Here is a 118,251-nt window from a genome sequence, read left to right on the forward strand (position 1 = left end):
GATACCAAATTAAACTCAGCTCAACTTTGAGGTCACCTGTTAAAGCACCCAACTGGTGCTTTGAGGAAGAATAAAGGTTGCTGTTGACAGGCAATGGCTTATTACCAGCACTTTATTAAAAGTATATATTTTTTTTAAAGCCCGATTCACAAAAACCTATTATAGAAGGAGCTATTCCAGTCCCTCATCCCAGTATTTAATATAACAAACCCTGCCGTGCATGTTCATAGTTACAATCATGTTCATTCCTACAAAACGGTCAAAAATAAAGTAGGATTCATCTTTTGATTTCAGTGTTGAGTTAATTATTTTTACAGCATTTTGCTCCCAAAACGTTTGATTCATGAGGAAATAATTGTTTTACATTAAAATTAATGCAGTGAGTAACAAGTTTCTGGTTCCTGTCTGATGACAAAGACATATTTGCAACAATTATCTCAGTTAATTGGCTCTTTAACATAACTGGGTGTCGTCATATATCATTGTCTTTATGGTGGGATGTCGGTTAGATTGAGTGTCTCTCGAGCTGGCTCAGCGGTGCTTTAGTTTGTTGACATTAATAAAAAAAAAAAAAACTAAATAAAAACATTGAATTGGGTTTGTGAACCCAGTGCTCGAGCTCGGCGTTGCAGGGTTTCCAGGCAGCTTTGTCTCGCACTGTGTGACTGACTGCTTTTCACTCCACCTGTTCTCTGTCATCAGACGCTGGCCAGCTGGGCCTTTAGAGGAGAGAGTGTGTGTGTGTGTGTGTGTGTGTGTGTGTGTGTGTGTGTGTGTGTGTGTGCACACAAGTATGCACAGGGGTAATAAAAAAGGTGTGTGGGAGGGGAGTGGGGAAAATACAACCACCAGCTGTCTTGCTACACACTGCACCCCAGTCTTACTTCCGGCCCTGCGTGTCACTGCGTGTGATTTGTAGCCTCCCAACTGTGAGCTGTTTGCTGTTTGCTCTCTCTTTGACTTTTTTCTCTTTTCCTTTTTAGCATCTGTTTTCTATCCCATGAGTAAACACACACATGCACACACAGCTTTTGCACACTTTTTCTCACATCTACAGACATATTTCCTTATATGCTTGAGATCTCCCACGCACACACAGCTATTAAACGTAGCAGCCCTCTCACCTCCACCCACTCCCCTTCCTCTGGGACTGGTGGTCTGGACAGATTGACAGATTGTCTCGCTTGCATCCCCTACAACCCCTCCCCATGCTGCCATATTAATGCCAGTTTTCCTCAGGGGTTGATCTCTAAAAGCACATGAGGATGCCAGCAGGCTGCTGACCCCTCTGAACCCCATCACCTACTCTGCAGTCATTTAAAAAGTTTGAAGATTTTCATTCAGGAGTCTGTGACTGCAGAACATCTAATCTGATATTGCACAAACTAAAAGGCACTTCATTCCCATCTAGGTGGTAACAAAGTCATCGACGTGATAGATGTGGCACGGCAGGCGGACAGCAAGATGAAGCTCAGCGAGTTTATCAAGTATTTCACCAATCCCCATCGACCCAAAGTCCTCAACCTCATCAGCCTGGAGTTCTCTGACACGAAGTAAGCCATGCTGCAGGTCCGTCACTGTGATTTAAAAGCGAAAAAGGAATAAGTATCTTCAAGAGTCAGCAAACTAGGTTTGACAAAACTTCCAGATGTATTTTTTACCAAGGCCATCTATATCAATGTAAAGTTGAATGGAAGCTTCCAGCTGATTTAATAGTTGCCTGAGTTAATAGAAAGAAATGGAACAACATTCGATTTAAAGTCCTTCTGATGTAGCCAAAGCTGTTTTCACACGTGCACTTTAGACAGATTTGTGAGAATCAGGTTGGGATATTTTGCTCAGTTTCTCTTTAAGTGTAGCACACAACAAAACAGGCATTTGCACTACTGGGAGTACTGTGAAGGTGAGGGAGCATGTAGCATGCTGGAGGCTCCTTATATGATGACAGCTTGATAACGATGAATGCCGAGAATATTATTCTGCTTTGTTCTAACACTGGTGCAGTCTGACATCGTATGGACTTTGCACTATAGGCACCTAGCAGGTTAAAGACCAGCTACCATCAGATCTGATTGTGCTGGACGTTTACAGTCTCACCTCAGTGACTTGTTATTCTGTTGAGGGTAGAGTCGAGTCTCTCTACAGTATTGGATGTGGTTGAGATTAAATCAGGGACCTACAGATATGTTTTTAAAACTTTCCTAAGCTCAGTGTGCTGCATGATTCTGATCACCCGCAGGATGGCAAAGCTGGTGGAGGTTCCTGACGTGGCTCAGACGTTGTCCTGGGTTGAGAACTACTGGCCAGACGACTCCTTCTTCCCTAAACCCTTTGTCCAGAAGTACTGCCTTATGGGGGTCAAAGACAGCTACACAGATTTCCACATAGACTTTGGAGGCACCTCTGTCTGGTATCATGTTCTCTGGGTGAGTGTGTGGATTTAAAGAGCTTTTTTTTTTTTTTCCTCCTTTAAAGAGAGGAACATGCCACCCTGATGTTCATCAAGCTCAGGGATTCAGTGTTTCTTTAAATACTGAGGTTTTTAGGTCAGACTAGCACTCTCTGAAGGGTCACCTTGCTTCTCACATCCAGTTAATTCATAAAACAGCCAGCAGCACTCATCATGATGGTCTCACCCCCTCGCTTCTGAAAACTACAGCTAACTTTAATTTGTGATTGAATGAGGGGCGGGTGTTTAGTAGAGCAGTGCCGTCACATTCACAAGTTTAACCTCTCGTTACCTTAAATACCTTTTCTTTTGATTTTCAGGGTGAGAAAGTCTTCTACTTGATCAAGCCCACCCTCACCAATCTTGCACTATATGAGGCATGGAGCTCCTCGCCCAATCAGAGCGAAGTGTTCTTTGGGGACAAAGTGGATAAGTGTTACAAGTGTATTGTACCCCAAGGAACCACGCTGCTCATCCCTACAGGTCAGTGAGGTGTTTTAATGTCACATTTGATAAGTAAAGGACTTTAAGTGTACTTTCAAAACTTTCTTAAGGTCAGTTTGAACTGGGAACCTCCTGAGAAACTCTGTATTTCTATCACAGGAACTATGTAGCACATTAAGCTCCAGGGAGATTATTTTACCCCACAAAAAGTCCCACCTGACAGGGGTTGTACTTTCTGAAAGTACAACAGTTGGTTGTTGGTTGGCAAACAGTTGGAAAGTTGTAACCTCGCCATCTTCTGGATGTTCAAGAACTGTTTGATAGAAGTGACGATTGTGATAAATGATGGTTTATGTTCAGGCTATGATCCGTGAGCATGGCAGTTATGTAGACCTCTAGGTATTGGACGTATGAAGAAATCAAATTTGGATAACTGGCAGCTTATCATCTGTACTTTACTAATTGTCACGATTAGCTCAAAAAGTCAGCTATGATATGTTTTATGATGAGATGAGCAATGTTATTGTTATTATAGGGCATGTTACAGCACTATAACATCCACTCTTTAAAGATAATGTATTTATGAAAAAAAGGATGCAAGCACAGTTGACTGACTGGTAAAACATGCAGGTCAGCACGAGTGCAGAGCTCAAATGATTTGGACAAATGTATTCATAGCTTATTTGTAATATTACACGTGGGTTTAAAATCAGCTCAGCCTTTCGTGCTCAGTCACGTCCGCTATCCTGACACACCTTTTTGAAAGGGATCTTTGGTCGGTACACCAGGATGTGATTGAGAGCTTTCACACCAGCCTAAACAAACATCACTGACCAGACAAACACACACACACACACATTTTAGTTGAACCAAACTAAACACACTAGTCATCAAAGTACTTTTAAAGTCTTGGATAATGGTGTGTGGTTTCCAAGCACAATAAATTCCACACTCTCAGACGTGCAGCTGTTTGTGTCGCTGATGTTAAATCATTGTTTCTGGTGACTGCCTGACAGTTTTGCGCCAGCTTTGCTGACCTGCCTGTTTTTTGTTTTGTTTTTTTCCCCATGTGCATTTAAAAGTGAAAAATAATCATGATTCCCATGGATGCTGCCAGGAAAATACAGGCTCCTTTAAGGTCCTCTATTATTGCCAAAGGAAAATAACAGAGAGGGAAATTCTTCCTGAGCAACAACCCAAACAGTTCTTAATGATCATAATTACAGGGAAAAATGAAGAGAGACAGAGCTCCTATGTCATATGATGAAAGTAGCACTGAGGCGTTTTACTACACGTGACTATGCAGCCTTGTGGTGGCGCTGCTGATGTTGCATTAAGAAGGTAGAAAGATGTTTTGATGTCATGTCACTAACTGAGCATGACACCAAAGCATGCTTTGATTCGCTGAAGTGAAGCTAATGGATCCAGTCATACCATTATTTGTCCATCAGTCTCTCAATGGACTTTTTAAGCCCATAGAGCTCCTTCACCCTTGCCCCCCTACGGCACACGGAGAGACAAAGCTCAGTTCAGCCCGTCAACTGCTGGATGTCCTCAATCAGTCTTCCAGCCATGCTTTCTCAGAAAGCTCAAGCAGCATTGTGAAAGAGAGCTTTTGGCAGAAAGGCTGTGGAGAGGTGGGAATTAAGCTGGGGTCAGGAAGCACAGTAGGTCAGTCAAGCGTATTATCAGGCCTGTCTGTCAGCCTCTGTCAGTTCCCCCCCCCCCCCCCCCCCCCCCCCCCAAAAAAGAATCTGTTTTCTCCTACTTTGTGTTGTATTAGGAGCACTGTTTATCTGGGGTGGAAGCCGTTATTGACAGCATTATCTCCTGCTGCTGAGTGTGACTGTGCCTCAGCAGGATAAAAAAGTTTCTTGCAGTCTTGTTGTCACGAATTTTGTTTTCTGCATGTTGAGAAAATATGATTAAGCGAAGTATAAATCCCTATTTCCTCAGGTATTCATGTGTAATTTCTCTGCCCCACCCTAAGAATGTTATCATTCTAAGCCAGAGAGTAGATAAGCTGAGTAAACGTCTGTGCTCTGCTGCCCTCTGCAGGCTGGATCCACGCTGTTCTCACCTCTCAGGATTGCATGGCATTCGGAGGGAACTTCCTTCACAACCTCAATATTGGCATGCAGCTCAGGTAAACCACTCGCCTGCCACTGGTGTGGCATCTTGATTTTTGTGTGTTTTCTAGAGACTTTAGCACTTAACGTTTGGTTCGCGTTGTAGGTGTTATGAGATGGAGCGTCGTCTGAAAACCCCAGACCTCTTTAAGTTTCCCTATTTTGAGGCCATTTGTTGGTATGTGGCAAAGAACCTCCTGGAAATGCTAAAAGGTGAGAGTCTAAAACTCAAAACCACAAGCCACAGAGATGTGTATAAGAGCTGTCGCAACATAACTTTTTGACATAAAAATTCAAAACATTTGGCAAGAAAATAATGGTGTCAGTAAGATTTATTTATGGGTCTTTCCATGAAAAATCAATGAGTTCCTCCCACCTGACCCCTCAGAATTAGTATATTTAATGAAGTCGTGCAAAATTTTACCTGCATATGACAGTAAATTTCAGGGTTGCAAGTCCTTTAATACATAGTGGAGGGTCAAAGTGTGACGTGTTTTGTTTTGTTTTTTTTCCCCACTATTTTTGATCCCTCAAAACTTAAAAACACAAAATATCCACAGGAAATTTCCATTGCTGAACACCACTTTTAATGCTACCTTTTTGGAAATCCATTACTGTTTTAAAAGGTTTGAAGCTTTCTCGCTTAAAACTCGTGACAGTTTTCCCTTCTTTGATTTTGTCAGAGCTTCGAGAGGACAACTGTCCTCCACCGACCTACCTAGTGGATGGAGTCAAGGCTTTAATCAGTGCACTGAAGACTTGGTTGAAAAGAGAGGTGAGAAATTCTGCCTGATTACACCTCACATGTCTGCAGTCCACATGGTTCTTGTGACACAGGAGTCACCGGAGGCATCCACATTTAGTCTTATCTGTCAGCAGCAGGCGGCAGATTCTCTGCTCACTCCTCTGTTTTGAATGTAAACTGTTGCGGCTTTGCAGGTGAACGAACCCACCAGCGAGGTACCAGACAATATCAGGCCGAACCATCTCATTAAAGAACTGACCAAGGAAATCCGCTACCTAGAGGTGAGGAGCTTTTTAGACTTCATGCAAATGGTGGTGTCAGCTGGGAGAAAAGCTGACGCTCTTTTGGTATTGTCAGTGATTAATAAAAGTGACCCACATTTTAGACATATACAAGCTGTAATCTCAGTGTTTACATCATTAATTTGCACCATTTCTTGACCCTTTACAGTTTTACATGTGCTTTATCTGTACATCTTATTAAATTAAAAAAAAATGATCATTTGATTCTGTAGGTTTTGTTTTTATTTTTTGCACATTGTAACAACCTTCAATGCATGATTTATTTTACATTTATTTTCTAGGAGGAACCAGTGGGTGGTAGCAAGCTAGTGAAATCTCAGGGAAGTGGAGTACCTTCGGGATCAAACGGCTGCCTGTCCACTCGAGCTACGGTGGAGAGGCTGTGCCAGGCACGGCGAGCTCGAAGGGCCGCCAGGCAACTGAGGGAGCAGGAGCGCCATGCGCCCAAGCTACCCACTAACCTGGACATCTTAGAGCAGCACACCAGGGATGTGCTGAAGAGGCTGGAGGTCGGGCCACTGGAGGAGGTGAGCTTCAAGGAGCAAACATTCAGAATGTGTGTTTAATCTACATTAAAGGAAGAAACCAAAATGCCGTTAGTTAGGCCAAAAGGTGCACTATGTACTTATTATTGTAGTTGGAGTCTTCACTTAAATGCAGCTTTGCACCGATTAAAGCTTTTTGTAAATGCTTCTGTGTGTGTTGTTGATGACTGATACAATACTTTTAATATTCTGTATCCAGGATCCTGCGTTTGGTGCCAAGGTTCACGCAAAGTTCAACAAAGTGTCAACTGCATCTGCAGCTGCTGCTGCAGAGTCTTTGGAAGACAACCACATACGGCTAATGCTGGTCAACGGAAGAATCATCAGGTGGGGGAGCAAAGTGAATCAGTGTGCAGAGCCAGTCAAACTAGTACTTTTGTTTTGGTGACAAACTCCAGAAACCAACATAAAACCACTTTGGTGAATAAAAAAATAACATGAAGTAAAAATGAATTTAGAAAGGTTTACTAGTCAGCAACAGAAACTATGAATTTGTTAATCTACAAAGCCTGTTCTTCTGAGCTGTGAGGCAGCCGTCAGGAGATGAGGAGTCCAATTTATTTTCCTCTTCTTGTTTATTACAATATAAATTAGTCACCTGCTCTGCATGTTAACATGAACTTTATATTTGTGTGTGCAGAGATTTGAGACGACCGGGAAGCAGCAGCCCTGTAAAGTCCGAAGATGAGGGACTGTCTGTTGGCCCACCCAAGGGTTGCATGGACGTGAAGTTTGAGAGGATGTATGACAGTCAGGAACAGCACAGCACAGCTGAGAAATCCGCACTCCTCAGTAAGTCTTCAGTGAATATTAAACCAACAGACGATTGTAGCCATGCAAGCATTTAGCTGACGATGTGTTCCTTTGTGTCTCAGGAGATCTGGAGAGGATGAAGACTGAACTCGGGGAAGAAGTCTCAGGACACTCCAGTGTGTCAGATGTCGAGTCAGACAGCGACTTTCCCACAGAGGTAAACGATGTGCAGGATTTATACAAACACAGCCGGTTTAAGAGCTCAGTGTTTCTGAACAGAGTGTACTTTGGGTAATCATTTTTTACGCTGTCTTCTGAGGCATGTTTTTGAAATTTCTCTGTCCAATGTAGCATAAAGAGTCATCGTCGTCATCATCTTCTGACGAAGACTCGGAGAGCTCCCAGGATGAAGAGGACGAGGATGAGCAGCAGACAGGCTCAGGGCACATAAAGCTGGACCAGTCTGGCGAGAAACTCAGGCACAAACACAAACCACTCAAACGGTGAGGAAACAGATCAAGGCAGGCCTGTGACCAGTACTATTATGCTTCTTCAAATATTCTGATTATCCGTGGGCCGTTTAACCAAATAAATAAATAAAACAAAATCCTTGAAAGGCCCCCGTGAACACGGCGCCATCGGGGCACCTTTTTTAAAAATGAGTCTCGTCTTCCTCCTACAGAGAATGTCCTACCTCACCCAGCACAGCAGAGGCCATTCAGGGGATGCTGTCTATGGCTGGTCTGCTGTGCTCCTCCAAGTCGGAGACGGCAGACTCGCTCCAGGAGTCCTGGTGGCCCAGCCCGCTGGAACAGGCGCAGCACCAGCGCCGACTGCAGGGGGACAAGAGCCCGATAGACAGCCAGGGAAACAGCAGCAGCGAAGCCTGGGACAATCAAGGGCTCCCCAGCCCAGAGATGGACTACCAATACTGTGACCCCTCAATGTCTCCACCTCTGCACCCCTCCAAGAGGCACGCCCCGAACCCTCCACCAATCAGCAATCAGGCCACAAAAGGTTTGAAATGTGACTTTTATCATTTCTGCTTGTTAATATGCAGAAAAATGGAGAAGCTGTTTCAGTCCACACTAACTGGCACAGAAGATAAAGCATGGTTCAATACGGAATGTGCAGGATGTGGGAATTAGCTCTCTGATTAGCTCTCTGATTAGCTCTCTGACAGTGGGAGAGGTGGTATTCAGTGTTTAAAAACTGTTTAAAATTAAATAGAAAGTACAGAAAAAAACCTTTCCAAAATAAAGCTGATCAAAGATCAGGACAAATTTTAACCAGGACTTAACTGTCGTGCAAGAAGTGTTAGTATATTTTATTTCGATTAATGTATACTTTAATTTCCCCACGGGGATCAATACTCTCTACATTTAACCCATTCACTCAGTGAAGCAGTGGGCAGCCGTGTGTAGGGACGGTACCTTGCTCAGGGGTACCTCAGGGTAGCCGTTCAGTGGATTTGAACCCTCAACCTTCCGATCATGGGGCCACCACGCTACCTACTGAGCTATCCCTGCCCCATTATCAGGTTTTATTTCATTTTTGCTGTTTGACAATGTTTAGTTTAATTTGTATTAGTTTCTTTAATTATTGTAATATAAAGTAGGTGCTTTCTTTGGTGTCAGGGGCCCGTTTTAAGGGCCACTTATGGTTATCATCATGATTAGGCCACTTGATGGATTATTTGTCAGATTTGTGAGAAGATAGTTAGTTGAAATGTTACTCACTATTTGATGTTACTATATAAATCCCGCTAATATTTTCATTTTTCTCTTTTTTAGGCAAACGGCCCAAAAAAGGCATGGCCACAGCCAAGCAGAGACTGGGGAAGATCCTGAAGCTCAGCAGACACAACCGCGTCTTCGTGTAACCCTCCCAGACATTGAAAGAAGGGCGAGGAGTCAGGAGCAGGGGGAGAGAAGAAGATAGTTTTGTGTATTTTTTACCAGACAGTTAAAATATATCGGGGGGAGGGTGGATGAAACAAAAAAGAAATGAAATCACATGGACACTGCCTGGAGATGAAACAAATCTTTGATACGTAAAACACGCTCACTGTGCATGCTTAGGAGACAGGGTATCGGATTGGAAACGAGCAAGCGCACGACTTTACCACAAGCACACTAAAGACAAAAACATGAAAGGAGCATGTTGCTGCAGGGAACGGTGGACTTGAAGCTCCTGTGGGCATTTTGGACGGACAAAAAAAGAGATGTTGGTGGGGGCGGGAGGAGAGGGTGAGGCGGCAAGACGTCCACTGCTTCTGATGCCAAGATCACCTGCGTCACATTTGCTAGTATTTCCCCCTTCTGCTGATCACCCCTCCACCTCTCCCCTGGCCTAATTTTTATTTTTTTTATATATATATATATATAATTTTTTTTTTATTTTTTATTCGTGACAAACTGAACAGGACGAAGGGTCTGTTTACCTGGATGGGTGGAGGTGAAACGCGGTGCTAAAAGAGGAGGTGGTGAAACTGAAATTTCAAAATGGTGCTTATTTGTTTGTACGTCTCTCCACTCTCTCATGCTTGTGTCCCACCCTTCCTCTTTATCTCAATCACACCAGCAATAACTTTTTTTTTTTTTAAGGAGAGAGGTAAGGGCGAGAGGCAGCACTTTGGTGCGTTTCTTCTGCTCGCAGAATTTTAACAGGTGTAAAACTGCACCTAGTGTTGGAGGTGGGGGTGGAGTCACTCAAAATGCTGCCTCTCTGTGAATTTGTTTTCCCATAGGAATTACAAGTCGTCACCTCTGAAACGACTCTGGCTTAATTTATTTCGCGTTTTATGTGATTTTTTTTTTATTGTTTTTATGGATTCTGAATTATTTATTAATTGAACAGAGGTAATGATTTTATTATATTTTCACCCTAAAAACCTCAGTGAGCCTGAGGGTGTTTCTCCCCCCCTTTGTAGGGAGGTTTTTTTTTTTTTTTTAACCTTTTAAAAAATTTTTGTAAATGTGGATGTTTTTAGAGTTCATGTGATCATCTGTTGAGTAGCTACCCATCTTTCCCTTCCCAGCTGAGTAGAGCCTGTGTCGATCCTCGTCCTCTTTGTTCCTGTAGAGGTTTTTTTGGTTTGTTTATGGGCTATGTGCGGATAGTCTAGGTTAAGAAACTTCCATATCTACTCCTGAGCTTTCTCTACTTAGTGCCACACCGTTTAGCAAAAAAAACAAAACAACAGGTATTCTGAGCCACTGTGGTTGATCCAAAGTAGATGATGTATTAAAAGGTCAGCGATTGAGGAACTGACATGTGGATGATTGAGGCTTTTTCTTTTCTTTAATGTGAGGTGTGTGTGTGCAGTTCTTCACTCTCAGGGAATGATGCCATGGACATAACCTTCGATTAACCACCAGCCACACATCATGGATGCAGACACTCATAACTTCTTATTTCAGTGTTTTTCAGTTTTTATAGCTCAAAAAAAAAAGCAACAGGTCAGATTTAACAGTCATTGTATCTTTAGGCTACTTTTACCCATTTGGTGTTACTCCCACTCACTGCCTCCAAACACGTGTTCAGCTCATTGTTTAAGTGGAAAGACACCCTAGTTTAAGTTGACTCTGCACCCATGTAGCTTTAAGAGCGCCCTCTGAACAGTGTGAGCCTTCCTCAGGTGAGTGATGAGATCCAAAACACAGAATTAACATTAAAAAAAAAAAAAAAAAAAAGTGTTTCCTTTGTACCCCTCCTTTTTCTTTTACACTACACTTTAATCTTTGAAGTCTTTGCATGTTAACTCACAGAATAAAAACACGAACTGGCCCGCAGGCAGGGTTTGTAATAAGCTGTAGTATTTGTCCCCCTCACTCTCCTTGAAATGCAGCTCTCAGCTTTTTTTTTTTTTTTAATATGTGTTGGTTCTTGCAATGGTTTTTTCCAGATTTAAATGGCTTATGATTTGAAATATACAAACACTGGCTAACTGTGACACTGTTAATGCATTTCAGAAATTGCGTGTAAATAAATAAAAGTAATGAAATGACATGCTGGTCTTGTTTTAATTTAAAGATAAGTTTATTAAGTCTATGTACAACAATGACTTTCAGAACAGCCCAAAGACTCGCCCGGCAAACCAAATCCTCTGTGGTAACCTGCAAAGAAGAAACGGGCACTTTATTAGGTACACCAAAGTGAAGCGGTACCTTTTCAAATAAACAATATTATTACTACATTATAAGTAGAATAATGGTTTACATGAATAAAACCATTTTGTCTATAAACAGCTTACGCCCTTCATGAAGTTGCCCTGCTTGAACATAATGTGCTGACGATGCCTGCAGGCACCATGTCACTACCGTTACTACCATCAGCACCCCTCACACTGACCATGATAACCTGTGAGATTAATTACATGTATTACACTACATTGGCCTGGTGCACCTGGGATAATTCTTTTAAGTGGCCAAACGTGTCACTTAAAGGTTAATATTTAAGTTTATATAGTGCTTGACAATCAAAAGACACAAAAATACACCGTATACACCTGTCCTTGTAACTAACTTTGTGAGTGTAACCTCAGTTGAACCAGGTGTGCAAAAGGTTTAAGGTAAACCTTTACAACACTGCCCTCTGCAGGGTTCAGACTGAAGTACAGCTGCTTCTGAGGTTACAGCATTTAAGTAATCATGTGAAACTGGAGGTTTTCACAGCTGCACTGTAGCCCTCAACTTCCAGGAGAAGTCTGGCTGCTCCACCCATGCAGCGCTCACCTAAAAAGCATTTCCAGAAAGAAGTGTGGAAAATATCCCCAAGTTACCCAGAGCGCTTCACAAATCTGACTGCTTCTCTTATCATGAAAAAAAATTACTGTGCACCACTCTCACTTTTACAGACTTAGTTAAAACTTTACAGCTAAATACATAAATGTTTAACTATATCAGATAAGAGATGCCACCACCTTTCAAACATCCTCAAAGTGCTAAGTGCCTGCATGTGTAGGCAGATGTTACATGACAAAAACAGAATCCTTCGATTTGAAGAGTCAACCTTTCAGACAAGTCTGCAAATCCTCAAAAAAAAAAAGACAAAAAGAAAAGAAAAAGGAAATGCCCTCTCACCTTAGGCACTGAACTGAAGCCATGCAGGGAGCTGAATGTGTGCAAAGCGAGGTTAGCGGACCAATAAAGCTAAAAGTGATCTCTTTTCAATCTTTTGGTGAATCTGGAGAAGCCCGTGGATCAACTAAAACGTACTTTTTACTTCATAGATTTCAAATAAAGTAGAAGGACATTATATTTCAGAAAGGCTTGTTTAAAAACAAACAAACAAAAACACAACTTGCCAAAACCTCTACTTTTAGTTTAAAGGGCTGAAACTATTATAGCAGATTCCAGTCATCTGTTGTGACTTTTACACCGTGAACTGGTCATCTACTTTACATTTGGACAGCATGTTGTGAAAGTTAACTCTGCTGTCCTGTTGGGCATTTGCCTGGAAACTGTATAAATCACCTCATTCCTCGTCATCTGGAGGGATACCAAGCTCCTCATCTGTCCATTCAGAAGCATCCGGCCAAGGGAAGTGACCCTGCAGAGGAGGGATGAATCTTAATCAATTAACTCAATCAATTTATATCAATAAAGTCCTGTTCCTGGCAAGTCTGTGCACAGCAAACTCTTTATTAGGAATGCCATACTGACACAGCTGTGGTTCGACATAATTCTACCACATAACTACTGCAGATTATCAGCTGTACTTTCATGCTCCTGTACTACCTCATCCAAACTCTCCTCAACTGGATTCTCCTGGACTTTCACTGGTTAGAAGTGGGATGGAAAGAGTAACTGGAGTTAAAGTTTAGCGTGCCTCCTCCACACCATTACATCATCTCCCTACGGGGATGGACTACAAAGCGAGATTAATAGCTTAAAGAGCTACGTTGAGCTTAATGTCTGAGTTTTCGGTGTCATGAAGGTGCTTCTCCTTTTTTTTTTTTTTTTTTTTTTGTTTGGTGCCAATCTCCTGCCTTTCACACTACAAGTATTGCAATTAACAGAACACAGATTAGGAAACTGATCTGTAGGCTGTTTATCAAAGGAAATATTCAGTGTTCTTCAAATAATAAAACTTTGAGCATCTTAAAGTATCTATAAGGCTGACGCCTGCCATCCTAAAAGGACCAGTATACCCTCCTCATGGTTCACTTCAAACACCACCACTCCAACGTCACACATTCAGCGTTCTCTTGAATGATAGGTGTTGCCACTCAGACAATACTGCCACTAAAATATTGACAAAATGCCAGTTTTCTGCATAACTCCATCAAACTCTCTCTAAACCTTCATCTTGTGGCACGATGCTTGGGATTACTGTAATGACCCCAATATCACTGAAAAGCACAGAACCACTGCTTTCAGAAACCATAGCGCAAACCGTTCATAAATGTTGCAAAAACCTGTCTGCAGTGATGGGTTAGGGGTAAAAGGGTTCACTAGAATGGTTTTTATATTTAGTTTAGGTTTATTTAACTATAAAATCTTCCTGCGGTGAGCATAAAAACAGCCTATGGGGAAATTCATTTCAGCCGCTCATACTAGTGATTTTCTCATTACCCAGATCACATGACTTTACATGATAGTGAGCCCCTGATGAGAGTCAGCACCTCCGAGTGTGGCTATGGCTCTCTCCTGGGAAACTGAGGGTTGGGCTGCTCCCTCTCGGTTGAGGGAGGGAAGTTGCTCCAAGCTGTGAGGGATTCAAGTATCTTGGGATCTTACTCATAAGTGATGGGAGGGTGCAGCATCAGCAGTAATCTATGTGCTGCACCAGACCTTCACAGTGGAGTGAGCCGAGCATCAAAGCAAAGCTGTCGATGTACTGGTGCACCTATATTCGCACCCTCATGGTCAGGAGATCTGCGAGTACTACAAGGTTTAAACGGATCAAGTTTCATACCTTGAATATGCACAAATTTCTTCCTTGTGCTCAGAGAAAGAAAGCCTTCAGACACTCCTGATGCGCCTTGAGGCAGCTGCTGTTCAGAACTGTTGGTCTACATAGATAACTAGACTGAAATGAACTTTGAGCTCTAGCCGTGGGTTCTTAAGTCCATAAGATCTTCAAACGTTGGTGATGCCATTTTCCAGAATTAATTTGTCAGTAGGTGGTGTTTTCACTCCTGTTTATGTCTTCTCTCTAACGTAACCTACTCTGAAGCAGGTTATCATTAATGTGATAACAAAAACCTGTATCTGCATCACCTCTATGCACACTAGACTGTGGTGTCTAAGGAAACACTGTGGATGGGGCAGTTTGATTGAGGTGAAAAAAGTGACGTCAAACTAGGATGAATGAATTTTGAGTTTTGAATGTTTGAATGCTACTGTTGTAACTGTCTTAACTAAAATTCAACTTTGATTGCTTTTTATTGTTAGTGACTGATAAGAAGTTCAAGAACCAGTGGGCTAATTTAATTACTGCATGAATAGGTAGGCATACAGTGTTGTGAAAATGTATTTGCCCCCTTCCGATTTCTAATTTTTTGCATATTTGCCAAACTAAGATGTTTCCGTTTAAATAAAATTTTATTACACAAAAATAACCAGAGTACATACAAGTTGTAGTTTTAAAATTATTTCATTCCTTAAGCAAGAGAAAAACTTCATCCAGTAATGCCCATCTAAACCTAATGATTGCGGCACCCTTGAGCTTTTTAAATCACTGTGAAAGCCCTTCAGAGGTGGACCTGCAGGTGTGTCTTGGATAATTATCTTGCTGCATAACCCAAGTATTCTTGGGCTTCAGGGCATGAAATGATGACAGGGCATTCTCCTTCAGGATTTTCTGGTAGAGGTCAGTTTTATGCCACACGTAACAAGGCTCAAAATTTCTCAAACTTTAGCTTTTCGCGCTTCAGTTCAAATAAATTTTTTCCCCAAAAAAAACCTTGGGGATGATCAAGATGCGTTTCTTTTCTATAAATGGCTTTATAACCCTTTCCATCAGTTTGTTTCTCAGCTGTTCTTGTGTTACTTTAAAGCTTTTTGCTAGGAGTAACAATTGCTTTTTAACAGTACTGTGATTCTGCCTGATTTGACCTGGTTTTGCAGTGTTATTCTGGACTACAGCCATCCTTCATTTTCACATTACTGTTTACACTGTATCTACTCACCAGAACCGCATCAGGGTCATGCCAGCAGTGCCAAAGGATCCAGAACCACATGACACCACTGATAAGCTCCGACTCAAACTTCTGCTTCTTCGTCAGCTGCGGGTATTGTCTGTACTGTGGCTCAATGTGCGGTCCGCCACTCGCCCTGACAAACAGATAGTGTTTAAAAAAAAAAAAAAGGCACACATTAACTCAAGTTAAATAATGCAGAAAGCAACCTAACTACTTTGCCGTGTTTCAGACTTCGCTTGTTTGAATATATCGACGTGCTAGCTACTAACCGCTGAAGCTAACAGAGTAGCTAGCGTGCTAAAGGCTTACTTTCTGCTTGTTATTCTCGCGGGTTCGCGTCGTAGCAGTCGCGCTCCGGTCCGAAGGACTCCCAATGCCCTCCCAAATGAAGACATGGCTGCTTTTGTCTCAAAAATCCAGCCTTTCTTAGACTCTGTAAAGATCTAGATTAGGTGCTACTCCGCTGGCTGAGAAGTCACCTTCTCCTCTTGTCAACAAGCAACCTCCAAACAACGCCAGGTCTGATTGGACAGAAAGTTAGGGGTGTTATATTTCAGAGCGCCCTCTTTTGTTGACAAGGCAAAATGAAATTTTACCCTGCTGGGCTGTGACATCCTCAGATTTTATTTGCGTTGTAGTAGTATGTAAAGCTTTACATTTTAATCTAATTACAATGTATTTTTTAGCGTTTGAATGACAGTGAAGAGGCACTAGACGTAGTGAAGGTGGACGAATTTAAATACCTGTGCACAAGAGAGGTGAAAAAGAGGGCACAGGCAGGGTGAAGAGAGTGCAGGCAAGTGTCAGTGGTGATTTGTGACAAAAGGATAGCAGCAACAGTATAAAGGGAACGTTTACAAGATAGTAGCCTGATATGGTGTATGGTTTGGGAACAGTGGTACTAACAAAAAGACAGGAGGTGGAGCTGGAGGTGGCAGAGCTGAAAACGTGAACATTTTGTTGGGAGGATTAGAAATGAGTACTTCAGAGGGAAGCTGAGGATCACAAGACTGAGATGGTTTGGACATGATTAATAATAAGAAAAACTGATATTGTATTTAGCCCAGTTTACTCTCTAGATTGTATTTGCCTAACAGCAGTGACACTAATTCCATTGTTAGCACCCAATTAGAAAATAATGCCTGGTACTGAATAAACCCCATTTAATTTAGGTCATGAGTACACTGGTCTATTAGGGCCATTTTAGATTTAATTTAATAGTTAAATAAATCAATGACCCATATAATTTATGAGGCTGAAATGATACATTTAGGAGAAAATCATAACACTAAAAAGTGCAAGAATTATTCTGAAATTTTCTCAGATTTATATCACAATAACACATAAGAACCATAAGTTTTTTTGTTTTGTTTATTGTCAGATAATGAGAAACAAAAAACAAAGAACTGGTCTCACTTTATATGGTTTGAGCCACCTCGGCACACTGCAGCTAACTCGAGTAAATGAGTAATGATACGATAATCACATACCAATCATTATCTTTCAGTTTGATATTCAATTACTTTTAGTTACTTTAGTACAAATGCACAACAACAGTCACCTCAAAATGCTTTATAATGTTGGGTAGAGACCCTACAATATTAAAAAAAGCCCCAGCAATCCAATGATGAATATGTGCAAGCACTTGGCGACAGTAGGAAAAAAACCCTCCTTTTTACCAAGAAGAAAAACCTGTTAGAACCAGGCTCAGGGAAGGCCATCCATCTGCCATGCTTGTACACTGTTGTATAATCAGGGTTAAAGATTCACTCTCCACCTCCGTGAACTTCCATTTCGAGTTAATTAACCAAATAAAAAGATGCAATAAACACTCAACAAAGACTAATGTAATCATTGGCCTCACCACAACTCTTTTGTCAGTTTCTCTGAACATTGCAACAATAACGCTGTTGTTATTCTTTCTTTTCTTTTTTTGGTTAATCTGATATGGTCACAGGCTTACAGAAAATGCCTTTGAATAGATGAGGTTTCATCTTTTCGAAATCCAGATGCTTCTTATTATATTGTGGATCAGGGATTAAATTATAAGTACTTCCTTTTTTAAAATCCAACTTGTAGGGATAATATCCCACAGGCTCTGATGTGAAGTGAAGCAATGAGGATTTTTTTCACAATATGATTTTGCAGTCTTAGACAATGGAATTTATTTATATTATTTACCTTTGTCTTTATGTAAATATATGACTTAGCTAAAAAAATGTAACTAATACATGACAGTGATGCAAAAGGTAGGCTACTCATATTATCATTGTGTCAAACTACTGTTCTACATTAAAACTGAAATACATAAGACTATACCCAAAAACCCAATTTCCACTTTATAGAAAGCTAGATGAAGTCCCCTGGCTGTGCCACTAGATGGGGTCAAAAGCTAAACAGATGTAGTCCGGGTGGCGTCGCTGAATGTTTTTATGTTACAAATTAAACGTATCCACTTTTGTTAAAGTTGAAGTGTTTGTTGGCGTGCAAACAGAGGCAAATGAAGTGCTTGTGTAACTAAACATCACTAGCACTGACAATGATGGACTGACTTCAAACTGAGGTTCACACGTTATATTTCCGTGGCGAGAAAAAAAATCAACTTTTTGTCCATTAGTCACAAACAATGTATATGTGCACCCCTTGGTTTGCTGACCTGTAAATTAAACCATAACTTGAACTTTGCAGGATACGAAAACAGGAAATAATATCACACTGGCGAGAACGCGCACGGCGCCGCCGCCCAGAAGTGCTCGAACTGAGCCCAAACAGAAAAAAAAAAGTCATCGACGCCATCTTGTTCTCAAACGACAACGATAACAGACTTCATTTCAGGGAAGGAAGCTGCCGTTTATCGCTTGTTGTTGGTAGTCCTTTTCCACGCAATGTACACAGAAATGTCATCGCTTTTAAGTGTTAATTTGGGTGTTTCTTTACACCACACACACTTAAAACTTAATTTGACATTGTTACCTAATGGCGCCTGATAGTAGCTGCTCTCCGGTTGCGCCCCTCTCCCCTCGCAGCTCAGAGCCCGCCCACAAATACTAACTGCATGATGTCATCAGAAACCAACCATTTCTCAAAAATGACCATTTTCATCAGTTGCTTATGGACCACTGCTAATCCCCCACCAACTGTGCGCCACCGTCCTAACATAGGAGAGATTGGATCGTCTTCGGACCGACAACACGATGCTGGTGGGCACTACGGCATAAATGGCATCCGCTCCAAGAAAAAAATTAAAAAGAAAACAGACAGGGGCAGATTTATCGCTGTAACCTCCACTCTAGCCGTTTACGAACATTTCCGTTTGAAGCGGGTGACGATTGCTAGAATTTTCTGCCTCCGTCCTCCCCCCGAGTTTTTATCAAACGAACCCTGTCTGCCCGTGCACCAGCCGTTGCAGCGGTCCTGCGAGAGGGCGCATGCGCGAATGGATGCGGTTTTAGGGTGGGGGAGGGTGGATAAATGGAAACGATGAGAACATCCTCTGTGAACATATGATGTCAAAGGGATTTCTACAGACATGTTTCTGGACAGGGGGCCGTAACAGATTCACCACAATCATAATAAAATTTGTGGGGAAACTGCTAGAATCTCCAAGTGGACTGATGACTTTTACAGCTTACACCCAATAATAAACGGGCCGTTAACTGCAGAGTCTCCTTGATAATAATTACCGGCCATAAAACGGATATCCACTACTAAATACTAAATGAAAATGAAGAGCAACTCAGATTTTTGCAAGTCTGTAAATGGGACTGAAGTGAGTTGATGTGTCCTCCAAGCCGTTAAGTCTGTATTTACTTACTGATTTCTTCCAAGTTTATTTACTATAAGGCCCTCAAAGTGTTCTCCTGCTCGCCAGGTGTTAGTTATCCATGATTAAAATCTCAGTGCGCTATGTTTCACAGGGTATTTATTCCTAATATCAGTTTAATATAGAAAATGTCTTGTGTAAGGGGTTACATAACAGCTTAGTTGCCTCCTACTGAGTTGGGGTAGCGGATTTGGGTGCTTCTTTGCAGCCAGTGCCAGTGGGTAAAATAAAGGATTTTGCAAATGCAGGCTATTTATATGTATGTTGTTTTGCTCGTGATAATAAAAACGTGGATTGACCTACTCAGACGGGACTGCTCAGCTGTTGCTTTTTTATTTATAGTTTATAGTTTTTTGTAAATTAATAATAAAATTGTGGATTGATCTACTCAGACTGCTCAAGTGTTACTTTTCGTGTATTATAAACAAATATAAGAGCAAATAAAAAGCAAATTACTAGGTTACAGCTACTGTAGCATTTGCACTTGATGTAAACTTCCTATGTGGGGTCGTGTTGAGGTAAAATCCCCATTAAGAGACTGCAGGCTATCGCTTCTTCTTATCCTGAGAGGAAGAGGAGGAAACAGGAGGGGGAAAGAGCAATTAGTTTAAACAAAACCTCCAGATAACAGCATTCCCACAGCTGACTTCACTTTCAAAACATGATCTTGGAGATAGCACTGGCGTTATAAACAAGCTGTTTAAAAAAGAAAAGAAAAAAGGTTCACGCGCTATCTTTCAGAATCTGTACATTTAATTTACATTTTAAAATGATTCCAGACATACTGTCCGTTTTAATTTTACGGGCATCGTCTAAATCGCGCAAGATAAATTTACTCCGTAGCGTTACCGACACAAACGGCAGCCCTCTTGAGGAATTGTCGAGGTGGACGCGCGCCGAGCACGGTCACGGCGCCCCTGTGAAATGGGGACTGTAAGCCCCGCAGTGTGTGGAGGCGGAGCTCGGGTTTAGCGATGGAGAGGGAGTGAGGAACGGAGAAGAGGCGGAGTCAAGGCAGTCCTGGTAGGGCCGCCATTTTTGCAAAGGGAAAAGAGACTGGTTTTGAGGGGATCTAATTTCTAAAAGTCTCCGTTGACTAGGGTAGTTTTAGCAGTTTCGAATTGATTTTCTAGCTACATTTGGGGTCCCCGAGTTTAAACAAGAGGCAAGGGAACCCCCCTCTCAGAAGAGGAGTCTTTAGAGGACACGTTTAAATACAAACATTTTAAACCTTGGCCAGAGATCCGCAGTGTGTGTGTGTACAGAAGTATTGTTTTGGTTGTGGAAACTGTGTGGAAAGCGACGGGGGTCTTACCCAGGTCCCCTTATTCGCTACTCGGATCCACCAGAGTGGACATAAAACGGTGAGTAAACTGCATTAAGTATTAGTTAAATCCGACTTGGAAAGAGGGTATTGTTGGCTTTTAGTTAGCTGGCCAGGCACATCATGCTGATGCTGGCTAACCGTAAGCCAGTAACCAGCTGAGTTTAGCTTCCAAAGCGGACTGCTCGACACCATTAGGTCGTAAAGTGGCAAGTGGTTTTCGTTCATATTTACCATATTCATAATTTCTTTTCAAAAACCTGATAAGTAAATGACGCAAGTGGCTGTGTGAGTATCAAATTCGCAACCCAACAGTACTTGCTAGCTAGCGCATGCTACTAGCTCAAATTAGCCTGACATTGACTATTCGCTGATAGTGAGGCAATACACGAGACGTCATACAAAGTTATCAGGTAAATATTATTTACAAGTGATCACCTTGTTTTTAAAAAATAAAAATATGCCTTAACACCAGAAACATTGAGACAAGTGTACCTCACAGCCCTTCGTCCAGTCAACAACATTCAAGGCTGCCAACCGTGAGCTGCCTTTAAAATCTTTAAAAGCAACGGTTTTACAGCCGTTTTTTGCACGTTGACTCGGGATAATTGGAGCCAGATAGGGAGTCTCTTGTCTAGTTTGACACAGTGACACTGCAGGCCATATTGCGCACACTTTCGTGCCTTTTTGTGTGTGTAAATAATACTCTTCGAATACAACCGCTTTATTCATAATCAGCCAAACTACTGCACGTACTGTCTATCAGCAGATGCGATAGCTCACTGAAAACGATATTATTTCATGAGTGTTTTTTTTAAAAGCTTGAATCCGTCGCAGTAGCGTCATCTCTCATCTCTCTTTAGCCATAGAACGGAAACATTATTTCCGTTCATGCGTTGAAAAAAGCCCCGAAAGAAAATAAAGCATTTTACATGCAGCTACACCGATTTTTATGAAGTTGTTCTTACGCAGTAATCTCGCAGGCTTTATAAAGAAGTTGAGAGCACGTCCGGTGTCAAACGGAGAGAAACTGGCGACTCTTCTTTTGTTACACTCTGACTTAAAAGTGCATTTCGCGATGATCACTTAATTTAGATTCAGGGTGTATTGGGTTCAAATGCTGCAAAGCGTGGGGGAGGGGATGTTCCTTTTGGGCATCTCGCCCCATCTACTCCAGCTGTACTAGCGATTCAAGCTACGCAGAATTAAACAAATGAAGGAAATTTGTCGCTTTCCCCTCACCTGGTATAACCGTGTGAATGCGCAATCAGCTTTGGTGGTGGTGTTTTTGTGTCTTAACGCGGATGTTGTCGCTCTTTCCTGTCTGACAAGCAGCGTATTAATTCGTGTCGGCTAGTTCGCTGTGCTAACTATACGCTGTTTGTCGTCGTTACATTCCGAGGCTATTTTTGGCCTCTATTCACGGCACAGATTTGAAGAGATTCCCCATATTTTCTGCTAACATTCAAATTAAAAAAGGCCTTGTAGCCTTCTAACATTACACTTTTAGAGGCCAGTGCTAGCCGATTAGCTCGCTGGCCTCGCTTTCGACGAATTCACACAAACCCCTACTTGTAACAACACAAAAACTGTACCGACAGAGTGATACTCAAGGTAGAGTGTGTGAAAGGCGATTGAATGCATTCTTGGGGGGGTTTCTTCCCATGGCGAGGCTCCCTTGGCTACACGGTTGTCTCGCCGTCCAGAGAAAAAGCGCTATGAAAATGGCGACAGCGCCAGGGTGTTGTGGTAACATAATAGCAACGTTGTACCCTCCACACCCCTATCGACGGGGACTGACTGCAGCGCCGACGTACTCACTGAGGAGCAACTACACAACACATGCTGTTTATTTATTTTGTATTTAAGTTGGGCTTATAATAGCGTGAAAGAATCCGGATCATACATCGGCATCATTGCGCCTTTTGCCTTGCTGTGGTAATAATTGCTGGTGCTGTTTCCTGTTCCCAAAACGAATTACATAGCACCCCTGTAACGTGCGTCACTTCTTGGGCGATTTTCTTGAGTTTTAATGCTGGGGCACTATTGATGTTACCACAGAAAATCCGACACTTTTGTTTGACATAGAAGGAGCATGTTGGTGTACTTTTCAAGTTTCAAAACGGTGCAAAAACGCAACGACATCAAAGGACATTAGATAGAAGACTTGCTCTTTTTGCCGCATCTCACCTGAGAACCCTAAACAATATTATGCAGTTTCTCCATCACCATAGTGGGTTTCATTTCCTCTTCATTCGCTTTAGTGTAACAGAAGTGCACCCAGTGTTCTAAGGGTCTGAATATGTTAGCTGTGATGGATAGAATTGTAAATTTAAATACATATGCGTGAATTTTCCCAGCTCAAACTGTTTAGGGGAAATTGTTCTGCATGTAGTTAAGCCTCAGAGAATGTTGCTTTGTATTTTCCTGTCATTGAGCGTGAGTAAATTAAGCCCTACATGTTTTGTTTTTTTCTTCTTCTAATAGTCTTAGTGATTCTCCTCTGGTAAGTGCAAGATGAGAGTCACAAGAGATAGCTGTGCTTTTGCACTTTATGTTCAGATGAAATCAGTTTTATTAGATGCTGTAAAATGCTGGGTATGTCTCAGTGTGGGAGGGATATTTATGTTTTCTCACATAATACAATACCATACAGTTGCACAACATTTAATGCCAAGTATTTGGTAGTAAGAAAAACATTGCCTGGATCGTGTCACATAGCAGTCTTGCAGACTGCCTCAGTACTCTCCCGTGTTTTAATTTATGTTTTAAATTAACTGTAATACTAATATGTTTTGTGTATGCTTTGTTTTTTTTCATGTCAGACAACATAATTTTGCGCATTAGTTTTCTGGCGATTTCAAAATTAAAATGTGGAGGGAAACGAGTCAAAGCCAGTTTCCGGGATACTTTTTTGAGCTCATGGCACAGCTGTCCTTTCCTCTACTTTACCCTGTGGGAAAAACTCTGGCACTTTGTTCAGCTCAAATGCCTCTTCGAGACTCTTGCCAAGAAGCTTTGTTTGTCTTTTACCCTGATCATTTTGTTACGATGTGTAAAGTAGAACATCTTCCATGTCAGAGAAAGCATCAGGTCTTTCTTAATAAACTATCAACCCACTTTAAACCAGGGCGACAGTGACTTAAATTGAACAAATAAAGGACCATTCATATACTAAAGTATGAATCAAAACATAGTTAAAGGTTATAGTGAAAGTATTTACATGACAACATAAAAAACCCACCTAACTCAGCCTTTAAATGAGCCTACGCCAATTTTCTGTTATACCCCACTGCATAGGTCAGTGATGAAATGAGTTCAGTAGCAGTACATACCCACAGTTGTCATTCCTCAGAATAACGTTGCCTCCTATTGGATTTTTCGGCTGTGCATTGTTTTCCTTTTAGGGTCTTGCGGGTTGGATCAAAACGGCCATGTTGTATTTTGCCTGTGTGTGCACTTTTTATTGTTTTAAACCTTAATACAGACTTAAGTGTAAGGCCAGGAGGAATAATGCATGACCCAACCCCTCCAAACCTCTGGGAGTATACTATCTGATGCTGTAATGAACCCAGTTTGTCTCAAAATAAGATTAAGTGTTAAAAGATCTTCTCTGTGGAGGTGTTTTTACTACTAGATGAATTAGAAGGCACTATCATGGCTAATTAGTCTTTGCTACTTAATACACAAAATCCCAAGCCGCCTTGCTCGTTCTTGTAAAGGAGCAGAGGCCTCTATTCAAACACTCATCCTCGTCTTTTTTTTTTTTTTCTTTTTTTGTGGTGTTCCCCTCTGTCCACAGAATATCAGACCAGCCAGTGTTAAATTCCCGATTGGCTCTGTGTGTGCCTGGTGGCCTTGTGCAGGAAAGTGTGTGTTTGTTTACTGTGTTAACAGAGATGGTGAGGTGAGGTGCCACTCTCCCTCTGCCATAGGGACAGAGTGCTCTGGCCGGGCAGCTTGGAGACATGGCAGTCTCAGGTGACGCACCTTTCCTCTCACCCTGACCCCCCAAGGCAGACTTGTGCCATCAAAAAGCCACACACTAAGTGGAAACCAGCTTAATTTTTCTCAGCATACTATGCAATAGAGAGAGAGAGAGATGGAGACAATAAAGAAACCAGACAAGTGTGCAGGATGTCTGTTGGTATATTGATGTATTGACAAGCCAGAAAGAAGAGCCCCTGTTGTTTTTGTGCCCTTCTTTTATCTCCAGACATTAATTCTCTGAAACAGTAGCACCTCTGTGTAGTAACTGTCTGTTCGCCATGTGGAGCTAAGCTGTGTAGATGCTGCCTGGTCTCCAGAGATCTCACATGTGTAGTGCCCAAACACCAGAGACAAAGCTGCCTGGCTCAGGAGCCCAGCAGAGTCACATGGTATCCCAGCTGGGAGGAGAAGCCAGAGCTCAGGTGACCTGTTTTTGTGCCGCTAGCTCAGGCATAACAGATCCCTCTTTAAACTAGCAAGCTGCCTCCCTGACAGGTGGCTTTAGGGCTAGAGCTACTGAGGCCACAGCCCCACTACACCTCCCCAACCTTCTCCTGTTGCTATGCCTGGGTTACAATAGCATTCATGGGTTGTGGAATAAAGAGGGGCCGTGTCATCGACGTTGGTGATGTAACAACACTGCGGTCCAAGCGTGAAATTGATCATCAAACACTGTTATAATGGGTCCTGAGTGGCTCTTGCTGTTCTTTTGCCCTGTAGATGTTGAGTAGCCGCTCCCCATTTTCTCTGCACACACACACAGCTCACATTTTAGTTAGCTATGAAGTGCATTCTCCAAATGCTGTAATTAGGAAGCAGCTGCATATGTGCTTGCATTTCAGTCTCTAATCATGATAGCTCTCCCAAGTCCAAGGGACAAAATGAATCCTATTGGCCCTCGCACTGTTAAAGAAACCCAGTGTAAATTAATAGAAAATAATCATGAAAGCACAACCTATTTGTTTGTCTTCATGAACACAATTTTTTCTTTTTCTTTTTCCTGTTGTCATTTAGCGTGACTTTCAAACTAATGTATTTTTACAGGAAGTATATTGAACTAGTGTATTTTTGCTCAGATGACTAATTTTTAGTGTTTAAATCTAGCAGAGGTTTTTGTAATGATGGTAATGTGTAACTTTGGTTTTCAATGTGAGCACTGAAAGTTTTAAACACCGTCACCACCAACCCTTCTGGCTTCCAAATGCTGACTTTTTTCACCCTTGAAAAGTAGAAAAAATTATTTTCTACTTTATGAGCAGATATGAGAATGGTCGATTTCATAAACCTACTAGTACATCAGTTTTACTTTTCAGATGTTTAAAGAGACTTGTCATTGACCATACATAGCCATACATTACTCTGACTCTGGAAGCAGCAGTGAGAGGGAGATGGAGAGATTGTGCCCCCAGGGATCTCCTGTACAAGGACATTACTCAGACTACAGGAGGGCTGTCCCAGCTTTGCTGCCATACGGGCTCAAGCTCGCTGTCTGAACTTACACGCCGCTTGCTGCTACACTGCTCTCCCCTTTTAGTCAGTTATTTACTAGTTCTCATTTAGGGTACCTGAAAACAGCTGCATAAATACCTTCTCCTCATTGCCTGACATTTAAACGGACTGTTCCTAACAGTCTAATGAGCCTTTGGTTTTCATGCGTACCAATACATTTCCTATTGTTGTAGCAAAAAGTGCTTGTGTGAACGCTCACATCCATATCCCCTGCTGTATTGATGTATGACTTCACCTTCAGCGCTCGAGTGCAAAGGGAGTGTTGCTGGCAGCCATGCGCACACTGATTTATGAAGAAAAAGGCAGATCTCGTGTGTCTCCCGGTGGGTACGGGGGGGGGAGAATCCATTTGGGTCATGCTTCCTGTTACATGAGTGTATGTGTAGGGAGTTTGTTTTATCCGTTTTCCGAGCTGAGTCATTGCAGCCAGCTATGAGGATGGTGTGAAGTCACATCTGCTTGGCAGAGAGGGCCCTGGGATTTAGTTGGAATCCCTCATTTTCCTCTTGCTCCTCCCACTTCAGGAAAAACATGATCTGCTGCGAAAACGAGAATAACGATGCTGTTGCACATAGAGCAGTGGTGATAAACTGAGGAGAGAGAAAAGCTGCTCTCTGTGGTAGTATCATTTGAATACGATGGTGATGGTATGGGTTTTCCCTTGCCGACTTCAGTGCAGCTCTGTCTTAAAAGGGTAGCAATCATTCCCCCCCCCCCCCCCCCCACACACACACACACACACACACACACACACACACACACACACACACAATGACGTGACTGTGTCCCCTCGCTGAGGGAGGGAAGGAGGAGAAAGGAGAGACTGGGTTTACGCTCTGTGCTCCACTCCGCCACCCAGAGTCCACCCAGGTCGGGGCTGTGCAGCATCACTGTCAGACATACCCCAAGTACACCTCCCCCACCCCACGCCCTCTAAGCCTTTGGTAATTTTATTTTTCTTTTTTCGTTCGTTCGTTTGTTCGTTCTTTTTTTTTTTTTTTTTTTAAGCTCTCAGCGGGATGAGCAAATCTATTCAGTGAGCACATTTGGAGAACTGAGACACCAAGAAAATGTAAACCACTTCCACGCTGCGGTTTCTTCTACTATTACCCACTTTTTGCCATATTTCTTTTTCACGTTTGTCTGCTCGCCCTCCCCTGTGCACGTTCCTCGCTTTTCCCTCCCCACTCTCCATGTGTTTCCATAACAGCAGAGGATTTAGCCAAAGGTGGCTTTAAATGGTCTCTCCTGGCACTCGTGTAATTGGGAGCTGTGTCTGCGACACTCCCCTTTCCCTCAGCTCTGCGTTACTGTCTCAGGTTTATTTAGGAAGTGCACAGAGGAGGGAGAGAAATCCGCTTGGGCGGGGTGACTGGGCTCAGGAAGGGGGGGGGGTGTCTTTTCTCTCTCTTTGGCTGCATTTCTCCAGGGTGATGGACGGCCCTTCTAAAGGAAGTAGGAGGAGCAGGCAGAGGCAGTCACAGTGAAACTCCGATTTACTGAGGAATGTTGCTGTACTGCTGTACTGTACTTGTTTGTTTGTTTTTTTTGTTTTTTTTGTCCCGCTGTTCTTTGTCAGTCTTTAGTGTGTCTGGCTGCAGCACAGTGCACACATGTGTGCATGCTACTCTTAAAGCCTCCTTGTAGAGGTATTTTTGAAAGGACAAAGTGAGAGATTATCTGTTTATATGAGTGGAAGGGGGCTAAATGTCTGCATTCCTTAGTAGTGACAGCAAGATTCACTGCACCAAGTGGAGGCAAACATGGTGGAAGAGAGAACAAATGACTTGCTTTAGAGGGAAGCTATTTTACCCATGCTAAAACATACTGGGCCTCTCTGATAATACGGGGAGGGGGGGGGGGGATCTGTCATTTCTGTGTTTTTTGGCAAACTGCCCTATTCTTGTTGAAAGAAAGTGTTTTGGTTACGTCATCGTCTATCATGAAATGCCCCTGCCTGTGATACAGTTGTCCTGTTTAACCCACAAAGAATCGGGAGAGGATTTAGAAGGTGATCCCAGACTTGGCCGACACGCACACTCACAGGGGTCTTCTTCCTTCTATTAATTAGGCCTGGAACTGACAGCTGTCATGTCTGTGAGGCTCTCACCAGTCCTCCTGGCTTAAACAGTGCCTTTGGGTGAATTGGTACCTGAAATTACTACCATCATCACGGCTGTGGAGTCTACTTTAAAAAGCTCCTGGTGTACATGTGCCTCAGTGTGAAAAATTTGAGGGTTTCCTTGATATATGCTGTGTTGTTTGAGGGGGGAGAGAGGCGGGGGCTTTTGGGAAATAAAAGCTTTCCTGGAAAGTCGTCCTGTATATGTGCAGACCTGCAGTGCTCCAGAAGGATTTAATGATCTTACCTCACAAACCCACACAGGCATGCAGAGACAGGTTTTCTTGAGAGAGTGTGTTTTTGCTTGCTAAATGTGTGAATACATGACATGTTCTGTAAACCTTCCCCCAAACGAAAACCTTAGCCATGATCCGAGCCTTTGTTTGGGCCCCAGAGTGCATAAGCAGGCTGAAGGTGTGACCTCCAGCCTATTTTGTCTCAGCATCTGTCCCTCCCACTAATCCCGCTTATCAACAGAGCTCTGTATCAGGGGCAGCCACACTGACACATATGCTCCCGTCTGGATTCAAGTTCCATACAAATGCATTTTAATATTCCCATGTATGCTATTTCCAGAAAAATTCTTAGTCCAGCCAGTCTCCTGCACTACATACACCTGCCTGACACCTAACAGTTAAATTATTGATTCTCAACTTGGGGAGCTTTTTCAATGTCCGTTAAAAGATTATAACCTAAACTTTTCTACTGTGTAGGTGTGTGGACATGCAAATACAGTACACTACAGTTTTTAGATTTATTTAAAACGGAGCACTTCTATTCAGTCAAAAGGGGGTGGGGGGAATGGCCTTTATGTTGCATTTTTCTCCCTCCTTTCATGGCGGTCGACTGCTATGTGTTCTCTTGCTCCCCTTTGTGGGAGCTTTCTTGCAGTGCAGGCCTTTCTTGCATGCATGGCTGAGAGTGTGCAGAGGTCGCTTTAGCGCAGTTCACTCAGCAGCAGCAGTTGGTGGCGGCTCAGGCTTCACCTTACAGAAACATTCCCCTCTCGCTTTTCATCAGCCACTAACCTGAGCTCGGTAACCCTGTCAGGGGGGAAATTCCTGGCAAACACTTCCCTGTGAAAAACGTTGCTCATCTGAAAGTGTGAATCATACATTTACATGTGTTGGAAATACCCCATTTTCACTATGAATTGTGATTTCAGGTTTGGTAGATCATGCAGTTTTCCTGTGTTTAAACTCACTTTCACTTTACTAATAAATTGTCTCTTTTTTTTTTCTTTTTTTTTTCCTTCCTTTTTTTTGTCCCCCTTCTATATTCAGGCCTTGTGGATGCACTTAGATGTCTGCAATGAGTGCTGTGGCTGGCATGCCTCAGTGTTTTGGACTCCCTTTCTCTGGACTCAGTAGGACAAGAACTGATCAGCAGAGAACGTCATGAGCATAGTCATCCCAGTAGGGGTGGACACTGCAGACACCTCATACCTGGACATGGCTGCTGGCTCAGAGTGAGTAACACCAGGCCTCTACTGTGCACATTTTTATGCCCCCTCACTTCCTCTTATTCACTGTTGTGTACCATCTTTCGTTGTGTTGTATCACCAAAATGTCATTCTCAGTTTTGCTCTCCTTTCTTTCATCTTACACCCCTCCTCTGTGTCGTATATAGTTTTATTTGAGCACGTCTGTCGCCTTCTCCTTTTCAGGGGCCCCAACATGCCCTCTGTAATAACTGAAGCTGCTGTTTTAAAAAAAAAAAAAAAAAAAAAAAAAATTCTTTTTTCCAGACAGATCTCTTCTCGTATATTTACAAAGCTACTGTTAATGGGACAGGAATTTGCAGGAAGCAGGGCCCCTCTAGTGTGCGCTCTAATGGACTGTTCAGTGTTGTCATTGATTCCTGTAGATGTTCACATTGTTGAGCAGTTAACTACATCTACCATGTGAATCTGCACTGTATGTGTGCAGTCTGTTTATAAAGCTGACTGTGTGTAGTATACAGAGGCACCACGTATGATTTTTTTTTTTTTTTTTTTTTCCTCCTTTTCCCTGATCCTTGTCTAATGCTGTAAGCTTGACGTTTGCACATGTGTGCACTGCATTCAGTCAGTGAAGCAGAAATGGTGCATGGAGCCATGGCAACAAGCTTCCTATCGCCCCTCCTCTCGGTTTCCTTATAGTCTTGTCAAGGACACTGCCGCGGCGTTTTGTGGTCAAATAAATGAAGCAAGAGGTTTGCGTACGACTAAAGAATAACACACGTCATCTGCTTATGCAGGGGATCCTGTCTCTTTAAAAACAAGGGAGAGCCCTCCCCTCCCTGCTGCTACCACTGTCGCCTTCATCAGAGCTGTTACCCAGACAGCATGTGTTGCCATGGTTTTTACCCCTCACTCCCCTCCCTTCCTCTTTCCTCTCTGCACTGCGCAGGGCCTGTTGCCATGGACACTGCCCTGAGTGACAGGTGGTCCTTGCATAGATATGGTGTCTCTCCCCCAACACCAGCCAGCTACCCCCCACCCCCTGAGTGCTGCTGTCACCGGGGCTACGAGTAAGCCCCTCGCCTTCACTCTCTCCCTTGTTCTTTGTCCGTCAGTGCTCTGTGTCCGACTGCCTGCTGCAGATTTATTCAAAGGCTGATAACAAGCTTGAAAGGGGCTTCCACCTGCTGCTGTGCAGGTCCTGTCTGGACCAGAGGCACAGCATAGTTGGGCTCACACTGCTCTGTAGAGATGTCAGGAACATGTTTGACATAAAAGATGGATGCAGGCACTGTGCTGTTTCTGAAACCTCGAGCTGAGTATTTTTGCCAGACGTGATGAGAGGGGTGGCTCCAACTACGAAACCACACTCTTATTGGCCTAATGACTTGTGACCGACAGTTAATTAGCCAAAAAGTGTCGTCTGGATAATCATCCTTTCCTATTCACTTCAGTATGACCTGAAACTTGCAACTGAGCCCATAAACTGGTTAGGAAAGTGTTTACTGAGGGCACAGAGTGCTTACTGCAACTAGAAGTCTTTATGCACCCACAGGAATCACCCCCTAATGGCTATTAAAGAATTTAAACCCTTTTGATTTATTTTAACCTACCTCAGGTCATAATTTATATCAAATCAAGTGAGCAGTAGCATTATTTTTGCCAAGGATTCTTAAATCTTTACCGCACAAATTCCTAAATTTAATCTGTGAGATAATTGGTGTAACCAAAATCAGAATTGCTCTAAATCATGCCTTGAAATGACCACCCAAATAAGTGCCCAGATGCGTTTCAAGATGGCTGCCAAGCGGCAAGACTTCTGGAAGGACTTTGGCTACGTTCCTTATTTTATATTCAGCCTCTGCTACTCGCCCGAGAAACGGCGTCACGTCTTTTCCACGTCCTCCCTCAAATCTGCAGCAGTGTCACCAGCTGTTGGCCAATGCAGTGTGTGTGCATGCATTTGTGTGTGTGTGTCCACGCTGACACACACAGAGCCCAGCGCACGCATACACGCTGCTGACAGAATACGTAGTGTTGCCATGGTAGCAAGCAGGAGCTCTTTAGGAGTGAAGGCGTTGCCGGTGGCGTTTCGGGGGCTGCTCTCTTTCCTCTCCCTGCTGTTGCGCTCTCTCATGTTCACTCTGCTTGTCCACTCTGCCTCTTTACAGTCTCGCACCAGATGTTCATCTTCTAAATGATATTGTCTCTCCATGCTTTTATTTATTTTACACTTGTGGCGTTCTTTTAGGCAAAACTAGAAAATGGCTAACTGCCACCTTTAAGTTAAACTTTGTTACAAAAATTCTCTCCTCATTCCACCCTCTTTCATCTGTTCTTGTGCGCAGGCAGGCAGTCACGGATTATTGGACTGTATATCTGCAGTCCTCCCACTACATATATGCACACAGTGCCTGTAATTCAGCGGCGTCAAACTTGTTTTTGTTTGCAGGCTACATAAAAGCTTATTGGTTTTTGTTTTGTTTTTTTTTAAAAAGCTTTTCGTTTCTTTTAGTTTACAGAATTAGATTCATATATCTAATAACTTATCCAGTTAAACACCTGAATGGAAAAATCTGAGGTGACTTAAGATAAATGGCAAATCAGTTACAGAGAAGAACGTATAATGGAAAATTGAAAAACCAGGTACTTTTCTGGTACTCAATTGAACACACTTTTTCTGTTACCTTATCTATTACTTATTTTGACAGGTAATTTATCTATTACCGGTCTCTCTTCAACCTGTACGACATGCCGTGGGGGATGGTTTTGGTCAGGAAGAAGGTTTTCAAACCCTCTGTCCTGGATGAAATTAACAGTTCTAATTTTCATGGCATAACCCATTTTTAAGAAATAAAAACTGAAAAGTCCAAAAGGTATTCCCTACTTACTTTCAGTTTTGTTCAAGAGTAAATGTATGAATAATACAAACCCACCAATTATGCGCATACAGAAACAAACACACACACAAACATGCTTCCTTCCTTCCCACAGAACAGGCTCGCTCACTTGTTTGCCTCGTTTGTCATTATCTTGATATTTTTTTCCCCTCCCAGACTAATTTGTAACACCTGTGTCTCTCTTCAACCTGTTGAAAAAAAATAATAAAATCCTTCTTTCCTCCTCTGAGTGATACACACCCACATCTCTTTATTATAAAGTGTAGACTTTGATCTGGTTAATCATTGATGGAAGAAAGTTTGTGAACCAACTGCACCCAGGTATATATGTTCTGTCTTTCTGCAAACCTAATCTGTGGCAGTTAATCTGTTGTGTACGCATACACACCCCTCTTACACTGGGCCCGCCTCTGTACTTGAAGCATGCACTTTACGTTTTCACTTTGACAGTGAATAGTTGAGTGGCAGTACACACAGGAAGTGCTGCACAGTGCTCTTTCGGCATGCAAAAGGAGCAATAGGGCTGAGAAGGGCTCCCACAGGTACCGTATCACCAGCTTGCCTTGGGGACTGGCTGTTTAAAGGGAACTTTAAGGGGTGTTTTTAAGTACTTGTTCAAGCTATATAATTATTCACTGTATCTCCTAATTGCCTTGGCTCTTTCTAGTGTGCTTTTTAACCTGAGTGCGAGCTTCAAAATAACGTGGTTATAGAGTCAGAGTCTCACATGGCCTGGTCAGGGTGCTCATTGTCTTTGCTGCTAAAATAGCTCCATATGAGGCAGTTCTTTATGCTTATTGAGCATCTTTATTGTATTTTGCCTAGATATTTTTGTAGCTTGGAGAGAGCAGAGTAAAAAACTTTGTCTTTATGACCTTTGAGCAGTTTTCTACACCTTGCTCTGGGAAGAGTTGAATCAAATGTGTTTTCACATGACTGAGCCATTCACTCATGTGGATATCGAGCTGAAACAAATAGCTGCGGCACCATAGCTTAAACAGTCCGTATCTCAAATGCATCTTGTTTATCCAGTATGTTGCACTGGTATTTCTCTCTTCCTCTTCTTCTTCCCTCTCTTTTTTTTCTTTTCTTTTCCCCTCTTTCATACTGGACCGTCTTGTCTCATGTCATCCGTTTTGCCAGTTCCACTTCCCTCTTCCACAGAGCAACTGAAGAACAGATTAATCATGTCATAATAAGGGTGGGTTGGTCCTAAACGGTCAAACAGGCTCTCTCTTCACCACTGAACGTGGCAGAAAAGTGGATCGACTGGTTTGGTAGGAACGAACTTGTGCAAGTGTGTGTTTTGTGTGAGTGACGGATAGCATGTGTTTTCTGATGATTGTCTGACTTACAGATGTGGGTTCAGGGATTAAAACGTCAGTTATGTGGGGCTCTCAGGCCTGACGAGCCCGGATAAGGTGACATTATAGCACACACTGTGGTGGTACAGTTTAGTGGCCTTCCTCTGGCAGCTGTAACCTCTGTGTCACCACCAGTAGCTACCCAGATGCAGACACATCCTTAAGACTGTTGTAAGGAAACTGTCCTTGAATTACTTTGCTTTTCAGCTCTTAACCAAATTTTTGTTTGTGTTTCTGTCTTAAAGACCAGAGTCGGTGGAGGCCAGCCCTGTGGTGGTGGAAAAGTCGAGCTACCCACACCAGATTTACAGTAGCAGTTCGCACCATTCCCACAGTTACATAGGCCTGCCTTATGCTGTAAGCACACACACACACACACACACCTCTTTCCTCACCTTCCTCAAACTTATACAGATAACCTGCAAACCTTGAGCAGGAGAATTACAGTGAACAAGGAAAATATTGCTTTCAGTACATGCTTTCATGCTGTTTCTTATACAACACAAGCATTAATGAGTGTAAACGCTTCTTTAAAAAAAAAAAAAAAAAAAAAATCATTGTCAGTCAAACGAACACAAATAATGGCAGCAGCTGCCAAGATAAAAACAGACTAAAGAAAGGTGGTCATGTTAGATCACTGATGCAGCAGTGTTTGGGTTTAAAGGCAGCACAACATGCTTGTCCCGAGGATTTAAGAAACCCAGAAAACAGACCAATATTGACTGCTTCCTTGTCATAAGGCATCAGAGGAAGGAGGACATGGCAGGCTGTTTGGATATTAGGGGGAAAATGCAATTATAACACATAAACCTCTGTCTTTTTCAGTCATTGAGTGAAACTGATTTGCTGTTGGTTAATTGACATTCTTAATCTTTTTAGGATATTTAAAATAGTACATAGAACTTTGTTCATTGTTTGGTCATTAAATGATCTATAGATGCTATAAAATGGAAACTGAAACAACTAAGTCAGGGCTGTAAAACCTTTGCTTTGGACCTTACTAAACCTGTTGCTAACACATCTTGGCCTAAAAAAGACTAAACATTTAATTTGCTAAGTAGTGTGTTGGTTGTAGAGGTAATTTTCTGTTGCCAGTGATAGTGCATGCCCATTGTGGCAACGTTGTTTTGTAAACTAAACTATTTTGATAAGCAACGTTTACCTATATCACATGAAAGGTACATTTTCAATTGTTCTCTCAGGACCACAACTATGGGGCGCGGCCCCCACCTACACCGCCAGCCTCCCCACCCCCCTCCATGTTGATCCGACAAGGAGAGGGGGGGCTGTTTGTTCCAGGGGGCCAGGACGAAGCGTCCAGGGGCACCACACTCAGCACCTCAGAGGATGGCAGCTACGGGGCTGACATCACCCGTTGCATCTGTGGCTTCACCCATGACGATGGCTACATGATCTGTTGTGACAAGTGCAGGTGAGACACAAGTAGTCACAAGCTTTGACTAGTATTGACTCAGGCCTCTTTCATCTAGCTGCCTGTTTTTGTTCCTTGTGTTCACTAGATCAGTTTTCTGTAACTTCATGTGGTTAATGGGAACGAAAATGTGACTTGAAGGTTTATTAAAACTCCTTAACGTTTCCCTTTAGTGCCTGGCAGCACATAGACTGCATGGGCATTGACAGACAGAACATTCCTGAGACCTACCTGTGTGAACGCTGCCAACCTCGACACCTCGATAGAGAGAGGGCCGTCCTGCTGCAGACCCGTAAAAGAGAGTCTTTATCTGGTAAGGGAACACATTTATAAAGCTCCCAACATTTCCCATTACCCTTGTACTTTTTTAAAAAAATTTCTGTTGACAAAAATCTCAATGCAGTTGCAGTAATTCACAAAAAGAAAACCTAGAGAAACTAGATTATTTTGAGAGCTGAACTATGAGGCGTTAGAAGCAAGAACCCACAGATAGATGTTTCAGTTCTGCTTTTACTGGCTTCCTTGCTGCAGTAAATGGCCAGCTCATTACAGAGTAAAGCAGGTTGTAAGCTGTGTCAGGGTGCAGCCTCCTCCCCCTGCAGGACAGCCAGATATAATTCTGCCTGAGAGCAGGATGTACTGACACCTGCAGGTCAAGCAGAAAACTGCAATTTAGTTTGTGATGTAGCAAGCCTTGTCTTCCATTAGTATGACACGATTAGCTTTTGTTTTGCCCGAAGCAGGTGTAGCTTTTTATATCTTTGTGTGTGTCACTTTCTTTGTTCCCTGCCTGACTCCTAATAACTCGCTTGCTCATTCAGACGGGGACACCAGTGCTACAGAGAGTGGAGATGAGGTTCCGCTAGAGCTCTACTCCACCTTCCAGCACACGCCTACCACCATCACCCTCACCACTGGACGCCTTGGCAATAAGCAATCTGATAAAAAGCGCAAAAAGAGTGGTGAAAAAGAGCCTCCAGCGTCCTCTGCTCGAGCTAAAAAGGTCAACGTTTACTCATTCACTTACAAAATTAATATTTTACAAACACCTGTTTGGAATGCCGATTAACCTCACACTTTTAATTTATTTAATTACCTTAAAGGCCTTTCGAGAGGGGTCCAGAAAATCCTCTAGAGTAAAGGTAAACTTACAGAACACTCTCACGTCCACCATTTCCAGAATCCAGAATGCTCCTGTTAAATCTGAGCTGTGAGTCACATTTGTACTGTTTTTCTCAGGGTGCAGCTCCCGAACAGGAGCCAACAGAGCACCCGTCTCTGTGGGAGAACAAGATCAAAACGTGGATGGAGCGTTACGAGGAGGCCAGCAGTAATCAGTACACTGAGGATGTTCAGGTCCTGTTGCGTGTTAAAGAACAAGGCGACGGCAAGAGTCTGGCATACAACACGCACCCAGCCTCTTTCAAACCCCCTGTAGAGGTACAAATATACACACTGAGTGAATCTCCACTGGTAACACAAATATGATAACACCCAAACACATTGTTTGTCTCTAGCAGTCTGCAGCACTAGCTTTCCCTCTTGGGGTTCACATGTAATTCAAGATGTTTGTTTATGTCAGGCGGTTTGTGTCTCCCAGAGTCAAGTTCAGAAGAACAAGAAGATCCTCAAGGCGGTGCGAGACTTGGCCCCAGACTCCCTCATCATTGAGTACAGGGGCAAGTTCATGCTTCGACAGCAGTTTGAGGCCAACGGATACTTCTTCAAGAGGTTAGGAAGCTTGTCACGAGTCAAAAGGGTTTTCCCTCTTGGATTTGTCTCAATCTAAATTGAGTGCAACTTCGTTTTTAGTGCAGGTCAAATAAATTAACTCTTAATGTAATGGCAGATGATTTAAGATGTTAAATTGAGGTGTTTTGTGTGCATTGATCCCACTCATCCTTTGACCTTGCTTTTCTCCTCAGGCCATACCCTTTTGTGTTATTTTATTCAAAATTTGATGGACTGGAGATGTGTGTAGACGCTCGCAGCTTTGGAAACGAAGCACGTTTCATTCGCCGCTCTTGTACTCCCAATGCTGAAGTATGTAACATTCAAAAGTGCTTAATAATTTGTTTCTTTTCACTTAATTAACCAAAACTCTTATCCATAGTTGCAAGCGCTATTTTTTACCAATACTCTTCTGAACGTCCCTCAGGTGCGTCATGTCATTGAGGACGGCATGTTACATTTATACATCTACTCATTGCGGCCGATATCCAAGGGCACAGAGATCACAATCGGTTTTGATTTTGACTATGGCAGCTGGTAAGTGTTAAGGAGTAAAACTGGCAATTGCTTGCTAGCAAGACAAGATCGTTTCACTAAATTTCTCCTGTTTTTGTTTGTTTGCTTTGGGTTATTTGTTTGTTTTTTGTAGTAAATACAAGGTGGACTGTGCCTGTGTGAAGGGGAACCAGGAGTGCCCGGTGCTCAAGCACAACCTAGAGCCCACAGAGAACCTGGGTTCTGGAGGCAGACGCAGAGGGAATCGGAAGGACAAGGAGTTGGCACGGGACGACCAGGCCCAGAACCAGAACGTGGGTTTGGACGGCGAGGGGAAGGGCAAGAACATAGGCGACAGCAAGCAGAGAAAACTCTCTCCTCTCCGCCTCTCCATCTCAAACAACCAGGCAAGATTACTTTTTAATGTACGGTGCGCAAAACATGCCTGGTGTCAGTCACCCTTTTTAACACTTCTTAATTTAGATTTATTCTGTTAAAATGCACTCACCCTTATAGTCCATGCATGTGGTTTATTTTGGTCTGTGCATGTGTTTTCCATTGTTAGTCACTCTTTGTTATTGTACATCCTGTTTAGTTCCCTCCCTTTTTTAGTTTTTTTCCTCTCCCATCATCCCTGTTATGCATCCACTTTTGTCCCCTCCCAGCTAATTTTTTTTCCTTATACAGACCATATCTTACTGCACTTTTGTTCCACTGGTCTGGCAGAGATGTGCAGTAGTAACACAAGCAGAGGCGCCGACGGTAACAAAAGTCTCATTTGTTATCGGTTGTGGAAATTATTTTAGAGTTCATGATTCAGGGAAATCTTATTTGTGACTTGAATATTTGGTTTAGAAACCAGTTCCATTTGAATTAGAAAGGACTGCCTCAGGCTTTCAGAAATGCAGAAACATGAGTAGACCTGTCCCAGTAAGACATAGGAGGTTTTAATATCATGATGATACCCAATGGACATGACAATATTCAAGCTGCTACACCAATAATTTAATAAGGGGGTGCTAATAAAGTCATAACTTTCAAGAAGGCCACTTAGCAGTTGTGTAATGTGCACAGACCAACCACCTATCTAAGCGTATCTTTAAAAAGTTCTTCCTCAGCCTCTCCCTCACCTCACCTCTCCTCCACTCTTACCTGTCTCCTTCTAGTCTGTAGCCAGACTGAATGATCAGCCATGATAAAGCGCCATACCCCGCTCTCCCCTCCTCTTACAGGATCCTGAGTTATTTGAGGATCTAGAAGACAAAACCTCCGTTAGCAATGAAGTAGAGATGGAGTCAGAGGAGCAGATTGCAGAGAGGAGGAGGAAGATGGTAAGTGTGCCAAGCTAGGGGCTACAGCTTACCCCCCTCCCCCGCTGCCGTGCTACCACCCAGCAGAAAGAGCAAAAATAAAAACTGTCCCCTGTTGCTCTGGGTGTGGACTTAACTATTTGTCTGCTAAGGGCTTGGATAGGAGCAGCTGTCTTCTACCTCTCCTCCATAAAACCAGCCTCCTCCTTCACCATTCATCTACTGCTAGTGCTCCCACTATTATCGGTGCATCTGTTGCTGTTTTGTTCAAACCCACTGTGCTTTCCCTCCTTCAGCTTTGACTTTTCCCCTTTTCTCACAGCGCTGAGGCTTTGTGCTTGTCTGTCATTACGCTTATTTTCTCATTTGTTGCCTGTTTTTTCTTTTTTGCCCCTTCACCATGTGAGAACATGAACAGGCCTGCAGTGCCGCATGCCTGTTGACAACCTTGCCAGTGTATTGTGTCTTTATGCACACTGAAACTATCCCCCAGTGTGTATTACAGTTTGAGTAGAGCTCTCTTCTCACCTTCATTGTAGCCATGAGATTGAAATGGCCTGTTACGGGTTCAACCACTCTCTCTGCCAAATGGTCGTATGTCCCCGAGAGATGGGATCAAACACACACACACACACACACACACACACACACACACACACACACACACACACACACAGGAAATTACCCTGCAGTCAGCTCCGTTTCACATGGTAGACCCAAGGTGTAAATCGCTGACTCATCTTTGGCTAAGGTACAGTTCTTATAATTGGCCAGAGAGATGGATGGATGGATGGATAGATGGAGGGAGTGACTGCAGAGGGTAGAGCCCTGTTGCCGAGGCCTTATTGACTACGGGAGATCCAATAAGCTGCCTTCTATGCAACATGGCAGAAGAGGGCACCCTGCTCGAGCAAAGAAGCATACATTTGCACACTGACGGTCACAAGCGTAGTAGGTGTGCGTGGTCATTTTTAAATCTGTGTGGTGGAGATGCTGCATGGGAGAGAAATATCTTGCCTGCTTAAGCTCTTACTGAAAGTTCTATTGGTGGAAAGGGCAACCAGGGTTTATGTTGTCTTCCTACTACCCCAGCTCTTTAGATATTTTATGTATACTAACACTTCACCCTTGGTGTTCTGTTGCCTGTGGGAAGAGTCAAAATGTCAAATCATTGCTAACATGGGCTCCCCCTTTCTTTATATTTTTGTTAGGGCTCCTTTAGCTTAGCCTCTGTGATAGAAGTCGGAATATACAAAGAAACTGGACATTTAAAAATAACCCTTTACTACCACTGCGGTTTGTTCTTCCTCATTGTGGGGAACTCCGCTATTGTTTCCTTTACTACTCGAGCCAAACTTCAACCGATCAATATTCTGCCTACATACAGCATCATTGCCATTGGTGCCACTGTTTGCATGCAGCCCTACAAAAAGCAAACACATGTGATTGAAGTCCAGTAATTCACAACCAGACAAGCAGGACCTTAAATCTCACTTTAAAGATCAAGATTTTAAGAATATGTCAAATGATGTGCTGTGACTCTCTTTGTGAGATGGGTGTAATAAGCTGCTGGTCAGTGATTGTAGTGAATGCCCAGCTTTTGGTAGAAGGAATTAAAAGACCTGTGCCTTTTTATTGTAGTGTTTTTTTGTTGTTGTTGTTTTTGTAAAACTTAGTTCTTAGGAAATTCTGTGAAGATTTTGGTTTACAGCAGGAGTCCTGCTATAAGAGATTGTTCCTAAATTTTTGAATACTTGTCGACGCCTTGTATTTGGAAGCCAAAGCTCCAAAGAAGCCACAAGTGGAATTGCATGACCTTGGGGTCTTAGACTATGGGTTTGGAGTGGCACCAATGTTTTTCTCACTGCTTTGAAAAGGGCAATTACATCCTGGCATTGTTAGTGCATTCCTGAAGATGCTCTATAGTTGTAAATATCCTGCATAGTGTTATTGCATATTACTAGGTAACCTTAGCGCTGGAAAAATTTCACCAGATGATTAGAGATCCTTTAGTCCAGTCATGTCCATTTTTAGTGAAGCCTTGTTTAGGTGGGACATGTCTCTTCTAAACTGGGCTGTTTCTTTATTAAACATTCAGGCCAACCCAGCGGAGCAGTCCCATCTACCTGTCGGGGCGGCTTCGTGCTGGAGGGGACTGAAAATCAAGGAGGTAAACTTGACCCATACATGGCCAACCCCACCCATCTACCAACCTCGTAGTGGTGATTGACTGAGTTAAAAGCGTACTAACAGTCCTGTCTTTACAGCAAACTTTAGCCTATGCAGGCAAAAAAAAATTTTTTTTTTTTTTCCTTTCCAAAAGTGTGCTTTGAGTAATGATGGAGTGCTTTGTTTTAGGTGGAGGTAGCTATGGTTTCTTTATAAGGACCTGGGGAAATTTATTTGCGTACAAGCTAAATTAAAACACCTTGTTCTCCTACATTTTTCTCTCACTCCAATCTCCTCTTTTGGTTGCTCTTATTGTGAAAATGAAGGGACATTTTTTTTTTTTCTACTTGGCTCTGCATATGGCACTCTGCACTCAGATAGAAATGCTTTTCGCTGCGTAGCACACATTAACCAGTTGCACTGCTACCTCTGGGGAGTAGTACTCCATGAACTAATCTATGCGCACTCTCTTCCTCTCCCTCGCCCCTCCTCCATGCCCCACATCTAACCCTCTGCAGACACGAGAGGAGAGGAAGATGGAGGCCATCCTGCAAGCCTTTGCCCGAATGGAGAAGAGAGAGAAACGACGGGAGCAGGCGCTGGAGAGAATCGGCAGCATAAAGTCCGAGGTTGGGGGCCGCAGTGACATTAAGGAGGAGCCTCCAGCCACACCAGAGACGGCAGATTCGCCAGCTGTTATCCAGGTCAGAGCACAGATAAACAAAAAAAACAAAAAAAACAAAACAAAAAACTTTACTTTTATTTATATTTTAATTGATGTTGGCACAAATGCTTCTTCTGAGCTGTACTATAAAAAAATTGTGTTTTTGTTTGGAGCAAGCTATTGTCAGATTTTTAAGAGATTTATGTATTCAAATGTGATGTTATTGAACTCTCAAATGTGTTTTTTATAGCCACTTCTGGAAGTAAAAGAGGAGCCAGGTCTAAAGCCAGCCAAAGTTAAAGGCACGAGGAACAGGAAAAGTTTCTCAAGAAATCGTACTCACATTGGGCAACAGCGGCGACGAGCTCGCACTATCAGCACTTGTTCTGACCTGCCTCCCAGCTCTCCAACTGAGTCTGTGGAGCCTGTGACCAATGAAGCCCCTGAAGGAGAAACACCCACTGTGCCAGAGCCGGAGGCCATCTCCACACAAGCACCCGACACCAGTCCTCCGCACAGCAGCTCACCTGCACCTGACAGAAACCGAACAGGGAGCAAGACTTTCAGAACAAAAAAGGTACAGGCACATGTCTAATTCTGCATATGAAACATATTTCTGGCTTTTTAAAAAATGTTCAGGAACCCTTTAGAATTTTTACATCTTCTCAAACTCTTTTCCACAGCACTTTGTGAATGAGTGGGTAGGCGAGAAACAGCAGGACCGTGGTGCTGTACGAACACCAGAACCAGTCCCAGAAAGGCCACTGAGAATAAGCAGTGACCCTGAAGTGCTGGCCACGCAGCTCAACGCCCTGCCAGGCCTGGCCTGCTCCCAGCAGGTCTACAGCACGCCCAAACACTATGTCCGCTTTTTGTCCCCGTTCTTGGCAAACCGCAGCCCCACATCTCCCGGGGTCCCCACCGGGAGACGGCGTTCCCGAGAACTACCCGAAATGCCACCAACCACTGGTTCCTGCAAGAAGGTACAGACTTCTGCTTTTAAAAGCAATCCTGCCTTTCTTTGATGCTCATGGGAAAAACTTAAACAGCTAGATTTGGAAAGTAGATCTTTGTTTACATAGGAAATAACTAAGTTTTCCCAAAATGCCACAGCCTTTGAATTTCTTCCATTCTTTGTTAACTCCGTCTCCGTGAATGCATCAAAAAGTTTCCAGTGGGATGAACTCATTTGAAGTCGCCCAGAATATTATCGAGGGACAGGACTGTCACTGTTTAGCTGCTTTATTTAGAAGCTTCCTTTAATAAGTTGCTGAATTTATATTCTCCTTTACTAAAGTGCGTCTAGAAGCAGAATTTATCATTCAGCAGCTATCTTGTTAAAACCTATAGGTACTTATTTTGCCCCTATCTAAATGAATAAGGAGAGGTTTTTGGGTTTGTTTGTTTTTTGGGGTTTTTTGGGGTTTTTTTAAGCTTGAAATTAGAAACTTCTCTCCTTTTACACACCATCTAGGTAACTTGATTAATACCATGACCATTTAGGTTAGTTTCTATATTTTTATTACAATATTAAGTAGATATACCTGCCACTAGATGTTTGAAACTGTTGTGAATGTCTCCTGTGCACTCTTTCTCTTTGTTATAATGGCTCTGTTTTTACAGCGATGGTTGAAGCAAGCTCTAGAGGAGGAAGGCTCCACCAGCCCAGGCAGACGGCCAAGTCTTCTCATGCCCGGTGAAGGCCCCCTCAGCCCCTCCATTAACGGAGACTCAGACAGCCCCCTACCCTATAATGGCATCTGCTCGCTACCAGGTAAGTCTGGGTTCGAACAGATCAATCTAATGCCACTTAAACTACAAACCTAACAAAGAAAACTGTGCATTTATTCAATGATGGTAAAGGAAACCAGTCTTAATAACAGTAAATAATCAAGCCAACTTTAAATCATAGATGCCATGCTCATTTTGACATCTTGCAGAGTTGCCCACTCCTTTGAAAAAGCGAAGGTTGAGTCCTTTGGACGCTTGTATGTCTGAGAGCTCAACGCCCTACGGTTCCCCTTGTGCCACGCCCACCCGGACAGAACAGTTGGAGACGCTGCTGACACCAGCCTTAATGGCCACCCCTCCACGTCCCCGAACAGAGGAGCCAAGCATGGAGCCCTTGCCCAGCACCCCAACGCCAACGCTTAATGCCCCTCAGGAGGTAAAGCTGTGTTTATGCATAAGCCTGTAAACGTTACATGTTTGTTTACATGAGGAAGAAAAAGTGGCTAAGTGTGTTTGTGGTTGCACAGAATGAATCTTCAGGGGAGAACTCACCAGAGGTCAACCGAAAACCCTGTGTGCAGGAGGTAAGATCATACCTCTAATATATTTCATTTGGAAATGACTTTAACCATCAGTCTCCCTCAGTTCCAGTATTATACTATCTGAAAATGTGGTAGTATTGCTGTAATAGTTTTTCTATAATAAAAATGTCCAGCTACATCCAAACATAAACCAGTAATCCAAAACATAATGTCAATTTAAGTCTGTTAAGCAGACATGTTCTTAGTGTTATGCCTCATCAGTGTTCATGTTGTGTTTTCATCCCTTGCTTCTCACCCAGGCCGATCGTCCTCCTTCGTTGGCGTCCTCTCCCTGCATCAAGGTTCCTAGTTCAGATGGACTCCCGTCAGAAGCCAAGGTGTCAGTTCCAGAGAGTCCACAGCCTCCACCTGCTGAGTCGGTGGACTGTGGAGAGGACAGGCCTGATAGTGGGGGTGTAGAAAGCACCAGTGAGGCTCCCTTGTCTACAGAAGCATGTGCTTCCTCTTATTCTGGCTGGATAAAAAGCCCAGAGAGGGGCCCGACTGCACCAGCTGGCCTGAACTTCTCTCCAGTCAATTCAAACTTAAGGGACCTCACCCCCTCCCACACTCTGGAGCCTCTGGCAGCCCCCTTCAGGCCTGAGGCTGCAGCAGGACCCTCAGCAGGAACGGGGTCACTGGTTGGCTCCCAGCCCTCGTTTAGCGAAGGCCAAGGGCAGCTCTTTCACCCCAGCTCTGAGGAGGGAAGTTCTCTTGGCTTCTCACGCTCGCTGAATGGGGACAGCGCTGGTGACGGAGGAGGCTCTGCACAGAACCCCCCACAGAAGAAAAAGGTGAGATTACTGACCTATAGAGATGAAAAAGAAGCTATCTGAAAACACTAAATGGCCCTTAATGAGATTGTAAATGCATTTTGCCCCCAGACAGTTTAAACAAACAGTTAATTAGTCAACAGTCTGAAAAAATAACTAGTTACTTATATAATCTGCAGAGAGAGTACCAATACATTGCAAACAAATGAGGTTGGCAGCGGGACTCCAGAAGTATTGATGCTTCCAAAGGTTGAATTATTATTCTTCAAATGCTGGCCTCTACTGGTTTGACTTAATGGTTTTTGTGGTTCTGCTTCTTCCCAGGTTTCCCTGCTAGAATACCGTAAGCGTCAACGCGAAGCCCGTCGCAGCGGCTCCAAGACCGAGTGCAGCTCTCCCGTTTCCACTGTGCCGCCTCTAGCGGTGGACGCCTTCTCTGTCTCTCTAGAGACCACCAGCGAGCCTCCTCTACCTCCTGCTTCCACGGCTCTCTCCAACACCACCACCGCAGCTTTAAGAGAGCCACAGACAAACGAGGAGGCAGAGTCCACCGGAGAGAAGGAGGGAGGAGAAGGACAGTGGTGTGTGCTTTAATGTGTTGAAATGATAACTACAGAGAAATGTGTAAACAGAAAAAAAAAAAAGCTCTGCATTCATGGTAGCAAACCTTAGTACATAAAGTCTTCTTATTGATGTTTCACTTCAGGACATCGTCGACTTCTGTAGAGCAGGCCCGAGAGCGCAGCTACCACCGAGCTCTGCTGCTCAGCAAAGACAAAGACACAGGTAAGAAAACGGAAATCGTACGGTGTGAGGATGGAGAAGCAAACCCTATATGTTACAGCCTACCATGGGCAGAAACTCCTCGTGCATGTACAGAAGTGCCCTTAAGCCTTTTGTAATAGTAGTTGATCATGTTTACTGACATTTTTCAAGGAACCAGCACCCAAAATACCTGTAGCAGTTTGAGGGGTGCGCTGCTGTAGTACATGAAGACTGTAGTTACCCCATTTCCCTATTTTTTATTTATTTATTTATTTATTTTAGTTTGTTTGTGAGTGAAGTGGTGGTGAATGCTTTGTTTCTTTGTAAGAGTAAAATTAGTTGGGATTTTATTTTTTTGCAATATGAAGGCAGCTGGTGTGCAGGAAATCCTGGAATAATAAAGTAATTTGTTTTCTCATAACCTGAATTAAACAATCTAGATTTAACTAAAGAACTGTGCCATTCTTTGTTGAATGTTTAAGTGTGTTTTGAGTGGCTTGTGGTTAAATGTATTTGTATTGAAATGCTTTTTACTATCAATGTGTTGCAAGCATTTTAAACCATCCATGAATGGTCATACAACCAGATCTGTCTCCATCAGAGCTGTTTATATTTTTCATGTTTTTTTTCTTTTTTTAAATGATGATCTGTTTTGTATTTTTGTATTTTTTTATTTTTATTTTTATTTTTTTAGATGGTGAGACAGAAGGTGGAGATACGCCTTCGATGAGGGAGTGTGCATCTCCGAGTGTCCAGAAGACCCCGACCCACACAGTGAGTTGACGTCAGGCTATCATCACCAGTTTTATTGCCAGTTTATTTTTATTTTTTATTTTATTAAATTTAATTAATTTTAGTCATGTTTTCTGTTAAAGTTTCATTGATTAAATTGATTAATTTGACTCATCTCTGCTTACTTTTGTCCGTCTCCTCTGCAGCCCTGTTCTCCTGGCCCTCTTGTCCAACCTTCTGGTCGGCCATCGAAGGAGGAAGATGGCGATGGTCAACCTCGGACGCCAAATCTGACCAGCCAGCCGACAAGCAAGCCGACAGGACCCAAATCGGCCCCGCTAACACCGACAAAGCTTCACCCCACCCCGTTACCCTCCTCACCAGTCCACTACCCTGGATCGTCCCTCCTCCACTCTCCAAAGCCTCAGGTTCAGGGTTCGCCCTATCGCAGCCAGAGGGCGCTGTTCTCTGCCCAAACTCAGAACCAACCACAGCCCCAGACTCAGACTGGGCCCAGTGCTTTTCCGCAGTATAATACACAGAACACTCCACCGCCACCGCCACCACCACCGCCAGCACCGCCTGTTTCCACAGCCTATTTTCCAAGCCAGAGCCCCTCACCTGCCGGACCTTTCCCTGGGTTTAAACCCTCTGTCACGCCGCCCTATCCTCCAGGCTCTCAGTCCCTGATACAGACTCTTCCCCACAGCGTGCACTATCAGAGTTCAGCTGCTCCTCCGCCGCCACCTCCTCCGCCTCCACACCCGATGCCTGGCCCCACCCTGCTACACGTCAACCTGCAGCCACCTCCTATCCAGCAACATCAGCTCATGATGACAACTGCACCTCCTCCACCTCCTCCCCCACAGGGTCAGACCTCCCAACAGCAGCAGCCGCCTCCTTCGGGAGGCACCCTGTTGTCACTTACCCCTCCGCCACCACCTCCTCCGCCTCCTCCAGCCCCCTCTACCAACACCCCAATGCAGCCCCACCACTATCAGAACTTAGGGGGGTTTCAGCCGGCACTGATGCACCCTGGTGCTGCAGCGAACTCTTCAGTACCCCCATCCTCCTACCCCCCACCCCTTCAGCAGACCGGACTGCCTCCACCTCCCCCACCTCCTCCCCAACAGACTCAACAAGGCCAGTCTCAGGCCGCTGCCTCCCAGATGCCTTCTGGGACTCGTGGAGCTCCTGCATCCTCGACCCCCTTCCACAGCTCGGGGTACCTGAGCACAGGGTGGCACTGACCCGCCCCTTCTTGCTGCCGGTGTCTGGCAGCCCCTGAGAACTCATCGTGAGGGGGCATGTACCATACGCTGTAGATACGTTTTCTATGTACCTGTACACATGGCCAGTGGAAAAACAGCTGATTGTGGGATAAAAGGGTACTTTTTAAGAAAAACAAAAAAGACATAAAATTTTAACAAAAAAGGACAGTGAAATAAATCTTCAAGACAGACTATAAAAATAAAGATAGACGATTCTCCCCGGTGCTCATAGCCCTTTTCTCTCTGGCCTCCATGTTTGTTTTTATAATATCCTTCCTGTGATGGAGAGGAAGGATCTTTGTTCTGTGTCTTGTTTGGACTCCCGTTGTAAGGCACTTTGTTTATCAATGGACATTCCAGCCTATATCCTTCCTCTTCCTTTCCCCTTTGTCAGTTAAACATTTTACTTCCTCCTCTCACTCATCTGTTGTCATCTCTATACACCATTTATTTGTTTTAATCTAGTGGTTCATTATAGCGCAGAGAAAGCTCTTTTTGTATAGAGAAGAAGAAAAAAAGACAAATATTTTTTTTATTCCTCTGTCTGACAACAAATATCTGTTCACCGCTGCAGATTCAGAAGAAGAAAAAAAAAAAAAAAGACCAGTTTCGGGGGAACCTGCCTCACTGCCACAGGAGGCCGAACTCGTTTGTGTGTGTGAGTGTGTTTCAGTGTGTGTGGCTGCTTAGATAAGCAAAGCGTGCGTGAGATTTCATGTAAAAACGAGTGTCTTCTGAGGTAGGCTGGGTGGTCTGGCCCACAGGTAGGATGTTAGCGGTTTATTTTTGAATATCAATGGTTATTTGTAGAAAATGTAATTTAATGTATAGGTGGTTACTCCAGCTTTCACCAAGAACAGGTTGTACATATTCGCTTTTTTTTTTTTTTTTTTTTTTTATGCTTGTACAATTTGCTCCCATACTGTTTATTTTTTTTGTTTTTTTAAATATTGTTGTAAATACAAACACTCTTCTTGGCAAAGCTGAATGTTTCTGTGACTGTAGCATTATTTTTATTTTATTCTAACCCCCTCCACCCTCCCATCCTCAACTATTCAACTTGGTCTTTTTTTTTTTTTTTTTAAATCATTTGTGTGTGTGAGTGTACGTTTGTGTGGAGGGGAGAGACTCACAGACACTGCACTGGTTGGCTATTTTCATGGTTCATTATAATAAATCACTGTAATGACAGTTTTACACCACTTGTCGTGACATTTGTCTGCCGGGGAACATTTGTGCCGTCGTCTTTGCTGCCGGCTGCTCTGACAAATATCCGCTCAGATTGAAATCATCCAAGGACAGCAGAAAACTGAGGCTGAGAGGTAATAATACTGCCCACCTACAGCATATTTATAATCAATATCCAAACACTGGAACATTAGAACGCAGTAGGAAATCTTTAAAGTTGGACTATAATTATAGGAATAAAAATTGATAGGGGTTAACTGTGTGCCATTATTTTCCCAAAATGAGTTTCCTTGTAAATTAAATTTAATTAATAATCTTTGGCAAGTTGTTTAATTGTGTAGATATGTTGAGAGTACATCCTTTTTCTGCAGCATAGAAAAAGGAACAATGTTAGAAGTGAAAATCAGAGGTGGAACAGAATTAATAGAAAAAATACCTTTTTTTTTTTCTTAATTCATATTATTGTAAAATTGATATCTGTAGGTATTTAACTGCTAGTTAGACAAAAGGCAAATTTGAAGATGTTAGTGCTTAAAGTGGACTTATAGAATATAGGGAAGTAGGATTTTTCAAAATCATGCAATAGGTGCAGCCAACAAAACTCAGATGAGTTTGATTCCTGGGCCCTGTTTCAGGAAGCCGGTTTAGTGGAAAAACTGAGTAAGTATACCCTGAGTTAACGAAAACTCTGGGTTTTCGGTTTCAGAAAGCGAGTTCAGATGAAGCCTCAGTGAGTCACTATGACGACACACTCCGTGAAGCTAACCTGCCCCCTAGCAGGTTTACTACAACTAACCCTGACTGTCTCCGCCCCTTTGTCGGAAACCTGACAGTAGGAAGTGTCGGACATGGCGTGCCACTTCCTTGAAGAGCCAGTAGATCGTGAAGCCCAAATTCTCCGCAGAGCTCTCCGCCGGGAGAGAGTGATCAGAGCGCGTTTGGACATTTTATCATTTCCTGATGATTTTCTGTGTGAACGTCACCGTTTCTCAGCACAATCTATAATTTATTTGGATAACATCCTCAGGCCATATATTACGCATGTGACACATCGCGGACATGCTCTCAGTTCATTACATATTATTTGTATTGCACTTCGGTTTCTTGCAAACGGGAGCTTTCTGTATAATATTGGTGACGCTGAGCACGTTTCCAAGGCTACCGTCTGTCGGGCAGTCAGGAATGTTACAGTTGCACTGAAACGTCTCCTGTACTCGTCTGTGGTGTTCCCCGGTCATAGACCCACAAGATTTATCAAAGAGGGATGCCACAAAATTGCAGGTATCAGGATGACCAAAACTTAATTTATGATGTGGTGATATTTGAACTACTACTTAAATTTTACATTCATTTTCAGGGTTCCCAGGCGTGATTGGCTGTACAGATGGCACTCACATTCCAATCATTGCTCCTTCAGTAAATGAAGGAGACTATGTGAACAGGAAGTCTTTCCACAGCATTAATGTACAGGTACATAGTTCCCTGTAGCATTTCAAACTAACAAATTATTTCATTATAGTAATGGATGCTAATTTGTGTTCTCTGCACTGTGAAGATCATATGTGATGCTGCCAACATTATCACAAATGTGGAAGCCAAGTGGCCAGGCTCTGTCCATGACTCACAAATATTCCGTGAATGTACACTGAGCACAAAATTTGGACATGGTGAGTTGAGAATACTTTAAAATATATAAAGACCAATTGCTTCAGGGACATTTGAACTGAAGTGTATCCTTCTGTCTTAGGAGAGTTCACTGGCTACTTGCTTGGTGATAGGGGGTATCCATGTTTACCCTATTTGCTTACCCCTTACCCTGACCCTGAACCGGGCCCACAGCAGCGATATAATCTGGCTCATTGCAGGACAAGAGCCAGAATTGAAATGACTATCGGAATGCTTAAGGCCCGGTTCCAGTGCCTGCAAAGACTCAGGGTCACCCCAGAAAGGGCATGTGACATTATTGTGGCATCTGTGATTCTTCACAACATTGCCACAATTAGAGGAGAACACTGTCCTTCTGAACCAAACATCAGCAGTGATCCAAACCATGAACATCCTGACCCTCCCACGGACATACAAGATGGAAGCGCAGTCAGAGACACCATATGTCACAATCATTTCTTTTGACCCATCACCTCAACATGTTGAAAGAAGAATAAACAGATTTTTTGTTCAACTGGCTTTATTGGTCGCCTGTATTTCCTGTACACAAAGTATTAAAAGATGTAAACCTCATAAAGTGTCTCTGTTGCTTCCTCCTCTGTAACAGCTGTCAATGTTTCTTCATTATTTTCCTGTAGTAAAGAAATAAACAACATTGCTGTTCTACTGTAAACTCATATAATCTGTGGAGTATTACTCACAACTGCATGTTGGTCTGGCTCAACAGGAGGCTGCACCAGATGCAGTACACCACCACCATCAACTGATAGAATATGAGGTTTATACAGGTCACTTATAACTTACAAGGGACCAAATGGCAATTAACAAACATACCAATCACCTTACACTTCATTGTCATTATGCTCTCAAAGACAACCAAGACTGAGGGAAGGCAAAATCAGTAGGAAAATAACTTCACTACAAAATAATCCATTATGGTAAAGAGTTTATCAAATGAATGAGTAGCACTGCAAAGGTGACTGTGAAGAAAGGATGTATGCACATCATGTATTATTTTGAATTTACCCCCTATGTAGGCACTTGTGTCTTGCGGGGTTATTGACTCAGAGGATGTCCCCGCAGAGATGCCTTCGGCCACAGGGCGCCCACTGTTTTGGCTGAGGGCCAACTGCTCAGCCTCTGTGAGTGGTGGTGGTGGAGGACCCCCACCTGTTTTTCGGGCCTCCGCTTTTTTTCTGTTGGCTATAACGGGCCACATTTGAGCATACAGAGTAAGCAAATATGTACTTGTAATGTGCTCAGATAATTTCAATAAGTGCTTACAGACAGAAAATTAATGTAGCCTCTAACTGCAATTGATTTACATCGGACAAACAGACCAAGCACTATGGCTCATAATACAATTACACCTTACCTGTTTGGACTATATTTTTATATTTCATTTTTACTTGCTGCCAGGCACGTTTGGGGCCTGTTGGGTTGCACCTGCGCTCACATCACATCACAACATAAAATGTATAAAATAACAAATAAAATAACATATGATAAAATAACGTGTTAAATGGGTGGAAATCCCTAGATCAATGTTTATATTAACACTCAGGCATTGACTCTGTCGGCTATGTTTTGCCATGCACGCTCCCTTTCTTTTGCAGCTGTGGCTGTGTTACTTTTTTCCGCGGAATTTGCATGTTATCGGCATATGCTGCCATCAGAATTTCGGCCTCAAGCGCTGTGAAATACATTGACCGCGCCTTCTTTCCCTCCGTCTCCATGGTGACTCGCTTAATCTGTGCTCCGCTTATCAGGGCTTTATGTATCCTCGTCCGCGCGCTTCACTTGGGGTTGACGCAACTCCGCGTTGATTGAACTAATTGTTATCAGCCTTTCTGAAACCGAATATTCCGAGTTGGACAGTTCGGGGTTACTCAACCCTGAGTATTGTTTTTCACTCTGAGTTTTCTAAACCGGCTTCCTGAAACAGGGCCCTGGTGACCTTGACCTCAAGGTCAAAAGTCAGGTTTTCTGAAAATCTTGTGACTGAGATCATTCAAACGTGGCAATGTAATTCTTTTCAAATTCATACCCCAGGTGCATCTGCGTTGGCAGCGTTGTCAACTGTACCAGTACCACTGTCAACAACCATCGTGCTTAACAGTTCATACGGTGTTTAGGTTTAAAACCCTCAACTTTAAGGTTGTTATACACGGAGCAGTGAGACAAAGATCCAAACTTGTATAATAAGTATATAAATGCAGTGGGGGCAGGCAAGTCAACATCAAGCCATTATTAGCTGGTCCTGATGTTTCTAAGCAAGAAAAAAAACTTAAGACACTGAGATTTGGGGTTTATCCTTCATCTCAGGAGAAGGCAGCAGCAGGGAGAATTTTATGATTTGATCCAGTAGTTGAAGCTGAATTGCGACCGCTTTCATACATATTTCAGCATGTCAGTGAGGTAGTCTGAGCTCATGTTGTGAGACCTGGAATCACAAACTCCAGCTGATCCAGAGCAGCATCTAGCTGTGTGTCTGAGTTTAAATGATGGAATTTTACCATTTCCAGATCATTGTATATTCAGTACTGATGCACGTTTTCATCTAAGAGTGCACTTGTTGCCAAATGCAGTGGTCCAATTGGCTTCAAATTCATCCTGCAAAATAACACAGTCTGTGTACAGCTGCATTAAGAATAGGTCTAAAGTAGAGTCCAAAATATGTGTAATGCATGAAATACCACACATCGGTGTGGAAGAGCCTTTATAGAGTAGCTGTGCATCATTTGCACTTCAAATTAATCCTTATTTTTCTTGTAGTGGGTGTTGTTGCATCACCCCTCCTCTCCCTGTAAGCTAACTTTCTTTTTGATTGGCTGCCACTTGCAAATAAAAAGTGTGGGACAGGAGTAGATGACCTTACTGGCAATAATGACATTTGTCAAAGAGTGGAAAAAATGTCTGATACTGAACATTTATAGCAGCCTAAAGCCTCCAGCAACATATATATGACCAAAAATAAGGAAAGGCACTCCCTTGAGGAAGGTCTAACGAGGATTTATTTACACACCTAATGTTAGCGGGTGGGGATGGCTTTGTCCTCCAGAGAGTAAATGTTTATTCAGCTCAAAGTAAAGTTAAGAATAAAAGAAACTGAGCCAAGTGAGATCACATGGAGCTGAGATGTCATGAAAAGGTCACCGTATAGAGGATGGACCCTTCTGATTTAGGGCACAGTGTGGCTTTACTCTGAAGTCATCCTGCCCTTGTAGTGGTTCCAATAATAGCAACACCGTCTATATTCATACATCCATCCAATTTTGCCTTGAGTGTATAACGAGCATTACGGCCTCATGAGGCACTATAGTGATTAGGCTTTAGTCTCTGGTTGAAACAAAATAGCCAATAATGACTCATAACTTCCTCTAACAAAGAGACTAATCTTCCCTCTAAGAGGTGTACAGCCCCCTGAAGGCTGTTAGGATTCATGTGAGCAGATGGCCGTGCACATGTCTTGATTTTAATCAAGTAGCTGGTGTGCATGCCAAAAATTATATCCCCCCCTTAATGATTATGATGCTGCCTCTGCCCTTCAGTGTTTTGGAAGTGAGGGTAACAACCAGGACTCACATGTGAGTTCTCCGTTTGCTGCACATTTAGACCTACAAGTCATTACTCATCACAAAAAAGGATATAAAAGCAGTTCTGTTATTTTCTACAACTTTGTGAAAGTTTAAGATCTTTCAACAGTTATCCATTCATTTTCTCCCACTTATCTGGCCTTGGGTCATGTGGAAATCAGCCTAAGCAGAAAAGAACAACTTCTCGACCCATATCCGATCATGGTATGACAGTGTGAACGGCACAAATCCGATATTTTCACATCCGATCTGGGTCACTTTCGTATGTGGTACTGAATCCGATACATATCCGATGTTTTAGAAAGCGACTGCTGTGTGAATGGTCATGTCGCATTAAATCCGTCTTTTACGTCACTGACACAAGACAGACGCCAGTTATCAGCTCCGGAGAAGCGCCCGATAAGACATCGCGAACGCTTCCTGGTCATCCTGTGTAGATGTTAGTGAATCTGTTGGGAAGACAACGTTGGGGAAACGTGCACATTTTATTTGTACTGTATAATCTGCAGATTCTGACAGAAATCTGCAACTATCATTTGAAGTACCGCTCCTCTAAAACAGCAATAAGGATAATTATTAGGTTATTTACATTATTATGTAAATAACAAAATAACTTAAAGCAAAAATTGGGAAACGTAAAGTCGGAAGTCTTTATATTAAGGGCCATCAGCCAAACAATATTGTTTGCTCTGGGTATAAACGGAGTGCGTTGTGTGTGACGTCTTCTTTTGCGCATGCGGACCGCTTTGAGCGTTCACACTAGAGAGCGTTTGCTGTCGCATTTTATTTGTAGTGTGAACAAGCAGACAAAAAACGTAGCCTAAGTCCCTCCTATTCTATTTGTAAGGCTGAGCCTAGCCACCCTAGCTCATTTCCACTGCTTATATCCAACTATATTAACCTCATTCTTTCAATTAGACTGCTCAGAGCGTGTGACCATAGGTGCAAGTAGGAACATGGATGAACAAACTGTAATCAAACTTAGACTTCATGTTGCCAGATCTGAACACAAGCGGTGTTCTGTACTGGGTGTCTGTGCAAACCAAAGTTTGTCCATAACAGGCATGTTCGAACATAAGGCTGTAGATAAGTGCAAGTGGCACTAGGATACCCTAGACCACAGGGCATCAATTTTGGAAGCATATCATCAGATCTGTGGCCATACGTTCTGGACCCTTGGTTGAAGAAAGGTGTTGAGCTGTCAAATGATCTGTCAAGTGGTGATGAGTTGGATCAGGTGGCGGAGGAACGCCTGGCAGAGATCTTCAACCCTCACCTTGGGCAGAACTTCAAGTACATTCAGAGGAAGACTGGGGACATTGAGTCAGAACGGACCATGTTCAGGGACCCCTTCACCTCCATGAAGGTGCTGCACTGAGCTGTGGCTGCAAGGTGGTTGGTGCCTGAGCAAGACTGTCCAAGCGGGCTTGGTTAGCCTGTGGGACTAAAGAGGCAGCTGATAACTACCAAAAGGCTAACTGGAACGCAGCTCGGGTAGTGGCTGAAGCAAAAACTCAGGTGTGCGGGGAGTTCTTACAGGCCACGGAAAAAGACTTTTGGACTGGCTTGAAGAGATTCTGGCAATCCATCACGTGTTCTAAGAAAATGTGAAGTTTTTTATTTTAAAAAATATATCTTTCATAATGTGCTGCAGGGTTGCATCTGTATAGCAACCCAGATATTTAATCCTTTCTGTTATTGTCATTATTATTATTTTAAAAGTGGTATGTGGACCTTTTGGATCAAGAATGTTGATGGGTGTCCTTGGGTGGCAAGGCAAACAATCAGGACTCCTTCAGCTTGCTGTGGTAACAGTGACGTAACAGGAATTCTCGTTTCTGTTCAGAAAGGTGCAGAAGCCATAATATGCCAGCAGCATAGCAGCTCAATGTATTTTTAAAATAAGTATTTTTTTATTTTGATCGTGATGTTACCAAATTTATACCACCATGCAGTATTAGTATTAAATTAAGTATTTATATTACTTACTGTATTTCTATTAGCTATGATAGTTGACAATGTAGTGTTATTTCCCAACATTTCCAATTTATCTATTTATTTTTGATAAGCAAATGCTAATTATACTGTTAGTGTTTTACAAGCAAGAGTATTTTTAAAATATTAATATTATAAAAGAAAAGAGGCAAAAACTATACTTGATGTATTGTCACAGTGGTTATTATAGGTTATTATAGTACAGTGAAAAAACATCTTAAGCAACCCCTCATTTTGTTTTATCTATATAAATATTTTACTAGTGATTTACTGAAACACTTGCAAACGAAAATGGAAAAATGTAGCACACAAGGTAAAAAAAAAGACCCCCAACTCCAAACAGTTTATACAATTCTAAGAAGCTTGAAAGTCAATGTTTGCTATGACAATCTTTGTTCTTCAACACAGGCTGAACTATCTTAGCCAAGCTTTCTTGTATTTTAAGTAGTCTTCAGGAACTGTGTGCCAGGCTTCTTGAAGGTCATTCCAAGCTTTTCTTTGGATGTTGGCTGTCTTTTGTTCCATGACAGAATCCACAGTTTTGGCACTAGATGGCTTTATTTTGCCTGAATAATTCATAGGTCAGTGTGAAGAGGCTTAACCCCTTACTGCCTAGTGCACCATATTTGATACATACAGTTTTTGTGAGTTTTTAAAGACTTCTACACTATCAGTGTTTTTCCCCTCCAAAAACCAACTTAAACCAGCTCACATCTACTTCTACGCAGAAATAATCTGAAAATAACAATCACTTAAAAATACTTAAATATAATTTGTTTCTTATTTCCTTTAAGGTCTTCAGATTGTTTTCAGGTACTGAAATGTGGGTAAATCACACTACAGGTCATCGGCTGTATTATGAAGTGCTTCTTGATTTTACTGTATGAACATAGTAGCAATTCAATATTTAATTACCTGAACTAACAATTGAAAAAAATTCTAGGAGAAGTGAGACATACGAGCTGAGGATGGTATGCATCTACAGGTGTAATGTAAAACTGATTAATCTCCACTTATTAACTGTGTTTACTCGCTAAAGATTGTGAGAAAACCTATTATAGGGGGAGTACTTTCTTTAGGAGTGCTTTATTATGGCTTTTTACTTCACTCAGTGATCTGGAAAAAAGGCCCGTAAAGGCACACATGCAGTGGAAAAGAAGTGCATCTTGCTCAAGTGCAAAACCTATATTTTTATTCAAGGAGAGAGAGGGAAAACAGAATAGAGTATGTGATGTCTTATGAAGCCATTTTTGTTATGAGTACCATGTTTTCCAATCTGTAAGTATTTGATAGCTGGTAAGTATGTTCATGGAAGATGATTTCTCTAAAGACATATTTAGCAGGCTACAATGTAGGTCATGGTCAGATTATAGTTTTTTTTATATACAGAATAAGTGCTAGTGCTTGGTCAACAGGTGTCAAGAACAGTAAGTAAATACTTACCTCAGGTCACATAATGTCAGGGGGTCACAGAAACAGGTGTAGCACTTGTTAGCAAGCCTGGCACAGAGTAAGGGCAAGTTTCCAGCAAACAGCATCTCTAAAAGTCCCTTATGAATCACTTATGCAGTTGTGATCAGACAATTGCAAATACCATCATGGGCATGAATGTCATGGTAATTTGGGGTTTTTAATGATTTACTTGAACTGCTCTTTTGCGACACTGGAAAGATTGTGCATCATACATCTTTAATTTCTTATCTGGCCATGAAACCGTTCTCCAGACAGCATTTGGCTTGCCCGTGTGAACATCTGCAAATTTCAGTCAAGGTTGAAGTTTCTGATTTTGGAGCAGGGGCTTCCTTCTTGGTCAGGATGCTTTCAGTCCATAAGGATATAGAACCTCCTTCACTGTGCACACTGATGCTAGTGTTCCAGCAGTTTCCAGTTCATTGCAGTCTTGAGCCTTGTTGCTTCCTGAGCATCCTAACCAGTTCATCTGAGGGTGACAGTTTGCATATTTTTCTGGACTTGAAATGATGATCCTCCAGCTGTTTAAGCTTCCTGAATGACCAAAGCTACGACCAACCCAGTTGAAAATGTGTGCACTAGGCTTAAAAGCCAGGTCTGTGCCTGTTTATGTTTTAGAGAAAATCCAAAACTATGTTAAACTTGGGGATCCAGTTCTTTCTTTTTTTTTTGGACATTCATGCCCAAGATGACTGTACGTAAACTTCTGACCAAAACTGTAAGTTATTTGTTAAACCCAATGGGTGTAGAAAAACAGATATGTGTAAGTTACGTTTTTCAGACGGGTATAAGTAGTTCGGCCTTCTGAGTAGGCCAAACCGGTAGCCTACCAACCTGAAGGCAACTAACCTCAGCACCAAAACAAAAACACATAACCTGTTAAGTTCTTTTGCTCTTTCCATTAACACATTTATTGTAAGTTAGACTCATTTCTTCCTTTCGTTCTTTTCTTGTTGTGAGACAGCGAAGGATGACAGGAAACAAAAATAAGAAAGATACAACAATACAAAACCTATCCACAGTTCGAGTCCAGCACTTACTCCCTTTTTAGTTCCTCACAATACTGCTAGATTACAAGATACTCTATGGCACATACTGTTAATGGTACAATAAAATGACATTTCAAAATGTACAATTTAAAGTTAAGACAAAGCACAGGGACACAATCAACATACAGCTATACACAGATTATAGACTTTATATAACCAATGTTTTCGCCCTTTTAGTACTCTTATATTTTACTCTGTTTTTGCACAGTCCTCACCAGTAAAAACTTCTAATTACTACCATTTGATTCTATCACATCAAACATTTAATTATAAGAAAACAGCTGTGTTCTTCCTGCTCGCTTATCCAGCCTGTCATTCTCTCCAGTCCCTCACATCTCTGCAGACAATGCTCGTGTTTAAATTAAAAGGTCAAACTGTGTCGAAGCTGGAGTCCTTTGCAGGAAGTTTGTTGACGTGATAAGAAAGAAGATCTGACAGCCTTGACCTCAAGTCTGTTAAGACCTTATTTGTGTCGGTCAAAGTCTTGTTAATGCGTTCTGATTTAATTCGATTTGAGCGGATGCCACTCTGTGGTATTTGTCCAAACTGTGTCCTGGAGCTGATGTGCCATGTCTTTCACACTTTGTTTAATTTTATTTTTCAGCTGAACCTCTGCACTCCTGCAATCCTCGCCTCCAGAACAGCTCAGGTGTGATGATGAACCTACCAAGACAGGCAAAGTCTTTTAAAGTATTTATCCTGCAAAAATTAGCAGTTTGAGATGCAACTGAGGACTATTTTACAGAAAGAGCTTCCAGGGAGGACAAAAGGTCTCCTAGTCTCCATAATGAGGTTGTGTGGCTTCTTCCAGACTTCCTCCTGTCCTTCTTCTTCTTTGATGTTGATTCTCCACTCATCAGTTCTGCATCCAAGCTCCAAGGTTGACTAGGAGAGGAAAGCTGGATCCTGAAGTGACTTTACATCTAGGTGGTAAGACCTGCAGACACTGAGAAAAATAATGTAGAATCAGCTGACATTAACATAATTTGGAACCATGATGATCTTTAGCTTCCAATATTAAATGCCTTGTGGTGACTGTTGCTATGGTTTCGAGATATATAAATAAAATTGAATAAAATCTTTGTCTTTAAATCCAAGAGTAGGTCTTGTGCGCACATCATCTATTTATTATAAAAAATAATTTAAGCACATGATGTGATAATGCAAGAAAAATAATTGGCAACTGCTTGTAAACACAACAATTAAACTTGGCTCTTTCTCATCAGAAGCAGTGGGTAAGAAAGCTGGAGGGTAAATGACAGGAGGGGTTGTGATTACTAATTTTTTTTGTTTATTTCGTACTGGTTGGTTTCCAGTTAAGAACCATGTGGGAAGATTTGGGTGAATTCAGCCAATTCTCATGTTATAACATTATTCTGGGCTCTGCTTTACATGTATGTGTGTAGACTGTGAGTTTGTGGTGTCCAAGCCCTTAATATCCATTTTGCATCAGGGTGTGCTTTACCAAATTTCTACCCAGTGAACGTGCTGTGTCCTTCCGCTTCTCAGTTAGATCCACCTCTCGCTTGTGAAGTATGGTTGCAAAAACTGCCAAAATGGTGGCAGTAAAAAACATAATGCAAGTAAAGTGAATGCTTAATGTTATTGTGGCCTCTCAGCTCTGGTGTTCATATCATGACAGAGAAGATAAACACAAGAGGAGAGAATGGAGCAACAGTTATGTGAAACGGAGGTTGGAGAACAGGGTTCATGTGAGTCTATACATCTCATTTTAGGAAAATCTGCTTTAAACTGATGTACAAAATAGTTTTTTTTAAAATTATGTATGTAAAATACATTAAATCTTATCAATAGTTCATATATTCATCAGATTATGAGACCATATCTTCCCCCTGTGAGTGAGCTTATAATGGGTCAGCTACAAATTACAGAATAAGTCCTCTCCGTGAATCGCTACCTTATCGTGGTGGAGGGGTTTGTGTGTCCCAGGGATCCCAGGGGCTATGTTGTCTGGGGGCTTTTGACCCCTGGTAGGGTCTTCCATGGCAAATTGGTTCTGGGTGAGGGACCAGACAAAGAGCGATTCAGAAGACCCTTATGAAGAAAACATCGAGGGAACAGTTTACCCTGCCTGGGATAGGGTTACCGGGGCCCCGCCCTGGAGCCAGGCCATAGTCCATGGGGCCCGGCCGGGCACAGCCCGAAGAGGGGACATGGGCCCATCTTCCCGCAGGCCCACCACCCGCAGGAGGCGCCATAGGGGTTGGGTGCATTGTGTGCTGGGCGACGGCCAGGAGCGGAGGCCTTGGCGGACTGATCCCTGGCTGCCAAGACTGGCAATCGGGACATGGAATGTCACCTCTCTGGTGGGGAAGGAGCCTGAGTTAGTGAGTGAGGTTGAGAGGTACCGGCTAATCATAGTCGGGCTCACCTTTACGCATGGCTTGGGCTCTGGAACCAGTCTCCTGGAGAGGGGCTGGACTCTGTCTCAGTCTGGAGTTGCCCCTGGTGAGAGGCGGCGGGCTGGGGTGGGTATTCTAATATCCCCTTGGCTTGCTGCCGGTACGTTGGAGTTTTTCCCGGTGGATGAGAGGGTTTGTTCCCTGCGCCTTAGGGTGGGGGAGCGGGTCCTGACTGTCATCTGCACTTATGCGCCGAGTGGCAGTTCAGAGTACCCAGCCTTCTTAGAGTCCCTAGGTGGGGTGCTGGAAGGTGCTCCACCTGGAGACTCTGTTGTCCTGCTGGGAGACTTCAATGCTCACGTGGGTAACGACAGCGAGACCTGGAGGGGTGTGATTGGGAGGAACGGCCTCCCTGATCTGAACCCGAGCGGTGTTTTGTTATTGGACTTCTGTGCTAATCACAGTTTGGCCATAACGAACACCTTGTTCGAACATAAGAGTGCCCATAAGTGCACGTGGCACCAGGACGCTCTAGGCCGCAGGTCGATAATCGATTTTGTAATCGTATCACCAGACCTGCGACCATATGTTCTGGACACTCGGGTAAAGAGAGGGGCTGAGCTGTCAACTGATCACCACCTGGTGGTGAGTTGGATCAGGTGGCGGGGGTGGTAAAACCCGAACCAAATGGTGGACACCAGAGGTGAAGGGAGCCACCAGGCTGAAGAAGGAGTCCTATCGGGCTTGGTTAGACTGTGGGACTCCGGAGGCAGCCAACAGGTATCGACAGGCCAAGTGGAATGCAGCTCGGGCAATGGCTGAAGCAAAAACTCGGGTGTGGGAGGAGTTCGGAGAGGCCATGGAAAAAGACTTTCGGACTGCCTCGAAGAGATTCTGGCAAACCGTCAGGCGTCTCAGGAGGGGAAAGCGGTGCTCTACCTGCACTGTGTATAGTGCTGGCGGAGCGCTGCTGACTTCGACTGAGAAAATTGTCAAGCGGTGGAAGGAATACTTCGAGAACCTCCTTAATCCCACTGACACGTCTTCCGAGGAGGAAGCAGAGTCTGGGGATGAGGGGAATGACCCGACAATTTCCGGAGGCGAGGTCACTGAGGCAGTTAAACAACTCCTTGGTGGTAGAGCTCCTGGTGTGGATGAGGTCCGCCCCGAGTTCCTGAAGTCTCTGGACGTTGTAGGGCTGTTCTGGTTGACTCGCCTCTGCAATGTTGCGTGGAGATCAGGGGCAGTACCTGTGGACTGGCAGACCGGGGTGGTGGTCCCCATCTTTAAGAAGGGGGACCGGAGGGTGTGTTCCAACTACAGGGGGATCACACTCCTCAGCCTCCCTGGGAAAGTCTATGCCAGGGTGCTGGAAAGGAGAGTTCGTCCGCTAGTCGAACCTCGGATACAGGAGGAACAATGCGGTTTTCGTCCTGGTCGCGGAACACTGGACCAGCTCTTTATCCTTTCAAGGATACTTGAGGGTGCATGGGAGTTTGCCCAACCAGTCTACATGTGTTTTGTGGACTTGGAGAAGGCATTCGACCGTGTCCCTCGGGGTGTCCTGTGGGAGGTGTTGCGGGAGTATGGGGTGTCTGGCCCATTGCTATGGGCCATTTGATCCCTATACAACCGTTGCAAGAGCTTGGTTTGCATTGCCGGCAATAAGTCGGACTCATTCCCGGTGGGTGATGGGCTCCGCCAGGGCTGCCCTTTGTCACTGATTCTGTTCATAATTTTTATGGACAGGATTTCTAGGTGCAGCCAAGTGGTGGGGGGCTTTCACTTCGGTGGCCTCAGAATCTCATCTCTGCTTTTCACGGATGATGTTCTGTTGACTTCGGGTGATGGCCTCCAGCTCACACTGTAATGGTTCGCAGCCGAGTGTGAAGCAGCGGGAATGAGGATCAGCACCTCCAAATCTGAGGCCATGGTTCTCAGCTGGAAAAGGGTGGAGTGCCCACTCCGGGTCAGGGATGAGTTCCTGCCCCAAGTGGAGGAGTTCAAGTATCTCGGGGTCTTGTTCGCGAGTGATGGGAGAAGGGAGCCGGAGATCGACAGACGGATTGGTGCTGCGGCTGCAGTAATGCAGACGCTGCACCGGTCCATCGTGGTGAAGAGGGAGCTGAGTGTAAAAGTGAAGCTCTGAATTTACCGGTCGATCTACGTCCCTACCCACACCTATGGCCACGAGCTGTGGGTAGTGACCGAAAGAACGAGATCGCGGATACAAGCGGGAGAAATGGGCTTCCTCCGAAGGGTGGCTGGCCTCTCCCTTAGAGATAGGGTGAGAAGTTCGGTCATCCGGGAGGGGCTCAGAGTAGAGCAGCTGCTGCTCCACATCGAAAGGAGACAGCTGAGGTGGTTCAGGCATCTGACAAGGATGCCTCCTGGGCGCCTCCTGGGTGAGGTGTTCCGGGCATGTCCCACTGGGAGGAGGCCCCGGGGCAGACCCAGGACACGCTGGAGAGATTATATCTCTTGGCTGGCCTGGGAACTCCTTGGTGTTCCCCCGGATAAGCTGAAGGAGGAGGTGGCTGGGGAGAGGGAGGTCTGGGCTTCTCTGCTTAGGCTGCTGCCCCCATGACCCGGCCCCAGATAAAGCGGATGAAGATGGATGGATGGATGGAAGTCAAAATCTTTTCCTAACATAAGATTTGAATTGTAAAAATTTGATTCTTTTTGGCCTTTGAATATTTTAAGGACTCATTTTGCAGTATTTATTTAGACCCTTCATACTTAGATCAAAATTTTTTTTTGGGGGGGGGGCAAAAAATACCTCAGAAATTGCAACAAACTGTAATCTGTATGTTATTTTTATCTTTATATAAATGCATAATATGCAGTTTAGACTGTATGCACACATAAAGATGCTCAGGTAAATGCCCCATGTTACATACTAAGGTTTAGAGAGCTTCATAAACTTATTACAAGACTTATTCTTATACGAAAGAACAGACAGACTGATTATTTTCAACTGTTTTCTTTCATCTCTATTTTACAGATTTTATGCATGCTTCACATTTTGGTTTAAATAGAAGCTGACGTGACATTGTTAAAACACGCACCATTTCTCATCGTTTCTCTATTGACTTAGATTACTAAATGTGGCTTAACTCACAGTTAGTGTGGCCGTATAGTGGTATGATAAAAAGCGCCTGTGCTCGCCTGCAGTCTGAGAGCGTTGCCTGAGTTTAATTGCTGATTGTCTGCACCTGACAAGGGGTGGATAACAGCATGCCTGAGGTTGGCAAACTCTGATGTCCTGGATTTAATGTTAATATTTGGCTCATATGCTGCAACATAAAATGGAAACAGACACCAGCATTTTTAGAAATGTTATTTTATGAGTCGAAAAAAAAGTTGATTTTTTAAGATTTTTATAGATAAACACTATAATATACAGTCCTGTACAAAGTCTTGAGTTGCCTCAAAATTGTTGTCATTTTTTAAAAAGTGGTTCTGAGCAATAGTTCTCCAAGCTTTCTGAAGGTCTTTCAAAGTTTTCAGTCCAGTGATTGTACCTGACCATTTTCAGTGGAAAGTCTTTTTTTGTTGTTGGTTGAAACACTCAGCATTGACTTATAAAGAATGAAGAAGCTTCTTCAGTTCAGAACTGAAGAAGCTCAGAACTGAAGAAGCTTCTTGGATGAGAGGTGAAAGGTGTTCACTAAACTTGAAGAAGTCCAGTTGTTTTCTTTCCAAGCTCCATATGCATACCAGGATAGAAAAACACACACAATGAAACACTTATTGGCCTCCCCAGAACCCAGACCTACATTGCTGAAGCAGTGTGGGATTATCTGGACAGAAAACAGAAGAAAGGGCAGCCAACATTCCAACAAGAGCTTTGAGTGTCCTTCATAAAGCTTCGAGAGCTACTTAAAGAAATTACAAGAAAGCATGGCTTCAGGCTGCGTTGAAGAAAAAAGGCAGTAACACCAAATATTGACTTTCAAGCTCATTAGAGTTGTACAAACTCCACTTTTGCCTTATATACTCAGTTTCCATGCATGCACATTGTTCAATAAGTTGCTGTAGAACCTAAAGAAGTGACGGGTTGCTCACAATACTGCACATTTCTGAATGGATATATGAGAGGTATACGCCCCATCATCTTATTCAATTAAGAGTGCAAGCTGGGGCACTCTTAACCTAACCAATGCCTATCTTTGAACTCTGTAAGGAAGCTAGAGTACCCATGGGTATGGCCCCAATTGACCAGTAGATTCAAACCAAGGACTTTCTCTATGTGAGGAAACAAAGCTAACTGTCTCACTGTGCTGCCCCAGCAGGAGACATATCGGGGCTAAATACAGGTCAGGCAAGTGTCTGGGCATGCTCCTGATCCAGAAAGACCTTCCATGATCTGGCGCTGTGGGTGTGGGCACAGTCATGGGTAAGGTTTTGCCACAAGAATGGCAGAAGTACAGTTTGAAGTGCCTCATCTCAGCACCTCTATCCAATCACATTTCCACCAAGAACAGTCAGCTCAGAGATGGTGCTCTCATGGATGTACAAGGCTTCAGCAAGAGCCGATGACAGAGTCTTGTACACTGTTCTTTTAGTGCTCTGACACCACTGGCCTGGGAATACAGCACGCTGAATCAGTTCTGAGTTGTACAAGTGAGTTCATTTGTGCTCGTTAAGCAAAATTACCAATCCCATCACTGACTAAAACCAATAAACCAGAACCGAAAACTACTCAGATAATCTGTTTGGGTGTTCTAAGAGATTAAAATTAGATACTGAGCAATGGATTTAAAACAAAAACATAAAACTCACCTCTCTTTTTTCAGTGTACTATATTTCAAATTACTACATATGAGAAGCCAGCATCAGGCATGCCGTTATCCACACCTTAGACAATCAGCGGTTAAACACCAAAAACACCAAACGCTCTCACACTATTACTGTAAGGTAAGTAGGGGTTGCAGAGGGGGGTAATGCGAGAGTTTGAACATAACGTGACAGACTGTCAAAAATATATTATTGCTTTATTATTAATAGATTATCATTTCTTATTGCTTGTGGCGACGGTGGTGGTGGTGGTTGTAGCTTAAAAAGTAAGACTGCTACCTTTCATGAGCTGCGGCCACTGTTTGCACTTCAATCAACTGCTTTAAACTTTCAGCCGCTTTAAACTTTAAAGCGGCCGATCGAGGAGATTGAGGTGTCTTTAAAGTTTAAAGGCACAGTCAACAGGCGAACTGACTCATGAGGCGAGAGGGACCACAGCCAGAAAATGAAGTCAGTAAATTAACTGAGTAATACAGCAACACATCTGCTGTTTCTAGACAGCTTTCTAACATTAGCCAGTACAGGCTCAAAAAACCCCAAGTTTATTGACTAATTTTATTACTCAGGAATTCAGGTATTGATTTGTAAGAGAGGCAGAATGCTTTAAAATTCATAGTCTCACTTTAATTGCCACGAAAACCTTTATTTCACCTCAATCAGTAAATTAGGCTTTTAGGTTTTAGTGGGCCTAAGAAGGAGAAAAAAGGATGGGATAAAATGTTTTTGTAATGAGGAAAGACATTATCATTTTTATTTGAATGTTTAGAGATTGTTCTTGTGCTCTACAATGACACACTTACCTGTGTGTGTGTTGCTGCAATGGCATCAGCAGACGTTATATGGCATTATTACCGCTCTCTGTGGGGGTGGAAGAAGAAAGGGATGTGAGTGGAAAGTATGAAGAAGTTGTCATAACCAGCAGGCGGCAGTATTGCATAACATTCCTGCCCCTACAGAATCAAACATCATACAATTAGCCCACCTCCCCCTCCTCTGATTTCCTCAGGTTTCAAACTTGGACAGGTGTCACAATCTATCCTCCTGAGGATAGATAAGAAAAACATCCCATTTACACTTCATCTGCTGTTTGATGAATCCCCCATTTTCACTTTGGGGATCATATTTCATCTACATTTGCCTCTCTCCCTCTCTCATTGTCCTCCTCGCCTCATTATCCCTCTCCCTCTGTCTTGTCCTCACTCTCCGGTCTCTAGGTTGATAATGGCTTCTTCCTCTCAGTCACTTTGCTTATATGAGCTAACAGGCAACTGTGTCCCGGCTGATAGGGTGGCTGTGATTCATTTAGACAGGCTGGCAGCAAGCTGTGTAAACAGCCATTAGTAATTCATGACTCTGTCCAGCATCCCCAGGCTTCAATTAACCCTTGCTATTGGTGCATTCTTCCATTCAGTTGCCCGTCTTTTTCTTTCTGCCCATCTCCGATTGCTTTTCATCTCTGTCCTCCTTCATCTGCATTCCTGCCTCCTTCCAGCCTCCTCGCGGTTTTAAATCATCCTCTTTGGGTTCGAGCGTAGTTGTCATTGAGCCCAGTCAAAGAAAGAAAAATCTCACTGGTAACAGGAGCAAACAAAACCAGCCGAGCAGGTGGTGTATAACGTCCCGTCTAATGTATGCAAATTAAGAGCTCGTGCATGTGAAATCATGCAAGCAAATAAAAGGCATTTTCTTTATTTAAAGCTGCTGCTGGGATGTGGGGAAACATGATGTCTTTGATGTGAGAAGAAAGGCCAGTTAAGCAGAAAAACACAGCAAAAGTAGTGAGGACTGAAGTCATAGGTTTAATGTCTCCAGGCTTGACAAAACAAACAAAATGCTTTGACTTCACCTGAGACTTTGAATACTTATGAAACATCCCCCAGGCCAGAAGTGGAATAAAATCTTGGTGGGACCTGCTGCTTATTCTCTTAGTCCAGCAGTCAAATTGATTTTTTAATAAGTTCAGTAGCACCTCTTTTGTTTTTCTTTGAAAACAGCCCGGATCTCATTTCAGGTATAATTGCACTGCAGCCGTTATTTGTTTGCTGTATACCCAACTGCCTCAATTACTATAAAATGGGTTTGGAAAGTAATAAAGATATTTATTTATTTATTCTTAGAAATTGCATTTGCAATGACGACACAAATCTGACGAACAACGGGTAATGACTTTCTGCAGGGCTTAGATGTTCAATCACAGGAAAACTTTTCCAGCTTATTTTTGAGCAGGTTGTATAAGTGTGCCTAACAACAAGTGTTTTGATGTGATTGACTGATTCATCTGAACCGAATTACCAGCAGGCTCATATTATCAGCCAATATTACCGATTTGTCAATTTATTGGCCTCTGCATTTATATGAAAATGTAAAAAATAAAGAGACAGGAGATACACCCTTTAACCACGTTATGAGTGTTGATGTTGCATAGTTTATCCACCAGAGGGCACTCTGCAGCTTCCCTGTTTGAATCATTTATTTGAATAAATAACTACACATAGCAAATATTAGAGAAATTTGATTGTGTTTTTGTTTGTCTGAAAGAAAATGTAATCGGCTGACATACTGGAATGTTGGTTTTGGTATCGGTATACACATCGATATCAGTCTTAAAAATTCTACCATACCATAGGTATATATATAATTTATATTGTTAAACCTCTCTGCACCCCTTATCGTCTTTTCAGACACTTCAGGTGTTGCCTAGGCTTAATTGCTAATTGATCACACCTGGTGAGGTGCAGATAACGTAATTTCTTGAAATATTACCATAAAACACCATAAAAACTGCCCCAAAGAGGAAGCGTGTGCAGGTGTCTTCTTACTGTCTCCTAGCAGCTCCTCAGACATCAGACTGTCCTGGCGGTTTCCTAAGACGAAGGCCAGAAAGGAGAGGATGAGAGCATCCAGGATGCCCATGATGGCCAGGATGTAGGCCCAGCGCACCGAGCAGGCGCCTAGTGTGTACTTATCCGTCTGTTCGCCACACATCCTTTTCACCTCGTCGCTGTCCCAGCCATCTGGGTAGATCATGCAGCCCAGAATCAGACACGTACCTGGAGCAGGAGGACACAGTGACAGACAAGTGATATTAGATGTCAGTGTTACACATTGCTGTGTAGTAATACATGTTATTCAGTGTACACTGTGGTCTGAGGAGGTGATGTAGGGCTTTATGCACATTTTAACCTTTAGGTATAGTAAATAAGCTGCATAAACTGACCTTTAAGCTGGGAAATTCAACCAGGATGTCACACTTTGATTTATAATTGGTCAAATTATGAATGTCACTGACTACAATTAATGTAAAACACAGAGCACACACATTCACTTATTGTGCATTCCATGATTTCCAATCAAGTCTGCTTTGAGAAAAAACTCGCTAAACTCCACCACCTTTGTTAAGGAAGAAAATAAACAGCCAAAAAACATATTGGAACAAAATTCCTCTTTAACAATGTGAGAGACTGATAAAGTCACACAGAAACAATCACTTCCAGTTATTGATGCTAAAGGTGGATCTACAGGCTGGTGTACTTAACTGTGACATTTTTTTTTTCAAAGGTAACCTAAATAGCCGACAAAGCTACTTTGCACAGAAAGGAAGAGGCAGTCACAAAGTGCCTTACAGGATAAAATAAGATACAACAATACAACTGGAAACAAATCCCACAACTTGGAGGCCGCATCTCAAAAACACGATCTTCTTTTGTCGTTAACCTGGACTGAAGTACCTCTAAGAAGCATCGATCAGCTCACTTCATACACCCCGTAGTTAGGTATGGATGTAGGCATTTACTAATTTAGGGAAGCATCTGACCATGAAGAGCTCTGAGAGTGAAAAACCTTAAACCTAATGAGGAGCTGGTGTCAACAGGACAGAATTGGTGTCACATGGGAGGTTTTAGATGACCTGGTGAGCAGTCTCATCTGTAAGCGATCCAGGGATGATTTGCTCAGGCAGAGTAAGAATGAATTCCAGAAAGTTCTGTTTTTCTTCTATATTTAAGGACAGGTAATTGTCTGCCATCAAATTCTTTATCCAATCTTAATGCAGTCATCAAGGACAGAAATGTGGCTGCATTCTGGTATCGCATCCTCTCCTCAGCCAGTGTGGGCTGCCAGTTTATGGTGGACATTCAACTTCAACTTTGTCTATGACCTCACTAGCCTGTAGTTTAGCTTAAAGTCTCTGTGTCACACACAGTTAAGTCCAGCAGCTATTTTTTTTTAACAAAGTGTTTAATGTGAAAGCATTTTGCTATGCAATTCTTCTCAAATATGTCTTATGGGTGTTCTCAGCATTTAAAAAAGGATAACTCACATTTATTTTGGATTAAAGTGGACTGCCTACAAGAATTTGGCATATACGAGTCCTCATGGTGCATTTCTGCATGACAGTGATGCCTTCGTGAGCAAATGATAGGACTGGGTGACCGAAGAATGATTATTATATATATATATTTATAGCCCACAGCAATGTGCTGTTGAAAAAGGCTTCATTCCAAGAGCCATCAGCTCTCATCAGGTTGACAGATGAGAATTTTTAAGCCAATGACATTTACATTTGTTTACTCTTTATGTTGTTCTTCTTCCTGTTTGTTGAGCTGAAGAAGAATTCACAATGAATATTTATTCCCTCTTAAAAGGAGACACATCCTCTGGAGTGCAGAGTCACCAAACAAAGTTGGTGAAGGAGGCACGAAGATGCCAGCACATGTCACACGGCACCATGTGGCGACTCGGGCTGCCTTCGTTAGCCGTCTGCTTGCACGGCTGACGTTGACACAGCGAGCTGTTACAGAGTAGAGTCATCTAACAACACTTGGAGTTGTTTTCACAATCGCACGCTCGCACTCACTCTCACACTCGCTCTCACAGTCGGTTGAGGCAGCGAAGTCAACGGTGAGGCTGTGAGGTCTGTAGTAATTGTGACACTGCTGCCAAAAGCTAAGTCAGAGGATCTGGGAGGGTTTGTGTGTGCATGCTTATGCTCATTTGTGTCTCATGGAGAGACAGTTTGGCCTTTTCGGAAAGGCACAAAACCTTCACGAGTAGATTTTTTTATGATGAATGATGAATTTTAATTCCTGTGCAGTTAGGCTGGGAGTCGTAGGGTTTTTCATCATTAAAGAAAACTTTTTAAAAAAAGCTGTCATTTGGGTTGAATCTGACCTTTGCTGGGCTGCATTTAGCACACTGCTGGGCTAAAGATAAAGGGGCAATCCACTGATTTTTATCTATAATTTAGCAGCCTTAGGCAGACGTATCTATGGCTTTATCCCTGATCGTCACTAAAATTTTAAGTGTGAGCCAGTTTTAACAACGGAACTTTAAAAGAAAGGATTAATTGAAATTGTGGTCTGCAATTTTGCACTTTTGTCATCCATTCCTATATTTTCTACCAATGTATCCATATATTTAAATGACTTTAATAATATATTGATTGAATTCCCCTTAGTCCACCTATCAATTTTCCTAACAGCCTAGCCAACAAGCATTGTGGGGGGGCTGAAGTCTATCCCAACTGACATTTGGCAAGAGGCAAGCTATGTTTAAATCTATCTATCCATCACAGGGATAATAGGAAGACACAGATAACTGCTGTCACTCAAATCCACACCTACTGCCAATTTAGAATCGCCAATTATCCTAACATTCATGTCTCTGCACTGGGGGAGGAAGCTGGAGAGAGCCCATGCAGGCACAGGCAGCCACCCAGAACCTTCTTGATATGAACTACATCCACTGCACACCCCAAATCCACATTACTTTATTTCAAATTTATGCTGAAGCCCTCCCTTTAGGGAAATGTGTATAACGTAACACACAAAAACATGTTGAAGCGGGTTTGTTCTCCTTGTGCCTGCAGGGATTTACTAATGAAGTCCAGGAACATGCACGTTAGGTTAATTGGTGCCTGTAAATTGGTGCTGATGTGAGAGTGTGTCCTGCCTATCGCCATATGACTGCTGGGATAAGCTCCCTATATCAGATAAGAGGTTAAAAAAGATGGGTGGATGGTCTTTGGTATAAATATTTTATTTTATCATGAAGCTTCAGTGAAGAATTGGGACAGGCTGACAGAGATGATACAGTCCTGTCAGTGTATATTTATTGAAACATTTCAAACTAAATCAAAAAGAGGAAACTATGCCCAGGGGATGATATGAAGGAGCAGATATATTTACGATTTATGATGTTTAGTTATAGGAGTCCAAAGGGGGAAATAAATGCTACAGAAATTAAAATGAGTTAAGGACTAGCAACAAAGCATTTGATTGTTTTACAAAAGAAGGCTCTGGATTAAAAAAAAAACATTCTGGTCATCTGGGGCCTGTCTGTGTTTACTTTGCATGTTCTCCCAGTAACTGCATGGCTTCTCCTCCCACAGTCCAAACACAGGCTTGTAAGGTTAACTGGTTGCTCACTTTGGCATTTCATTAACAGAAAAACAAACAACAACAACATAAAAATACATTCACAGAGTCACTTATGTGCAGCTGTGCTTGCACAGTAAGATCCATTAAATTTACATTTAAAAGAACACTGCTAAATACTTTCTAATTAATAAACTTATGCACTGGGTCACCTTTACAGGGCACATAACAAGCTACTTTAAACCACACAGTTAACCTTAATGTAAAATTCTAAACACATTTTGTTTATAATTTTCTTTCTTATCCTGTCAAGATGACTCCACACTGTTTTGAGGTCCGGGCTCTGGGGAGGCCAGTCCATGACTGATGCGTTCCACTGTGTGTTTTCCTATCCAGGTGTGCTTTTACTGCACTGGCAGTGTGTTTGGGATCATTGTCATGCTGAAAAATGAAGCTGTTGTTTCAGATGCTTTCCAGATGGTACTGAATGATTTCATTTTGATTTCTCTTCCCTTACTTAATATTGGGTTTTTGACAGCGACCCTTTCACTGAGACCATTTCTGCTGAGGCTTCAGGGATCAGTAGATGATTGGCTGAAAGGACAGATGCCTGTGTCTGGATTTTTTCCTGTTTCTCAAGGACACGACTTTCCGATAATGTTCATCTGCTGTAGACAGTTTTTTAAGCATGTCACTTCTTCTTTTGTTCTCCACTTATCCAGTTTCCTCAGTTTTTTAAAGGCATATATGCCAATTTCCCAGCCAATAGCTCTTTGGGATATTTGGAAACAAAATACAAAGAAATAATGGGTGACTCAAGACTTTTGCACAGGAAAAATGGATTCAGATTTTCGTTTCTCATCCAGCAGTTCCACATGTTTTCCTGTGATTTTAACAGACTGCTTCCTTAATTGCTTTCTTTTTGTCACGGTGTGCAGATTGCAGATTTTGTCGTTATCTCAGCTGAACTGCAGGAAGAATTAAGAAGTGATCCAACAAATAAAAAGAGGAAGAAAAAACAAGATGACGCTTCAAAACAAAAGACAGCACATGGCTTCCGCATGCTTTTCTCATCCTAGCATCAGGGTCTTGTAAGGGATATTGTTTCTAATGTGAAAGCATTATGCCATTCACTGTCCTCACAAACACAGATGCCTAAACCTGTGTGAGTGTATGCACCAAGTTAGGACACTAATGTGAACTTGCAGTAGCTTAAAAAGATGGATGATCTCTTGAAATGTCAGAGACTCATGCCTCTCAATCCTGCTCCTTTCCCTTCATCATCTCTAAGCAGTGAACATGAGAAGTTGATGGTACAGTAGTGACATGTGTAGTCTTTGTTATTCAGAGATGAACTACACAACCAGCCTTCCTCCTCACAACAGCAACAGGCTACCGTAATGATAACCAGTATTGATGTAAAAGCACTCTAATCCATTTGTAATGCCTACAATTCCCAGGAGGCAATGAGGGTATTGACTTCCCCCGCTGCCTTCCTGAGTTTGGAGATCAATTTCCTCAGTGTCAGGGAATTAAAGCAGCGTTGTGTTTGTTGGCAATTCATTTCTTTATATTATCTGTATTAGACGCAGCACAAACACAGGAACCTCAGAGTTCTGTCTTTTTCTGCAGGGTGGTTATAAAGCATTCATTAGGTATTTTTTCCTAATGAGCTTCCACTCATTTGGCGTCCGATCGCATTCATTAATATATTCCCCACTCGGCTTGTGATCGTGTCAACACAGAGTTCAGCACGTCATCCAAACAAAGACAGAAAGACAAAGATTCGAATGTGTAAAGAGTGAAATTCACAAGAAAACATTTCATGTTTTTTCTACTGAGGGTGAAAAGGAGATATTTTAAGTATTTCTTTATTTTGACATGCTCAAAGCTGCTCCTTGGTGTTTCCTTTTTTTCTTTTTCCAGCAGTGTTTGTCATGATCCAGGAGAGAGGATGCAAGAACAAACAAAATGAGGGAACAAAAAAAGCTTTAATTTGTTAGCCAAAAAAGCAAAATAATACACAAAAGTCAAAAGGAGGGTAACAAAACCAGCAAATTCCAAAACAGAAACAGGAGAAACACCTGCAGCTTTTCTATGTCCTTCTCCCTTTAACCCAAACATCAATCTCAATGTGTCACATTGAAGGTTGTCTCAATACCTCTGGAGGACAGTGGAGGCTGGCCTTAATCGAGGATACACAGGTGTGTCCTTTACCGAGGTGTTTTTACCTTTGCTGGGCTGAATGGGATCTTTTGCAGGTTTACATCTTGGACTCATTTTAAACAGAGACATGTTGGCTTTAAATTCTGATCATCACCAAAATGTTACGCAAAAGGCAGTTGAACAGCTGACAGCTGAAGTTTAAAAGAGAGGAAGCTGTAGGATACATAATGTTGGATGATTAAGCCCTGCTAGGGGCTGCAAGTCAAAATATCTTGATGCAACAGTTTTGCCATTCATCCGTAATCTGTCTCTTGCAGGTTTCCAGACATTTGAGTAATGCAGTACCCCTCCACAGTTATATGCTGACAGAAATCTGCCACCCTGCAGAGAGTACTTCTACACATTTCCTGCCAGTATATCTGACCATTTAACTGAAGGCTCAGAGGCAAGGATGTCTCACTTTATTACCATTTTATTGCTTTGATTCCTCTCTTCTGCCTCTTGCGCAACCTTGATTCCTCCCCTCACATCCTAGTCCCTAGTCCATGGCAAAAGCTCCGTCTAAAAAGACATTAGCTCATCATTCATTCGTCTTAAAGTGAAGTTGGGGAAAAGGTTGTGCAAAGAGACAAATGATAAAGCAGAACATTAGGCACAAACACAGGCGATATTTGAGGCGGGGCAGTAATTCACAGAGAAAGGAAGGCAGAGGAAAAGCAATCACCATGATACAACAAGATATCTGCATGGGGAGGCATGGTTGGATAGTCAATACTAATTCTCCAAATACTAAAGACAAGTAGTTAAGTGCTTCCTTTATTATTTCATTTAGCGGAAAATACGCTGAATTGTACATACAAATTTACAGTGATCTCCTTCCCTATCCTCCCATTTTGCTCAATCCTTTATTTATTGACTTGTTTGTTTGTTTGTTTTTCAAATTACTCATAAAATTACTTTATTAGCTTTTATTTATGCATGAGGATTATGTGCATGTGAATTAGGGTTTCTTGTTTTTTGTTTTTTGAAAGTAAAACCAAAGTAATGGTTACTTTATCAGTGATTTTTTTTTTCTGTTGTACTTGCTTGGTTTGGCTTTTTTGTCTTAATAAATAGATTTCAAATAAAATAAAATCTGCTTCTTGTCAAAGTGTTGGCATGCATTCATATAAGCTCTCTAAATCAAGACTATGAGCTATATTAATTAATCAAAGTATGTTTAAAGTTCATTTTACTTCACTTTGCTTCAGTACTGGTCACAGTAATCCTAAACAAGTTGCAGTTTAGGATCTCTCTCCAGCAGAGGAATCAAAATAAAATAGGATTTATTTAATTTTAATAGGATCTGTACTCATTGTTCTTCAGCAAAGAAAACACAAGAACACAGGACTGTGACAGCACTTTTGTTTTTTCAAGTGAAAAACAACTTGAATACAAAAATCAAACCAAGAACATGATCGCTGAAGAGACCTAAACAAAATGTCCAAAATCACCTCTCAACTCAAAAAGAGCTTTCTACAAACAGCATTTTAGGAAATAGTTGCTGAAACTCAAACGTTTCACCATGTCCTCACCACTACACTAGTGATTACTTCTTCTTATTTATATCAGAGGATTTGGTACAGTGAACAGTCTCCTGTGTAAACAACCTGCTCCTGTAGGCTTTCTGCTGTAATATTAATAGAATAAGATGAAGCGCACGGCATCTCAACGGCAAGCCTTAAATCTCCCACAGAGCCAAATACAGGAGATCAAAGAGACACCGGGTTTGTCTTCCTGACTCTCATCTGAAAGCCTGGAGATATGCAGTGTTGTTCCAGGCTCCAGCCTCTGGTAGACAGAGGTTTGATGCCACAAAAGTCAACATATATCTGAACTAAAGCCAAATACACACGGTTCAGTCTTTGTACGAGGGTACTAAAGAATTAGAATGTATGTCCCTCTTTACCTCACTAACTGATCGCACTGCTTTCCTGTTAGATGCCATCTTTAATAGTAAATACTGTTTTTTCCTGCTTTCAAACATGTTCTGAATCTGAGCTTCAGATAATGTGTAACTTCTGTCTTCTGCTGTTATCTCCAAAGCTGGAAACGCTCAGACAAACATTGTTTTTTTTTCCTATAAATACCTTGGAGTACACATTGACAATAAACTGGACTGGGCTAAAAACACCACAGCACTTTACAGGAAGGGCCAGAGTCGTCTCTATTTTTTGAGGCGACTGAGGTCCTTCAACATCTGCCAGAAAATGCTGAGGATTTTCTATGAGTCTGTTGTGGCCAGTGCGATCCTCTATGCTGTTGCATGCTGGGGGAGCAGGCTGAGGGTCGCAGATGCCAACAGACTTAATAAACTGATCCGTAAGGCCAGCAATGTTGTGGGGATGGAGCTGGACTCCCTCAAGGTGGTGTCGGAGAGGCGGATGCTGTCCAAGATAAAGACAATGTTGGATAACACCTCCCACCCACTCCATGACATGCTGGTCAGTCACAGGAGCTCGTTCAGTGAGAGACTGAGATTACCGAAAAGCACCACTGAACGACACAGGAAATCATTCCTGCCTGTGGCCATCTCCCTGTACAACGCATCCACTTAACACACTGTTTGCTGCTACAGCTACACATGTTTCTTTTCCAACTATTTATTTATAAGTGACTTATGTATGTATGTATGTATATATATGTATATATTGTACTATTCTTAGTTAGCGTATTGTCTGTCTTGTCTTAATGTTGGTTTAAAATGGAGCACTGTAACAAAAAATAATTTCCCCCAGGGATCAATAAAGTATTCTGATTCTGATTCTGATTTTATCCCCAAAACTGTCTAAAAAAGAAGGCTGCGAGCAATCGTTCATCTTCATGCCACGCAGCTACAACAATCCTACAGATGGCATGCAGCTAAAACAGTAAAAACATGCAGCAACAACAGGGTCAGCCTCTTCATCTCCTGTTTGATAAAGCCCCCTCATCTCAGCCGCAGAGGAGAAAGTAGCTGCCTGCACACAATTGCTGTCATGAATAATGAAAAATATTATGAAATCCTCCACCGAGGACTCGTGTCAGCTCAGTTTGAGTCTTCAAATGAGTGATGTTCTGAAACGGCGCAGACTAAAAGCTGACTGTGACATTTATATTGGCAGAAAGCAGCTGAGGGATCCAGGTTTTAAAGTCTCCTGATGTTTGAGGTCGACTTACGAAAAAATTAAATAAATAATAATAAAACAAATCGAGCAGTTCAGAAATGTTCCAAACAAGGTTCTTAACTGAAGGCCTCATTCAGAATGGCAGCACTCGCTGCAGGGGATGAGGAGTAATGAGCTAAATTTCACATTGGACTCCTGAGAGCAACTCTCCACCACGGAGAGGAGATGAGCTCGATTACTCTCATTCCTCTCTGGTCACTCTGGAGACTGTACGCCTGTTTGGTCAAGACAGAATGAAAGAGATTGAATTCACAGACGGATTAATTTTGCTTTTTCATACATATTGCAATGGTAATTTCATGTTTTACTGTGCTAGCAATGCAGAAATCCACTGAAGCAAAGTGGAATTAACCCTGTGAAGCCTGGCACATCAAATAATGGGCAGATAACATGGCAACAACACTGCTAAAAGAAAAAAATGAGTCATCTTATCAGGGTTAGAGACTCACTTCTTCAGAGTAGTATCTAGAGACCAGATGATACCCGATGATCTCTCTATAAATAACCTTTTGTAATATTCAAATGGTGCTCTAGAACATCTTAAGCAGCCGTGCACGATAAATAATATACTTAAATGGAGAATTGTCCTTAGTCAACCTTCTTCCTCTCTTTTCGTCTTCTTCTCTCTTGTAGATTTTCTTTCTCTTAACATAAACAAATCATTTTTTGGTCTCAAATTTCAGATATAAAGTATTTATGACTCAAAGAAGAGAAACTTTTTTAAACACTTTATTTCACCTGAAGAAATGATTTTTTTAAAAATCCCTGTGAAATATTTCTGATGATAACGTATATATATGATCACAGGTTTAATTAAATGATCAAAGCACTGACTTTATAACTGTAGCATTATGAAACATAATCATGAAAAATACCTGTAGTTTTATATTAGATACAATGTTACGACATGAGAATATCTGGAAAGACTGATCTTATATTAAATTACTTATAATCTTACCTAAAAATGGCAGATCAGACAGCATGAAAGCAGGAAGTGGTGCCCCCACAAAGCCACCCTCAGACATGTGTTTATCCTCACCTCCTTTACTTTCCTGCTTTCCAGCACTATATTCCTGCTAATTTGTGCTGGCGGTCCTTACTGTTACATTTATAAAAAACAACAACAACAAAAAAAAAATCCAACCAAACAACTGGACAAAATGGATAAGTTACTCCACCAGCTGACTGCAGGGGCTCATTCAGTTGCCCCCAGGCTGCGGTCTTACTTGTGGTTCTCAGGAGTATAATAGTAGGGAGAACCTTCAGCTTTCAGGCTCCTCTCCTCTGGAACCAGCTCCCAGTTTGGATTCGGGAGGAGACACCCTCTCTACTTTTAAGGTTAGGCTTTAAACTTTCATTTTTGATATAGCATATAGTTATAGCTGGATCAGGTGATTCTGCATTTCTTCTCTACCCTCCTCTTTTCACTAGTGTTGTAATACAGCGGTCCCCAACCCCCGGGCCTCGGACCGGTACCGGTCTGTGAGTCGTTTGGTACCGGGCCGCGAAGGTTGAGGCTCAGGTGTGAAATGTATGGTTTTCAGGGTTTTTATCGGTTTTCAGCGTCATTTTGTTATCGTTTTTATCGTTAACTCGGTTTTCCTGGGTCTTTTCACGTGTGTTATGAATAAATCTTTTTTTCGGTACCGGTACTAGTTTTATTTTGTTGTATTTATCGGCGACACCTTAAAGGCCGGTCCGCGAAAATATTGTCGGGCATAAACCGGTCCGTGGCGCAAAAACGGTTGGGGACCGCTGTTGTAATATATGCCCCTATGTGGTAGGACTCGACTTAAGCGGTTAAAGAAGTGCAGGAGACTGATGCTGTCCAGTGTAGCAAGTGATTTATTCACCATTCTGTGGCCCAACAATATTTACAAAGAAACAAATAAGAAACTCAACTCTATAATTAACTCAATTCAAATAAACATAACTGAACTTAAATCAACGGAAATTAAGGTCAAACTGCACACAGCTACACTGACCTGAACCCTTCTTCTGAAACACCTGAGTTCGTCTGCTTAAATAGTCCCCTTAATCAAACACTTTCTCCCCTGGACTATTCCATTCAGTAGGTAGGTGAGATGAACATGATTATATTCATCCTCTACTACTCCTCTTGACTGGCAACATAAACTCTGGTGTAATCAATACATATCACAACATTAAATCTATTTCTTTATAAACCCTTTAAAATCAACTTTATTAAATTATAAGAATTCTTCCCCTCCTGCCCTTGGTCCCTTCCTGTGACCTCAGATGAACCCAGAAGGTATAAAGCAGGAAGTAGAACTACATTTCCTCCTTTTGCTTCTGGAAGACAGGTAGGTAAAGGTAAGTTCAAAACAATACAAATTAACAGTTGAAATAAATAACATGTTAACTTAACAAACTTGTATGAATTGATTTAAACCAAGATGTTATATTATATAATCTGTAAAAGTGCAGAACATAAACAAACCCGGGATAGTAGATGTTTGCCTATTGCAGATTACATGTGAAATATGGTTAAATCAAAACAAGAATGTTAACTAAGAATGTAGACAAATGGTCTTCTCACCCACTTTGTCACATCCTATTTCTTCCCATAGTTTGTTTTGTCCTTTTCTCTCACCTCCCAACCAGCTGCCGTATATTATAGCCCCTCCCTGACATTGATTAAACAATCAATGTCAGGGAGGGGCTATCAGGTCTTTTCCTGTTGGAGGAGGTTCTTTCTCCCCACCATCCACAAATGCAGCTCATAAAGAACAATCTGATTGCTGAGGTTTTCACTCCAGTGCCAGAGGATCTTTACCTTGCAGTATAAATCACCCATAGGAAACTGTAGTTGTAAAATGAAGCTATATAAAATATAATATCTAATGTGTTCATGTGAGGATATAAACTTTCTAAAGGAAAACGCCAGCAGATTTTAAAGCGGACCTACTATGGTCATTTCCATCTCTGGATTTGATTCTCAGTGTCAAAAAAGCTCCTATGGCTCCTCCCCCTTAAATCCAGCTTTCTTCTGACACTGTATCTGCAAACACAAGGTTTGAACAGCAGGCTTTAGGCTTGAGATAGCATTAGGGATGTCCACTCTTTCTGACATCACACAGAGCCAAAAGTAAAAAACAAACAAACCCTGAAGCTTGACAAGGAGTACTTTTACATTATTATTTGAAGCTTCAGTTGGATTTACAATGACAGTATATGCATGTGACAGAAAATAAGGAAAAGCAGAGTAGTTCCACTTTAAATAACTGTGACTTGACTTCCCTGGCTTAAAATATTGCATTAAGCCAACCTGGCAGGTTTCACATGTGCGCACCTAACTTTTCATTCAGGTGTGTGCGTCGCTACTGTCACACTTGTGCAGGCTCGGGAGCTGTGAGCCGCAGAGAGATCAAAAAGGACTACAGATTTCTCGTCTCCCACGGGCGCTCGCTCATCATACTACTCCTGACTCTACACACCTCTGGCTGCGCTGAGGGAAGCTGATAATGAGACAGGATGGTATGTAGTTCAACTCACTATATGATATCTAATGTTGTTAGAGTCTTTTCCACATACTGACACTCAGCGGGAAATCATCTCTTCTCACTGAGGTCAGAGGTTATGTAGAAAAAATAAATTTGCCACTGAAAAGTTTCTCAAACATCTCTTCAGTGATTACATACGACCTTGAAGTCTCTGTAACTCTCCACACACACGCACACACACGTCCTCATTGCACTTCCTCTCTCCTTGAAGGCTTTCCAGCTGACAGCTGTTGGCAGTGACACCAGGACAATCAGAGGAGGAGGTGCTGTAATCTAGACCTCAGTCCAATCACCACATGATGTTACACACACACACACACACACACACACACACACACACACACACACACACACACACACACACACACACACATATACACACTCACACACATGTGAAGCCACTCATTGTGATGCATTTCACAGGCCCAGCTTCATCTGACTTCTGTGCACATATTCAGGTGAGTGTGCGCTCGTAAGGTATGCATGTGCATCAGCTTCAAGGTGGAGCATGGCAAGTGATATTAATGGGAGTTAATTGGGGCAGAAACTGGCAGATAAATGAAAGGGGACTAGAATACCTCCTCCACCTCCTCCTACCTCTCTCCACCCTATTGCCCTGAATCCTTCTGCCCTGCAGAGGGGCGAGAAAGTGCGTGTGTGTGTGAGAAAGAGAGCTGAGAGATAAGGCATGATTTGCGACATGAATCCTGCTGCATGCCCCCATCCTCATTAACACCTCTTGTATTACGTTCACTGCTTCACATGGCTGGTGTGCGCTATCGACTGCTGGCACAGCAGATTAATGAGCTGCTTAGAAGTCGCTGCACTTCCAGGCTTCATGTCTTACAGCGTCACACATTGTGTGCTACAGTAGAGTGGAAAATATGATTTCATGTGAAAAGAGGTAAATGTCAGCTAAAGCAGCACTTGAATTGCAAACTCACACCTGTAACAGGCGATACTGCAAATACTGCAAAGCTAACAACAAAATGCAGTGATGCGAATGCAACAGAGTGAGTGCCTGCATGCTCAGCCCATAAAATCTATATGATCATCATTTTATGAGCATTGGCATTACTACACACTTTGTTCAGCACTTCATCTGCATCACTAAAAGATATGCATGGAGCCAGAAGTGTAACTGCTGTCATCTTAATGCTCACATAACTTAAACAGGGATCCTAAAATACTGAATGCGGGACAAAATGGGATATGCTAGCAGTTCATGTCCAACGTAAAAATAAAAATGGAATGAGAAGCAGGTTTCTGGTTTTGCATTTAGCACATTAAACACAAATAAATGTTGAATGTGACTTTTCCAACTCTCTCTCTTTTTTTTTTTTTTATAAATACAAAAAGAGTAAAGCTTGCTCTGATAGTCTCTTATTTCACTAGCAATTTTCTTTTGGCCTGATACACTTATACTCTCTTACTCCTTTTGTGAAATTAAAAGGGGAAAAAAGTATCCAATGAGACAAAAAATTACATTGGAGGGACATTGGAGAAAAAAAAATAAAGATGAACTTTTGCGAGATCTCGCAAAAGTTCATCTTTATTTATTTTTTCAATGTTCATTGCGGGGCTCGGTAAAAATAAAGTATTTACCAGTCAAAAAAACCCACATTTTCTCTGTGCTAGTTTCCATCATATTCACCAAAAATCTGCATTAGATTTGATAAGAATAAAATGCTTTCCTCACATGGACTGGGTAAAAGACAGACTATAGTTGAGCACACATCCTGCAGAGTCAGTGAAAGAATCATGGGAGCCTGTCTCGAGGTGTGGGACAAGACGAGGGTTATAAATACTGTAGTTCGACATAAAGAGGGACATCAGGTCAACATAAATTTATAATTAATTTTCTTTCGCTACAGCCAATGTCATAACGCCAACGTTTCTATTTATATTATTATTTATACCTATATTCCTTCAGGCTTCCGTTTAAGTCTCTTTGGTCTGCTTCCATGCAAGTCTAGTAGCGTGGGCATCTTCTATGTATTAGTTGAAACTGAAGTTACTTAACACTGATTTTAAGTTGGCTTGGATGGTTATAAGGAAACCTCTGCAGACTTTACTGTGGACATTATTTATTGCTCACGTAGTGTTTGAAGTTTTCCGATTGATTTCGAGAGAAGCATTTAAGCTGCGCTTCAGATGAACTATGAGGAGTCTAAAGTAGGTTTAAATTTATTCAAATATTGATAAGTCAGTGAAAAGAGTTTCATTTTAATGGCCTCTTATTTCTTTAGAATTTAGTGAGAAAATTGGAAACAGGATTTTTTTTAAACCACTGACATGTGTGAATGTTCTGGGAATACAACATACAAAGCAAAAACAGAGTTTGTGTAAGTGAATATTTGTTGTAACCACCTTCATTCTACAACACAACCTCGTTGTAATTTCTTCTTAAAGTATTTTCCTTCTTTGGATGTTGGCTCACTTTTGTTGTTCACACACTGCTTGAATAAAACACACTTTAAAACCTATTTTTTTATGTTGAGGTCCCGGCTGTTCTTAAGGACTTTCATATACTGTTCACCTGCTGCTGATAGTTTTTTGGCCTACCACTTTCTCTTTTATCTTCCACTTGTCCAGTTTCTTCAGTTTCTTTAAGGACATCATGCTGAGATTTGCTGAAATACTATTTTATGCCTGTCAAACTGTGTTATTGTTGGAATTTTCATAGACCCAACTAAAGAAATGGAAAAAAAAAAAAACAACCCATGTGGGTTTTTTTGACAGACAGCTGGTAAAAAAGTGCCTAAAGATACAATTTAAAATTGGTTCTTTGCCAATGTCTGTTATGTGCAGACACAGCCCGGGTTCATCCCTCCAGTTAGGCGCCTTTTTTCATGCTTTAATGATTCATGGATCAGCATTAAGTACCTTAACATAAAAGACATATTCCTCTGAAAATGATCAAGTACAAAATAATAAATACAGAATAATAAATAAAATAACACAATTTATAAATAAAAAATATATATAAATAAAAAAGAATAAAAGTAAAAGTTCTCTAGGTTTTTATAGAGATGCAAGACTAGAAACAACTGTCTGAAGCTGAGCATTTGTCTCACAGGGATTAATTGTGTGGATGGCAACCTCCTCATCTGAAACTTTAGGTGCACCCTGGGCAGGTCGCATGTCCACACCTTACAATCAATTTAGAACTCCCAGTTAATCTATGGACTGAGGGGGACAAGCAGAGGAAACCCATGCAGTCCGTCTGGCCCCAGAAGGCCAGAAATCTTATTGATGTTGAGGTGATAGTGCTGAGTGCTTTCTGAGTAAGTGCTTTTTACTGATCATTAAAAAGAAGTTTTGTTTATATCAGCAGCAAGGCTCCCTGTCTTTGCAAGCGCACATGACACTGAAAGATGAAAACTCTCCAAACCATTCAGGATCATCTGCTGGAAACACAACAAATGCAGAAATATCAAATAACCAAATATATCTCACTTTAATCTTATGAGAACTTTAACCAGTGCAAGCCTCACAGGGAGCTGTCCCCTCCCTGTGGTGCTGAAATCTCAACCAGGGCTGACAGCTGTTTCCCGCTCCTCTGTTCTGCACTACACAGCCTGAAGATTTCTCTGATTCAGATCCTGACCGAGGTCACTTTGAGCATCTGTGTATGCACGCCAGCGTATAACCCTCCCACCCATCCACACTTTTTTTTGGCTTGCTCACCACCTCCAACAACAGCTAAACACCATGCTGCTGTTGTTGTTGTCGCTGCGCGATAAAGCGGTAGGAGCGAGGGAAGTAAAGGTGGGGAAGAAAAAGCAAAAATAAAGAGACAGAAGTGAGGAGGAGTGACAGCAGCAGGGAAGTGGTTGATGTTCACAGCTCAGGCTTAAAATAACATTTGTGTCTGTGTGGTGTTTGCAGAAGAGAGAAGGTTAACACCAGCAGCGCAGGATGACAAAAACAAAAAACAATGAGGAAAGAAGATGTGATCATTAGTTAGGACAGAAAATGAAAGCTGGATACTCGTGTCATTTTCAGGCTTGGCAAAGTAAAGACCAATGGGATACAACAGAAACAAGGGTTACAAGACTGGAATCCCAATGCACCTTATTTCTGACATGAAGGGAAGGAAAGCAGCTGCTTAGAAATGCAGCACCAGACAGGCAGAGCTGCTCCATCAGAGAATGGCACAGAAACAGCGAAACCACATTTCAAAGAGAGACTTCCCTTCAAGTCAGGAAAAAAAAGAAAAGAAATAATCTGCTCTTTATTTTACTTGCAGTAGGACCACCTCAGCCATTAGACTGCCTTCATTCAATTTATGTAAAAACAAATAAAATTTTACCCCGGGATAAAAAGAGGTCAGTTTGGGGGACGGTCTCCTGAGAGGACTATCCAATACCATTGATCAACTTTACAGTCTAATCATCTCTGAGTCGAGGGAGGTTTGTCAATGAGAGCAGGCTAATCAGAAAATTATGTTCATCATTCATTTAAGGCTAATTGACCGACTGAAAGAGAGGACAAAAAAGCTGGACAATTGTGTGGGGTTAAAACTGCTTTTGCAGCTTGAGATAGTTAATTAAACTGATTAACATTACTTGCCTTTGAAAACCTTCAAACATATCTTTTATGAGTCCTGTAAAAGCTTATTAAACACTTACTTGGTGGTTATGTAGTACAAGATATCATGCTGAGAGACAGCAAAGCCAAAACAGCATGTTGCAGGTGAAACTTCCCCGTCAATTTATGATCCATGCAGAGGATGTGGAAATAAAAATAGAAGAGCAAACAATGCTTTTGTTTTGCCAGAGCCTGCTCCTGCACAGTGAAAAACACTAAAGCGGACTTACATATTTCACTCTGGCATATTCTTGTTTAGGTGCTTATATGCTTGTACTTATGTTTGGACATTCAAGACTGGGAATCCTGTTAGCTCACCAAACCTCTGTACCTGTCTCCCCCTAAGTTGTCCCAATAAAATAAAAATAGATTTTCTAAACCCTGAAAACCAACCCCAGAGGAGATGTAGGAGTTTCTATTTCTTTTTCTGTTTATTATGCATACTTTTGTCTGGTGGTGCCACACATGTTTCATACTCCCAGCATTAAAAGCGAAATACCTTTTAACCTTGGAAATCCCTCTACTTTGTTTTAACTGGGAAAACACAGTTTAATCCAATCTTTGTGTGTTTGCTTTTGTATTTATGGCTTAGATGGTATAAAAAATGGATCCAGCTGTTGTGATGTCGGACCCTATTTCCTGTCCCGAGCCCTGATTAATGGGGAGGGTTGCGTCAGGAAGGGCATCCAGTGCAAAAACCAAATCAAACAAGGATGAGATTCCCACATGATTCATGTGCAGGTTACCAGCGACAACTTTCCGTGCTGCTGGTCAACAGGGTGCCGGTGGAAACTGTGCTACTGTTGGCCAAGTGCACAGGAATAGGAGAGGGGGAAGGCATGTTAGGAGGCAGCGAGAGAGAAGGAAAGGCTGGAGTGTGGATGGAGCTGTCAGCCAGGAGGAAAAGACAAATACCAGAGCAGATTCATGGGTGTTGTGTAGTTTTCATTTCACTGACCAATAATTTTCATCCTCAACCTTTATTTGATCATAACTAAATAAAAACTAATGAACAGGGACTAAAATTGCCAAGAAATGTAAATTTAATCAACAAATAAAAATGTGATGAAAATATTCTGGAGAGATGAGATCCAAACGGAACCAGTTAAGTTGTGAAGAAAGTCAGGACAAGTTAGGAAGTGAAGATTTAAAAGCCTAAACTATGACTAAAACTAAATCAAATTTTGGAGAGTAGTGAACGAGAACATGCAGAGGGTTGGTGTGACAGAGGAGGACGCTGGGTACCGGATGAGATGGAGGAAGATAATCTGTTGTGGCGAGGGAAGAGAGCAGCCGAAAGAAGGAGATGAAGATTCCATGTATTCAATGTTAGTGTTTTGCAGTTCTTTTGGGGTCTGAAGATACCATATTTGGATTGGAGGGTAGAGTGAGTGATAAGTTAAGGTATAAACTAACACTACCGAGTAAATCTGGGACTCTCCACCATTTGACCTTAGAACTGAAGAAGCTTCTCGGATGAGAGGTGAAACATCTTCAAGTAACTTAAAGAAGTCCAGATGCTTTTCTTTGCAAGCTCCTTTGACTACGATGACCTGGATGACTGAGAACCTTCACAGACATAACACTACCGAGCTTGGTTGGCAAGGCTCTAGTAGCACAGACATGCAGGAAAGTTTATCTTTAGTTCTCTTTCCAGCCTCCTCCCAGGATTAGACCAGGGATATGTCACTTGTTAAACACTACGCTATGAAGCCATCAACCAGAGGGATGAGTTATAAAATCATTAACTGTTGGTAGCTTTTTAATGCTGCAAACTCAGGCACCTATGGAAGCTGACTCACTGGATCCATCCTTACGTTGCCAGCAGAAGAACATTTTATTTATTTATTTATTGGTTGCAGTTTGGTTTACAGTTTTGGAAAAAGCCAAATTTAGAAAAAACCCCATCTCTTTCTCCAGTCTCAGTACATGCAGAGCATCCCTCTGCTGCTGCTCAACCTGGCATGCCCTTTCACAGCTACCACGCCACTGTGGTAAATAATGCAGTCTAATGTTTTGTAAATGGCTTGAAGCCTCTAAGGGTGATGAAAACAAAGTCAGATTTTTCCCAAGTATGTGAGGATTATTTCAAGTAACCATGCTGTTGGGGCTGCGCTGCAGAAACAAAGTTGCTTCTTTTTCTTTTAGTCATAATCTACATAGAAGTTATTATGATAATCCTCCTGGGTGCAGATATTGTTTTCCTCCTTCAGATACTCGCTCTAATGCTTGAGCCCCCCTGCTGCCTTACAGCACACAAGAGACAGTTTCTGAAGTTGCATCCAAACACTGATGCCGCTTCACATTTTGTGGCGCCTCCTGTTTGAAGTCGTTTTTTCTTGGAACAGTCTTCTCTTCAGAGTTTTAAAAATGAGTGCAATCAAAGCTTCTTCTGATTTCTTTTTGGAGCGCTGAACATGTTTGGGAGCGAGAGGTCGCTTCCCCGCGCCGAGGATCCAGTCGGCACTCCGATGAGTGAGATGCTGCATCGCCATGGAGACGGGCTGCCTGCCGTGGCTGCTCCAACTGATACGTGGATTTGTATGGATGAGTGTCAGGATTGCATCAACACCTCAGCACTGTGGTGTGAATGCGACACAAAAGTCGACTCTTGTTTTCTTGTTTTCTCCCCCCTCTGCTTCTCTTCTCATGATTGAAACCCACGCCATATGTCCCAGCCCTCTGGAGTAATCGGCACGATCATATGAGCAACGCAGCGACACGCTTGACCATAATCCAGAGCAGATTTTTCCCTTCGAGTAACGCAGGACCCTGCTTCCTAATCAGCAGCGTGTGTGTGTGTGCAGGATTCGGTGATTTAGAGCAGGTGTTCCTATTAATTAACAGCTCCCACTGCTGAACCTAAGGTGTAAATCTGCAGAACAAGGCCCGTGCTGTATCCCAGACAGACGAGAAACATGTGTTAAGCCTTGTTTGCTGTCAGTAAAGCTGAAATCCTGCTACAGCGTTAGTGTTTTTGGAGCTCAGCATCAGCAGGCATGTGAGGTGAGAGCAGAGGAATGAAAACATTTTATTTTCTCAGCTGGATGGTCAGATTACTTTCAATCCAACGAATGTTTCACTCCTAATAAGCCAACGTATGTTACATGTTTGATCAATCGCTGCGGCGTCTCCCTGCTCTTTGCTTCATCAGATGTTGTGACAGTATTCTTGAAGTGGCAGATGATTTTGGCAGTTCTACTGAATCTTTAACGGTTGTCCTTATTTTCTCTCCAAAACCGCCTGCCTTTGAAGTCGGACCGAGGGGGATTGCTCCTCTCCATTTCAGTAACTTCTAATGTGTCTCTGATGTGCGGTGACGGCAGGGAGTACATGTTCTCCTCCTTTTTCTTTCTTTCAAGCCCCCCCCCCCTCATTCTGCCTCTTTCTGCATCACTAATGACTGATGATGTGGTGCAGGAAAAAAAATCCAGAAAAATGACTGACTGAGGGAAAATCCACCTGGCACAAACAAAGAAGTGCGATTTCGCCGTGTTGGAGCTCCTAAATTGCGCTTCCCCAACAATGTGTCAGTCAGTACAAGTCAATGTTGAGCAACCAATCTCAAAAAATATCTCTTTATTTAGTTAATGCCAGTCAGTTTACATCACGAGCTCTGTGTGCTGTACGAAAGAATGAGATCACAAATACAGAGCAGTTGAGGCATCTTACTTAAATGCCTGGGCACCTTTTAGGTGAGGTGTTTTGAACATGTGCTACCAAGAGAAACCCCCGGAGCAGACCCAGGACATGCTGGTTTACGTCTCTTTGATGGCTTAGATCGCTGCTCCCATGACCCGAATCCAGGTAAGTAGCACAAAATAGATGGATGGATTGAAGGGGTTGCTGAGAAAATTTAAGGATGTGTCCTCTGTGTTGGAGAAGAAAAGAGGATTAAAATTTGTTTTGTAAGTTCGGATTCTCTTTCTGATGTCCTTCCAGGCCACTGTATATACATACATATATACAGTGGCCTGGAAGGAAATCTCACAATTTCTACTAAAGAATCTTTAAGAATGACTGACAATACCTTTATAAAAATGCCAAAAAAAAGTGCCATCCCCACAGACACAGCAGCCAGGGAAGCAGAAGAACAGCACATGAAGAAGGCCCTGAGTAAATGTGGTTATCCCAGCTGGACTTCTCAAAGCTGGGAAGGCACTATAAGAAAGCTCCAGCCGATCCAGGAGAGAAGGACAACCACTGCCTAAGCGAAAACCTGTAGTGATCCCATATGTGTCAGGAGTATCAGAGCAGTTGAGACGCATTTTTTCTAAACACCGGGTCTCTGTGGCTTTTAAACCCCAAAACATGCTGCGCCAAAAACTGGTCCACCCCAAGGATCGGGTCCCCCGACACAAACAGAGTAACATAGTGTATGCTGCTAAGTGCCAGGAGGATTGCCAGGATTTATACATCGGGGAAACCAAACAACCTCTGGCGAAGTGGATGGCACAATGCAGAAGAGCCACCTCGTCAGGCCAGGACTCTGCAGTCTATTTACACCTACAGGCCAGTGGACACTCTTTCAAGCATGAGGATGTACACAACCTGGACAGGGAGGAACGCTGGTTTGAGAGCAGAGTCAATGAGGCCATTTACGTGAAAAGGGAAAGACCATCTCTGAATCGAGGAGGGGGCCTAAGGGTACATCTTTCACCATCTTACAATGCTGTGATTGCAGCCATTCCCCAACTGTCTGTGAATGGTACTCATGACCATTGATCAGTGGGTTTTGGTCAGTGGTTGTTGATCAATGGTCAGAACAATGGGCTGAAACCAGCCCATTGTTCCTTCATTAAGCAATGTACTGTTTATAAGATTGGGGAAACCTGCAGTCAGCTGAGACTGAAGAAGTCACTTGGATGAGTGACGAAACATTTCTCCCACAAAATGCTACGTCCAGATGAACAGAATCAACTTCTGGAGAAGTGCCATGAATGTGTTTATTTCCTCTTTAAACCTGTGAAGGCTTTAAACATCACTTTTGGAGCCAGTCTCAAGTGGCCATTTGAGGAACTGCAGTTTTTGGCACTTTGCTTCTTGTTTGCAGACAGGTGAGTCCAAATTCTCACTGTCTTTGGTATCTAAAATTCCCGAGGACGACATCTGACTCTTTTGCTGCTGAACACTCCACTTTATCAACCAGATAATTCATAGCTTCAAATCTGGTTTGATACCAGCAGCTTCCTTTTATATACAAACAGAATCAGCTCGCGAGTACATGGATGATGGGAGGTGAGTTATGGAGAAACTCTCTGCCCGCAGCTCCTCAAGGCCCCCACCGATCCCAAGCAGCTCGTCTCGGTCATCTCTCTGAGAGGCCTCTGGGAGTGATAGGATGCTGCCAGCAGCAGCAGCACGGAGAGGCGTTTCCATGGGAACCGGCAAGCTCGCAGTGAGGAAGAGCATTAATGGTTGGCTAAGGTGGCTATGAGCATCACTAAAACAACACACGTACCCTCCGCTCCTCTTTCTTTCTTTCTTTCTTTCTTTCTTTCTTTCTTTCTCTTTCTTTCTTTCCGCACACAAACTCAGCCTGCGCTTCCTGATCTGTGACCTTCTGCAAAATGATGACTGTAAACAAACGCACCTGTTAACCTGCAACACACACACACGCACACATACACACACAAGAAAACACTTGACTCACACCTCAAAAGGTACTGTTCCTCTACTGTTTCCCCTGTGTACTCATAAGTGAGTCCACTGGGACGCAAACATACCCATCCACACACACACACACACACACACACACACACACACACACACACACACACACACACACACACACACACACACACACACACACACACACACACACACACACTTCTTAACTCCCACCGCCAAGTTTATCAAATAACAACCTTCTCTGCGTCGCTACTCGAGCTCTGGAGCCTTTTGATGTCCTCTCAAGCTTAAACCTCATTTGTATTCTACTTCTGCCCCCAGTTTTCACTAAGCCTGCTTTGATTCAGTGCCCCCCCACCAACATATTTTCCAGCCTTAACATTGTTAGTCCTGTTTTCCACGCAGCATGGTGCACCTCCTCATTCACAGCTCAATAAAGCTGTTATAATTGTTGACAGATGATCAGTGCAATTAAGAGCGTACCTTAGAGGGGAACCGGCAGGGAACCCATTCTCGAATGGGTTTGAGCAGTTTGCTGCATTTGGTCTTTATATATAAGAGACAGTTTCAGCAGGTAAATGTGAGTAAAGCATGATGTAGATATTCCATTCTATTCTAGCCGTCATGCTTCCCTTCAGTCAACCCAGTGGAGCACTTGAATCCTCCGCAGAGCCCGCGATCAGTCTAAGAGAGAAATATATTCTGGATGTTATGTCTGTAATGCTTAAAGGCTGCAGTCGTTAAACACCTTCCTCATTCTGTTTTGAGGTATTGATTGTAAAGAGGATGTGATTGTGGAAACGAAAAGTTCTGCTGACAAAGCTGTCTGTGTAAATGTAGATTTTTTGTTTTGGCTCTTTGGAGAAGAAGTGGGGCTACGCGTATAAAAAAAACTGAATATGGTGCTTGAACTCTGAACTTTGGGCTGAGAATGTGAGGAAAAAGCCAGGTGAAGTGCAACAGCTCTGCTGGAGAAAGGCAGGTGGGGTGTGTCCAAGTAATATCCTTAAAAAAAAGTGGCTGATCGAACAAAAGTCCTGTTATACTAAAATATTCAGTATACCCTCCATGCACCACATCTCATTGATAAATTCCACTCTAAAACTAAAGAGCTAACACAGACAACACCTTTTTCTGCTACTGAGGAAGCAGAGGAAGAAGAAGGGAGTGACTTGGTTTATTTATGTAAAACTTATAATTTAGGGACATTTATAAATGCTCCTCCTAAATGGCAGCATTTAGTTCATGTTTTCATGTTGTCAGATCACTTTTCCCTACAAGTGTCCCATCTTTCCTTCACTGTCTACCTCTTCTGTGTGGTTCTTGTGTGTGGTGGTAAAGAGGGATTGACTCAGAAAAGCAGTTTTAATGCTGAACTCAAACAAAACAAAAAAAACACACAAAAGCCCAAAATCCTAGCAGTGCTGGATCAAGATGTCACCAAGGAAACGGAGAACTAACATACTACATAACTACGACGGATGACGGATGACAATATCGGCACTCACAGGATAACTGGAGGAGAGACAACAGGTGGGACGCACGGCTGAAAACTGTAGATATAACGAGACTGACAAGACCACAGACTTTATATAAAGGATGGACCAACCCAGTCCAAGTGTAATTTTCATATTACGCTGCGGTGTTTATATATTTTTCTGTCTTCGTTTTCTGTCCAGTTCAGGCAAAAATGCTTAAAAAAAAGAAAAATAAAAGAATGAAAAGTGTCCCTGATTGCCCACTGAAAGATAAGTGGTGTGCATTTTCAAGTGGAGATTAAGACCTGCAGTTTAAATGTGAGAAGAAAACTGAGCAGGTTTTAGATCCTGGTGTGTTCTGCTAAATTTGGAAAGTAGCTTTCTCAAGTGACCACCACCTGTAATATGAAAATAGAGCTGACAGCCATTTTTCAGCGTTTAAATGTGGTCTGTGTGATGTAGCCCTCACCCGGGTGCCTTTCCTATAAATTAAGGAGGATCCGAGCATCATTCAGTCTCAAACAATGACAGCCAGGTGTCAAAACAGGCCTCTCAGAGAGTTTGAAATATGAGGAAGAGCTGAGCCCGTGCATCCGTCTCCTGAGCACCGGCACCAGCATCACTCATTAGCTCAAACTGTCACCCACTGAAACGAGCATCAGTGAAACGCACACGCATGGGCACGCGGGCTTATCCGAGCTTCAGACGGGTCACGATGTCCTTGTCCTGCTGCCTCACTCAGGAGGAGGAAAATAAATCAGGCGGCTGTCTTCTCCATCCCAAGCCTGGTGATCAACAAGATAACCTCCCGTTGGGAAATCTATAAAGATGGCCAATCCTCAGGGCTCACAGACATGTGAAAGCCAACGGCAGAGGACGGGACGTGTTGACAACAGTTAAAACGCACTCTAAAGGAGACAACAGCAGCTACGGAGACTAACAGATCAAAGGGAAGCTTGATGTTGTCCGCTGGTCATTCATTTGTTTACAAAAAGAGGAAACAGCCTCCAGCTTTAAGTGTAGGGAAAGATACATTGTCCCCTACAGGGATATGTAGGAGTCTCTGTTCTGCTGTGAGCATCATTTTTGATGGTTTAGATCCACTTGTGCCCACTTGTGTGGGAAAGCGATGGTTCTGTGATGGGAATGGACACATCTAGGGTGAATATGCCTCCGTAAGGACATTGAATGCATTCATGGGTATGAAAATGATTCCATCCTTCAAATTAAACTGAAAGCAGGAAGTGGGTGTTTTATTTTGAAAAGGGTGACCGCTTCTGACACTTGCTGCTGCACATGCAATGTGACTGAAAACACTGTCTCAGATTTCATTTAGATTCAGTGTTGAAATGTCATCGTCTCAAGCGTGTGTGTTCTTTTTTAAAATAAAGTGTAACTTTGCAAAGTACACGAGACATTTCTGCGCTCACTTTTCAAAATAAAAGATCCCTGGTATAATAAATGCATCTAAATGGTTTGCTGTGATTTTTATAAATATATATATATATGTATATGTATGTATATATGTATATGTATGTATATATGTATATGTATGTATATATGTATATGTATGTATATATGTATATGTATGTATATATATATATATATGTATATATATATATATATATATATGTTACACTCCGCATTCATTCAGTTTTCAAACGTTTTTCTTTGGATTTTCTGTCTTCAGATGGTGGCAGACTGAAAGCTTCCATATTGGACATATCATGCATATCAGCTTTCAAATTTTGAAACTAGACTTTTGCAAACAATTTTTCCTGCCAACATGGAAACATGGAAATAGGAGGGAACAGCCCACGGACAGGCTGACGATTTCGAATGCATTCAGCATGAATAACTTGAAAGAAACGCGTATTTATGGAGCACACTCGTGCACAACCATCTCGTTTGATGGATTAACTGGATTACCTGATGAGCCTCTTTGCAGACAAAAAAAAACTGTTTAGCATCTTGGCACTAACACGCTTTTTGATACTATTAAACACATCTTTTATTGGTGAAGTTTCTGTGAAATTGAGAACACTTAAAAAGTTTGAAATAGAAAAGTAAGACGAGAGTAAATAAAATGGGAGAGAGGGATTGCTGCTGATTTGACCAGCTAATAAATCCCAGATATGCCAGCAGAGAGAGTAAATCTTGTGGATTTATTATGGATCTAATGTAAAATCAAATTGAAAGGGCTTGGTCTTACACCAGGCCTGCCTTGTCTCTGTTTTCTGCTTAAATACTCAACATGATACACTCTGAATTTCCCTTCTCGAAACATAAATAAACACGCTTGCACAAATGTGATGTCCTGTTCCATATAATGCATCTCAAGAAACTATAAAAATCAAAAAAGGAGTTACCTTGTTGTAGACCTCGGGAGGCTGAGACTAATTGTGTAAAGTAGCCTTCTCTCCCTTTGCCCTCAGGTCCTAATTAAGAGGAATTCCACTCGCTTTGGCTTCATCATGTAATTATGAAGCCAGAGAAAGAGGAGCTCACTTTGGACCGAGTGTAAATACAAACAGACTGAAGAGGAGGAGGAGGAGGAGGAGGAGGAGGAGGAGGAAGGAGGAGACGGGCAGCACCAGGAGTTTTGTTTTTTTGGGGGTTTTTTTGCTGCACTTTGCAGTAGAGATGTGCAATACTGCAAGCTTTGGCTCTGATGCCAAGTAAATACAGGGCCACTATTGTCAATACCAGTACCAATACTTTAAACCTAACGTAACCCTATTCGAAAAATGTTACAGATTTATTTGCATTCTTGAATGACGGTGAATTTAGACAGGCAAAGCTGCCATCTGCAGATTCATAGAGGATATTTACGTTATGAGACATATGCGTGACTGAATGTCTTTAAATAAATAAATAAAAGCTGCACAACAAGAAAAGCTCATCTCACTGGGAGGCTTTCATTCATGTTTACAGCTGCAATGATTTATCCAAAATCAAGTAGTTATGTTTGCATTCATAATTTATGCTTGCGTGACCACTGCCTGACACGATGGCAACAACAACAACAACAACAGCAGCAGCATCGTTTAATGTGCAAGGTCATTAGAATTGGCCAAGAAGTCCAAAATATTTCAGCTGTGAACTCAAACTGAAAGGCCAGAGGGATCAAGAAGCAACAAAGTCATTCGACAGTCAATTTGACGTACTGTTGGTTTGGGGTCTCGTTCCTTGCATTCAGCCTGTCACATCCCATCACAGCGAGGCGGGCCTCAAAGCTCAGTCGTGTTTTTAGCACCACGGAAAAAGCTCAGGCAGAAGTCTCTGGTCGTCTGAGGCTATGATGAGTCGCTTGAGGGTGAAAAGGTTGCGACAGACCAAAGATTAAGTCGGTGACACGGTATGTAGGTCTTTAACTCGCAAGGAGATGACAGGATGGGATGCACCAAGGCTGCAGGGGCGGGTCAGCATTTCTGTTCCATCCCTCCTCCATCCTGGTTACGCTAATTACGTTACTCCTGGGGAGACGGTAACGCCTTAATGAGGCGTAGAAAACTTCAGTGTTGTGCTTGACATGGCAGTTTGTACCAACAGAGATGCTGAACATTTTGCTGATTTCCACAGGAGTCTCACACTACATAATTTCTCCAGGAAGACATTGTTGGAGACATTCTGACATGTAAAAATGTTTTTTTTAATGTTGTTATCTCACATATAAACTGTTACAGCAGTGGATGCTCATAATATCGTATCTTAGGTCTGTGAGTGCAGAAGCCCCACCCAGCAGCTGTTCAATCCCATCGTTTGCAAATAACAGCCAATAAGAAAAAAGGTGTGTTACAAACAGGGTTTAGGTGGCTAAAACAGCTTGTATGAACTGAGGGTTTTCACCTCACTCAAATACAAGATAAACAGGGATTATTTTACTCTGTGAATCAAGCAAAGCTGCTCTGGTAAAAGAAAACATATGGAGCTGGAAATGAGCATTAGAAAGAAGACATGCAGAGCTGCGGCTGTTCACAACATTTAATTCTTTTTTCCTCCATTTCATTATGGTATTTTGGCAGCTCTAAGTTAAGAAGAATTTCCTGTTCAAACTCTGCAAACTGGTCTGACTGGAAAGGACTTTTCAATTACTTACAAAGAGGAATCAATAAGGACTGAGTCCAGATGTAATTGATTAAATGGAGTTAGTCCAAAACTTTCAAATTGCTGGGATGGAAGGATTTTTGGAAAGCACATTTAAAAGTATCCACTTAATCAAATATAATGAGTTAATGAATCCCATAAATTATATATTTTTTAAATCTCTTTTCTTAATGAACATAGATAGATCCAGTATTATGATGGCCTTTGAAATGCAGAGCACATTGATATTCACATTTCTGTAGAAGAAATAGTTTATTAAAGTTATTCCGAAGCTTCCCACAAGACTTAAAAGGCGGCCAGGAAAAACAGAGAGGCAGGGTATTTTCTCCTCCTCTGGGATGAGCTTATGCTCCTCGAGATTATCACTTTCCCCTTCTGGGGGATTTGTCACTGATCCCTCGTGCAGTGGGCAGCAGGCAAACTATTTAGTGACTGTCCTTCAGGAATACATAATACAATAGGATAATACAACAGTAGACTGGGAACATTTTCTTTAGCAGGGCGGAAAATAACAATTTTGATGACTACTGCATGCAACACACTTGCACTCTCTTGCATTTCATATATATGCTGTCAATGTCAGACTCAGAGCTGCCAATCACTTGGTTTCCTCTCCTAATGCCATTTAGCGCTCTCATTTCCTTCCATACCCCCCCTGCTGATAGCGCTCCTGCTGCTCCATAACAAGCACCTGATTAGGAGTCTTATTAAGGCCTATATACCTTCAGCACATCCATATCCTGCAGAGACTCCAGGGAAGACCTCGTTATCTCCCCATCAGCTCTGCTGCCACCTTCTCTCCATGTCTGGCAACTGGACACTCTCCAATCATCACCATCGCACCAATTTAAAGGGCAACGCAGCGCCGGTAAATGCCAACAGACTTCCAAAATCTGCTTTCTCTGGCCTCGGGAAAAACTTAAGAGAAGCAGGCAGAAAATGGAATGAAAATAAAACCTACTTCTGACAAACACAGGAGAAATCAAGGCTGTAGCCTACATCTGAGAGATGCTCGTTGCTCATTAGGGATGGTGCTGCCTCATGCAAACAAATTGTGGGTGTAATTAGACATTTGACAGTTTTTAAAAGCAGCGATGCTTAAGAGAAGCCCGCAGCAGTTGTGTGCAACATGAGCATAAATCAGCTGCTTTCTAGTTGGTTTAATGATGAGAAAATGAAGCCTGTGGTGTCTCTGATGCTTGTCATCCCTAAAGCAAAGACACACATTATATATGCACAATACCTAATAACTGACTGGGACTATTAAATCTCTGTACAAGGGGGAATTTTGCAAAATTTAAAGAGAATCCAACGCACAGTGGCTGAGTTCTGGTCAATTACATTTATCACTGAGTGGAAAAGTGCATGCTGTCATCATTTTCACAATTTGTTCAAGAGTTTGAAATTTGGCAGCCAATTGTTGAAAAAGGATATATCATGTGGCTAAATAACTTCTTCTTCACCCACCTGTTTGGCTGCAAACTTTTGTAACACTGAAATGTTTTGGAGGAAAGAGAGACAAAAACAGCCATCACAGATATAAAAGTCCAATACTTCCTCATTTCATGAACAGAAGTATGAAGTTTGATACAAACGATAAGGATCACAGTAACACTTTATGCTGTATTCACACCAAATTGTTGGCTTGATTGGACACAACAGGGTCATTCCATCTAACATTAACCAAATCTGAAAGCCTGCACCTCATCCCCTCAGATTTGTCTGCTGCACACCTATGATGACAACTTCCCATTCGTTTATGACCCTACCACCTGAAATCTGCAACAGATATTGAGACTCATCAGACCAGGCAACTTTTTTCTGGTGCTCTGTTGTCCAAATTACTCTGTGAGCACATACAACTCGTAACCCCAGTTTCCTGTTCTTGCTGATCTTAACTGCTGTAGTCCATCTGCTTCAAGGTTTGAGGTGTTGTGGGTTCAGAAATTCTTGCATAACTTGGATATTTGTGTTACTGTTGCCTTCCTGCCAGCTCGAAGCAGTCTGGCCTTTCTCCTCCGACTTGGATTTTCTCTCTTTCACACCATTCTCTGTAAAACCTAGAGATATTTGTCTGAGAAAATCTCAGCAGATGGCCAGTTTCTAAAACACTTAGACCAGCCTGACTAACACCAACAACAATACCACCTTCAAACTTACTTAAATCACCGTTCTTCCTCATTCTGATGCTTGGTTTGAACTTCCGCAGCTCATCTTGATCAAGTCCACATGATACGTACCGAACTTTAATGTGTAAATCTTATTTTCAAACTGTATGTGCACAGATCAGGCTGTGCACTAAGAACACTATCTGTTGGTACGGTCATCAAAATCTGTAGAAACATCTTTGAGATATAAACAAACAGAAATGAAACCATACTCTATCCCCACCACTCAGTCAAACAACATTAGGCAGTGTTTTCATGCTCGAATCAGTTGGCCTCAGGCCATTATATTATGTTTGTCAGTAAACACGCCATCATCGCTGCTGATTTCTTTGCAAATTTAACCTGAGCAAATGAGTATCCATTTTGCGGAGCATAATTGCAGTCCCAGAGCCTTTTGAAGAAGGGGGTCTTTGGATGTCATTTTCATTTGGCTGGCAGCCCCCGACCGTTTCTCCTGCCTTTCCCCGTCTCACATAATCTCCATCTCTCTGCTCATTCCACATCCTAACTACTCTGCAATCAAAACTGTCAGTCACACTTAAGGCTCTAAATACCTCATGATTCCCCAATCAGACACACCAGTCTCGCTTTACCTCGAACCGGCTCCAGACGCTGCTGCGACCCCATCTGTCCATCACACGCCGACTCATTTTTGAAAACGTCATCAAATGACAAGTTGTTTATCAACAAGATGCAATGAATGGGAAATGCTTTGACCTTCATGATGTCAGAGTCATGACATTTTCTGACTTTATCTCATTGTCTTTATTTGCTTGATAGCCAGTGTCGGTTGGTGGTGGGTGGACGGATTTCCATGAAATTTAGAAAGACACTGATGATCCTCGAGCTTTACTTTGGCACCAGCAGCAGTTCAAAGTTTCATTTTCTCTGTGAAATATCTCAGCTCACTAGATGTACCGTAGTATTTTAGCTTTTTAAAGGTTTATGTAAAGATAAAAGTTTGTGAAAGCCTTCTTTTGTCCAGTTCTTTTTGTTTAGATACTCTTTATTCTGTATATGATGTTCAGAAGTTTGGAGATCGCTTAAACTGACTGATTAAGCTAAAACGAATTGACTTCTGCTGCATATCTATATTATTGCTAATATATATTGTAATATATCTATATCATGGCTAAAGCACTTCTGGATGGATGCAAACTGCATTTCGTTGCCCTGTACCTGTGACATGTACAATGACAATAAAGTTGAATTCTATTCTATTCTATAAAATAAAATAAAATAAATCTGAGTTTAAAGTTCCCTATGTCCCAAGCACACAGCAAACAGAAAACCTTGTGCACTCTACATATAAATATGCAGTTAGGTTTACAGAGATCAGTGCCCTCTAGTGCGTGCAGGGACCTTGTGGTCACAACAAATTGGAGGTGCAAGGATGAGCAGCACATATGCCCTCTGATGATATTCAGCCATACTGAATTTGACCCTTTCTTACTCAAACATGAAGAGAGCAGAAATAAAACATCATTTGTTTTGGTAATAGTAACACCAGGTGGTTCTTTCTTGAATGTAAGACTTTATATTTATAAAAAATCTGTAACCATTTATAATTGGAGCATTATTTTCTAAAGCTCAGGGTCTGATCCAGTTAACTGTGAGAGACAGTTTAATATTTGCTAGTGTAAAGGCAGTACTGGTCGCGCTGTCAGCCATGAAACTGTTGGGTTTGTGAGCTGCTGACTGTCTGGCTGTGATTTCATCGTCTTGGGCACAAAGCTCAATCTCACCACTCCCCCAAACCACACACCTCGTAAAACAGCTCACCCTCTGTGACACCTTTACATCGCTGTGTTTAGATTTACTCACCGGCTGACAGCTCTATTAAGAGCAACGCTGATCATCAGGGCGGGAACCGTTAACACTTCAATCTTCTTTTTTTTTAAAAATTGTGGCTTTTGGTTTCATGAAGATATATATATCGCTTAAATTTCTCAGTTATTAAAAAAAAACTTTTGGCTTTATTTGGTTGTTTTCAGTTGCTTCAACCCAACTAGCAAGATTTTATTGGTTTATTTTATTATTAATTATCTCATCAATTTAGGCTAGAGTGGATAAAGCCTTAGTCATACAAACTTAGAGACTGGTCTGAAACCATCTGGCAACCATCGGTCATCATGAAAAACACGTTTTTCTGTGATTCCTTTGGTCACTTATGTATTGCTAGTGTTGTAGTTTGAATGGAAGTGATGGACTTATCTACAAACACTGTCCAGTTTGTCTCTGAGCTGTAGTGAAACTGAAAATTGTTGAAAGTAGAGGTTCGCCTTCAAAGTAAAAAGCTGTGCCGCAGAGCTGCAGACATGTTTCCGAAGGCACAACTTTTACTTTGAAGGTATTTGTTTGATGAACTTGTACCAGAAGCACACTACATCATCTGTCAAGCACTCCAGGGGTTTCTTAAAGTAAAGAAACTGGATATTCTTCAATGTCAAATCATCTAAACCCAACAGAGCATCCTTTACATTAAATACAAAACTGAATACAGAGACACCAACAAACAAGCAGCAACTGAAGTAAAGGCAGTAAAGGCCTCGCAGAGCATCTCAAGAAAGAAAACATATTTTCTGATGATGTCTGTAGGCTATATTTGGCAAAGATTTTTCATCCAAGTATTAAAAGTATTAAAGTTAGGTAGTTTGTTAGTTAGTCCAATTAAATTTAATCTCTGAAAATGGGTTACTTTAAATGCCTGTAATTCCTGAACAGTTAATCCAATACTTTTGTTAACCCCCCTGAAATAAAGCTGAAAGCCTGCACTTCATTCACATATTAACTGCCTTATTTAAAACCCACTGTGATGGTGTACAGAGACAGAATTACAAAAACAGTGTCACTATAACTGTTCGTGTTACAATTTGAACAGTTTACAGTTAAAATTACAGGAGACCGTTTACATTAGTGATGATTTTTTTTTAGCCACCCAGAAAGCAAAATTCAGGGTTAATATCTCAAAATTTCAACCTAATTACTTATATTTTCAAGTTACATTCTCAATTTCGAGTTATTTTTCCACAAGTTTGAGTTAGCACAAGTTAAGAATTTTAGATAATAACCTAAAACTTTGACTTATACATGCCAAAAAGTTTGTTTTTTTTCAGTGACAGAAATAAGCTTTTGGATAAAAAATCTCAGAAATTATTACTTGACATATAAAAATTGTTAAATAATAGTGTGATTAATAGTTGATATAAATTATGAACTTTTCAAAGTTGTTTCTAAGCGTGCTGAATAGCTGTTAAACAGATGCGCTGAATGCAGATGTATGTGCTTCAATCATAAACTATATAAAAGTTTTGTTTTTTCCAGGACTAACATTGACTTCATGTTACAATTGATTGTAAAGACTTACAAAGCTTTAAATGACTTTGCCCCAAACCACAGTATAATGTAGAGATGCTAAAACCTCATTCGCTCCTTCACTACCCCATCACTGCTCTCGCACCGTTGCACCCGTAAAAGCGTCGGGGACACAGCCTTCTCTGCTCATGCAACCAAAAACACTTAACCATCTGAGATTACAGAGGAGCTCGGGACGCAAGTGAGCACAACATTTTTTCATTCAAATTCAAAGTAAAACAGCACTTTAGTGTATTATTAGAAATGCTTGCTGTTTTAACCTTGAGTTGAAGCCACTGTATAAAATGCGCTCCACAAGCTGAAACGTTTAAACTTAGCCATCGCTGTCCTCTGTGTTTGTATCTCAGTTTTCAAAGTAGGACTATTTTATGTCTGTTAAGGTAACACGTGTGTGAAGCTGTAAACACAGATTTTACAGGTTGATTACTGTCTCTTTAAAATCCTCATCAGCTGAAGGAGGCAATCCACTTTCTTAATCCACAGACTCGAAACGGGTCTGTAGTGGGAATCCAAAATCTCTTCCAGCTGACTTGGCAGCCTTTTAATTCGGTTGATACACACTGCGGCACTGTTTCTCTTTCACTTTATGCTTCTTTGACATTTTTTTTTTGTACTCTAGCCGCCAACCGTCCAACCGCTGTGACCTCTCTGAGCTTAAAATGGAAATGTTTTCCGTTCCAGGCAGCACCTCTAGGGCAGGCGGGCGGGGAGGAGCAGCTGAGCACTTTAGAGGGGGTAGAGGAGAAGACGGCAGAGCAGAGGGTTTCATCTAAACACCTTCAGGTGAAAGCCTCACTCACTCCTTTCTGCTAATGGACTCTTCCCTCTGTGTGTGTGCGCGCGTTTTCACATGTGGTCATGTTACATCACTTTAAAGCCTCTCAGACTCTTCCAGTAATTCATTATATGGATGACAGGATAAAGATTGAGCAGTCATTAGTGTCATTAGCACTTGGGTTTATTTTGGAGTGCACATGCATACATGCACAGATTAAATTAAGGGGTTATACCTTCTCCAGAGAATAAATAAACAGAACAATAAAATTAGAGTGATCCATCTGGTGGCACTTTTTTTGGTGCTAAAATTAGCCACAAGTAGCTATCTTTGACCATTTTCACATCTGAAGATTGTCCTGAAGATTTTTCCTCCACTGCCTTCCCGTTTCAACAGTCTGGTCTTTTTTAAATGCCCCAACAACATGCACTTTGAAAAGCAGTGTAGGCGTATAAATCTGTGCTGAAACGGATAGTGTGCAAAAAACAAAAAAGAAAAAAACCCCGGAATAATTAAAAAAGAAAAAGACAAATCAAATGTAGAAGTTTCTAAAAATGTGCACATCGCCTTGGGTTGTATGTGGGTTGTGCAATTTTTGCAGCAAATATAAATGTACTTTCGTCCCAGTTGTAAGGCAAACAACAGAATAACATTTTCCATAAATTAATATGGAAATATGGAAATGTGCCGAGCGGCACAAAGGATTCACACACAGGACACAAGACGAGTAAATCCTTGAAGTGTTCAGTGAAAAATGGAAATTTGAACATCTACAATATGCAAAACCAACCATTTTATGCTCATCTTTGGACCTACAAACAAAGAAATACACAGCTCATGTGCAATACTCAATCATGTCAGAAATGGACATTGCATTTTTGCATATTTGGATTTCATCGTTACTTTTCTGATGCTTTTTCACCAACTGACCACAATACACAGATGTGTTTGTGCATACAAGTGCACAATTTATTGATAACACATATTTTAATTTAGCACTTTGCTACTGAAAGGAGAACAGTTACTGAGGCAGTTGTATGTACCGACATATCACATGCAAAAGTTACGTTTGCGTGATTTCCTGTTAATATTTTAGAGGCAAAATGTGAAGTTAACATGAACATTTTATGAGAGAAGTGTGGTAAATTATTTTTAACTACAATATCTGATTAATTTCAAGGGAGTTGTTACACTTTATGCATGTAAACAAAAACATCTCTGTAGAGATTTTTTTAAACTTAATGTAATATTTGTTAAAAAACAATTTATTACAGAAAATTCAAGATTTGAAAATGGAGTTTATTTATTTATTATTATTGTCCTTATTGTTATTATTATTGCTATTTAATGGAGTGTTTATTGAACCTTCTGACGAAAAAAAGAAAAGGTAAGTCAATATCAATTTTCATGCATGAGTTTGTATCACATTTGCTACATCAGGCTTGTTCTTTAATTTATTGCTTAAAAACGTATTGTGTAATTTATTTTGTTTTTTTAGAAGTTTAAAAAAATCACAAAAACTCATGCATCAAATATGATACACTTGGCTTTACGGGGCTAAGGAACTTGTATCAAATCTCGCAAGGACCTTGAACTGGGGCTGATCCAGAACATGTTGGACAGATCACATCTCTCAGCTGATTGGTGGAGGTCTGGGCACCTCTGCTTAGACTGCTGCTCAAGAAGGCATATGAGAATTAAAGGTTTAGATTAGAAAATAAACAATGAGGTACAATGACTCTAATTGGATTATTATAACACATGGACAGGAAGCACACAAGTGGCATTTTAATCGATAGATTTCATCTTCCAGACATTTCCTGGATCTTTTCTCATTATCTGGCCTCCTCCTCCTCCGCCGTCGTGGTGAGGCTGTCTAACCGCCTATCTTTGCCTCTCCTTTCCTAAACACAATGTGACGGTGATAAGCTGTACGGCCCAGTTCCACTTGACATCTTTCTGAGGAGGTGTAAATTTGAATGCCACGCAGCACAGCGAGCATTCACATAATAATATCAGTCAGTCAGGAGCTGTATCAAACTGTTATCATGCATGAAACACAAGGCAACTAGAGCGTGCACGACTCACACTGAGTCTCTATGTCACTCACGCTAACACGTAGCTGAAGAGCCATCAAAAAGGCCATGCGTGTAGTGGCAGCTGTGTCCTGTTACAGCGCTGCTTCCTGTTGTTCTGGAAAGCAACATTTGGATCAATAAACCTTCAGCTACCAAATGGACCTTTTATTGCTACCTCTGAATGCCAGCTCCACTCTCTAGAGGACCACTTAGTACGCAGAGAGCACCATGAGGAGAGCCACTTACTGCACAGGGAGCTGCTGGTCAGGCAACCAGGAAATGGATGCTGGGTTGGAAATGCTTCAGCAGCACTTTGAGTAACCCACCTCTGATTCTATGGATTTTTATGGACTTATAGTCACAGAAAAGCAAGCAGCTGCTCATGCCAAAGGCAGTGTTCATGTATGCGCATTTGTGTGGGATCCAGATGGCCATCAGAGCTCTGGAGCCCATCCAGGTTATTGAGCATCGATGTGCATCGTCTTGTCAAGAGCTGTGTGCCTGCTGCTCCGCACTGAGCATGCTCACCTCAGCCTGCTTGCATCATCGGTGCCAGTTTATAATAAGGCATGCGTTTAAAAGTTTATAAGTTGTAACTAATGGATTTATTAATGGCAACTAAAGTGGCAGTTTACAATCTCTTTAATTCCTCTGAAACACAAAGTATGAAGTGAGCAAAAAAACAGCAGATGGGCGACAAATTACCAGAGAAAACAAGTCTCTTAATGATGTGTTGGGATCACGCAGGCATCCAGTACAATACTCAGAGAGCCTGTCACTGTATGTGACGTCCAGAGGATTTTGTTTACATGATGTCAGGTTTAAATTGCATCAGAGACACTTTCTGCTCTGATAATTAATGATAATTTTTATATATTTTGTCATCATCACCATCGCTCTGATCCACAAACCCTCAGACCCCTTTGGCTCCTCCTGGAGATGGAGAAGCCACAGGAGAGTGAACCTGTGTGGCTATTTTGGGCTGAACAAGGCTCCAAAGGCTTACACCAGGACACAACCACTTGCCAACAAGCCCTTCCCCCAGGCCTGTCTGTAAGGTGGAGCCCAGGTAACCTTTTCTGGGTGAGGCTGAGGCTCACCCAAGATAATTTGCTAAGAGCAGTATAGTATATAGGATCACTCATGAATAAAATTCCCTTCAGCATGAGGAGGTCTGCAGTTGTAGTGATGCTGTACTGGTTTGTTGTGGTAAAGAGAGAGCTTAGTGTGTCTACCAGTGTTGGTCAAGTTACTTGAAAAAAGTAATCAGTAACTAATTACTGATTACTTCCCCAAAAAACTAATCCCGTTACTTTACTGATTACTTATTTTCAAAAGTAATTAATTACTTAGTTACTTTTTAAAAACACGATTTACAACCTGAATAGGTGATAAAGCGATAGATCTTTCAGCCCAATTCTACTTTTTCTGCATAATCCATCATACAAAATGTAATCAAATGGAAAAGTCTCTTTTTTTTAACTTGTTTTATCAGTTTTAATCTTTTAACTTTATGCATCAAGCAAAAATTTAATTATATGCAACATTCTCTGACTTGAATAAATTAGTTTAACATTTAAACCTTTTTTTTTTACACATTCCAGCACATAAAATAAAATATTTTTTGTGTTTACACTCACTCTTTCAAATAGATGCAAGTAAAACACAGCAGAAAATAAATAAAGTCAAAGACTCAGCGGTCCTGTTGCTCTATTTTCACCTGTAAAGCAGGAACAGGGTAGGCGGAGGTTTACCCTGGTGCAGGTGTGCCGCGGTCAGTTAAAGAATCCCGAGTTTCTCTGTGAGTTTCCCATTACGGCACTCGTGCTTGCTTGGAAGTTTAGGGGTTTTTTTCGCTGTAAAAAGAAGTTTTCTTCCCACGCACGATGGACGCTAATGTTTTTGTCACTTTTTATGGACTCAAACTCAAAGTAAGGTCAGTACTTCCACGCTTTGAACGCTGCACGCTCATACTCTCTGCCACAATCGATATGTGATCCATTGTTGATCTGCACACAGCTGTTGTCACTAACGGCGCACTCGCTTACGTCACTGTCGTGAGACATTCTCGCAAAAAATCACGGTTTTAGTAACGCAGTAACGCAGCGTTCCTACGGGATTACCGTTTTTGCAATAGAGATTGAAAATGTGACGTCACTCAGGGGTAAAACCGCAAAGAATTCTGGGAACTCGTGGCAAGAGGTACTAGCGCAATTGAAATCAGTGATCAGCGATAAAAAGAAACACAAAAAATGGCAAGAAGCTGTTGTATTATTAACTGCAATAGCCGGTCGCATGACAGCCACGGAAAGCCGACGGGTAAAGAGAGCCATGTTTCCGAAGTAACAAAGAGGCGACTGGATTGCAGCCATTCAAAGACGTCCCAGAACACTCCAGCTCACAGGTTAGTCTGCTCGAAGCATTTCTACAAAGGTCAGTCTGCTGTTGTAGTTAATGCGTCATTTTTCTTAACATAATTGGTGATATAGGTTACAAGCAAGTCTGGCGCTGAACAGAAATTGTCGCGCTATGCTCCTTTATTTGTTGTGCATAAATAGTGAATTGTCCTGACACAATATTGTGTTTCGCTTCTGTTATTACCATGGTACATTGACAAAAACATAAAACAGTTGTTTTGTATCACTAATTGTCCAGTGCGATTACAGCATACAATATTATTGTCACTGCTACATTTCTGTGATGGGTACCAGAATTTATTTCTACTACTAATTAATTACCATTGAGCTCAAAGGTCCTATTAATAAACGGTTAACGAATGTGTGTTTATGAAGACGATTTGTGAGACTGGTAAACTTATGATATGTACGATGGTCTTTCGTTCTACACGGTGCATTTCAAGGTCCTGCACCCATCCGTCGGTAAACTGTACCTGGGCTTGTTGCAGTGACCTGAAGTTACTAAACTTCACGAGTGTATGCACTCACTCCAAGAAGCGTATAATTATAAATATGAGCGTGGTGAAAGTTGGGCAGCACACTAATGTATTTTGTCCCTCTGTGTGCTCGTAAGGATCTAACCCTTTCACTGGTTTGATTTTTTTCCTCGTATCTTTTCTTTGACTTTTCATTAAGTCTGTCTTTGTACGGACCAGCATTGTTCTCCTTCGTTTTGTACATACCTTTTTGGGGGGCAAAGAAAAAGCAAGAATTTATTGGAACCGAAGAATGAATGTTTTGCGGTGCTGCAAATGCTTGCATTTGATGCAGGTACTTGGATTGTTTTGCCACGAGTTACCGGCATGCAATGCGCGAAAGTCACATGGTCTGTCAATCTCTATAGTAATCCCTTACTTTACTCGTTACTTGAAAAAAGTAATCAGATTACGCCCATCTCTGGTGTCTACATTCCTACCCTCAGCGATGGCCATGAAGTGTGTCTACCAACAAATTTAGTCTGCAGTCATAAATTTAAGTAAATCAAATATATGACTCCATAAAGTGTCCAGTAAAGAGACCCTGCTGTTTTTTTTTTTAAATCCAAAGACGTGAGAAGAGCTCATATAGCGTAAAAGACTATAAATAAACTGGCAGATTACTGGTATTTATCAGCTGTACAGCATTGATTTTGTACTAAATTTGGGCTAAATACTCAAATATATTGTGTTGAAAAGCTTTTTAAAAAGAGTTATTTTTCATTGTGAAAAGTTTTTATTTTCTCAGCACAAAGATGGGAATAAATAATGTAGGAAACATAAGAAGTTATTAATGTGTTTTTATTATAAACAGCCTGTCACACCCCATAAGCCAAAATTACACCACTTAGAAAGTAAATCTCCATCATCAAAACAGTCTCATCTTTGACCTCTTTGACCTTTAAACTGTGATTTTTTTTTTTTAATCTAGTCGCAGAAGAGAGAAAATGGAGGACCCGATTAACTACTGTACAAAGAAATGCAAAAGATGACCATCAAAGCTGTGTTCTGTTTCATATCAAAAAAAGGATATCTCATCATTAAAGAGATCATCATTATTCCTGGCATATCTTTCAGAAATCTTGATGCACCAGAAGCCAATACTCATCAAACATTCAAGAGATCCCATTATTGGAAAGAAGCCTCTGAGCAGTATGTGCTGTCTTTGACAGCCTATCACAGCAGCCTCAGACCACCTGAAATGGCATCTGACAGGGAATATATGTATTTTTTTTACATCCTGATGGGATCAGACAGAGGAAGCTCCTCGAGATTGTGTATCCAAGCTGCCAAGAGAGCTTTTAGTGGCTGGTCCCACATATGGACTTGTTGGGACTTGAAAATGACATTGAGCAGGAAAGGTGAGAGAAGTGTTGATTCACTCCATTCAGATGTCGTAATGGAGCTCTTCAGATCAGATGAGTATCAGCGATCATCGTTTAAGGTCCTTGTATAGGATTTGCTGAGTTTTGGTTTCATTTTGTCTTGAGTTTCTCTTTTTTTTCATATCGTTATTACATTCTGTCTACATGCTAGCTGCCTCTTGCTCGTTATTTCTATTTAATGACGTTGCCTACATTCTGATTTCTTCATTGTTTTTGCTGATTCTTTGCAGTTGTGCCTGCCTCACCTTACTTGTCTCCTCCTGTGCTTTATTTCTGCCTTCTGTATATATATGTATGTTTTGTGTATGTATGTATTTGTATACATAAAGTCTTGTCTTTACTGTTGTTGGATCATTCACTCTGACTTCTTTTTGTGTGGTTTCCTGTTTTATTTTATTTTCTAGGACTCAGTATATTTTTTGGACCAAATTCATCATAACCAGGATATCTTTCCATTATTTAGCTTCATTTAATGAGCATCAGGAATCACACTAAGAGCTTGGTAAGTCAATCCAGGGTTTATCAGTTTAGCTACAAGCACTTTCACAGGAAGGGGCATGAGTTTGAAGCTTCTGACCAATCACAAGCATGGACATGTCTACTGGAAAACCAGCGGTGTGGGTGTGTACAACAGGAAAAAAGCATTGTTCTGGAGTTCAGTAATCAAAGGATTGTATGAGTGTGTGTGCTTCAAGTGCTTTGGTCAGCAGGACATTAATAAAGACCCGCTACATTAATAAAGTTTACCCTATTTGAAGGTTTTCCTTTCTGCCTTTGTGTCAAGTCTGTGTTTCTGTTCTTGTGTTACTTCCTGTTTTATGTTGATATCCCCTCGTCTCGTGCATTATGTTCAGTTTTGCTTCTTTGTCATAAGTTAGATTCTGTTCAGCTGTTTTCTCCAGGCGTCTCCACTCTGACCTCATCTCCTCTTGTGTATTTAAACTCTCTGCTTTTGTTCTCTGCTTTGTTGTGTCCTCTCTCATGGCTGTGTCCTTTGTGTGTTTCTCCAAAAGTGTTATAGTTTCAGATTATTTGTAACAGGCTTGTTGTTCTTTGTTATTTATCAGCAATAAAGTCATTTTTGAGTTTTATATCTCTTGTTTCCAAGTCCCGTGTGTGGGTTCAAACTCCTGCCTGCTATACAACAAGCCGTGATGTTCTGTCATTAAGACATGTTAGGATTATTATTTATTAATGTTTACAGATCAATAAATTCTTATTTTAAAAAACAGACGAAGAAGAAATCTACATTTCTTACTGAATCTTATCAGTGAAAGACAAAGACTCCAAACTCTCCTGCTACCTGAGAGATCTTCCAGGAATGGTGATTTTTCAGAGAACTCAAAAATAAAAAGATTCTTCACCCTCAGAAAATATGAAGCAATAATTCTGATTAAAATGCAATTGACATATATAAAATTACAGGTTTATTTAGTAAAATAATCAGTGGTTATAAGATTACATTAAATTTAGCATTTTACAGACTACTATTTTACATATGTAACAAAAAAACACGGAAAGTTTAAGAAACTGTCAGCATGTTGTCAGCTCAGTGTATAGTAGTTTGTTCTCTGGAAATGGCTCCCCAGGACATTAGCGCGTCCCTACTATTTGCCTTACGGTGCGACAACAATGTAACTGACTTGGTGAGCTTAGAAGATTGCCAAACTCTTTTCTGACATTTTACGATCAGTCATTAGCCATGAAAATAATCATTAGCGAGCGCAAAAACTCTCTGTTCTCCTGACTTGGTGGGAAACCCGAGGAAGGCCGACATGGCTCAGAGGAATAAGAAGCAGCTTTGATCTGTGAGTAAAACACCACAAAGATACCAACTGCTCCTCATTAGGAATGGCTCGTGATTGAGCTCATCATTGTGCTTTGTCTCCGAGATAATCCAACTCACAGCTGCTAGAGCTTCGGGGATTTTTAGATGAAAAGGGAGCATTGTGCTGGGAGTAGGCCAACAGCTGGCCAGTGGTTCTGCTAACCTCTGCTACTTATAAATGATTAGGTATTTATTGTTTGGCCGGGTGGCCAGCAGACTTGAACCCCAAATGTGTGGGCATATTCTGTAGGCAGAAAGCAGGAGTGCAGTTTAATGTGATTGTTATTGGTTATGACATTTAATTCCCATTTGAGAACAAGCAGTGTTTTGCTGCAAGCATTTATAAAGGTGCATGATGCGATGCTGGCAGATTATTTATATACACAAACGTTTCTGAGCCAGAGACTCGGCGCAGAATCGCTGTCTTTATCAGTCATTACTTATCATATGTTTCGCTGCGGGGGTGTAAATTTGTGCAGCGCCGTTCATTTTCTCAAGAAATGAAATCAAATCTCTTATTTCTGGATCAAATTAAAGCTCAGTGAGTCATGTAGCTGCTTCTTTCTTCCACCTCTCTCTAGTCAATGTTGAGTCAAGGTCAAGTGAAAGACAAATGGAAGATATCGGCTATATTCTTCTTTTTTGTTCCCAGTTGGGACTGTTGACCTTAAACCAATCTTTATGAGAATACAAATGAGCTTCCATACGTCCATCGGACTTATTTAGATAGATTTATGTTTGCATTTTTACACAAAAATCACAAGCTGAGGAAAACAAATATCAAAAGACTTTAAAAGGGAGCTCCTTCTATCCTGCACATCAAAGCCGGTTTACAGGTTTATTGGAGAACTTGTTCTATATGTGGTGAAAATGTTGTATCCAAATTGGATAAATTAAAAACTGTCAGCTGAGGACAAAGGCTACAAGCTTGAAAATGAACCCAAAAAGACAAGCAGGTTCAGTGGACCCCTGCAGATGTTTCTCATCTGCTCGAGGCTACACTCGCCTAAACTGTCAGAGGTTGACTCATGATGTGACTGATTAACGGTGAGTGTTGTGGTGCACCAGATTGAGGATCTGTGCTTGTGTTTTAATTCTGCTATTTAGTCACAGGTGAAGAGGTGGGGTTGGCATTAGGTGTGGGCAGAGTCTCCTATCTGGTTGTCCTTTCCACACCTGTCCTAGATTCAGTCATCATGTGTGGGTATTTAAGGTTGCCTCAGTTCCTGGTCAGATTGCCAAATGGAGCTTGTGACAACCCTGTTACCGGTGATTAGTGTTCCTATTCACCTGTTAACCCTGGTCCCTCTTCTGTTTTCAGTTACCAGTCACATGCCCTAGTGAATCATCTGTTATCTTGGCCAAGGATGTTTGGAATGTAGACTGGAGCATAAGAGAATGGAACCACCAACCTTCCAATTAACAGAGGACCTGCTCTACCTTCTGAGCTATAGTCACCCAAACTGAGGTATTATTAACGCTGTCTCTCTTTACTTTTTCACCAACTTATAAATAAACACTTGAAAGGCATAAACTCCTTTCTAAGTCTGCTTTCTGGGTCTGTGACAATCCTTAGATGAATATGAAATAAGATCAACTAATGTGAGACTTCAGCAATAATCAGCACTAAAATTATTGCAAGCCACACTGTGTGACACGGATCTAGTAAACTTGGTTAAAAGATCAGGTAAAATCACAGTACCTGGTGAACTGTGGTCTAGAACAGGATTTATGGTCCTGTGTTATTACCCATTTACTTAGCTTGTTAGCTTTTGAGGTACTGCAGCCATGAAACTGCTAACTTATTCCCCATTTTGGAAGTATGATAATCCAGGGTCATGTGAATGGGGCATCAGTGACACACAGGTCTAGAAAACTGGTCCACAACCATCTGGAAACTGGATTTTTCACTAGAAAGAAATGTGTGTCGTGCGAGTGGTTGTTCAAAACCTCCTTTCGATTGCTTTGATCGCTAGCATATTGGTGCAGTTGTTGGTAGTTTTCATGGACTAATGGAAGTTGTCTGCAAAGTATGACAGAAAACAAAAGAGTTCTCTGTTTGAGGTTTGAGTCACACTTTTCCAAATCTTACAGCCCCTCGGTTAGTATTTAGCAAGTCAGCGTCCTCCATGCATACAACAGGCAATCTGCTAGTGACCAAATCAATCACAAGGAGGTTTGTGGTGCAGCACTCTGTTTCTGGCAACGAGCAGCCCCCAGAAACCCAACCAGTCAGGGTATGCACATTTCTCCCTGACGTTCGGCAGTTGTGTAGCATCCATTATGGTGGACAAATCTCAAGCAATATGGACATGACAATATTCAAGAAACCTTCAACCAACAGAGCCTAAGGAGATGCACTTTATTTGCATTTCTCCAAAAACCCAAAAGCATGAACCTAATCTCAAAGATTCCAGGTTCACATAGACCAGTTGAAAAGTTGGTGACAGGAAGGTTTATCACAAAGAGGAAAATGTAGATAGAAAGCATGCATGCAGTGGAAAGCTTTAATTGCTTTTAATGAAGAAGTTCTCTGTAGAGGACTGCTGTCTTTTCCACAGCAGAGGTTAACATAGTAGACCAGCAAACATGAACAGCAGTAGCCCACATTACCAGTGGTTCGACATACTTTTAGCACCGCTCAAAGGTGACAGCACACAGCTGTAGACACGAGCCTGTAAGGCTCAGTGTATAGCGCCTACAGACTACCACTCTCGAAGCTCAGTTTACACAGCTCTTATACCTCTGCTGTTTCTTTCGATGCTGTCCTTGGTGAATGTTCATTTCAAAAATACACTGCAGCCCTGAACTTTTCCAGACATCCTAGCTGAGGTTCGCATAAGAATGCAAATGTCCAGAAGCAGTCAGATTGGACATTAGCCAGTGTTTAATCTGCCAACTCCCTAGTACAATGTCAGAGAAACGTTCTTCTTAAGAAGAACTCAGTAAATCATCTTAAATGCTTTCAGAAAATGAACAAGGTAGGAATAGACCATCTATTTCCTTAGCTGCTTATTTAGCTAAGCGCCATGGGGTAGCTAGACAGGTCACCAGTCACAGGCCCATCAAACAATAGAATCACCAATTAACCTTAGAAGTATGCATTTGGACTGAGGGAGGAAGCTGCAGTCCAAAGACAAGCTGCCCTTTGATAAGCCCACACATTTAAAATTGTCTAAACTAAAATGGACTTTCAGTAAGCGCTTCATTAATTGGCCACAATGCTGCTAACAGAAGTATTACAGCACATCTGGGCTCTTTGGGCCAACACTGTAAAAACCAGGGTGTCATATCTTGACAGCCACCTCAATTGGAATATGAATATCAGTTCAGTTGTCCAGTCATGCTCTGTTTTCTCTTGTAGACCGTTATTAAGTCCTTATACACAAAGACATCTACACAAAACTACAGCTTGTCCAAAATGCAGCAGCCAGAGAGCACATCAGTCATGTTTTAGCTTCTCTTCAGTAGTTACCTTTTCATTTGATGATTGATTTTAAGATTTGATTGATGGGTTTTAAAGCCCACTGTGGGCTCACAAACTAAGTGTATCTCAGATCTTCTGACACCTTATATGGAAGGATACAGCCTGAGATACCCAGCCAGGGTTCTGCCAGGCCTATCCCAACAATGTAAATTTGTAAATGTGTTTTAAAAGGTGTCATATAAATAAAATCTCTTACTGTTATCACAAATCAGTGTCAGCAAGCTGTGAACAAATCATAAGATAACTATAGTAATAACGCTTGATTCTTGCTTTATTGTCTCTTGGCCTAAAGTTGGCATGGGAGGGAAAAATGGCCACGGGGTACATGCTTCACTGGAGTAAATGTTTCTCATTCACATGTATATGAAAAATACTTTATTTTAAAACACTTGGTATGTGTGCAGTATTTTTGCACCGGGTGTAGGAGGTGGTGTTTGTATGTAGGATGGTAAATGGAGTGGTACTTATAGAGTGTCTTTCTACTCTCTACTACACTCTGCTACATGTCTCATCCTTCACTCTAAGCGCTTTCTAACATTCATAGACACGGATGTATCAGGGTTCAGTATCTTGCCCAAGGATACGTCTACATGCGGGCTGGAAGAGTCAGGGATTGAGTCATCAACATACCCTCTGAGCCACAGCTGTATCCTGCTTGTATTCTATTGTGACTTTAATAAGGACTCTTGGGAGATATAAATCTAAAGGGGATCCAAATAAACAGAAAACAGAAAAACAATAAAATGTACAGAAAACACATCTGTGATAAATGAAAGGGGTAAAATAAGAAACGATTTCACTATTAAACTCTCTGCTCCTGTATGTACAGAAATAGTTTGTTTTGGATGGAACTCTCTGCAAAAAGGAGAAGAACTAAAAAATAATTAAAGGCGGGAGGAAACAGCTCACTCAGTACTATACATCATTACATTTCTTTGTGTGAGTTTTTGTTTTCTTATTATTTAACGTCCTGGCTGGGATTGAAGATAAAACCTTCCCTGTGTCATTAAATGAGCAAAAGAAGAATTTGCGTTTTCCAGTTTATGTTTAAGCACACCACAGGAAACACTGAGAAGTTATAAAATCAACGATATATTGAATTGAAGTGGAAGAAACTAAGAAGATATAAGCTTGTATTAAAATCTTCCATCTGTATTTTTGTACTTAAAATCGCTGTCTGTGTATGAAGAGAGTTCATTCACAGCTTCAGGTTCAGGGGGAATGAGTTCTCTGAAAGCAAAATGAAAATATTAGCATGCCTTCATTATTTCATTCTTGAGGGTTTAGTACAATGTTTGGAGCTGAAGATTTGGTCACTCCAAGGCTGTTGCCAGCCCACCTACACCACAGACAGTTATATAATGTTTTACAAGGGCTTTATTAACCAGAGAGAGTCTCTGACAAAAGGTCTCATCAGACAAAATCTACTCAATTTGGGCTCAGTGGCTTAACCTGTTGCACATTGTGATCATTTTTTTTTCTGTTTTACAGTTCAGGGTCAACTAATTTACATATGTAATTTGATGTAAACTACATGTTTTTGCTGTTGTTTTTTAAGTGAAAAAGCACTCCAACCTCTGAATTTGTTGGTGCCTTAAAACAATATACAGATGTTTTGTGCCAAAAACTATACAAGTCCACACCCTGACTGGGAGATGAGGGTAATATCTGTGCCTTTAAACAGTTTTAGGTTATAACATTTTGCTCACTGGACTCTTCTCACTCACCCCCAGAGCTCCCCTACAAGCCATCTTTCCAAACTTCCACCTGTAGTCATGCCTCTTACCTGCAGCCAGCTGCATCCAGCCGCAGATCTTGTACACGGTGCCGGTGCTACAGAAGAAGAAGAGCGCGAAGCAGGTGATGCAGGTGAGCACCAGCGCCATGGACATGCCGATGAAGAAGGAGGCAGCTTTGAACGCACCGGAGGGGATGCTGCTGAACTCGGTGAAGCTGCCCTGACAGGTCAAGTCCCGGGACAGCCCGTTTCCAATGCAGTAGTGGAACAGACCGAAGTAGCCCGCCTGCGGCGTATCCACGCCATCCCCGATCCAGTACGGCTGGATGAAGCACACCACGTTGACGATGGCGAAGAGGATGGTGAAGATGGCCCATAGGACGCCGATGGCGCGGGAGTTGCGCACGTAGTTGGTCTGGTAGATCTTGGCAGCCTCGGATGCGGGGAGCATGGTGGTGGTCGTGCTGGGGGCCCCGGGGACCATAATGTGAGGGTGGTCTGCGCGGTCCTCGGGATCTATCAACCTCCTCAGCAAACTAACATCTGCCTCATCTGACCACAATATCCCGCACAACTTCTCCCTGTCGCTGCTCGCGGATTTTTTTCCCCTACTGTCTGTTCAGTCACAGTTATCACAGCATCACTACGCTCTCATCCGTGGCAAGGTCGGTGTTTGATTTCTTTTTGCTTTTCACTCATTAGTCGGCAGAATCAAGACATGCGCTCCAGGGAGAAAAAAAGACGAGCTCTGGGAATCCAAAATTTAGGGGATTTCTTCCATATTTGCCTTCATGTGTAGGTTATGTTAAAATGTCTCTGCCTGAATCGTGTCCGCTGTTCCGATAAACCGTCTCAGCTGTGTGCACGGCTCTCCCTGAAATGGTCAGCCCGTTCTCGACGCCGACAGACCGACAGCGCAGCTGAGCTCCTATTGAATTAGAGTTGGAGGATAGCCTCGGATATTACAGGGCCAACCCACATCCCTTAATCCCACTCTGACGTACAGTCACCCGCGAAATCTTAAACAGACACTGATTTTTTTTTTCTTCTAGAGCGAAGCGATTTTACGCCTGATCACTGCGACAATAATTGTATGGAAATTAGTGGATATAAACGCATCTGCTATTCAAATATTGATAATCAAATGCCAAGATGCAGGGTCTTTTCTCTAATGTTTTACCTAGACTGGTACATTCTTTAAACTGTAGCCCATTTTCTGGTCTGTGATATTAAGCTTTTTGAGCACAAAGACTAGATCAGTAGGCTACAACAACGATTTATTATATGTATTTCTTGCAACTGGCAAAAATAAATAAATAACAAGAAAAATAATAATGATAATCTCACATCAAGAACGAAACGTGCAGGATATTACGTCTTTTTCATCATTATTTTGCTAAAAATATTAAAAATATTATATTATAATATTACATTAAGCAGGCAGCACGGTGGCACGGTGGTTAGCACTGTTGCCGCACAGCAAGAAGGTCCTGAGTTCAATTCCAACATCAGGCCGGGGTCTTTCTGTGTGGAGTTTGCATGTTCTCCCCGTGTTTGCGTGGGTTCCCTCCGGGTACTCCGGCTTCCTCCCACCGTCCAAAGACATGCAACTTGTGGGGATAGGTTAATTGGATAAT

General features: G+C 42.0%; 4 protein-coding genes and 1 long non-coding RNA gene across 13 annotated transcripts in view; 3 read left to right on the top strand and 2 right to left on the bottom strand.

Moving 5' to 3' along the window:
- Positions 1–9,384, top strand: part of kdm7aa (lysine (K)-specific demethylase 7Aa) — a 24,032-nt gene extending 14,648 nt beyond the window's left edge. Inside the window, exons 5-18 of the mRNA XM_026147497.2 lie at positions 1,412–1,553; positions 2,240–2,426; positions 2,770–2,932; positions 4,952–5,039; positions 5,129–5,235; positions 5,706–5,797; positions 5,962–6,048; positions 6,351–6,596; positions 6,814–6,941; positions 7,255–7,406; positions 7,490–7,584; positions 7,719–7,870; positions 8,050–8,384; positions 9,161–9,384. Coding sequence (XP_026003282.1) covers positions 1,412–1,553; positions 2,240–2,426; positions 2,770–2,932; positions 4,952–5,039; positions 5,129–5,235; positions 5,706–5,797; positions 5,962–6,048; positions 6,351–6,596; positions 6,814–6,941; positions 7,255–7,406; positions 7,490–7,584; positions 7,719–7,870; positions 8,050–8,384; positions 9,161–9,249 — 2,063 coding nt within the window. The 3' untranslated portion in view covers positions 9,250–9,384. The remainder of the gene's footprint in view (positions 1–1,411; positions 1,554–2,239; positions 2,427–2,769; positions 2,933–4,951; positions 5,040–5,128; positions 5,236–5,705; positions 5,798–5,961; positions 6,049–6,350; positions 6,597–6,813; positions 6,942–7,254; positions 7,407–7,489; positions 7,585–7,718; positions 7,871–8,049; positions 8,385–9,160) is intronic.
- Positions 9,385–11,389: 2,005 nt separating this feature from the next.
- On the bottom strand, positions 11,390–18,892 carry ndufb2 (NADH:ubiquinone oxidoreductase subunit B2). Of its 2 annotated transcripts, none has more exons than XM_080291791.1 (5): positions 18,593–18,892; positions 15,826–16,037; positions 15,505–15,649; positions 12,845–12,920; positions 11,390–11,485 (listed from the first exon to the last, which is right to left on the bottom strand). In XM_080291791.1, the coding sequence occupies exons 2-4, from the start codon at positions 15,909–15,911 to the stop codon at positions 12,846–12,848; spliced, it is 306 nt and encodes a 101-aa protein (XP_080147917.1). In that variant the 5' UTR covers positions 15,912–16,037; positions 18,593–18,892; the 3' UTR covers positions 11,390–11,485; position 12,845. The 2 variants fall into 2 exon arrangements, with proteins under 2 accessions (XP_080147917.1, XP_026003283.1); XM_026147498.2 differs by having other exon boundaries at positions 18,490–18,892.
- Positions 18,893–20,275: 1,383 nt separating this feature from the next.
- On the top strand, positions 20,276–48,840 carry kmt2e (lysine (K)-specific methyltransferase 2E). Of its 8 annotated transcripts, none has more exons than XM_026147491.2 (25): positions 20,276–20,362; positions 29,568–29,752; positions 34,235–34,346; positions 35,192–35,421; positions 35,595–35,734; positions 36,243–36,424; positions 36,525–36,563; positions 36,661–36,861; positions 37,004–37,152; positions 37,347–37,464; positions 37,580–37,689; positions 37,802–38,054; positions 38,880–38,978; positions 41,056–41,127; positions 41,645–41,830; positions 42,041–42,367; positions 42,474–42,773; positions 43,414–43,564; positions 43,731–43,957; positions 44,049–44,105; positions 44,363–44,896; positions 45,200–45,456; positions 45,582–45,661; positions 46,335–46,414; positions 46,579–48,840. In XM_026147491.2, the coding sequence occupies exons 2-25, from the start codon at positions 29,682–29,684 to the stop codon at positions 47,620–47,622; spliced, it is 5,019 nt and encodes a 1,672-aa protein (XP_026003276.1). In that variant the 5' UTR covers positions 20,276–20,362; positions 29,568–29,681; the 3' UTR covers positions 47,623–48,840. The 8 variants fall into 8 exon arrangements, with proteins under 8 accessions (XP_026003276.1, XP_026003275.1, XP_026003277.1 ...); XM_026147490.2 differs by having other exon boundaries at positions 20,316–20,703; XM_026147492.2 differs by having other exon boundaries at positions 20,316–20,703; positions 37,022–37,152.
- Positions 48,841–58,441: 9,601 nt separating this feature from the next.
- On the bottom strand, positions 58,442–117,490 carry lhfpl3 (LHFPL tetraspan subfamily member 3). Its single transcript, XM_026146889.2, has 4 exons — positions 116,663–117,490; positions 68,589–68,819; positions 66,570–66,627; positions 58,442–59,552 (listed from the first exon to the last, which is right to left on the bottom strand). The coding sequence occupies exons 1-3, from the start codon at positions 117,096–117,098 to the stop codon at positions 66,605–66,607; spliced, it is 690 nt and encodes a 229-aa protein (XP_026002674.1). The 5' UTR covers positions 117,099–117,490; the 3' UTR covers positions 58,442–59,552; positions 66,570–66,604.
- Positions 80,875–84,249, top strand: LOC113008932 (uncharacterized). Its single transcript, XR_003270089.2, has 4 exons — positions 80,875–81,013; positions 81,251–81,302; positions 81,463–81,497; positions 84,119–84,249. It is a non-coding gene; the product is annotated as an uncharacterized LOC113008932 (long non-coding RNA).
- Positions 117,491–118,251: the final 761 nt, after the last annotated feature.

The sequence above is a fragment of the Astatotilapia calliptera genome, chromosome 17, assembly GCF_964374335.1.
Source record: "Astatotilapia calliptera chromosome 17, fAstCal68.1, whole genome shotgun sequence".
NCBI lineage: Eukaryota > Metazoa > Chordata > Actinopteri > Cichliformes > Cichlidae > Astatotilapia > Astatotilapia calliptera.

Coding starts and splice junctions, on each gene's coding strand:
- ndufb2 (XM_080291791.1), bottom strand. CDS start 15,911: ATGTCTTCATTTGGGAGGGCATTGGGAGTCCTTCGGACCGGAGCGCGA. Junction 15,650..15,825: donor GCGAGAATAACAAGCAGAAA/GTAAGCCTTTAG, acceptor TCTGTTTGTCAG/GGCGAGTGGCGGACCGCACA. Junction 12,921..15,504: donor ATGACCCTGATGCGGTTCTG/GTGAGTAGATAC, acceptor CCTCCTCTGCAG/GGTCACTTCCCTTGGCCGGA.
- kmt2e (XM_026147491.2), top strand. CDS start 29,682: ATGAGCATAGTCATCCCAGTAGGGGTGGACACTGCAGACACCTCATAC. Junction 36,862..37,003: donor CTTTCAAACCCCCTGTAGAG/GTACAAATATAC, acceptor TGTTTATGTCAG/GCGGTTTGTGTCTCCCAGAG. Junction 41,831..42,040: donor ATTCGCCAGCTGTTATCCAG/GTCAGAGCACAG, acceptor TGTTTTTTATAG/CCACTTCTGGAAGTAAAAGA.
- lhfpl3 (XM_026146889.2), bottom strand. CDS start 117,098: ATGGTCCCCGGGGCCCCCAGCACGACCACCACCATGCTCCCCGCATCC. Junction 68,820..116,662: donor CTGGATGCAGCTGGCTGCAG/GTAAGAGGCATG, acceptor CTCCTGCTCCAG/GTACGTGTCTGATTCTGGGC. Junction 66,628..68,588: donor TGAGGAGCTGCTAGGAGACA/GTAAGAAGACAC, acceptor CCACCCCCACAG/AGAGCGGTAATAATGCCATA.